Genomic DNA, 141,157 nt, shown 5'->3' with positions numbered 1-141,157 from the left:
ATGGGTTCCGACACATCTATTTTTTAGGAAAAGAGAATGCAATTTTTAAGTTAAGATATGTGTTGTCATGTAATGTCTAAGAAAGTCCTTGGTATACTCTGAGTCTGCTGAGTAGCGTGGTTCATGCGATGGACACTGCGTTTCAAACAGTCGCGTACGAGAGGCTTAAACCAAAAAATGGAAATAGACCTTTTTAGCTTGTATGTCTCAATTTGTTTTACCATTTCAGACCACGTGATGGTACCGCAAAGAACTTTTCTTTCAAATTTTGTCCTATACACGGTCATACACGTGCATCCATGTGTATATGATGTATGCACAATTTACGAAACGACAAAGGCGAATTCCCTTGAGAACGCCACGTTAACTGAGGTGGGAAACAAAACTTCCAAGCTAAAAAGGTGTATTATTATAAAACGTTCGCCCTGAAAAGTGGTCCCGGTTGCTGACACAAGGTGGTAATCTACCCAGAGTTCCCTCTGTAGGGCTATGACTAGGAATATTTTGTGATCTGGATTTGTGACCAAAACGAGTTAAATATGATAGAACAAGGACAAGGCGTTGTCAGTGTGGGTGTGCTTGTTTGTGGGATCGCTTGCACCTCCTCCCATCATTCTGTGACTTCCAGTCGAAGCCTTAAAACGATCCACTGGCAACAGCCAACGGTCAATTCTAAACAGGCAATTGATGACTATCGATTTCACAGAAAAAAAAATTGTTATACGTACAGCTGTACATACATTTACACGATTACAACTTTCAAAACCTCCGTTCTCAAATAGCTACTAGGTTAATCGCGCTGTAACAACTAACAGAAGATTGAGAAAACTACACAAATCATTTCCCTTTTTTTGGTTAATATACTATATGATTAAAATTAAATGTGTACATTTCTTTTAAAATCGTTCTGATTCTTTTGTTCATTGACTTATTTAAGGTTCCACAGTTGTTGGCTGCGGCTTTGTTGCCAATGTGATAAGTGCAAGCAATCAAATAGTGGTCAGAGGACTATTAATGTCTCATCTCTTCCTGACCCAATAAAACTATCAAGTTTTTCCATTTCCGGTAAGTGGACGTGAGTTATTAAGCTTAAATGTTGGTACAGATGTTATATGTCTCACAAGTTTCAAACAAGTTGATTTCATTATGTACCGTACATTGTACTATGCAAGGCTTTTGTAGACGTTTTCTTAATAACCCGTGAAAGTAAAATCCTCATCTTTATTATGCTTACTGTTCTTAACATATACGAATCACTATAGAGTAAGACAGATACTAGCCTTTTTATCGTTAAAAAAAAATCGACAACAGTCACCATTTTTTTTTGAAACGCGTTGTGACAGGCAAATCATTAACTTGGGCCTTTTAATATAATCTTAGCTGTAAATTGATTGTGATTTTTCTTCCCATTGTTATACAAAGTATTATCGATATCCATAGGTAGAAAATAGAATATTTTGACCGCAGATAGATTGACTTATACAGTAGAGCACCGACGTGCAGAGTGGGATGTCACAAGTTCAATTCTTGGGGACAGAACAATACTAAAGGTCTTAAAATAGCTTACTAATTTTTTTTTTTTTTCAGAAAATAAGCAAAATCTCCTTTTGGCTTGGGACTTTGAAAATGATCATCAAGGAGTGCTTAACTTAAAATGGCTAAGAGAAAATTGTTACTCTGAGCCCGCAAGGAAGATACAAAGTGAAATGAGAAGGACACAGCCACACTTAGGACAGGTATTGAGCTCTCATGACAACAATCAGACAAAGAAGCTTAGAACAGGTGAAAAAATTACTGATTTACTACGAAGAGATGTAGGAAACTTATAAACAGAGTGAAAGATACACTAATTATCAAATTATACTTTCACAATAATACATTTGTTAAGTTTTAATTATCAAAACCTCTTTACTTCAACGTTGAGTTATAATACATGATAAGTCAATATGTATCGGCATAAACCTGTGTTCATACCGTCAAAAATGTCTACTGAAAATGAAGGATGTTGACTCCAACAGATTTCTGTTTTAATCACTATTTAACAGCACAACCTTCCAGAGGTGAAGTATAGTGAAATGATGGAAACTAAGGAAGGTCTCTGGAAGTAAGTTTCCTCTTTTGTGTGTATCAAGAACACAATAAATGATTTTATTATTCATTCAAAATATTTCCCCAATTCTTATTGGCTAAAAGCACACGTATAATGCGCCATAACCAAAGACTGATAACCAAATTTGGAAGAATTTTGTGTTTAACGAGGAAATGACGTCAAAAATGCAGCCTTCTACAGGTTAATGCACCGTTAAACGAGAAGACCTGGGGACGAGATTGTGTTGTTTTCGTTGAAAAACTAAAATGGCGGACAGTTCACTCGTTTCAAGAGTAAGAACTACAGCTGGAACAAGGCGAAATAATGGCTAAAAACATAGCAAAAACAGCAAGAAGACAACTCGGAGGGCGACATCTGCTATTTGGAGAATATTTGCGGAGCTGGACAAACCTAAACGTAAACTATCGAAAATAAACTTAACATCGATGCAGGTAAGCTTGTTTTAGCTATGTTTTTAAATTGGGAATTATTTTGAATGAATAATAAAACAATTATTGAATTCGGCTTTCGTATCATATGAAGCATTATGGAGATCTCGAAGGGTGTTATCCGCCTCGGCTTACGGCCTCGACGGATAACACCCTCCTCGATCTCCATAATTCTTCATAAGATACTCAGCCTCATTCATTAATTGTTAAGTAATCACCATTCCTAAAGGATATATTGTTTGATTTACAGGTTGAATACAATCACCGTATAAAATTCACTGACAGCCCTTAGATCAATATTGAGCTCAGGATATAAGCGCTCTAGAAATAAAGCTATCACCATTTCTTCTTTAAAATGTGTAAACCATGTATAATCTATGAGATTCTCAATAACTGACTAATTATTGACTGGAAATCCTGCAGTGTAATTACTGTAAATATACAAGAAGCCTTGTCTAGACCTCGTTCGTTCAGGAAGTTTTACGTTTGCAACACTAGTTGACAGATAATATTTTAAGTATAAAGCGTTCTTTTGGCCCCCGTATCTTTGTATCGTGTTCTGTAATGTTAGTTTAATATTTAACCATCATGTGTTTCCTGCTGTATTTAAGAATGCTTTGCCAACTAAGTGATCATGGGATGTCATTGGTAAAACAAGTGCCAACTGATGACGAGGAAACTGTTCGTAAGGTTTGTGAAGCTATAGTTACTATAATATCTGAAGTTAGCTAGTCAACATTCTCTAAAAGCTGCTATTCTGACACATTTCATTCATCTAGTTTTGAGCTGAATTTTTTTAGCTGTAATTATTAAACAGGTCACCCGATCAAAACGAAAACATGCTGCAAAATGTGCAAATGTTAGGTGTCAGGCAAAGTAGTAAATAGATTTTGATGCAAGATAATGTCCAAGGGAACATTGTTTAAAATTTTCTTTTTTATCTACCAGGTTGCAAGAAGAATGGGACCTCTTCATGAAACCATTTATGGATTGGTTAGTACTAATAACTGCATTGAATAGCGATATTCCGAGTGGTTTTTGCGGCTAATGATGATCTCACCGTTAAGTGGTACTATTTTTTTTAGACATTTAATGTGCTGACTGTTCCCAATCCAATCACTATTGCGTATTCTGATGTTGAATTGGCTCCGCACTCGGATCTGGTGTATTATGAGTCTCCACCTGGACTTCAGTTTCTTCACTGCCTAAGGTATAAAGCTACATTCTAAATCATTTTTGAGAAACTTTAACGGCTGCATTGCAATCGAGACACCTCGTTCCACTGCGTCCTGTAACAAGTGCTTTAATACCGCTGCCCGGTTAGCTCAATTAGATAAGCGCCAGTCTGCCGAGCGGGAGGTCAAGGGTTCAAACTCGACCCTACGAACACACACGGTCTCAAAATAACTGAGGAGAATGGGCTGCCTTTGCTGTGACATCTACAAATGGTTAGACCTTATTCTAGTCTTCTCGGGTAAGGACGACAAACCGTAGGATCCGTCTGACAGCTCTTTCACCGTTGTGATTCTTTTGGGACGTAAAAGAACCCACACTGCTGTTCGTTGAAAGAGTATGGGGCGTAGACCCGAGTGGTGTGTAACAACTCAGTTTCATGGGCTGGGTGGGTAATGAAGGGGTTGACATCATTGGGACGCAAGTCCTGTTTCATCCTCTGTCACCGTGTCGAATTCAGTACAGCTAAAGCCGGAACATTATTCCGTTTGTCTATGCTTAGATTCGATCCAGAAGTTGAAGGAGGCGAGAGCATATTTGTAGATGCTTTTGAGGTTGCTCAGGATTTAAGAAAACAGTTTCCTGATGACTTCAATAATCTTGTGCGTATACCAGCAACATTTCAGAAAATACACTTTGAAAGGTATTTGTTCTTACTTTTAAATTTTCATCTTTATAACAACCACTAAAAATATCAATAGAAATAATGTAACACACTATAAGCTTAATCTGACATCGAGAAAACTTTGTCAATGAGCTAAGCTTTTCGTTGTTGTTTTCTTATTTATGTTGTAGGGATTATCCTGTGAAGCTAGTGTACAAAAGACCACATGTTGTTCTTAATTCAGACAATGAGGTACAATGAGTTATATTTTTACTCTGTAGGTACCTGTTTAATATTTACAAAGTTAATCAACAGTACCAACAATACCAACAGTATGGTTAATGAACTGCCTTCCTATGGCACCCTATTTTCCAAATGTGACTAGAAATTAGGTCCAAGTGGGATGGAGTCGGGAGAGGTTTCTATGCTTTTCAACGGTAGGGAGCATTCATTCGGAACCTTAAAACACACACTCGTTTTACTTGTACCCCATCGACAGCTGCCACGGAGTTTCCTTGGATTTCCATTGAATTCCATAGAGTATCCGTAGATTTCAAAATTTTAGTATAACTTTGATGCACTTTGGCCTATGACTCTATGGAATTTCAGTGAGTTTTATCGATTAAACACATTTTCATATCTGCAAATTTTAATTTGACAGAGAAAGAGAAATAAAAGAGCTGCTTTTGAAAATAATACTTACGTTTAGATGATACAATGAAATGGTATCATAAAATAACTGAGATAGTACGCGCTCTCTGATTGGCCGAGAGGAGTGTTTGCATGCGAGTATGTAAACATGGTTGTGGCGTCAAAATGTTTTGATTTTCCCGAGCTAATCACGCAAGCACGAATTTGAAAAAGTTTTCGAGTTCAAAACTCAACAAGTTTACTTTATTTACCCATTCCTCCGTCGGCTGAAACTTGGAAAATCGTTACGAAGAAGGTGTGTCATTTTTTTTTCGCTTAAGCTGACAGTAAGACTCGAGGGGTTAGGAGAATTCTCGACAGTTATGCAAACCCTCGACTTCGTCTCCGGTTTGCATAACTGTCTTGAATTCTCCCATCCCCTCTCGTGTTTATATCAGGCTATGTAAACACGGAAAACGTTTTCTATTGCTTAAATACTGAGGCCCAGTAGCATCATAACGGAATCGTTGAATTTCAAGAGATGTTTGTGACGAAAACGCAGACCCAACAGGCTGGTTCTTTGGGACCATCTTCACTCAACACGTTGCTGTTATTACTGTTCTTTGCATTTCTTTAGTGGAAAATGCTGTAACTTAGGAACTGTCGCATGATAGGAATCATGACTTTTATAATAACTGCTGCCCTTTTTGTTTGGTTATTTTTAGATTGTGGCTGTCAACTGGTCTCCAGATTTTGAGGGTCCTTTATTTGTACCAGAAGTAAGCATCCACACGCCAAAAAAAGAGGGTATATACCCCATATTATAAAATAACTACGATCGTACGCGCTCTCTGATTGGCTGAGAGGAGTGTTTGCATGAGAGTGGGTTAACATGGTTGTGGCGTCAAGATGTTTTGCTTTTCGCGCGCTAATCACGCAAGCACGAATTTGAAAAAGTTTTCAAGTTCAAAACTCGACAAGTTTACTTTATTTACCCATTCCTCCGTCGGCTGAAACTTGGAAAATCGTTACAAAGAAAGTGTGTCAATTTTTTTCGCTTAAGCTTGTAACAATGACGCCCGGATGGCCGTGTAATAAACCAGATTTAACTATAAAAGGAACTACACTTTATTCGGCCGCCATGACACCCGAAAAGCATGGCCCACACAAATATCCATGATCCTTTGCACGTTTACAGTAACCGAGAACTTCCGGTAACACAACTTCCGGTAGACAATACTATCGATACATTACATCCCTTCCTTTCTTTAGAAACAAACAGACTACGAGAAAAAGTCAACAAGGCACTTAACTGCGAAAAAATAAATCTGTATGAAAACTGTTCTGCTCGCATTGAGTTATCTCAATAAGACTGTTCAATAAAATCTAATAACATGAAACCAAATCTAACAGACTTCAACATAAGTCCAACGTGTCAACAGAGTTCAGTTCATAAAGTACATAGTCCTTGTACTTCCCGGCATTCTGGCAGTCCGCCTTGGCTTGATGTCGCTATACTCTCCTCCGGTGGAAGAGTATTGGGTGCTTCTTGAGAAACGGCCTCTGTGGCTTCCGGGGATTCCCCTGGTGGGTTGTACCGCTTAACAAATGAACTGTTCCGCCTGTATTCCACACTCTCCTTTGACCTGACAGTCACCTCACTGCCTTCCTTAGTCTGCACTGTGTATAGCTCACTCTCGAAATTTGCTTCTAGCTTGCCAGACGTTTTCGTGTTCTTCAGTAAAACCAGATCTCCAGGCACTACAGGGCTTTCGGCTGCACCCCGCTTGTTGTCAGCATGTTCCTTGTGGGTGAACTTGTGATTCCAATCACGATTTCTGACCCCCTCGTCCAACAGGTTACCAGCGCGCCTCAACTCTGGAAGATTGGTTTTCAACTCTCTGCCAAACATAAGGAAAGCAGGAGTAACACCAGTGCTTGCTTGCGGTGTGGTTCTATATGCTAGCAGAAACTTCTGCAGTTCTTCACGCTAGTTTTTGCCCTCGACGCGAGCAACTTTCAAAGTCTTAAGCAGAGTTCTGTTCTGTCTCTCAACATGTCCATTGGCCTGCGGCCACAGCGGTGGGGAAGTTAAGTGTTCGATTCCGTTATCAGAGAGAAACTTCTCAAACTCCGCAGAGCAAAACTGAGGACCATTGTCAGACTTGAGTGTAAATGGAAATCCATATCTGGAGAATATCTGTGTCAGTGCATCCACCACTCTCTTAGCTGCTGTTGAGCACATGATCGCTACCTCGTAGAATCTACTGTAATAGTCTACGACTACGAGCAAACTTTCTCCAGTGGGAAGGGGGCCCATCAGGTCTATGGCTATGTCTTGCCAGGCTCAGGAACCTGGAACTCACCTACGACTTGGCAGCCATGACAAGACTTACACACCTGCTCTGCGTCTGAGTCAATCTTTGGCCACCAAACCTTTATCCTTAACCGTGCCTTCATTTTTACGATGCCCTGATGTCCCTCGTGGGCAAGACGCAAGACTTCTCCCCGTAAAGCCTTCCGAACAACAATTCTCGTACCTCGCAAAACAAGTTTGCCTAACACACACGATTCATCCTTGACACACACTTAAGCTGTCATCCTACATTGAGACCAGTCCCCACTTAAAATGTACTGTCTCAGGCTAGCAATTTCTGGGTCACTATCAGAAACCAATTCGACTTGTTTCGCTGTCAGGGCAACAGGTAAGCTTTCCTCAGCGACTGCCTTGACAAAGTCAAATTCCTACCCACTTGTGTCTTTAGGGTTACATTGATTGAGTCTTGAGAGAGAGTCTGCAATATTCGCTTTGCCAGGCCGATAAACAACTCTGTAGTCATACCCCTGCAACCTCAGAACCTAACGTTCGATACGTGCTGATGGTTTTGATAGCCTGCCAAAAATACACTCGAGTGGCTTGTGATCAGTTTCAAGTTCAAATTTGCGCCCGTACACATAAATGTTGAACCTCTCACAAGCCCATACTAGGGCAAGGGCCTCATTCTCGGTCTGGCTGTATCTCCGCTCCACTTCAGTGGGGTTTCTGGATGCGTACGAGATTGCTCGCCACACGCCGTCTTGAAGTTGAGTCAGCCCTGCACCTAAACCCTGTGGACCTGCATCGGCAATAATACGTGTCTTACAGTCTCCTCTGAAATATGCAAGCGTAGTGGCCTGTGCAACTAGCTGTTTCAACTTCTGGAATGACCTTTCCTGTTCTTCACCCCAGTTGAAAGGCTCATTCTTCCTCAGGAGGCTCCTGAGTGGTTCTGCTTCTTGCGCGAAGTTGGGAAGAAACTTTGTAGAATACTGTACAAGCTGAACAAATGATCTGACCTGTGAAGCATGTTGTGGAGGGCTTGCGTTCAAGATGGCAGCTACTTTCTCTTCACTGGACGCAACACCTTGCCTGCTCAGATCATGACCGAAGAATGTAAGCTTGGGAATACGAAACCGGCATTTGTCGCCATTCAAGGTTAGTCCTTTCTCTTTCAATCGGGTCAGTACAGCATGCAAATTCCTGTCGTGTTCCTTTATGCCACAACCATGCACAATCAAATCATCTGCCATGCCATCTGCCATCGCAACCATGCAAAACATCCGCCACAATTTTCTGGTACTTTTCAGGCGCCGATGTTACTCCGAACATCAAACGTTTGTACCTGTACAAACCACGGTGTGTAACAAACGTCGTGATCTCGCGCGATTTTTGATCCAATTCCACCTGGTGGAAGCCCCACTTGAGATCGAGCTTTGAGAAGACGGTTGAGCTATTACGGTCATACAAGACTTCCTCAATTGTAGAGATGGGGTGTCTTTCCCTCTCTATTGCTGAATTCGCCCTGCGCATGTCCACGCAAATCCGAATGTCACCGTCTGTCTTAGGGACAACAACCAACGGCGACACCCACTCAGTTGGGTTGTGTGACACCTCCTCGATGATGTCTTTGGCTAACAGCTCATCCAACTTCTCGTCAACCTTGGCTCTTAACCCAAATGGCAGTCTCCGTACGGGTTGTGCAACCGGCGTGACATCGTCTCTTACACGTAATTTCAGCTGAAAATCTTTCAGCTTTCCAACCCCTGTAAAAACCTCTCTATACTTCTCACGAATGTCGGCATCACTTCCTTCAACAGTTAATGAACACACATCTGGACCGACCCTTAACACGCCCAACTTCTCTGCAGTGTTCTTTCCGAGTTAAGATCTTCCTGGACCTTTAACCACTGTGAATTCGTCCACACAACTGTTGCCACTGATCTCGCACACGATCTCAGACACAAATGTCCAATCACCTCAATAGGATCTTCCTGTCCATAAGCAAACAACTTTTTGCTTGATTTCTTGGACTCACACTGAACACTCTTCTTAATCTTCAAAACTTCCCAGGTTGCTTGATCAATCACATTGCACAACGCTCCAGAATCAATAAGTACCCCTGGTAACGTCACTCCTCCAACCTTCAAATCAACTTCACTACCACTTGTAGGCTTAATGAGTCCAACTGTAAATGCATATAATCTTGTTGTCCAGTGACTGAATCTTCTGATAGTTGATAGGCTCTACCCCGTGTATTATTCCTTCCCTCGTCATCCCTTGTAAGACGTTTGCGTTCCTTTGTTTTGCAACAGACTGCAAAATGTCCAATCTCGCCACATGCATTACATTTCTTGCTACGGGCAGGACAATTCGGGTCACGTGCCATATGGTCAGTGTAATTACAGCGAAAACAGCCTCTTAGTTTTGTCTCCTGAGAACCACCCGACGGTTTACCAGGCTAATTTCCTCTGTTTCTACCCTGCGCTGTCCTTCTTCCTTTTCCTTTGCTGTGAGGTTTGCCGGAAACAGCATTCACCTGACCGGATGACTGATCGATAGCCTTGACCTGCATATTCACTGCTTCCTGCACACGAGCCAAATCTTGTAAATCCTTCAGAGTAGCATTTGTTTTCTCAAGGAACTTACGGCAAAGTCTGGGGTCCCTGCATCTCTCAATAACCTGATCCCTTATTGCCTCATCTACATTTTCAAACTCGCAGAAGATCGCTTTCTGCCTCAACCGACAAACAAACTGATCCACCGACTCTCCTGACGCTTGCTCCATTTGCCTAAACTGATGCCTTTCGAATGGAACGTTCAACTGCGGTGCAAAATAGTTATCCAACAACTCCATACTCTCAGCGAACGGCTTGATTTCCGTACCGGTCAATAACGTGTAATAAAGCTCCTGAAAATTCAACCCTCCAGTATGCAACAGCGATGCGGTTTTCTGTTCATCTTTCGTAATCCGTTTTGCCACCAAATACAGATTGAACGAGCGTTTCCACAACTTCCAGCGAACGCCCTTACAAAGCTGACATTTTAAGCGAGAAAGTCCGTATTTTGGAAAACATCTTTTTGCAAAACAAGAACTGATTACGCGTGCAAGGCTTCGTGGACAAGACTTTGCGACTGGTAAGAATTTCTCTTTCAATCAGTGCCATACAAAGAGTTTTGCGTTTTTTCTCGGGAAATTTATTTTATAAAAGCAATAGAAAACTTTTTCCCTGTGTTTGCATAGCCTGATATAAGCACTCGAGGCGTTGGGAGAATTCTCGACAGTTATGCAAACCCTCGACTTCGTCTCGGGTTTGCATAACTGTATCGAATTTCTCAACCCCTCTCGTGTTTATATCAGGCTATGCAAACACGGAAAACGTTTTCCATTGCTTGAGTAGTTCCCACCATGAACACATAAACAAGGTCCCCACTCACCCCACTCAGGAGAGAAAATGTTGTGTGTTCTTAATGACGGCCACCAGAACAGTTTTTTGCTACTGAAAAATAACATTTACCATCATAGATTTGGAACTATACTCTAAAATCCCCTTGGTTTTTCCATGCGAACCCAAGAAGGAATTAAGACGAGAAGCACGGCCTTATGTGCGAAAGGTTTGGACTTTGATTACCAGGTGTAAATTCATTTTTTCGACTTCTTTCCCTTCCGTGTAGCTTTAAATATCTTTAAATATACCCGTAAAGAGAGGGGGCAGCGTAAAGTGAGCGCACCGTTGGCCTCAGGTTTTTCATTGAAACATGTACTGTAACGAGTTACTTTAACTGAATAAATTTGCTTAAACGATAGTAGAGACCTTTAGAGGACGACGACGTCTGCGAGGACGCGCAGATTTGACTTGTCTCGTGTATTCTAAAAAAATTCACACTGCGAAGAGCTTCTATCATTATACTGTTTTCAACCCAGAAAAATTAACACGGTTAATGATATCTCTTGAAGGAGATTAATCTCTCTCACAATCACAAAATGATAAAACGCGGCTTATAACATTTTAGTAACCTGTTTTCGTCACTGCAACATTTTCGCTAAAACCCGTAGAAGAATTACAACGACTATCACGCTTTCTCGCCAAAAATGACAGTGGGTTCACGCTTGCGCACTTCTTAGTACTGAGAACTGATTCATGTAGTCGTCCTCTAGAAGTATCTGTTATAATATATTTACCTCAAGTAGAGAATCTTACCGGCTGTGACAGGTATGTTTGGCATTACCATAGTTCGTACTATTTGGTTTCTAATGTCCGGCACAACGTGTTCCTTCAAAAAGTCCTTGATCGTGGCCAGGCCCACGCAGTAGAATAGTATCAATACATCTGGCAAGGTTTGCGCAATCAATACTACGATGGGCAGTACACTTACTTAGTATATCAGGAAATCTTTCCCTCTTGTTGCCTATCATTCCGCCGTACAGCCACAATCAACTGACCTTGTTTGTCTATTCATAGGCAGATGTTAAGCCTTATTTTAAAGCATATCGGAGGTTTACAAAGCTTCTTGATGAATCTACAATTAAGGTATGGAAAATGACTGCGGTCATTATTCAGTTCATGGATATGCGGGTTAATTTCAATCTAACGCTTAAAACCTCAGCCTTTCTTTTTCGGTGTTCAATTTGAATTCATATTGCCCCGTGGGTAGCTGTAAACACAGCATACAATGGGTGGCAATTAACATTTAGAAGGCAAACTCGAGATTTTTATCAGCAGATAGATAGGCGCCGACCCATCGAAGGCGATAGAATCGAGGGTGACACTTCTAATTATCAGTTTTATTAAAATTCTACTAGACGTATTTTGTCCATTGAAGTTTAAGAATATGTTTTAGAAATTTTTGTCTATTGTATCGGGAAAGACAGCATAAGTTAAAGCAACCAGCGCGATGTTAATGTTGTATTTCGAAAATGCTTACAAAGCCTTAGTAGAAAACAGTGATGACACATGTGGAAATATTATGCGTAAAAATAAATAAAAAAGCGGGAAATTTCTTCCTTGGTAGCCAAGTCATCCGTTCAAAAATTTGAGGCAACAATTTTGTCACTACGAATTTAGCATTTTTGTGCTTGATTTCCTCCAAGTTTGCACCTTTTTTGGCATCACATTTGTCCCGAACGAGCAACTTTGAAGTAAATCTGATTTTTCAACTGGTCACAGAAAGACTGCTTTGTTATTTTAGAAAACTGTGACCATGCAGCCAGGAGACTTAATTTGTTTTAACAACCGCCGCGTTCTTCATGGTCGAAATTCATTCAAGCTTAATGGTGGAGTCAGATTTTTAAAGGTATGTTTTTATTTTAACGACACTATACTTCGTTACTGCTCCCAGAAAATGGAAATGCCTTGAAACTTATTAAATAGCAAATAGAAATATTTAGATTTCAAATAAAAATATTATTGTTTCCTTCGACCAACAATTTGCTGTCTGCCCTCTTCGAATTATTTATGTACTTCTCTTAGTAATTACAACAATTGCAAATAAACACGATAACAAAGTTTACTCTTAACTGGTCCTGTTCCAAGAGTTCCGATAATGGGGACGGTGCAAAGTAAAGTGAGGAGAAAAAAAAATTAACAGCAAGGGGTGTACAGTAAACACCCGCATATAAGAACAAATGGATTAACAACACCAGGCTGAAATTTGGCCAATAAAGCTCCATTTTTATAATAATAAGATCAGCCTGAAAATTGTAACATGTTCTTATAAAGTGGAAAAAGTGTCATAATTACAAAACATGTAAGTTTATGTTTGCTGTCAGATAACTTCATTTGTTAAAATCAAATTACAGAATAATTATATTTATTTTATTTTACTAAAATATGCTAAATATACCTCTAGCAACATGTTTTGGATAGTATTACTAAATAAAAATCTAAGAACATTTTGAGGCTGATTTGTCGTTAAGCACCCGATAAATAAGAACTCAATCAGCCTGACCTCCGAAATCGTGTGTTCTTATATGCGGGTGTTTACTGTATCTGAACGCTTATAAAAGGCCATTAATCAGCAGCTTATTAGAATTTATCACATCAACTATTGTGCACAAGTTACAGTGGTCAACGTACAGGGAAGTTGATTAGCATTTGCTTCATTCAAGGCATTTTTAAAAAATTCACACTGCAAAGAGCTTCTATCATTATACTGTTTTCAAACCAGAAAAGTTAACACGGTTGTTGATTGAAGGAGATTAATTTCTCTCACGATCACAAAGTGATAAAACGCGGCTAATAACATTTTAGTAAACTGTTTTCGTTACTGCAACATTTTCGCTAAAACCCGTAGAAGAATTACAACGACTATCTCGCTTTCGCGCCAAAAATGACTATGGGTTCACGCCCGCGCACTTCTTAGTACTGAGAACTGATTCACCTAGTCGTCCTCTAGATGTCTCTGTTATAATATATTTACCTCAAGTAGAGAATCTTACGGGCTGTGACAGGTATGTTTGGCATTAATATAGTTCGTACTATTTGGTTTCTAACGTCCGGCACAACGTGTTCCTTCAAGAAGTCCTTGATCGTGGCCAGGGCCGGCCAAGGCATTTTTACAAGTGCCAAATCTTTTTAAGTTTTGAATGAATTGCTAACCGGCCTTAGTAGAACGTCCCCTGTTCTGCATATTTTACATCTTTCAAAATATTTCGCCGTTTCTATTTCGCTCCAATCCCTCGGCTAATTCTCCGTAACCCGCCAGCTGATGCTTACCATATTTGGAAGAAAGTCCGTCGATTCGATGGTGTATTGCCTATTAGTAAAATCCAACTAGTGGTCTATTATCAATGCTGCGTTCTGATTGGTTGAACTACTACTAGGCTATATGTTGTAGCCCACTAGTAGCGAAAAGCGCCGGCTTTGAAAACCAAAACAATGGTCGCTGAATCGCGTTTTGCCAGAAAGTTGTTTTATCTCGATATTTTTGACCAACTAGTTGGATTTTACTAAAAAAATTATTCGTCTCGCCCTCATGGCCTCTGAGTCAATAGCCCATGAGGCCGAAGGCCGAATGGGCTATTGACTCAGAGCCCATTTGGGCTTGAGGAATAATTGTTAACTAACTCATCGATCCACCTCGTTTCTGGGCGAGGCAGCTTAGCTGCCTGATTGAACTAAAATAATGGCGTTCACGCTCATGACTAAAACTTAACAGAAGAAATGCAAGAATACATATAAAGCACGATGGGTTTTATCTTTTTTTTTGGTCGGCAGTATCTGCAAGAAAAAAATCATCTGTTTATATCCTGCAACTGGCCGAAAAATAGGCCAATTCCTTTTTATATAAATTTCAACAATTTATTACATTACAGACAAAAAGAGAAAAAAAGAAAGAAAAACAATAGTGCATAGTGCAAAAAAAGGAAATAAAAAGTGGCATACATCATTAATCAAAGTACATTAATTTTGTAAAACGCGGCGTCGATGCTTTGAAGAAAGTCTCTAGGAGGCAAGCCTTATGCAGATCTCGGAGGCTGATAACATTTCCCACGATCTGCATAATCAAGCCTCATTGTTAAAATGTTATCTACGGTTTAGGTTAATGTTCTCTTACATCTGTTTTTCTTCTTCTTTGTATTCAAGGGTTGCTATGTCAACATTGACGAGTTCCGGAACACATTCCAAGTGATGTCGGAGTTGATGGGGTCGTATCAGCCTTGCAAACGGATTGGCAACCAATGCTTTTTATAAAAGAGCATTTTGAAATTTGTTGTGGTAAACGTTACATTGAACATTTGTACAATCTACGGAGGGCGAGTCCAATAAAACTTGGTAATACCAACGTTCGCCAGCTACTTTTAAGCAAACTGGAGGGAGATTATACAGTGCTTTGAGTATATGCAGCTGCACTCTTGGTAGCAGCTGATAGTGACCACCGGGTCTGCGGCTAATCTGACACAGCTATGCCAAGAGCCCAACTCACTAAACAGGATTTATTGTGACTTTCGTGCCTGTGAATGTCTCATATATTTTTAGGAACTTGTGTAGCCGTTTGTGGATCTCTATATTTCGAAATGCTGCCATAAGTAGACTTCACTTAGGAAGTTATAGAATTTTATGGGGGCCGAGTTTGCTATAGATTGGTCACTCTATAACACTAGGCAGAGCACTCAACTTAACCTTCCCCAGTGCCTAATCTCTGCCGCAGAACGTGCTTTCCGCTTCAGGGCTTCAAATTAGAACAGTCTCTCCAATGAAACTAGCGATTCTGCCTCTTTTGAGGCTGGATTGCAGTCTTTGTCAGTGAAACTTGGATTCTGGATTCCAATCTTTAGTAGGATTCTGGATTCCTTGAGCTCCAGATTCCAAGGCCCAGGATTCCAGATTCCAAGCAAAATTTTCCCGCCGGATTCCGGAATCATTCATTCCTTCATCCATAGTTTATTTGGTAAAGCAGGTTAAGTTAAAGGCAGCTAAAGCTGATGTGGACCTGCTGATAAACCATCTATTGATGATATACAAATAAAAATTTAAAAAATGTACAGAAAATAGGGATGTAAAAAGAATAAGTACACAGTAGTAGGATAAAAGACTAAACGTTAAGAACAATTAAAATACTATTTCATCTTGTTGAAATTTATATTGTCGAACAAGGGTCTGTTTTTCTTAAGAAGCTTTTAAAAAATTTTTAGACTTGGTACTCTGTTTAAATTGTCTGGAATGGAGTTCCAGAACAAAGCTTCCCTTGCAAGGGGCGAACTTTGAGTATATGCAGCTGCACTCGTGGCGGCAGCCGATATTGACGACTGCTCTGCGGCTAATCTGACACAGCTATACTAAGAGCCTAACTCAGTAAACAGGATATTATTCTGGTTCTCCTGCCAGAAAACACCGAGGAATGTCTCATAGAAGTTTCAGGAACTTGTGTAGGCATTTATAGATCTCCATATTTCGCAATGCTGCTATAATTCCTATAGATTTTAGTATAGAGTGGTGAATGGTTGTAAGTTGAAGAGTTTGACAGTTGTAAAGCTGCCCTTATTATGCAATAAATCTTGTTGCTGTCCGGAAAATCCTGCGCGTTCAGTCAGGTCTGCAGGCAACAATGCCGATCACTCGTAAACGCACCGTGCGCTTGTTCAATAGCCAACCCGGTTACCCGATATTCTATCAACTTATTCTTCAAGGAAATGTATGAAGATCAGACTAGAGAATTTGAGGATATTGGGGCTTAAAGTGTTTATGGGGCGAGGTCCCGTTATATCAGCAAAAGAAATTGACTGGCATTTAAAAATAACGGCTTCATACTGTAAGTTGAGGAACACAAGAAAGATGAAGAAAAGGCAAAAAGGAGCAAGGATGGGAAAAAATGAAAAAAAAAGTAAAAAAAGATTGAATTTAGGCAAACCGGTTGAAAAGCAGCAGGACGCCTTTTTGCAAGTTTGCTTCAATTTATAATAATGCTTGGGAATAATGTCTATTTGTCAGGTAGCGATGAGTTTAAAAGCCTTCTTTTATTGTATAAGCCCCACAGAAATACCAGGTGAGCTTTGGCGTAAAAGCATGATATCTTCACACGTGGTGAAAACAACATGTTATTTTTGCAAATGAAAAGATGACCGTTGCTATGGCCACATAATAAATCGCGCCTTTTGCAGCGAAAAATATTAAAGTGAAATGGTTTGGCATTTCACTGGTGTTAATATAATAAATAGAAAATTAACAGAACGCTTGGAGATACAAAATTTCCCATCCAAACATTTCCGAATTTTTTACGGTATGTCTACACAAAAATTAAGAGAAGACAAAATTTCGTACCATCTCAAGGCCATGTAATATCCTCTATTTACAAACTTGTAGTCTCGTAGTTAACAAGGTAGGCAAAATCACTGAAAATCTGTGTCCAACCCTTTAAAGGACACCACTTAAATTCAAACGTCGACAGAAAAATATTTTACTTTTTTTGTTACAGAAGGTCGTTATGTCTCTTGCTTACTATACAATTATTTACAAGAATATAATGTCAAAGATCGCTTTCGAAACATTATTTATACAATCGACTGAACAAAGACAACAAAATTTACAACCTTTAAGTTCAGAAAAAATATGACAGAAGTTTTTTTTAGAAATTCCTTCACAGATTTACGTGCTGCTCAGAATGCTAGGCGGCATAACATTTAAAATGTTTTCAAACGGTCAGCAAAATCACAGTCATTTGGTTAAAATTTTAAAAAGCGTTTTCCATATAAAACGAATCTTCCACTAAGTTTTCACCCAGAAGAACAGTTAAATTTCTGAAAACTTTCTCATAAGAGGACGCATATGCCTGATTTCTTTCCTTTCTTTCCAGACTCGGATTTGCCTGATGTGTCTTCTTTTTTGCCCTTTTTGTCCTTATTAGATTCTTCTTCTTCTTCTTTATCTCCTTTCTCTTTTTCTGTTTCTTCGTCTTTGTCCTCTTCGCCATCCTCTTCCTCTTCTTCTTTCTTACTGTCTTTCTCCTGAAAATATATCAAGCACAATATGATTGGTGCTGTTAATACGTTAATACGGACATGCACTTGAGGAGCCATAGAAAGTGTCCCTATATTAACAGGGTGTCCGCATTAAAGGGGTTGAATTAAGGGCTTTATTTCCCCAGGGGCAAAGCAAACTGTCCGTAATATTGAGGTGTCCGTAAAGCGAGGTTTGACTGTACTGTCCAACACCGTTAATGCGGACATGCACTTGAGGAGCCATAGAAAGTGTCCCTATATTAACGGGGTGTCCGCATTAAAGGGGTTGAATTAAGGGCTTTATTTCCCCAGGGGCAAAGCAAACTATCCGTAATAATGAGGTGCCCGTATTAACCGGGGTTTGGCTGCACTGTCGTCCTTTCAAGGGAGTTTATTCTAAAATTTACGTTTAGTTTAAAGGAGCTGTATCACGAAATTTATCGAAATTTAAACAGTGGTAACTGCTTAGATCCTTAGACGTTTTTTTTTTTCAACTTTTGATAGAGAGCAGTAAGCAAATATCCACCACTGCCGGAAAGAGGGCAGTAAAAAAGTACTTGAACCTAGCAAGTTAGTTTAAAGATCGCAAGTCCAAAGAGAGCGAAGATATTGCTCTACAAGGTCGCGAAATTTTACAGACGTTTGTATGGTGGAGTACAAGTACATACAAACGTCTGTAAAATTCCGCGACTTTGCAGAGCTGTATCTTCGTTTTAGTTTTCAAAAAATACCTTTAAAACTAAACAACTTTACTGATTTTAAGGCGTTCCTTGCAGCCGTGTTGACGGATTCTCAATGACTGATCCCAGTCAAAAGTTGAAAAACCCGTGGAAGTTATAGACTTTATGCATTGAAGCTCGCTTCGCTCACTTTTAAGAACTTATAAGAGGTCGACTTGTAGCAACTCTACGTGGAAGTGTCTATCAGGCGACATATAAAATTAATCGCTCGATAAATGAAAAGAAAGAATAAATAATACAGCATGTACCAAAAAAGACACGAATGGACAAGGTAGGAATGATATCGTCGGCAAATGGGCAAATTTCGGTTGTCCGATAACCGAATGTTGCAGCTCTACACAAATATGAAATCTCCCTAAGAAATCGAAAAACATGAGCGAAATAGACATTGACCTACAAAAACTCTTACCTTTCCTTTCTTGGCTCTCTTTTTGTCCTTTTTATCATCTTTGTTCTTCTTGCTCGACTCGTCATCGTCTTCGTTTTCCTCTTTCTTCTGTTTCTTCTTCTTGGTCTTCGTGTCCTTATCATCCTGGGCCTTTTTATCTGAAATATCGGAAAGAGAAAAGTATGACCGAGTGGTACCTTTGTCGCCCAGTAGCTTTAAATCCCACTCTGCCAAAGGCTGCTCGGAGCTGTTCACGGTTGCTCTGAGTTCAAAGCGTCCTCAAGTAACAGTAACAGTAACAGTCAAGTAAGAGTAAGGATGGCCCAATGGTGAGAGTACTTGCGTCCCACCAATGTGGCCCAGGTTCACCCCCAGGCGTCGACGCCATATGTGGGTTGTGGTCCTTTGCTCCGAGAGGTTTTTCTTTGGGTACCCCGTTCTTAAGAACTCCAAAACGCTTCGTGGGTAAAAAAATTACAAAATTGCGAAAGCTGGTGCTGGTCAGTCTAGGTCTAGGGTCAGCTAGGATTCTTACTTGATTTGGTTGAATTTACAAATATGATATCCTACAGTAGACTACAGCGAAACCTGTATTAGCGGACCCCACATTAAGCCGACACGCGGCAAGCTTTATTGATTTCAAAACTTGACTTCCATCGCTTTCTACAAAACGAACCAGTATTTAGCTCTTTGTTAATACTGAACAAGTTTTATCCTTTTCTTATCTTGACGGCTGCTTGAGATTCTTTACTCTTTCTTTCCTTGTATACTCAGCAGAGTAAAAACACAGGTAACTCAGGAAACCAGTCACGTGGAACATACAGGAACCAAAGGTATTGCCTCATAGCTATCTTAGTTTAGTAAAATCCAACTTGTGGTCTATTATCAATGCTGCGTTCTGCGTTCTAATACTAGGCTATATGTTATACCCCACTAGTAACGAAAAGCGCCGGCTTTTTGGCGGCAAAAAACGATTAAAGTCTAGCTTTAACCAGCTAAAGTTGTTTTGTCTCGATATTTTTGTCTAACTAGTTGGATTTTACTAAAACAATTATTCCTCTCGCCCTCATGGCCTCTGAGCCAATAGCCCTTTCGGCCTCATGGGCTATTGACTCAGGGCCCATTCGGGCTCGAGGAATAATTATTGAATATCACACATAGCCGTTTCCAGGTGTTCTGATTAGTGCCGACTAGCGGTGTCATTTTCCTTCTCACTTTTCTTTAAGCCATCCCCACAACCTGAACGCGCGGCATTTGGAAGAGGCTAGTTTAAATATCTACAGTTAGTACCTTTCTTTTTATCCTTGACTTTTTCATTTGTGTCACTTTCTTCTTCCTCATCTTCTTCCTCCTCTTCATCTTCATCTTCCTCTTCTTCACTCTCCTCTTTCTCTTCTTGTTTTTTCTTCTTTACATCAGGTTTTTTTCCTTTTCCCTTAGCTTCACCTTTATCCTCAGCTTTTTTATGCTGTGACTTCTTTTTGCTCGCTTCTGCTTCCTTATTCTCCTCCTCCTCTTCGTCGCTTTCCTCTTCTTCCTCGGATTCTTCATCCTCCTGTTCCTCCTCCTTCTTCAACTTCTCGACTTTTGTCACATCAACTTTTTTTCCAACAACTTCAAGCTGTTCATTCTTGCCAGTTTTCTTTCCTTCCTCGGCACTATCCTCCTCCTCATCACTTTCTTCATCTTCTTCTCCCGTTTCCTCCTCTTCTTCTTCATCATCGTCCTCTTCTTTCGTACTGGCAACTTTATCTTTTTTGTCATCTTTCTCTGAGGAGACCTTGGGCGGTTTGTTCACGTCTGTTTTATTTTTTCTGTCTGCAGACTCTTCTCCTTCCTCTTCACTGTCACTTTCATCTTCGGTCATAGATTCCTCGGACTCTTCTTCTGCGTTTGTAATGAACAAATAAAAAACAACAAAATATATAATTAAGAAAAAACGACCATCTCTGTCAGCAGTTTACAAGTTCAAACCTTCAACTTTGGATAAAACCCCTTGACAAAATTCTTTCCTCGTGTGTTTACTGATCCCCCGGGACAAATGAAAGAGAGCCATTAGTTGAGGTTCGCCTATGACCCCGTTTATATAGGTCCGGAGAAATTTTTGAACGGACAAAAACGTGCACGAATCCGCTTTTCGTTTACACGGGACCTGCATAACCGAGCAAGTTTTTGAACGGAAAGCAGTACTGCAATCTGTAACAGAATCTGCACCGTCCCGTGTAAACGAGTTGCACTGGTATAAAAAAATTAGTTCGTTCAAAAATTTATTCGGACCCTTGTTTATAGATTTGAAGATAAGTTTTTTTAAAAACTTAAAAGGGCAATCCTTATAAAAACTTAAAATAATCCTCCTTAGACTGGACTGGTCTAGCCAGCTAGTCGTGACCAATGGCAAGCGCCCATATTTTGACAGAAAAAATGATTTTACCGATTGTTTAATGAATCAGCTCACCCTTTTTCGGTTCCTCTTTGGTAACTGTAGCTGTTTTTTCTTTCTCTTTCTCCTTCTTATCTTGGCCTTCATCGTGACCCTCCTCATCCTCTTCACTCTCTGATATACCAGAAGAGCTCTCAGTATCCTTTTGTTTTTTAATGAACTTAGTTTCCTAAAAATGGTCACCAGCAATCAAATGTTAGCCCACTATGCAGATGTCCCTATGATTAGGGAAGACTGTGGGACAAGGCAAAAGGATGCCTGTGTCAAGGGGCTATCAAATAAATGTGGAAGGACAAATGCATTGTAGTATGTGTAATGAAACTTTTAACGATTTTTGGGATGAATTGGGTCTTACAAAATAAGTGTATTAAAGGCAATATTCAGATGTAGGTTCTTAATCTGCTAGCTGAGCGGGATTTTATTGGACTCAACAAGTACGATTATTGGGCCAAAAAACGGCATTATGTACTCGCCTTGGATACTGACATGTAACAATATTTTAATTTGCAAAGATGTTTATGCCCACTGTACATGAGAAGTTGCAAAGGACTTACGACCTCAAGCTGCAATGTTAAAAGTAAAATCACCCACCTTTGTTTCTTTTTTATCAGCTGACTTCTTATTATCCTGTCTTTGGTCACCTCCTGTTAAAGTGCATAACAAAAAAATCCTTGATCCTGAAAATCTTTTAGAGTCCAGGGACTGCAGGCTTTCCCTCATGAGGGAGCTTTAGCAACGACGACAGTGATGGCAATGAGAATATCAAAAAACTAATGGGTTTGATAATCAAAAAACAAATTTTGCACATGCACCACGCTTTCAGGTATATTTCCTTGCTGTCACTGCCACTCACAACATGAAATTTCCAAATGTGACATGTTATGAAGGAACTAAACTTGAGTGCCATCCTCAAGAATTCAACTCCAGATCTATACTACGATTATTTGGGTTGAATTTGAGCAGCTCCCTTACACTTTGTTTACTAGCCGTCAATTAAACTCAGAAAATCATGAACACCCAAAATAGAGTTAGCCTGCATCGGGTTAGTAATGTCTGCGAAGCAGCGCTGATATCCCTGTTCTTGGCCCCCGAAGGACTCAACAAATTAACGGAAATGGACTTCAAAATTTCCTTTCATTCTGATTGGCAAATCAACAACAGCTTTTTTAACAGGCCAATCATGGAGCGTAATCAAATCCTGGTACACAGGTGGGGGCCCAGAACTAGGATTTGGTACTGTTTCGCAGATGAACTTAACCAGGGGTTTGGTTTCATATGTGACGCAGGCTAAAATAAAGCCAGAACTCACAAATTAAATCTTTACACCATTAATAACAGATACTAACCACTGTCTTCATGTGATATTTTAGGTAGCGTAGACATGTCCAAAGGATTGACAGGTATCTTCTCTTGGTTTATCGGCTCTTTTTTCAGTGCAGGAAGAGTCCGAGACAGAGGAGGTAATGTTGACTTGCTGATGGGTGGCAAGGATCCTCCTATTGAATTACCAAGGTTCTAATGGGTATATAATCAAACATTTTAATGCAATGCATGAGAAAAAAATTAATATTTCAATGCTTAAATAATAAGAAATCTTATTCTAGATTCAACGAAACCCTCCGAATCACCATCACCATCCACACTAGACTATGCACTAAACTTGCAAAATGACATCTGGGTGCTCAAATTGCATACTGATCACAAACACTACCCAGATCTGGGTAGTGGTTCATCTGAAAGGGTTGTCAAAAGTACCCTGCTGCCGGCAAAAATCGCTGCCTACTTGGTTATTATCAGCTGGCTACTCTGCTTGGCATTTCTTTATGGATGGCGTTTTTTAAATAAATTATCACTGGACTGGCCACTCACTTTGACAACTCAGCCATCTACGTCAAAACTTTCTGACAACCCTGGTGCATCATCTGTATGAAATTTTCATGCTTATTCCTCAGACGTCCATTCGTGTAAGGACACAAGTGACATGTCGCAAAATATTGGCTGTTTTCTCAGATTATATAGCATATGAAGATGCCTTCTTAAAGGCCCGAAAATGGCTTATATTAGTCAGCAGGTTAAGAGATCTGTTGTACGGAACTTGTAGTTGAGGTAGCAATATTATTACTAATTTAATTACAGTATAAGATAAATGGAAAAAAAATACACTGTGCACAATAACAGAGCAATCTACCAACACATCCCAAAAGGAATGTGTAACTTCAGAGCATCAGTGATCCAACAACTTCTGAATTTTTGGTTTTTCTTCGAAGTGGAAAGTACAAAATAAATAAAGCTTCTAGATGATTACCTCTATATTTCTTTGTCTGCGCTTGTTCCTCGCCACGCCCCCTGCAGGAAGTGTGGCAGCAAGCCCACCCCTGGGACCCGGTGGGCCGTCCACAGCATCCTGAAGGCTTCTGGTAGAAGAAATTGAAGCTGAAAGCATATCCTTTTCAGCTTCAGCCTCACTGTCTGTACCATCAGTGACCGCAGATGTTTTATTTGCAGTAACAAGTGTATGACATCCACCACATGCAACCTTTTGAACAGTAAAACCATCAAATCTCTTCACTTTTTCAAGTCTGAATAAATTGGAAAATGATTCTTCTCCCATTCCTAGCTTTCCATGTCTTCCATCTCCACAAGTATACAGATTTCCATGTTTAGTTATAATGGCTGTGTGAGACTCGCCACAAGCTACAAATTTAACATGAACATTTCTTAGACTAGTCACTTGTTTAGGTGAGGTACATTCTAACGTTGAAGTTCCATGACCAAGTTGGCCATGGTCGCCTTGTCCAAAAGTAAATAATTTTCCTCTAGCTGTGACTACTGCAGTATGATTCCCACCACATGCAACAGCAGTAACCTGTTCATTTATGAATAGCTTTTGAAGCTCTGAAGTGTCTCTAAGTTGTGATTCATCCAGTCCTAGCTTTCCACTATCATTTTCTCCACATGTGTACAAAGAGCCATCATCTAAGATTAAAAGACACAAAACAGGTAGTTAAAAGACATACAGGGCTGTACAGTGTAACATCACAAAATTAAGGTAAAGAACATTCATGCAAATCTTTTTCTGTACAGCAAAGATCTGATTATCAGAGTATAATTACTATATACACTTGAAAGCCTCAAAAAATTGTTTTCAAGGTCACTGTAAAGTCAGGAAAAATCTGTAATACAGGTTTGGATTGTCCCATAGTAACAGGCATGGATTTGCCTTTAAGGGAGGTGTACACATAGGTACACTGGACTTAACAGAATATAACACAATACATGTAACTTAGAAATTATCACATTGTTTTGTTTAGAACTTCTGGGTGCCCTACAATTCTTAGAATACAGTCTTGTTCCATGAACATTAAAACATTGAGACAATTTCATGTGACTGATACTATTTGAAAATACACCCAATTGCAGTTATTATAAACAAAATTCCTCTGTTTTGAATATCCAAATGAGCTGATTATATGGTATGCAAAATAATTTTCAAGAATGCGAAGATATTCTATAATCAAAATGCTGAATCAGACAGTCATCATGCAGTAAATATCAGTAAATTAACCACAATTGTAACTCACCAGTAACTACTGCCATGTGATAATAACCACAGGCGACAGCTGCTACCTTGCCCCTCAGATGCACCTTAGTGGGTACTACACAGTCTTCACCTCCTTGGCCTGTTTGACCTTCACTACTAGATCCCCATGTGAACAACTCTCCTTCAGCTAAGAAAGTATTCAAAAATAAAGTACTCTAGTCAATGTTTTTTTTAACCACAAGTGAACCCTTTGAGTGCCAAGAGTGACCAACATCAATTTTCTCCTAACAAAATCCATACACCATCACAAGACAAGGTCATGAGAACTAATAAAATGATCACCAAAGGGAAAATACCTTGATCAGGGTGTGCCAAAACCTATGTCCAATTGCCTGGGACAGGTATAAAGTTAGTTCGGACAGGTAAACCTTTGAAACAGTTGAAAATTGACTTCAAACTACAGTGGAATTAAAATGTATCTGATAGTCATAAAAGGAAACCTCATACTTGACAAAATAAGGTTAAATATTCATTTTAATTTCGCCATACTGCAGTCATTTCATTTGTTTTTACGAGCTGTGTTTGGCTTAGGAATCAGGCAAAACTTTTGAACAAGAACTGTTTGGTTTCAGACAACCAAACATACATGTAATATAGTGCTTGTCCAAGGGACAATTGGATAAGAAAATTTTTCTCTTACTTCGTTGATTGTTTATCACATTCTGGAACATGGAAACCAGACCGGAGAATTTGTATGTGGATGTTGGGGCTACCCTCAAGGGTAAAGTACTACTGCAGATGAGACTGGCACCATTTCTACATGGTCATCCAAGCTAAGGTAGGGTTTAGGTCTAAGCATTGAATTACAAAAAATTCCTTATGGTGCATGTAGGAACATGTAGGAGGCAAAGGAATTGGCTAAACATGATCAAGGACTTTAACTCTGGCCCAGTTGTTCAAAAGGAGGATAACGCTATCCACTGGATAAATCTCTATCCAATGGATAGCGCAATTGGTTTCTCTAATACTTATCCGCTGGATCGTGATTTATCTGGTGGATAGCACTATCCAACATTTGAACAACCCGGGCCAGATAAATAACTATCCAGTGGGCAGGGCAACTGGTTTTCACAATCCTTTTTCACGGCTGGTATTATTTTCCCCAAAATTTTAGATGCAATTCAAGGTTGAAATAGTCAGAATTTTTCTTATTACTCTCTCCTTCACAGTTTTGAATCTGAAAATTTAAGGTCTCCTACGAAAATCAGCCTAACATGGCCCGGAGTAAAACGTGAGAAATTAAACTTCAGAAAATCTTTGGTTAGATAAGCTTTGAAAATTGTAACTAAATGGAAGCAGTCATTTACAAATTTTTAGCTGTCCTCAAGCAATAGAAAATTCTATATTTGCTTCCTTGAGCCCCTGCGATATATCCCGTTGAAAGCGATATGCAACTGTTGAGATACCATGGCCAGGACTGCATGCAGGGAAACGGATCAAGCCACTGTATATCAAGTATAGTCCAGAACAGAAAAAGAACTTGGCCATGCTTCCTCTCTCTACATGTACATTGTTGCCTCTTGTAGAAACAAAAAATGCCATATGCAAATATTCAATTTATTTATAACCAATTTAATTTTTATTAAAATTGATTAATTAATCGGTTGTCATTTTTGTGATTGATTCTACATTTTTGTTGTATCATTTTAATAGTGACTGCTAAAAATGTAAAATATAAGGAGAACAGGATTAGACTCTGCTAATAGTTACCAGTGACTGCTGCAGTAAAATCAGATCCACAAGCAAGGACCTTGTATTGCTGATCTGCTAAAGATTCTATTGCTTTAGGGAAATTGGAATTCTATGAAGAAAATCAGAAAAATTACCAAAATATTACCGTAAAATTCCGAAAATAAGCCCCAGGGCTTATATTTTTCAAAGGCCCTTTTTAAGGGGCTTATTTTTGGAGGGGCTTATATTCGGAGGAGCTTATGTACGGACGGAAATTTGCATTTCCAAATCGATTGAGCTAGCTTGTAGTGGTAATTTGGCATCCATTATTATTGCAAACTGTTTAGGAATAGAATTCAGCAGCTCCTTACCATGTTTTACCATGAAGGGCTGGACCAAAATGAATGTCGCATACATATTTACCTGGCTAAAAACAAGGCGGCTGTTAAGTACAATTCTAAGCAACAGTGAGTTTACCTGTTTGGTCTCCATTGTTTTGATTATTTTGCAAAATATATGACAAGGAAAAGTGAAAATCAGATGAAAGGGATAGGTAAAAGACTTGAGCACAAATGAAAAAGAGAAAAGCAGCAAATAGAATGTATTAAGTCAGCAGCTACGGATTTCAAAGTACAACACTGTAGGGGGGGGGGGGGGGGGAGATCAATTGCCTGGTGCCAGCTTCCACTGAGAACCTTGTTACTGATATTTCTACAGAACAGTTTGCAACATTTCAGAAGAAAATTCTGTCAAAGTTAAGATCTTTAGCAATGTATTAAACAAAATGATTTTTTCACCTCACAGTCTCCATGTCCCAACTGTCCGTCACCCCCACAACCAAAACTAAACAGCTTTCCTGACTCTGAAAGACAGGAAAGGTACATAGAAAAAAATGTGTGCATGTAGTGAACATCTGCTTTTTTTCCCTAAAGTGCATGCTCTCCAAAGCTCACATAACATCTAACAATAAAACTGTTTCCTACCAAAAATCTCAGACTGGTAAACACAGGGGCATCTATAATCTCTGCTCAAAGTGAATTTTTTACGTAACTTTGTACACATAGAGGTCTTTCTTTGTGGGCTACATTTACGTGAAAAATTATTTAATGACTTAATAATAAAAGATGATAGTTCAAAATAAGCAGGGGCAGGTCCCTAGACATGGAGAATGAATGCATTTACCAACCAGTTGACACAATTGTATGATTCCTGCCAGCAGCTACAAGTTTGACTCTCTCAGGTTTTAGCCCTGCAAATCAAAAGTTTTGAGACAGCTGTCAACCTTTCTGTAGTAATTACACAAATCTGGTGAAACAGGTAGCTCATTAGCCTGCGAAAACAGCCATTTCTCCTTGCAGCTCACAACTAAGTGACAGAAATTCCATACTGATGACATATAAGGCACTAATAATGGTCTGTGGAGCTATTACATTGTTTTAGCTAATGTTTCTGAATGACAGACAAAAGACAAAAGGCTGCGAAGGACAAATAAAAATGCTAGCTAAACGCGATGAATCTCCAACAAAACACTCAATATTAATATTTTGTCGAATATAGCAGTAGTCTTCTCTAGAAAAAGCAATTGAGTTTTGATGAGCTGGTTTGCAGATGAACACAACGTTTTGCTAAAATCAACCAGGAGAAACATAAACTTGAATAAATTTGCATTGGAACCCCATGACTATCAGATTTATTATGTAAACATTGACTTCCTCTGCGTGAAACACCCCCAACAGCGAAGAGCGAGGAGAAACGGCTGTTTTTGCCGGCTAGCAGTTTATCAACTGAACAAAAAACAACAACAACAACAAGTTAACTCATAAATCAGCACACAAATAAAGTACTTGGATTTTTATGTGGTTTGCAGTGCAAAAAATGATATTCTTTTTAGAAAGGACACACGTCTGACCAAGTGGTCATTTTACACGTAGTAAGACAAAATAGGAAAGTTATTAGGAATAAATTAGATTGACTTTCATTTCCTTAGATCTAAGCAGAACGTCAGCTTCAAAATAATAGTCTTGGGTATTTGATGTGTCCAGTCATTACGTCTGAATACTGTCAGACTTAGGGCATATTTTCAAACTGGATATTTTCTGATGATCCACTGTTGTTTGCATCTCTGTCAATTTGGAACTCTTTAGTGGGGAAGTACTTTAGAATCACAACTTTGTTTTAAGGTGATGAACCAAGCCAAAATCTGTTAAGAGATCAAACTGCTCAAAAATACATCTGGAAGGTGGCATTCTTAGTTATGCTTGTGCATGTACTGTACTTAGGGAAACAAAAAATAATTAATGTACATCACTGTTTTCATTTTTCAAAACATCTGCCTGTAAAGTTTCAAAACCCACAAAAACAGTGTCAATTTTAATTTGATGGAATTAACAATTTTAATTTTTTTGTTAGATACCCTGATGGTTCTGGGATGGAAGCAGGAAAATCTGAATCGAAGGCTGAAAGCTACAACTGTAATTAGTTTTAACAATCATAAGCCCGCTTCCTTTTCTATAAAAGTGTGATAACTAACAACTACAAAGGCGTATAAGTAACTATAAAGTAACGGCTATTCCGCTTACGTTTAACAAGCTTTGGACTAGGAAACTGAACCCTGTTCCCATGGCCGAGTTGACCCCAGTCGTTGCTTCCAAATGTGTACAGCTTTCCATTTTCTGCAAGGAAACAGTGCAGGATAAAAAGCATATGGTGAGTACTTCACTGATTTCATGTCCACTCAATTTTAATTAAGTCTGTTCAAATAAGCTTGCTTTACGTGATCATATTAGTTTTTGATAAGGTTGTAAGATGCAACTCCCTTCCTGCTGTTTTTTGCTTGATTAAAAAAAAAAATAAAATACACAGCTAGCTTGAATTACAAAAAAACCGAGTACGTTTCAGGTAAAGAAATGTACAACTGACCTGTCACAACAGCAGAATGTTCGTCCCCACAAGCGAGATGAATAACCGCATCATCGCGTATCCAAAACTTGTTGTCCAAGAAACGGCTTTTACCAAACGTAAACACGGCTCCAGAATCTGCAACAATGCAAGGCAGATACATAAAACAGTAGAGTTTGTTTGAAACTTTTCCATATTTAAACTTGTTTAAAAGTTTAGAACACAAGAAGAACTTTGAAACAAGGTAAAATAATCAAAATCAACAAACCTGGCACATCCTCGTCGTCCGACGCCATCTTTGTTTCCACGACGAAGGAAAGTGCTGACCAATCAGAGCTTTGCTGATTTGATCCCGCCAAAATTACCTTCGGTTAAAGTCGGAACTAATCGTGTGATACTCGGTTCGCCCTTGGCTTCATAGCAAAGACATGGCTTCGCTTGGCTTATTTCGAAGATGTAATCGAATCAGTTCTTTCCTTTGTCAGAGCTTTAAAGGAACCGACTCTTTGTTCGCTCATTGTAGAATAGGGGGCATTCTTTCGTCTAAGCGACATTGTAGTGAAAGGTAGGATTGCATTAATCTTGAATTTTTTATAAGATGCTTGAGTTCCATTGTCCTTTTCACGCCTTACTTGACTGTCAATTAAAAGAGAGAATTGGCCCGGAATGCTTTTAAATTATTGAATATCGAACCTTTATTTGCAAACTGTTTGACAGCCTGATTATTGGTGCTGGCTCCCTCTGGCTTACTAGATGGAACCAGTAAACGTGACGTGTCTCGTAGATTTTTGCTGATTCATTTTATGCCCCCTCCCTCCCACCTAGATCTTATCTATTTCAAACGCCATTGGGGGAAGGCTTAATAAACGGTCCAGATAAGAACGATAGTAACAACGGCAACGAACATGTTGGAATGCAAAAAAGGTGCTAACTTTTCTATTGTCTATACTTACTTCTGATTGGCCTAAACAGCAAAAGTTAACAAAACTTCATAAAGCGGTACATATATTCATCCTAACTTTCCAACCATCTTCCATATAACAAAATCTGGTCTCAGTTTGAATAACACAGAAGTCCTATGTGAGGAACATGTAAAATTGTTAACCTTTCTTGGCTATTGTTTTCAACTCTTGTGATTGGTCAAAATCTTTGAACACAAAAAAACCACCCTTTCAAAGTGGAGTGTAAATGCATTTTATTGCATAAACGGCCTTACAGTACATTATAAACTTATTTAATTTAAGCTTATTACAAGATTATCCTATGACATTATTATTCAACGTGATTGCAATTTGGGTATTTTACAACTTAGCAGTTACCCTACTCTACAACACTCAGGTGCCAGAGTCATAGCACAACAGTCCCAAGTGATGTGTGACTCTAGCCCGGGAAGCAGGGATTTTATTTTTGTTAAGAAAATGTTACGTTTGGCAAAGGATTTTATCATTATATTTCTTACCCTCTTAGAGGATGTGTTTTAGTTTAATCACACCCCTATCCCTGGCAGTTCACACCTAATAAAAACTTTAGTGTGGGTGAAATTTTTATAGCATGTTCAAGGAAATGACCTGATGTCCTAAATAAAAAAGTCTCAGCCACAATCTTGTTGAAACAGGTTATTTTACAATGCAAAATGCAAATAGTGATAATTCTTCCAGTCTCATTGCTCAATATACCATGCCCAAAAGAATCTTGACTTGCATTTTAGGGCTGTGCTGTAGTAGAGCCTGAAGATGTCTTGCAACCTACTTTGTCTTTGGGCAACCAGTATACCTTAGTTCTTGCACAATTGTGATAAGCACCCTGGATTTCGTGGGTTCAGGGGCTTTTAAGCTGCCTATGTTTTTGTGTAATGATTTTTTGGGGGAGGGCAGGTTTTGATTGCTACCATAGTAAGTAAGTAAGTAAAGTAAGTAAAGTAAAGTAAGTAAAGTAAAAGCTTTATTAATGTGTCAATGTATTTAGTTTTCACAACTAATTGGGGACACTAAAAATAAAAATTATTTACAAATAAGAAATAATAATAATAATGTATATACAATTAAAATATTTAGCATGTATGAGTTGTATAATAAAACGATAGGTATATAAAAGGTAGTCTCTAAGAATTGCAAAGGTTACAGCAGCTATTGTTGTTGTTTAAGAGTGACGTTAGGTCTTTTTCCTAATGTTATTTTTGAAAGATTCAATATTCGAGGAACCTTTCAATTTAATATCTAGTTTCGACCATATATGAGGTCCTTGATATCTAAGAGGATGCTTTCCATAGTTAATAGTGTTAAAAGTCGGAATATCAAAATCACTGTTTCTTAGTGAATAACTAGTGCTTTTCCGCTTGAATAGTTTTTTAACAATACTCGGTGCGAGGCCATGTTTTACTTTGTACATTGATATTGCAATATCTTGTAGTCTACGATTTAGTAGTGAAGGTAGCTCTGCACGAACCAGAAGGTCCATAGCTTGTTCTAGCCAAAGTTTTCTTTTTGAGTGAAATTCTAACATACTGTAAGTCAGAAGTGATGTTCTCCTGTCTTAGGGCTGGTTCACAGGGGACCCAGCGGTCAGAGAGCTTACAATAGTAGTGATATTCACTTTGTGTCTTGCAGCGGTGGATTTCCATCAGTTGTGGGTCGTGATCTTCTTACACTTAAAGACTTCAGCAATTCTGAGATTGGATATCTTTTATGGAGTGCCGCTGATCTGAAAAAAAGAATAAAAGTTGACAAGGAGGTAGGAGCCCACCATCATTTTGTTTGGTAAAAATAATGTGACTTTTGTATTGTCTGAGCTAGAATGGTGAGTGCACCCTGGTCTAGCAATGCTGCTGAGCCAGTCAACTTGTAGAAAACAGTGACCTTGACAGGGCTCAAAAAATTCCTGTCCAGTAGTCTGGGATGAGTAGATTTCCCAGGCAAGTAACTTTTAAGTTCATTTGCCCAGTGAGCAAGGGCCCAGGTGTCCCCGGAGACTCACAGGTTATCAGTAGGGTCGGGAGAATAACGGTGAAAGTTAAATTAGAAATTTTGCCACCGTAAGTTTTTCCCCACCCAACTGACTGCTCCTGGGGCTCTGAGGATGAGGTCCAGGCAACTTGGAAACAGTTGAGGTTTCAGGGTAGCTGACTACCTACCCCTCCCTAAAGTCACAATTTTGCCCTAAGAGTGAAGTAAGTGTTAATTTGACTGGGGGGGGGGGGAGGGTACCTCCTCAATTGATCCTCAAGTTGTCCTCTATAACTAAAGTTTTTTTCTAGCCTTGCTTAAGAATCCATGATCATGATGTGGCAAAAATGGATTTGCTGTGTTCAACCCTCCTCTAGCTGTATTAAATTGTAACATAATTGGCTAAATTTGCTTTCCATAATCTTGAGTCTACCAAGCAGTAACTTCAAAAGGTCAAAAACTGGCCCTCCTGTCTTCTCCACACACCTTCAAGTTATTTAAAAACTTGGTGCGAAGGTTGACATTTAGGGAACAGGATAGAAACTGCCAAAATGAAGAAAAAAGCATAGGAGTCTTCTTATTGCTGAATCATTATGTCTTTTGCCTTTGCTGTTGTCATCACCTTTGTAAAATTAATGTTCTAACCAGGTATTCTTATTATTAGTTTCAGAATGTTCGGCTTTTAGAGGGGAAATCAGCTGCTCTTATTTTTCAGAAGCGCAGCACACGAACAAGAGTCTCAACAGAAACTGGTAAAAATTTAAACGATGTATGTTAATGTTCATTGTTTTTTAATTTCAGCGCAGCAACAATGAAGTTGTGGCTCTTGTCTCTAAGAAGTATTTTAAACTTAATAAACTGTAGCAATTTGTTTCAAACAGACAGGGTTGTCAAAAATAGCCAAGTGCCAGCAAAAAATCACTGCCTACTTGGTTAGTATCGGCCGGCTTAACTCTGCTTGGCAAGTTTCTTTACGGATGGCGTTTTTTAAATAAAATATCCCTGGTCTGGCCCGCTTACTTTGACAGCTCAGTCGTCTGCTTCAAAACTTTCTGACAACCCTGAACAGAGAAAAACTTTGTTGTCATCCACCACCACATCAAAGAAAATTGACAGATGCCTGTTATTATCTCGATGCCTGGTGAAATGTTGAGAGTACCACAAATGTTTCATTATGCTTGCATTTCGTGTTAAAAAACTCATGCATTCACAATAAAAATATAACTGTTGTCAGCAGAGGCTACTTTTCACATGCCACTACGTATATCATGAAAAAGAGTAGCATGGGCGTGATGAGTAGATGTATTTGTCTGAAGGTAGTATGATGTTGTATTGCTCTTAGGGAGGTCTTTTCTAACTCTTTTCTTTGCTATAGTGTATTTGTATTTCCTAAGATGAGATTTTGTCATTTAAACTAGGTCTCGCTTTGCTTGGAGGAAACTGTGTTTTCCTTACAGACAGCGACTTTCATCTTGGTGTCAATGAATCTATAAGGGACACTGGAAGGTAAAAAAAATTGATAGTTCGTAGTATCTTTAATGTGTTTCACCAAATATATGCTTTGCAGTGTGCAGCATAAATCATACCATCCTCATCATTGTCATTATTAATTGGCTACATTACAAGACATAGTAGTTAGGGTGCTGGGCCTGTAATTGGGTTATGTTGGATAGAATTCTACAATCCTGTACAAAAAAATTGAAGCACATGGTCAATTTCCAAAGTTCAAAAATTATTGTTTGATTAGCTTTCCCAAACTGGGCTTATGGACAAAACTCTTAGAGGCTGAGAGGTCTGCGCTGTGCATGCCCAAGAAATCGAAAGTGTCCTAAATGTTTGACAGGGGTTGTATTAATGCATCAAAGAGTTGTTTTCAGAGCACCCATGATAAATTCCTCACTCTGCCCATGATTGTAGATACCCAACTGATCTGCCTAATACCAAGGTCTTCATTAAGTGGTACTCTCTATTAAGAGGCCAGTAATGAAAGTCCCTAAGTAATAACTGTAGAAAAGAATGGGAGTTCTACCATTGTTGTCACCTCCATCAAGCACTTGATTCACTCAGTTTACCGTTATTTCGAGAATATGATGAAGGAAAACTCAGTCCTACCTAGAAGATGGTGATTGCTTGTGGACCAGTAATGCTGTTCTGGCCCACGCGCGTTTGTTTCAAAAATAATAAAGTGCCCTTTCTGTTTATGATTTTGCCAATTGCGAGACAAACCTCTATTGAGTGGCCAGCCTCCATTAAGCAGCCACTTGCCAGTACCCATAGGGTGACCGTTAAATGGAGATTCAACTGTATGTACTATTTAGTACACCAGCATCTGTGGTGTTGAATAAATTAAATTTGTAAATATATTATTCTTAACTCTCTTGCACTAATTTTTACTCAGGGTGCTGTCAGGATATTGTGATTTCATCCTGGCTAGAGTAAACAGGCAGAAAGATCTTGAGGTCTTGGCCGAAGGAGCTACCATACCTGTCATTAGGTACAAAAATATTGGTGATAAATATTACAGATTTGTTTTTAGATAAAAAAGAAAAGAAAAGGTGCCGATATATCACTCTATGTCATTTGCCTTAAATTGTGTTTATTATTATTACGGTAAGTATTATGAGTGCATATTTCAAACATTAGATTGGTTCTAGGAATTCTAGAATTTATGTTTGTTCTTTTTCATCTTTTTCTTGAGCCTGCCTCCAATATCAAGATAGCTTCTTGTGGTTTTCAAGAATTGAGTGTATCTTATTTTAACAATTCTGTGATTAGTTGATTGATCAATCAAGTGGCTGCACATTGTTGTAAATTTTTACACGTTAATTTTTTTGTCTGAGCTGAGGAAAGTGACCGTGAACTAATTAACTACTGGTTAAAAAACATGAGCTTTTCTTGATTTCTTAGTGACAAGGTACTGTAATCAATTATTGTAACATTCAGTTAGTGTGTACAAACAAGTAAAATCATGTTGAGTGTTGATTATTTGAAGGAGGTGACCATTTTAGGTGATTCCACGAAAGAGGGGCTGTTAATTAAGGGAAGGCAATAATTATTTTAATGGACAATGGAAGTTCTTTCTCTCGTTTTTAGTGGGCTATCAGAGATGTACCATCCATTACAGATTCTTGCTGATTTTCTAACTCTACAGGTATATTTCAACACGAACTTATAGCTTAAGGATTATTAGCTTTTAGCAGTAATATAAGGGTTTAATGGGACACTGTATTCAGTATTACATGAACAGTTTGAAATAAAGCAGTGAAAATGGCTGCCAAACTATCAAAAAATTACAGAATGTGGGGGTACATGTGATGTCTTAATGCTAAATAAAAGGACAACCAGGCTTAAAGAGACAAATTATGAAGAAAATGGGACAAATAATACACTGTATTTCAAATAAATATTAATCTCTCACTTCAGCTTTAGAAAGACCATAAAGACCATAAATGTTGTGGCACATTACCGCCAAACCCAGGGTGTCAAACTTTGGATTTTCACTGATATTGTAGTTGCCAATTTTATTCTGCTCACATTGGTGATCATGCAATGAAATATAATGAAAGTTAAAGGGGATTTGTCACAGCTCTCTAGCTCATTTTTTTATATTAATGCCAATATTACTTGTCCTTCTTCAATATGGAACTTATGAAAATTAACACCTGTGAATGACAAAATTACCGCTTTCATATCAAACAAACAATGGACCATTGTATACTACTGTTATGGATCAAAGCGAGACTGGAGTTCACCTTGTTTTGATACAAACCTTTCTGCTTTATTATGTAAATCAAGTTGTTCTTTCCTGGCTAGTATTTTTCAAGGACAATTTCCATAACAAAGCAAAAGAGGTTTGTGTCAAAACAAGGTCACCATCAGCCTCACATTCACTCGAAGGCTTGGGTACTAAGTCCACAACTGTAAAAATGGTCTATTTGTGCCCCAGGCATTACGTCCTGTGTTATTTATGCCTTGTTTTCTGCTGCTCCCACTTTTTGAAAGTTGATAAATTTTGTGACACAGTAAAATGTACATACAATTGTTTGAGATAACGCTTTTAATATTTTGTTAATCAGGAGCATTTTGGTAGTCTGTATGGCCGCACAATTGCATGGGTTGGTGATGGTAACAATATCATTCACTCGTTTATGATGGCAGCACCCAAATTTGGAATTCACTTGAATATTGCAACTCCAAAGGTGAGGTACATAGTACTTTAAATTTTTCCCACCCCCGTTTCTGGCCATACTAACTGTTTTATTATTTGTGACGCAGGGCTATGAACCTGATGCAGAAATCTCCAAGATCTGTCAACGCTTCACTGAAGAGGTAAGTTATATGGTTTGTGTAGGCCAGAATGGTTCATTTTTACCCTCCCCCTCACGGCCACATATCTGTCAACTCTCTCATATCATTGCTTAGTCTCCCTTATATGGCACAAATCTCTTGATCTCTCTCTCTTTATAGGTTACCAAATCTCCAAATAAAAATGTCTCTGATTATTTACTGTGCAAAAGCCTGAAATTTAATCCTAAAATTCCTTTTCCTTATTATTTTTTTTTAAACTTATTACTGCAAAAGAGCTAGTGTCCAGATTTAAACTCGTCAGAAGTTGGCTTCTCATTTTTTTTTTGCGGGAACTTACTCTTGCGGATCGCTGGGAAAATCGCAAAAAATTTGCTTCCACACGGTAGGCATCCGATAATTGAGGAGTGCAAAGACTTTAATCACAACGTGTGGAGGAAAATGAGCCGTCAGCTATAGTGTTTCAGAACTCAGTAATAATGCCACCTAATGCTACCTTTTTGGCGAAGCTAATATAGTAAAAAATAAAATAAAACATAGGACTCCTGATATTATTCTATGGCGGATGTTGTGCACATTATTGATCCCAAATGGCACCTGATCACATGATGCTCCAGACTTGCAAGCAACTTGTATCTTGGTTTGATAAGGCTAAGCACAAAAAAGAGTATTTGCAATCATCACTGGTAAGTCAATTTTGACTGTCAATAACAAGCATTTTAATTGTTATCACAGAACAAGACTTCAGTGAACTTTACTGATGATCCGAGGGAAGCATGTTCTAATGCTGATGTAGTAGTGACAGACACATGGATTAGTATGGGACAAGAAGAGGAGAAGGCTGCAAGATTAAAGTCTTTTTCGGGGTATCAAGTTGATACCAAGGTCTGTTATTTAGATCGTATTTGACATTTGCAATGTAACATGTAAATTATTCCATTGAATGTGACGTATCGTAGTGAATTGCGGTCGTAAATTCGCCCGAAAGTCGATTCGCGCGAAGATAGACAACACTCTACAATATGGTGAATCTACTTCTCCGAGATGTTATTTTAGTTAACCTTGGATTCCGCATGTGTAGTCGCTATCTTCCCATGCTTGTTCCTTTTTCTCAGGCTTAAAGAACGATAAATTCACATCGGGCGAATAGGACAATTGCACGATGACGATATTTGACTACAACTACCAGAATTCATTTCGGTTTTGCTTTGTTATTTAAATTTGTCAATCCCTCTGAGGATTAAAGAACAATAGCCTTAATTTGCACAAGAAAACAGAAAACTCAAGGATTCTGGTAGTTGTAGTAAAATGACGTCATCGTGCGATTGTCCTATTGACTCAGTCTTAGTCTAGGCGAACTGCCATCAGGTAGCCTGAGTATCAGGCGTTTCTGGGGAAAAGGGGAAAGATGGAAGCGAAAAAGGGAGAGAGCTGAAGGAGAAAACGAATCAACCTTCGAGCGAAACGACCTGATACCATCGTAGTGGCACCGACGGTAGGAACTATTGGAGAGTAATAAGGAGTTTAAGGTACTTAACGGCGACTGCAGCGAAAACGTTTTTTCTAAAGAACGTGATTTAGGGTTCTTTTATGCGTTATTATACCCTTTTTGAAATCACTGGTGATCTCTGCAATCTGATTGGCTCACGGCAGTGTGATTTATTCACGAATCACACTATTTTTTTCCTCAAAATTACATCTGTTCCAGAATTCTGGAATTGAGTTATTTTAATAATTACAAGATTCTATCTAGGGCCTAGAAAGAAAAATGGGGCGTCCTTCATAAAAGATCAAATTTACAATTGACGTCTTAGTTGTGCAGTGGCGGCAAAGAAATGAACCAAAATGTGTGACGAGGGTGCAAAATTATTTCATTGTATATTAATTTACGTCTGCGTTGCTGTTCCCCATACAGATCTTACGTGCACGCGCTGTCGAATGGTCGAAAAAAAGCAACATTTAAGGCTGAGCAAGTCAGCCCTTTAATCAGTTTGAATAATTCAGCCAGGCTCACATGTACATCCTAATGATTCAGACATATCTCGCTTGCAGCTCATGTCTCTTGCCAAAGAAGAGGCTGTTTTTCTTCATTGTCTACCACGGAAACCAGAAGAGGTAACCGATGAAGTTTTTCAGTCTGAAAGATCTCTGGTTTGGCAGGAAGCAGAGAACAGAAAGTGGACAGTTATGGTAAGAAGGGCAGTTTGGATATATAGTGGGCATCTAGTCAGTTCTGGCCCCTCTGTCTTCTCTGGAAGGGTGTTATCCACCTCGACCTTCAGCCTCAACGGAAAACACTCTCGATCTTCATAATTCTTTAGGGCCGGGTTGTTCAAAGCTGGGTTAAGTTAACCCAGGGTTAGTGCAAAATTTGAATTCAGATAATGGTCAGCAGTGTTTTCAAACCGCCCGAAAGCGGGGCAAAAAATGTCTTACTAACATCTGGCGAGATTTTTAGCCCTATTTGAATGAAATAGGTCTGCTGCCAGCGTAGCGAGCAGCAATAGATGGTTTTCACAGTGACGTCATCAAATTGTTAAGTCAAAACAGCGAGGTTTTACGAATTCTTATTTACACTAGGTTGGAGATAAACAAAAAATTAATCTTTGTACAAGTTTCCATTCCTGTAGCATGTTTCATTTCGAAAATACAGCAATTTGAACTTCCGAGTTTTCACAGTGCGTGACACCAAAACAGGAATGCTGTCTCGTTGAAAAAAGTCTCTCCTCTTGATTTTCAGCAGTATAACCATTTCAAGTATTAGAGGATATGTTTATGCGCACGTAGGCTGGTTCTCGAGTGAAAAGAAAGAGCTTTTATGGAAAAAGTGAACTCCAGATGTTTTGTTGATTTCCGGCGGCCATATTGGTGGACCAAAACGGTACACCAATATGGCGTCTCCATACAAAGCTCTACAAAGGTGCGTGAAACGTTTCGGCAAATAACTCGGAAGCTGTGGGCCATAAAGACCTGAGACTTGGACAAATTGTTTATATATTAGTCTTTGGTAACATTTCATTTTCTTGGTTTCTTCCACTGGACCGTTTCCAATTTATTTTTTTGTTGCGTGACAGTGAAAACGATCTATGATCACGGATTATAGTTATGGTTATGATTCAGAATCTGACGATAATGATCATCAAATTGGTTATGAACATGATGATTTTATAACGCTGGTAATAATGATTATGACAGTGATTGTTCTACTAACGATTATAATTGTAATTTGATCATAAAAGTATTCTTTATCATATTTTTCCATAGGCTGTGATGGCATGTCTGATGGAGGATTACAGTCCTATTCACCCTATGCCAGAATTTTAATTCTACCACAATGCCGAATTACAATACATACTTAGAAGAATTCTCATGTAGTAATATATAGCTAGCAAGGTGTCTATACTTTGTTCTCCCCTCGTCGGCGGATATTGTTAGCTTTGGTGTATACGACTGATAAATTGTTTTAAATTAAGGTACTTGGAAACAATTTCGGGCTAGTTTACTGTCGGACAAAACTGAGTGTCCCAAGGTATAAGACTTAAAAGTGCTTCAGTCTTGGGCGATGCCATTGATTTGAGTTTGGATTTGGCTTTGTTCAGGTGTCATTCATTTCATAAATGGCAAGAAAATTGTGTGTTTCTTTCATAACAAAAAAAAGCAAGAGTAGATCTACAATTTTGATTTCGAAGTTGTTATTTCTTCGATGTAAGCCCTGTTTGTCAAGCTTGATTTAATTTTTCCGTCGCCGTTTATCATTTTCACATTTTGCTTTAGTCTTAAGGTATGTCAGTCTCAGGTACGTCAAGTGCCCGAAATCTGTCCTAATTGGGAGACAAATTGTCCGAAAATCAAACGTCTGAAAGGTTTTGTAAGTTAGGTATATTTCAATTGGTGATGGCAACTTCAAAAAATGCCCACATTGTTTTTACACAGTAGTCGAGAGAATTAGATCTAACAGCGCCTGGATTCATTTGACTCTAACAGACCACTTGATTTTAAAGGGATGGGTTTTGCCTTAAAGCCAATTCATTCATTAGGAAGTGGCAACGAAGTTGAGTGAAATATGATACTAAACGCTTAAAACAAAGAAGGAACATTTAAATCCACAGCAAATACAATAGAAAGAACCGATTGACAAGCCTGAAGAAGATTTTAAGGGACTGGGTTTGAATAAAGTAAAAAAAAAGTCCAAAAAAATTGTTTAGCTTGTCAGTGTTGCAGAGTTTGTTCCTTGCTTGTTTGTAACTTTGCTCATGAGATGCAAATAAAAGGGATTGTGATCTGTTGACGCCTCTCTCATCTGTTGTAAACTGCTTTAAGGTTGGTGTGCAAGCCGGTACAAAGCTTCGAATACAGCAACGAAGAAGTCGACGACACCAAAAAAAACGTCTAAATAGCCGATTGGCGGAACAGGTTCCTGCACGTATATCACAGTTTTCGCTTTATTTCTTTGTCTTTACTAATATAAACGACTAAAACATCCTATTTTCATCCTATTTTTCATCCTATTTTTTATGGAGGAAGTAAACTCAAGAGAAAGACTCCCCTTTTCTTTTTCTGACTTTGATTAAGTCCTTAAGAATTCTACTAGAGAAAAATTCGCAAACATGTGACAAAATGAACGACGGAGTAAAACAACGATGAAGTTAGAAACACTTAAACTAAACAGAAGTTTTTGCTGCTGTATCCGTCGTTAAGCCACTGTAAATATGGTACTTCAAAAATAATATAGGTCCTTGAGTTGTTAAACCTAAGAGAATACGTAGCCTCTAATAAATGAAGTTAGCACCTTTGCTGCCATATATTTGTTCATTTCTCGCGTTTCCTCGAATTTGCCACCTCGCCTCGGGCCAGACCAGTGAATAAGTGCCCCTTCAAGTAGTGAGGATGTAAGGAGAAAGCTTCCCCCTTTGTTCACTATCATTTCTTTTGACTCTCGCCATACTGGAATCGTTATAAGAAAATAGTTTTCTTCTCCGTTATTAATAATAAGTTTGTTTTTGCACAAGAAAGATTAAGCTGAAACAAAAGTTCCAGCTCGTTGAAGGAAACACTTCATGACCCCTTCCCCTCAACCTTTCCTTGATTAAGCTTCTTTTGAGTAAGTACGCCTCCTTTTTGACCGAAATTAGAAACAAACGCTCGCGTGCATCTTCTAGGACTGGAAGGACGGTAACTAAATGGTAGTAAAACTCCGCAATGGTTGAACCACTATGTTAGATATCCTGGAACAAATCATGTAATCGATTAGCTGCGACTTAACTCAGAGTTATTCTATCTCGTCACGTATTTTAGCTTCGTACTCCGACCCTTTTTGATGACTGTCCCAACAAAGACATATTTCTAAGGAAATAAAAATTAACAGCAAGCATTTAAATTGCTTCGTTCATTATTGCGCTATACTAGTTGAATAGTCATGGTTTACAACCTGTTTTGGGCAAATCGTGTTGACGTGTAACAGTAACCCCTTTCAATTTAGAGATAATGCTTTTTGAGGAGTAGATATTTTCCGACAAGTTTCGAAAATGTTACATTCTTTAAATTTGCATGTCGTGAACGAAGTTGATGGTCTCCCGTGGTTCTGTTTCGAAGTGCTTTATGAGGCGTTTCTAAGTTGTTTCAGTGACAAAATATAAAGTCATTTTAAGTTTATTATTTATAAGATATTATTTTGTAATGTTCATGATAAGCGATTTGGTTCCTAAAATGACAATGTGTTTAAAAACCATCAGGCCAGATTTTCGTTTTCGTTGCTTTCCGAAACAAAATAATCAAAAAGTTTTCAGTTTCATTCTTCTTGACACTAAATGCACTTTTATTATAATTTATTAAATGAAAGAATCACGAAAACGTTTCCAGGTAATTTTGTCATAATTTTACTCCCTCTTGTCGCGAAAGACGCAAAGGAGTTTTTCCTTCTGAGCTGGTTATTTGAACGCAATCAAACGTGGGCCATGGTTGTAAGACAATCAGACCTCCAGATCTTTCTCTTAGAGATTGTTTCAATCTCTTTGCTTAGACTGATAGTACAGCTATATTCTGTGCCATATATCCCTTTACAACACTATATTCACAATGAGCAAAGTGTAGAAATAAGAATTAACCAAAAAGAAGAGGACTTCCACCACGACTCAGCGCCAAACTGGCCCTCAATTAAAAACATTTAAATGTTGGAAAACAGTAAGATGAAGTTAAGAAACGTTCAGCATTTTTTAAAGGTTTACTCTCATGAAATCACGTTCATTCAATTGATTTCTCAAGTTTTGACCAGATATGACGCAACAAGAACTAACGCTACAATGCCATTTTTAAACAAGTAACGCCCAATTACAGAGGTTGCTAAGCAAATAATCTAAAGAGAGAAACCGCTATATTTCTGTTAATGGAAAGAGGGAGGCATTGTCCCTAGTCATTTTCAATTACACCCACTTTTACTTAATGGAAAATTCGATAATTGTACCTCTTTATTTTACCGAACAATTGAGGCCAACAAATATGATAATTCATAGATAAACAGAAAACCCGTTGGAAATCAGTAGAATCAGTTTTTTTTTTTACAAAAAACTGTGAAAAATGAGTAAGATCTTTTACATTTCCACCTTGTTATTCGTTGTCACTTTTATGGTGTATGAAGGTAAGAAAGATTTCACTCCTAACAGACTTCCAGTTTGAGAAGAGAGATCGATTATTTAGTGTTGTAAAATATACTCAACTTACACCTTTTTAACCTTATCGAAATGGAAGGACTATTTTGTTGATGATTTTTTTTTTGTTGTATCTATTTTCTTGGCGCGTTATGTAATCTTTTTGACGGTGTTCTGTTTGCTAGGGACGCTGGTTTATAGCTGCAATAGTTTCCACTCAAAAACCAACCAGCTATCTAGCTTAGTAAAGAAAATGGGACATAATCCACTAAAATACTCTGTCAAAAAATTCTCAAACTTTTCTTGTGCCAATGACAGGAAACTTAATCGAGACACTTTTTAGTTACTTGCGTGATTTACAGTCAAAGAAAAACTATGAAATTATTATAACTGAAGAACAAGACTATTGACCGCAGCGGCCACTTCCTTTAGTAAACCCAACAGTTTCAGTTAATGACTAGACCGACGACATTTCACAAGACAAAATCTTCTTGGTAAATCAGAAGATATTGCCTTAGGGGGTTGTTCTCAAAACTTTGGTACATGCTTAAATTCTTAATTTTTTGCTTTACCGCCAACAATCGGCCAACGATTCATGCTTGATTATCGTCAGATGTGCAGGCGCCGGTAGAAGTTTATTTACTAACTGAGGTAATGTGTTGTTTGTTTTCTTCCTTTTTCGCACAGCACACGGGCAAAATAATTGTTTAGCAAGTTTCCGAGAAATTGGATGTTACAGAGATACAAAGAAGAGAGCTCTTCCGAAAATGCTCTTAAACAAAAGGGGAAAGATACCGAATTTTTGGCAAAACTATGACAAAGTTCTACCAAGGTAATTGGGTAATCGATGTTTTTCTTCTTTTCGTTAACTGAGCTTCATTTAAATCAGTGCCATGAGACTTCAGTCACACAGAAAAGTCAGTAATGCAAGAAGAATTAAAATGCTGATGAAAACATATAGCTAGTTGGAAAAAGGCGAGAAAGCATACCAGTAATTTATGCTAGGATCAGTTAGTTACTCGATCTGTATTTCAAATGCACATACACGTAATACACAATAGATTTAGCCAAGCCTAAAAGCGGAGCTCCTTTCACCTGGCCATCACTCACGCGTGACAAACTAGGACAAAATCTGTGCAGACAGATTAAAACGACTTTCAACAGGGGGAGGGGTTGGGGCGACTTTGTTCCGTTTAGAGGTCTTCAGAGCGAATTTTAGTATGGCACGAAATTAGATAATGCATGGAAATTTCAGGGGTTGTAGATTTAACCAACTTTCCTTGCTCCTTCATTTAGTACCTACCGGGCCTGGGTCTTTGACTGTTCGGCTGAGTCGCTTGCCTCCACCCTTTCCTAAAAAAATCATACTATCGCGTGAAAAACTTACAACGTTATGGTTTTATTATAGTGATTATCATTCGTGCATGTTCATTTATCTTTGAAGCATTATATGTGACTGTGCAAAAGAGGCCGAAAGGAAAGGATATCGTGTTTTTGGAATTCAATTTTACGGAGAATGCTGGGGTAGCCATTCCTTCATCCCGAGCCCTCGCTACAGACCGGTACGACGCTGCATTGATGAACAATTCAAGACATGTGCCAAGAATGGATGGAACAGTACATGTACCGGGAAGAATTGGGCAAATTTCATTTATAAGTTACAGCAGGTCTGTGTTTGGTTTACTTTTGCTTGTTTCTTTAATGACAATTTTGAGGTTTGCGCTTGGGATTGGGTCAGTTAAAATTGCTAAACCGTTTTGTGGGACGAATTTTGACCCCGCCTTCTAACACAACTCTTTAATAGTCACCTGCACGCGAGACAATAAGAAAGTGATAACGTCCCCGAACATTCCCTAGCCATGTTCTAAATCAGACGGGGGAAAATAGTACGACTTATGAACGCAAAAGCTCTAGGGAAATTTCCGAGGAACAGCAAAACCATGGCGGACAGCAGCAAACCACTTGTTAAAAACGCTCTCTGAAGGACACACGTGGCGCATCAGGGCCTTTGAGAATTCGACTGTATTAGTGAAAAACAGTTGCATTTAGAACTCTATTTCTGCTTTTTGGAACTCAGCATTTGTAGTAGGTCGTGCTCTTCCTCCAGACGATCCCAAGAAGCTTTGTGATCGCATATTGTGCCTAGGTTTTCACACGTTTAGAACTTAGCGAATCAACGACCCAGTCTCATGAAAAATCTCGTAGGGTTTGTCAATAAGGGGTACAAAAAAGGGGCTGTGAACGGGGAATGTCAGAAAACAGGGATTTACCTTCCTTCTGGTAAAATGGTTTCTAATTCATTGGGACTTGGGGTTTCAACACGAATCTTTGCAAGGGCCAGTGTTTGAATTTTGCACAAACTTTGAAAGGGACATGGCGATATGTGTACCCCCACTCACCACATGCTCACAGGAACGTTTGCCTGATATTTTAAATTTGGTGTAATATGACTGTCCTCTTTGTAAGTTTCAGAATAGCCCACGTTCGATGTATTAAAATTCAAACATGGCTCCGAGGCTTTCTGGTTATTCAGTCTATAGTTGGTTCGCATGGTTCTCTTTGTGCTCAATTCTCTTCTGAGTATTGTGAGACAATGGAGTCATGAAAAATTTGCAATTTTGACCCTAAAGCCTGGGAGTCATGTTAGGTTTTTAATATATCGAACGTGGGCTATTCTTTGTTAACTTTTGTATTATTTTTCAATATTTTTCAGCCACCTGCGTCCCACCGAATAGGGCAAAAAGGTATCATTAGATCTTTCCTTACTTTTAATTTTCACTTGATCTGGAGAGTGTTTTCTCTTTCCCTGTACTTTCCAAAGAACTCCTAACCTGCGTGAACAGCATTTGGGCAAAAGGAAAGGAAAAGAAGAGAATCTTGATGCGTGAGGGAGGAGGAAGGGCGATGCCTTCAAAAGGACCATTGTTCGACCAGTCAGTTTTACGCTCTGTTTCTCAGCGTAAAAATATTGCCATTGGTCAGAATTAAAATGCCCAGTTTAAATTTAAGTGAAAATTATGGGTCCATTAAAAATATATATCTCTTGCTGATTGGTTTGAATATCAGCTGTTCCCAATTTTTTTGCGATAAGATTCCCACCTCCAATCTTGTAAAATGGACCTTGAGCTGATTATCCTCCATTCCTCGCGCGCCGAGACATCCTTCTTAGATCGCCTTCCGAATATTATCTATATCATTGCCTTGAAACTGTTCCGCACTGACTGATTCAAATCTTCAAGTACGTGATCAGGGCCCCGCTCATCCAGATACTGAGAAACGATGGTCGCCCGGTCTCGAAAATATTATTTATCAGCCCTGCGTGCCCCACTTTGGCCAAAAATTAAGGTTGGGGCCCGAGACCCAGAGCTCCACGGCTCCCTCCCCTAAAATCCCCCAACGTTGCTACGCGTGGAACAAAAAGTCCTTTACCAGACATATGTCTATACCTTTTTGGAGGTACTGCTAAACGGTTTAGTAGTAAATCTAATTTGCCATCATAAAGTTGTGCGTATAATTTCTTGCATTCTTTTGGATAAGTGGATGCATGCACCAACCACGCTTGTGAGAATGGAGCGACCTGTAAGGTGACGGGAGAGGACAGTTACAGATGCCAGTGCCCCAATGGGTACTTCGGGAACAATTGTGAAAAAGGTACCGCTGATAAGAACGGAAAAAATTGGGCAGCTGCCTTGGTTCTTCTAAGTCATTTATTGAGAAAGAAGAGGCTAGAGTTTGTGTATATACATGTTGGGGTTCAGTTATATCCGTTGTTTAAATTTTATTTTCCTTTGTTTCAAACTCATAATTATTTGTGAACATCGCGACGTAATTGACCAATCAGATCAATAACCAGAGTATAATACCATTAACTGACGTGATACAACTCGCTTTGACCCTGAAGATGACTATCGCACAGGTTGTCGAAACGTCAGTCACTGTCAACAACAACGGTCCTATTCAGGACTGCGTTCACCCGGACGATCAAACTCAACCTAAGAAATAACCTGCTGAAGGGGGCCTTTGATTAAACGAAAGCAACACAAACGAAAAACAAAATGGAAAAACAACGCATGCTTGTATGTAGGCTCAGGCTTTGCTTGCGCGGACCTATCAGTTTTCGCTCGCAAAAAATTGTATTGGCACATGAGTAAATGTCGAAGGAGTTTACCATTTTCATAATTTATTTTAGTGGATGCTTGCACCTAAGCTCCTTGTAAAAATGGTGGAAACTGCGTAGTTACTGGAGACAACAAACACAGTTGCTCTTGTAACAAGGGATTCTTTGGAGAAAATTGCGAGAGGGCGAGGGCTTGTAATGTTATTATGGTGATTATAACAGATGAGTTATCTTAAAATGGGATTTTGCTGACCTTACCTTTACCGATGCCTTCCTCAGTAAAAGAATAGTCATTTATCGTGGTAGTCTCTTTATCGTAAGTCTTAGATATAGTGCCTTTAGGCGAAAAATGTTAAAATGGAGCACGACGTAAACATAGCCTTGTCCTTTACAACTTTCTCCTTAGCACGGACGAGAGAGCGCCCACAAAGTGTGTGGAAGCGGAAGCTGATGGGCTCGAATTCTGTCGGAAACTCAAAATTTTTTCAATTCGTTCTCCCACTCTCGTGACATGATGACGACAGATTTATACGCATCGCTTACTATAAATAAATTTTACTTACTCTGTTGTTACAATACTGACTCTTCTCTTAATTTAGTGAATCGGTGCGCTGATAAACCATGCCAGAATGGGGGCCAATGCAACACGACTGGACATAACACATACCGCTGTAAATGTGTCGAGGGATATTATGGAGTCAACTGCGAAAAAGGTGAAAATCAGTTTGACTTTTCATCGTTCATTTATTGGAGACTATACATAACATACTAGAAAAAATTAAGGTTAGCCAGCGTAACTGAAGGAGTTATTTTTTCTGAGAGTAAGAGTTTTGAAATCTTCGGAATTAGGGTGATGCTCACGACGGGACGATTGACAACAACGATTTTCAAATCAAAGTACCCCCTCCTCCCAGGAAAAAAATCAGCGAAGGGGCCCCTTCTACGATTATTTTCTGAGGTAGGTGCGGGGTGGGGTCTGTACATATGCTAAAGTTAAAGATGTTTCGATAAAGTTTTTCGGAGGCAATACCAAGAGACCATACCAGGATTTTGTACTAGTCATAGAGGTATGTAGAGTGCGCATTAATTCTTAATTCGAAAAAGGACTATTTATTATTAACGAAGTATAAACAGAATTTGTTGTGCGACACAGTGCAACAAAGCGTTGCAATGTTGGAACAATGTTGCAACGCCGTGTTGCGTTAAAAATCTCAGTCTAACAGCAGCGCAGGGTCTTTTCCCCTCTCTCCGCCCGGCTTCGCAGCAATTTTGCCAAAATGACTTTTCAAACTTTGTTCTCGCTAACGATTCCGCCGGCTACGCAGAATAGATTAAAATGTTATCTCCACTAAAAAGAGTTTCTATGTTTTGCGTACAGTCTATATAACATATGAGCGTATCCAAATCTACTCAAATGACTCTCTTTTTGAATTCTATGTATTTAAGTCTACCAAATGCCTTTTATCGAGCTGCTCTAAAGCAAATAATGTCTTCCTTTCCTGCTTCGTATCGTTCCCTACGATATAATCTGATCCACGCATGCTTTGGTGTGATTTTTATTTCAGACTGTTCATTCCCAATCGATATTGCACTCGCAATAGACGCATCTGGAAGCGTTGGAAACCGTTCTTTCCAACTGGTGAGGGAATTTCTGAAGCTATTTACCCAACATTTCGACGTGAGTCATATGGTACGATTTGCCTGCCTGCACTATGATCACTTCGTTTACAAAGACTTCTCATTCAAAGATGAACAGTTTCGCAACCGCACTAACTTGGAGGAAAAGCTGCAGAATATGTCGTACCCTTCAGGTGCGACGCTAACCCACCAAGCATTGATAGAAGTTATCAAGTTCTTTTGGATTGGCAATGGCGCGCGGAACGCTAGCGAGGTTCGTCGGGTTTCAGTTGTTATCACAGATGGAAGGACTTATGGTGGAAAAAGGAAACTTATTCCGCCAGTGGATTACTTGAAGGTACGTTATAAATTACAATGATCAAGAGAAAATAAAGAAAGAAAAGTTAACGGTTGTCTACCATATTCTTGGGTAAAACTGGTGGTTTACCGTTTAATCAAATGATATGCAAAAAAATTAGCAATTTAGTAGCCTGCGAAGCAAGCGTTTCAGCACGAGTTCGTGGAGAAAGTTAGGACGAGACCAAAAAAGAGGAGAGAACGTTTATCATTAGCACAAATAATCAATTCTATTTACTAGAAAATGGCACGCAAAGCTTGAAACGAATATCGAAGTTTGGTTTGAGGAATCGGCTTGGAACATTCGGACCGGCAAATCGGGCATAATATCAGAAAACGGTCATTTTTTTTGGAAATTTATCTTTCAGGTATTTTTTTCAACTCGATAAGCGTTTCGTCCTGCCTCATATGCTACCTACCCCATCGTCTTTGTGAAATAACGATTTATTATGGCCTGGTTTGATTGTCCTTTTTCTTTCAGAAATATCAACACGTCATCATCGTTCCTATTGGTGTGGGATGGGCAGTCCACAGAGAAGAGCTCCAAGTTATGGCTGGCGATGGTAGGCATTATGTGCTAGTGGACAACTTCGATAAACTCGCTGATGCTATGTATGAAGTCTTGGACCTTGTGTGCACTTGGTAAGCTAGCCTGCAAGCAGGCTCGATTGTGTGAATTCGGGGAAAATTTTTGGCAGCGGACAAAATGATTTTCCCCGACTATTGGTAAGCTGTGTGGAAATGGAAACCACAGGCATACCAACAGCTTTACAGTACTATGCATCAAGGTTGTGCAAAATTTAGTTTAGTCTTCCTTAACACTTAGACTAAATATGGGGATTACTACATTATGAAAAAAAATCCTTGCATGGGAAATAAAATTATTCATCCACGTAGAGTTGCCCTAAAAATATTCCTGTGCTGGCCTAAAAAAATCATGCAAAAGAAATGTTCATAAAAAAATTTCCTGTCCTCCATGACTTTTTTTTAATGGCCTGTCCCTTTTCACAAGTGCAAATTGGCCTAATCGGTTGTTTAAAAGCCTTGAACTATCCTACATGGAACCAAAAATTTTTAATTGAACAGATACAAACGATAATTATGTCTCACTGAAAAAAAAAGATATAAACGCTTAAACACATTTGATAATAATAATAATAATAATAATAACAACAATAATAATAATAATAATAATAATAATAATAATAATAATAATACACTTTATTTCACCCTTTAAGCCCCAATACCCACATACAAATTGGTCTCTATACATTTCCATAAAGAATAAGTAAAGAGAATTCGATAAAAGATCAAGGCATTTTCTCTTTGGTGATCATTTTATTTATTCTCATAACCATTTCTCTTGACAATCTATGGATATCCTTAGGAGAAAATTGATGTTGATCGCTATTGGGACTTAAAGGGTTAAAGAGGGTAGCACTCAATAGTTACAGAAACTAGTAAACTCGTGGCACAGCTACTCATGATGATTTCTTGTTTTAGCACTATGAAATTCAAACCAATCGCCCAAAGGGGCGTTAAACTGAGAGAAGACTAAAATAAAATTTTATTGCAACTTTGAAAAGAAATAAGAGAAATCTGTACGATGTAGTTTGTTTTACTTTCTAACACCAGTATTTTATTTCTTTTTCAGATATGATGTGCAGAGATCATTTGAGTCTTACCAGGATAAAATTTAAAGCCTTTTACTAAAACTTTCAAAACTTTACAATAATGTCATATAATGTGGATATTTAAGAAAATTTGGCAAAACAGGGTAAAAGCTAAGAAAAGAGGAAAATTCAGGATTCTTCTACTACTTGTTATTATTATTATTGACAATGTAATCTTGAAGCCATTAATATGTTTTATTTCACTGAACTAAAACAGCAATAATAATATGAAATCGCAATAAATAAATAACATTGATGCCAAATTATATTCATGTGTGTGATAGTGTAATACTATTATATAGTCAGATAGTCACACTATTGGCAACTGGGAAATTCATTACCAAATTAAAAAAAATAAAATCATGTGGTAATATTCTTAAATAAGATATATGAGATTATTTTCGTACTGGCTTAATATAAGGGTTCAACTGTAGAAACTCAACTTTCTGATCCCCCCCCCCCCCCACCCGCCCCTCCGACCCGAACCAAAACAAGATGTGTCTCCCCCAAAAAACGAGAGTCCAGAGATTGTTATTGATCCTCCTTTTCCCCCGTCTTTTGGGGAGACAAGTGCAGGCTCATTTTCCAGAACAGTGGCTGGTAGTCAAGCCTAGCAAGGGCTATTCTCTCAACTGTGGTGTGATCAAGTTTAACCTGAAAAAACTGAAAATACAATCTCTAATTTCAAAGTTACAATTCATCACCTGAGTCAAGGCTTATCTCTTTCAATTCTGTATCCAAAGTATCACAGTTCATGTCTTGCATATCATTATGAAAGTGCACATAGCTCAATTGAGTTTTGTTTTTGAGCAATTTTTGTGAAAGAAAAAATAGCATGCAAGTCACTGTGCTTGTAATGGCCAGACTTCTAAAAAGAACTCTAGGTCCATACACATTATAGACCTTTCCACCGCCGAAACCTGCAATAATTTTTCCAAGGCCAAAATGTGTTGCGGTAACCAAGCCCATCACAGTGGCAGCCAGTCCATCAGGAGAAATTTTCCCACCATACGATGTCGTGGCAGCCCACATAGCGCCAAATGTTACACCATGTAGAGGTTCAATAGCCAACACATACCATGCCTTGGGGATAAAGGAGTATGAAAGGTACCTTATTGTGTAGCACACAAAAGTAAGGTACAATACACCATGATGACCTATCCGCTCGATCAAATGTCCAGAGAAAAACATTATTGGAACCTCTGCCACACACGTCATACAAAGTGTAAGTCCCATCAGAAGATGACTGCCATTTAAGTCCTGGAGGAACCAGAATAGGTACATGTTAATGGTTTCCATGCATGTACCCATGATAAGAATGGCAAGCAAGAAAGTTGCAATGCGACAGTCTGATAAAATAGTTCCAACATTCTTAAAAAACTTCGGATTTGATCTTCCCTCCATGCACTCTAAAGGTAACTTGAAAATGGTTGCAATAGTTGCCATGCTAAATAAAAGAAATCCGCAAAATGCTATGAGAAACTGACTTTGACTCAACTTTTTTGCAGACTCGTCAATTGCAAATCCTGAAAATATGGCAATGGATCCCCAGCCTACTGCTCCCCAAAGCCTCTGCTTTCCATAATCGCCACCTCTGTCAATAGCAGTCAAATATTTAACTGTCGCTGCATCACCAAGGGAATTAAAGTTCCCAAAAAGCTGTGATGTAATCAGGAGTATACTCATTACTATAAATGTCTTCTTATTGTCCCTTGATTTTCCTGTGGATTCCACTGCAACCTCATTTGACATATTTAAAGGCAAGCCATTACCACAAATTCTAGACATTGAAAAGCGAGAGCAGTTTATTCCACGGCATGGTAAGTTATTAGCATTGACATGACCATCCTTAGAACTATTCCACGAAGAGCTGTTACTGTTGTTACAAGGATTTCCTTCAATTCTTTCCTCTATATCAGAATTCTTAGTGAATTGAACAAACACAAGACAAAAAAATAATGCTGTAGAAACTATACACATCCCTAACATCACAGCTCTGTGTTTTCTATACTTATCCGCCAAACCTCCGAATAAAGGTGCTCCAACAAATCGAGCCACTGGCTGCAAGCCCAATAACATTCCAGTCTGTTCGGCCGACATGCCAAAGTGGCGAAAGAATACCGGGAGAAAAGGCTTCGCGCAGGCTTGAGCGCTGAAAAGGAAGAAGTAATAAAGTTTGAAGACTAAAAGTTCCTTGCTAACACGACCAAAACATCCCGAATGAAATTTTCTCCACGGATCATTATGCTTTGTCATAATTTTTGACTCTGATGTGGTACCGTCGACAAGTCCCATCTCAGGTGCGGCCATTTTTTCTCCATGCACGCGACATGCACGCTAAATTCTTCAAGGCGCTGACTTGGTCCCAGTCTCCTGGGATATTGAAGAGGACGGATCCGAGGGATACTCGAGGGATACTTGCAAGTAGCCTGCTCAGCAAGCGTTTCCTCGCGAGGTTCGTCTAGAAAGCTGGGACAAGGGCAAAAAAACAATAACCTCTTTTTTGCTTCCGCTCTAACTTTCGCGCAATAACTCGATTGAAAACGCTTGCTACGCAGGCTAACTTGCAAGTGATTTTTTTGTTCTTACACCGTGGAATTGTAAATGCGTGTGTCCTATTGAGGCCCTTATTTGCATGAGATGTGGCGAATAAAACCTTGTGTTTTTTCATCTCAGTTTTGATTTTAATTAAGTAAACATCCCCCCCCCGGTAGACATATTGAATTCTGCAAAGCTGTTGTAGCCGTCGCGGCTGTTTCGCCGTTGCTCGTCGGGATGGACTGAAACAGAGAAGCTCTGCAGAAAAATAACCCCCTCATCATTAAACTCCAATACCCACAGAATCATGTCTCTGGGAGGGCAAGAGCCCACATGTCGCGTTGATACCCTGCAAAGCAAATACAGGTTGGAAGAAACTGCCGGGGACAAAACCAACCTTAGGAACATGGACAACTGAACCATGCAAAATGTACAGCATATCATATTATAAAATAGACCGACGGCCCCAACCTAAAAAGTAAATAGACATGGACAGAGGCACCCAATGGATCTGTTCCTCAAGATATCTGTTCTTCCACTTAAGGGATGGTTTTCGTCCTTTGGCCACACCCAATTTCCTAAAGATCCACCCCGCCACTGGCTGAATTCTGCCATATGACCACACCCAAACTGGCCAGTAATGTCTGAACACGTCTGTAAGACAGGTTGCAGGTTGTAGGTGCACCTTGCTGGCTGGGAACTCTCCCATCAGTCTTGCTGGGAGTGAGGAACAGATAGATTTTTCCCAGCAATCTCCCAAAATGTTTAAAATTGTTTCAGAAAGCTGTATTCATGCTTTGTTGTTGTTTTTAGGTCTTTTTCTCAAAATTTCCCGTTGGGTGCCCCTGCATGAACTGCAAAGGACCGCAAACGAATATGTCACAGAACGTAGGATCTATAGAAGACCTGATCAGCAAAAATATACAAAGTAGACATATTGAATTCTGCCAGGCTGGTCGTACTTAAATTAACTTTTCAAGACATCAGTACGATCAACTTTGCAGAATTCAATATGTCTACTGTGTATTATATATTTTGCTGATCAGGTCTTCTACAGATCCTACGTTCCTACCCACCAACTAATCTCCTCTTTGAAAACTAAAAAAACGTTCGTGATATTAATCTTAGGGGAGGGGGGGGGGGGGGGGCTAGTTAATATCAATAAAAAGGGGGAAGAGGGGGCGCAAGTTTTTTGGGTCAAGTGACGTTTTCGCTGCTATGTTTTTGTCGGGGTGAAAAAAGCTTATAGTGTGTTGAGGCAAATATTGAAGTGATATTTCAGTGATTACCCAAAAAGTGAGGAAAAGGTAACTGAATAGATGGGGAGTTATTTCCAGTTCTTCTATGGAAAACTTCGTTGGAGTGAGCCGTTTCATTTACATTCACACCAGAACAACAGGTTTTTTTATTTACAAATGGTCAAGGATTGTCTCCTAATCTGATATTGTCATAATCGTGCGGTCCTTTACATCCAACATTGAATTGGACTTACATGGTAAATAAATGTCCTGGAGCGGAGCCAGAAAATTCAGAAAAGGGGTGGCCCAGCCTAGTCCCTAGGCGTTCTCTCTTGCCCCGTTGTCCGCGCGAAGTCTATCTCTCGGTGACGTCACAGCTCACAGTAGAGTCCAGGATTGACCGAGCCGAGAACGCTTAACCGCTTAGGGACTAGGCTCGGGGTGGCCGAGACAGGACATTTGCTAGCTATATAGATACTTTTTTGTTTTACTGAAAAGTCTTTTAAACTGATAGAAAATTTCACAGAAAATAAGCGGGCCGCGTTTCCCTCGATCCCACCCCTATACCCCTAGACCCCACCCCTAAATCCACTCATCCATGAAATATGGGTTCTTTCTGCGGGTACCGGTGTCGCAGCAGAAATGGACCTCCTTGGACCAACTTCGCTAGTACATGTGGACCCCTTGTGTAAATTTGGACTCTAAAACTGGGAACAAGTTTTTACCCTTTCGATTTGCAAAGTAGCCTGCTTTAACAGACACCTTTTCGTCTTTTGTTTCACTCGCCGAGAGGAGGGTGGCGCAACCTTTCGGGTGGAGAGAAGCAACAACCGGAAAACGGCTGCGTTCGCAGAATATTTCCGAAGTGCTCTTGGGTTGTAGAAATAGCAAAATAAAAATTACACTGAAAAGATATTTCTTGGAAAAGTGGCAACCCTTTGCTAAAGTGACCAACGGGTGCAAAAGCTAATAATGAGGCGCTATAAACACTGATAAAGAGAACAGCGGAAGTCAGGAATGGAGATAAATAATAACTAAACTAAAATAAAACTGACCTTTATTTTATTTAAGGGATAAATAATGGCCCTGGAGTATATTTTCAGTCCGCAGAAACAAATTTGGCTAAAAAGAGGCCTTTTTCTGCGGCAATCAAGATTCGATAAATTTTAGTAACATGCAGTGTCGTCTCCAGGCGACTTATTTACAAGTACCAGACTGGTAATGGGACAGTAGAGTGGCCAAGAGAACACCGAAGTTCTGCTACCAATTACTTTTGTCCATATCAGTAATAAGTTAACAAAAAGCTAAGTTCTTATTTCATTATGACCCTGCAGCTTATAATTTGCATTGTTGTATTGTAAACTTCAGTGGGGGTAACTGTACAGCCCCTGAAATGATCCCGACCCCCAAATGATCCCCAACCCTTAAATGATCCCCAATTTCACCCCGAAATGATCCCCATTTCAGGGTTGGGGACATTTCGGGGGCTGTACAGCTACTCCCTATAATGTCGTACACAGAAAGGCTCCGCCCAAAAGGGGTACCTTTTAGAGGTTTCAGGTATATGAAAGGGTAGGCAAATCTGTCATTTACGTGTTTAAAAAGGACCAAAAAGGCTAACAGGCGCATTTATGGCTGCGAAAAAGTCGAGAAAACGTTGTGGTTTTGAGATTTATTCTTAAATTAAAGTCAGGGCATTTACAGCAGCTAAAAGAGATTCAAAGTTATGAACTAGGTATGTAAAAGGGGTATCATTTGTCAATCTGAGAAGGTATACGATGGCGGTACCTTTTCTCCCAAAAATGGTATATAACAGGGTAAGGGGTTGGCCCTCGGGGCTGAGCCTTCTCGTGTAAAATTTTATTGACTAGCCCCCGGGTTCTATGTATGCTTCGGCGCTCTCTAGTTTATAAATTAAAAGTGTTAAACAGCTTGTCAAATTCTTAAGAAGACACATCTAAATATAATTCATTGGACTAGTTTATCTCGTCCAGATTTGTTTTCAAGCTATAACTAAGCAACCTAAAGAAAGGTTTTTCGGCCTTGATTTTGACTGGTTAGCACGAGCTAGGAAGTTGATCACACCGGGGGGGGTCCACCTGTCACGTAAGGCCTGGGTCACAATGCTACCTTCGGCCAATCAGATCAGGGTAGGATTTCAAGAAATGTCGGAAGAGATCAGCGTAGTTGGTATGAACTACATGTTAGCACACCATATAGTCAACTACAGAGATCCTGAAAAGCCTGTAAGCAAGGAGCTTAATTGGTGCCTCAATCTAGGGGATCAGCTGTCATGCAGGTAATTTATTGCAATGTGCCATATTGGACTTCAAACACAGGAAATTTCATTGGAAAACAAATCTGTAACAAATTGGCTAAAAAAGGTTGAAATTTTTACCAGCTCTGACACATTTTAGTTAGTCGATAGACGACCCGGAGTGATAACGTGCTGATTTGAGAAGAACTGCATTTCAGGAGAATGGCAGACGAGAACTCTGCATTCCCATCTAAAACTAATAATGAGTTTAGCTTGGTTATATAGAATTAAGTAAGCATAACCGGCTCTTCATTTAAAGCGGACGCATTTATTTTTAAGGAAAATTCTCGCAAACATTGTGAAGCGGACACCTAAACTTGACGAAGTAAATACTTCCGAAGGTGTTTGGACAGTCTTGAAAAAAAAAAATTTACTTAATTTTCTTTCCGTTTAAAGCCGAAGGACGAAAACATTTGTGAGCAAGCTTGTGCTTTGGAGAATAACTTGCTCGTTCCGGGTGATGGACGTGATCTTAGTCATAATCTAATGAATACATTCCCAATTTAATAGTAATTCGTTTGATTTTGTCCCTACTTCTAAGAAGTGCACCTAGATTATGTTCGCAAACTAAATTAATTTTCTGGTGAAAACTCTTTGTCAGCTTGCCAGGCTTAACCGCAAATCAATCGAGCGGCTCTTGATAGCTCATCCTCACATGGAGCGCCATCTCCGTTCTCACTTCCAGAATCCTCTTCATTACTCTCATCGCCATCATCACCATCCTCACCACTACTATCACCACCACCACCACCACCACCAGTTGGACACCTTCTCCTCTTAAATTCCAGGATCAGGAGGTTGTTACGGTTTCCAGTTAACAAATCAAAGGCCGGTATGTTTATGTCGTCTCTGTCTCCAGAAGGACTAACTCCTAGACCGATAACTCTAGTGTTGAAGTTCTGAAAAATCGTAAAGAAAAAGTGAACAACATAAAGTGTCATAAAAATTTTCATAAATAAAGAAAGTTCACGCTTAAATGAAACTTACTGGTAGTCTTTACACTATACTCTTAAGTCAAGGCTTAAACCTGCTAAGCTGAGCATATGCATGACAAAACACTTCATACAAATGCAGGAAAACGTGACTGAGAACGGAACGGCACACTGAAGGGTCTCAATGAATCCAACGGCTGGCCGCAGAATGTCAAGAACGTTTAGTCGTCAAACAAATTAAGTTAACCGTTAACACTTAATTGCTTGAAAATAGTTAAATGTCTCGTATCTGGAGGCTGATCGATCCAACGTCAGCCTTCCTCGTGCCCTGGGAAATGGTTCTTGGCCTTAAACGATAAAATGTGTTTTTCAACGAATGAAATTAATTTTGAACTAATGAAACAATTGATTACTATTTCAGTTCAATGTCAACCGTAATAGAAATAAATTAATCGTTGGCAGTGTAAAAACCGAAACATCAACCGTGCAACGCAAATGCTTCCACCGCATTCGTCACTTTAGAAACGAGAAGGAGACTGGGACGAGTTAACTTTCGCTAAGACTTCTGGGGCTGTCACTAAGGAAACGGAGAAAAAAATTGGCCAATAGCTGACCTGCGCGTCCCCAGTAACAATCCCAGAAACAATTGCGGAACGTATTTCGCCTCAGGTTCTCTTCTAGCCTGTTCCAGGCTCCGAGATAGTGAAAAGTCGTCGTTCAAAAATAAGACAACGCGCTGGGGCTGGGGAGAGAGTCGCGCGCGTCTTATTTTCGCTTTGCTCGTTTAATACGTCCCCACTATACTATCTGAGAGCCTGGCACAGGCTAGTTCTCTTCTCGTTATTAAAGTAGTAAATTGAGCCCTTTTTTAATACTACGAGAAAATGATGATACAGTTAGAGGTCGTATTATATCCAGCTTCGGATGTTGACGCCTGTCGACGCCACAAAAAGGATCATAATAATAATTAAATATTAATAATTTACATTTATAGTGTGCAATTTTCCATAAAAATGTTCCAATGCGCATCATATCTAGAATGAGTCCCTGATAAGAAGCCAATCCCATCCTCGATTCCAGTGTTTCCCTGGATCCCATTAGGAAGGGCTCTGGGAACAAAATTGACCCAATCCGCTATTTTATTCCCAGTTTTGGCCAGTCCTAGAAGTGTATGTTTTCTACTTACCGCTCTCAATGCCGCTGCTGGTTGGGTTATAAACCTGCGACCACCTAGATTTACTCCATCAGTCACAAACACGGCCACACGCTCTGCGTTATTACGGACAGTCGACTCATTAAAAAGTCTTGAAGCCTCTGCTATTGCCGTCGTTATTAAAGTCGCTCCAAGAGTCAGATTTATATTGCTTATTTGTTCCCTGACACCTGCGAGAGACTGGGCTCCAGCCTGGTCAAAGCTATTGACATTCGTCAAGCGAGGCTCTTGATCAAAACCAAATACCACTATTTGCGCAGCATTGTTTGTGATAGTGAATTCTCCCACCAATTCGTTGAGAAACGTTTGAATCTGAGTGAAATTGTCGCTCAAGCTTCCTGAAACGTCTACGGCAATTGCAATGTCCAGCGCTCTTGTACATACTAAGCAGAAAAGAGAAAAATATACGACAACAGCTTTACATACCAGCACGCTCACAGTCGGTATATCATAGTAAGACAATATGCCAGGTAAATTGTTGAGTAATACAAGCAGTATAGGAACTTTTAAAGAACACGTAAAAAGACGATTACCTTCCGGAAGTTAAGACTAAGGAAGTTAAGGCTGTTGAGTACTTCCTGTATATTTCGAGTGTTCCTAAAATTTCCCAGTACCTCACTAACTAGTGAAAAGTTTACGAGACGCACATTTCTATTTCTTGTCTTAAACCTTCGCGCGTTTCTACTATTGACGTAACTGCGTTTAATTATCTCGATGAAACAAGCGCGTTGAGTAGGGCGCCTGTGCTTTACAACGCACGCGCGTCAGGCGTTTAAAATTAGGTGAGACTGAGTCAAACAGCTCGACTGAGAAACTGAGATAAAAAAAAATTCGAGTTCAACATGGCGATGACTTAGAAATCTACTCATGAAATGAATGCATTATCTCTAGTCTAATTGTTTTTTGCAAGATACTTAAGAGGTCCCAAATAAATGTAAGACAAAACGCACATTGTAGTTCATGGGCTCTTGGAGTTAGCGTTTCTGATCACCACTGAAGACCCATAGAGAAAGAAATGTAAATCCATACTGATGACAAAGGAATAACGAAAAAAATTGCAAACCGGTTCAACTCCTGTAAGTTGTAATAACAAACCTTCATGTTTTTTTTTTAAACCACATAATTGAGCTTGACGAACGCTTTCAAGAAAAATAAAAACTACGCCTGGTATTAACATTTTATTACTTAAAGCGTGGGAAGTTAATAGCCTTAACTTCTTCAGTCTGAGGAAACTTGACGTTCATTAGTGAGTCTATATTGTTAAAGTATTCGGTGGGGTAACGTGAGAGTATACCATATTGCTGCAAAAAACAATTGTGATTCCACGAAGATGTTTTTCTCCGTGAAAACCGCAAAACGCGTCCACACGTAGCGTATTCCAATGTCTTTCGCCCGTCTAGCCTTCCACACTAAAACGCTAAAACAATGGAAATACGATGGCATTTCCGTCCTTACAGGGCATGAGCAGTGTGATGTATGACATCATCGTTTTCGAAAACCTCCATTTTCCTCCGTCCACACGGTGACCGGAAACACCGTTTACGGGTAGACGGAAGGCTAAAACGGAAAGAAAAAAATCTCGGTTTTCACAAAGATCTGGATACGTGTAGATGGGGTGGGTACGCAACTATTGAGCAATAGGTCCTTGACCGAGGAGATAACGACAAATTCCAACGCTGGAAGTTGAAAATCGCAAACTAATATCGAGCCAGAAACGTGCTTCAGCTCGAGTGTTTCTTCAAGATACAAAGAAGAAAATATGAAATAGAAATTTAAGCAGATGGTGAATGTAATTTGTTTTTGTGAACGTACGAGAATTCTAATTCTTTTTAATAAAACTTAAACGTACCTTGTTACACTTCGCAAAAAAACGACAAAACTTTGGTTCAGTTTTATCAAGTCAATTCAGCCCGGCAAAACGGATTAAAAAGCTGACGAGGAGGTATCGTGATCGAGTGGTTAGAGTGCTGTAATTGTCAGTAATCTGGAGACCCGGAGTTTAAGCGGTCCCTGGCTTATCACTAGCTGGATTTGTTCTCGGTAGTCCCGGGTTTAAAAACTCCTCAGTCATGCCTGTAAAATAGCCAACTGGTTTGCCTTCGGCCAGTTGGAGTACTTAACCTTGTTTTCTATATATTTCAAGTATTTGTTTTAGTCTGTCCTTATTGTGGGCCACAGTGAAAACCATAAAGTCACTTTTTTTCAGTAGGGCTGGCTCTTCATACAAATGAGATCTTCACTTCATCACGTACTGACACTGCATCTCAAGGTTTCTTTCCCCTTCAGTCATAAAAAATCTAAAAGCGTCGTCTTAAATGTCTTTGCTGAACTCAGTTGATAAAACCAATTTTTTTACTCTCTCTACCAACAACGCATCATTATAGTTTCTTTAGCGACTAACCAATTTGTCCAGCTGTGTTTTGTGCATAACGTAAAATAAATGTAGACTAAAAACGTTTCGATACATTAGACATATCTATCTCTAGTTATTTAGAAACATTTCGTACATAGCCCCTAATATCAGATAAAATAGAAAGGGCTGCAAGTATGCTTTTCATGTCATTGAAAACAATGTCAGTAATATTGTGTGGAGAAAAAGCGAGAAAACACTACCAAGATTCAAGTTCAGTCTTCAACGACACTTTATCTCCAATTCAGTACGAAGGCCTATTGCCTGTTAACGGAACAGGGAAAAGGCAACCGTGACATCGCATTTTTTACAGTTAAGTTATCGAAAACAGGATCACCAACTAATGAAAACACGGTTATATTGTCCAAGAAAAGCACACGTAACATGCAACGAATCAGTTTATGAAAAACAATAAAATAGCAAGTGAAAATACTATTAGACGGTCTTTGTTACAGACACTTTTCCTTAGATCAGTCAATTAAATTCATTCCTTATTTTGTTGCCAAAAAAAGAGATAGACCACAAGCTATTGAGTTTAATGAGTAAACATCTTTTTTCGTTCTTAATATTTTTAGTAGACGGCTTGGTTTTAAAAGTCAGTTAATTGTTTTTTGCCGTTATTCCTTTAAAAAAAGAAATGATTTGTTCGTACTAACTCGTGACGAGTTTTAATTCATAAGTCAAATATTGTTAATGGCAATGATATCACATTTTGCCAAAACAACTGTCCTTTGTTAAAACATCATGATGATCGAAAAGAAATATAAAATATTAAAAACAAATGTTCAACAACCTCATTCAAGCTTTGTGTTAATGAGTTCTGAGCTAAAGCAAAACATTCGTTTATTATGTGTAGTGAGAATTTCAAAGCCATTCTATCATTGGACGTTTGTACAATGAACTTCGGTATGTTGCATTCAACGAAGCGGAAAAATATAATTTACTATTCATTTACTCCTACTTGTCAAAGAAAAATCCCAGCTGGCTCGAATAACTTATAAAACACACGGCAAAGTTCAGTGAAACCTGATTTACCGGGGAAAGGGTTTTGAAAAAACGGTGATGATCTTTCAACTGAGCTACTGGTTCGTTGTAACTGAGAAAACATTATATCAAGTTTCTCTCACATCACGTCAATCTTGCTGGGGCGAAAAACACTCATCCTCTAAACTGGGGTGATTGTTATACATGTATCTGGGCTTTCACACATTGCATTGTTAAAGTCATTCAAGTATATGGCTTGCTTTTGTGACACTTTCCCTTCTCTCCCTCCGTTACACTCATTGCCATAGTCCGTCAGTTCCGGGCAACATTTTTGTTGTTAACCAAGACATTAAGCGCTAATTGCAATGTAGCAAGTATAGCTCCGTATTCCGGACTACAGGAAGTCTAACTAAGAGGTGGAAGTGGTTAATACTGCGGTGAAAGAACTCTGTGAGTTTGCGGCAACTTTGTGGGGGAGTACCAAACCGGTACGAGATGGTAAGCACGATGTTTAAAACTACTATAGAAATCCTCATTAAATTTTAGAAAACACGAGACTAGACCATATTATTCCTTTTGGAGCTGAGATGTCCGGATTTACTGCTAGATTAAGCTTCCTTTTGAATGCACACATCACGTGTGAATACCTGGTACAGGATCACGGAAACGCACCGCTCAGCGCGAGCTCAGCTTTCACACGGTCTCACACGGCATATGACTCACAGATCACTTATGGTATCAGTTGTCCAATAAGCAACAAACACCATGCCCAAATTTTGATGTGATCTGTGCTGTTTATAAACAATTTGACTTTGCTTTCCCTTTTCATCAGTTGTCATGATATAGCAGCTTGAATCAATTTTTGACTCGCCCAACTCTCCGTTTGTTTCAACGTCCAAGATGAAAGGATAGCATTTTCCCCGATCCCGCTGCAAAATACGCCTACTTTGAGGCTATACATACGCCGATCATTAAATCCAAGTATTTTTCTTTCCCGTCATCACAAGTCAAATTCGTTAAAAGTCAGAAAAGCCTCCTTAAGAGCTTTCGGGGCACAAGATTTAATGGTACTTCATAACATGCACTCAAATTAACAATGGATGTTGTTTTGTTGGCAAGACAACTTATATTATAACATGTTCTATCAAGGGAGCGTTTTGTCTCTTTTAGCCAAAATTCATAAATTGGAAAGACAAAAACTTAAGCTTGGTTTCAGAAGTCTAGTCTAGAAAATAGCGCTTTGAAAATTACTCATATTGCGTATTACGTAATATCACCAGAGTATGATACCATCAACTGACGTGATACAACTCACTTTGAGTCTGACGATGACTACCGCACAGGTTGTCGAAACGCCAGTCACTGTCAACAACAACAGTCCTATTCAAGACTACGTTCACACGGACGATCAAACTCAACCTACTTTTGTAATATATGAAGTTACTCTTTAGATTCGCTCGTGGCGAGCAAATATAAAAACGTCAACCTTCTAGTAAATTCTGTCTGCTGTTATAAAACTCCCTGCTTCGCCAAACTGGCGTCTTTTTCACTTATTTAATCAGGGGCACCCGACGTCGATTTTCGGAAAATATCTGTTCGGAAGACGATTTGAAATCTAGAATTTTCGGAACACTTGTTGTAAAATTTCTTGCTTGCCTGCCTCTCCTAGGATTTTCGAACACCTAAAAAATGGTATTATTGCCCATTTTAACGGATTTTTAACCTAAAAAGGTCACCTAAAATTTTCGGAAGCCTTTTTTCTGGCTGAAAAAAGCTTTCCTAGCTTTCAGCTAGGAAATCCGAACAGATGAAAAATTTTTAGGGGATAAAAATATGCCTTTATCTACCTTTTACATGTAAATATAAAAATACGTTTAACAATGCAATGTTTGAGTGGTTTTGAACTAGTCTCGTTGGGTGCCCCTGTGATTATTTTCCCACATAAATTAGAATAACTGTGATCTCTCTAGTATTTTTTAAGTACCATTGACAAACTATTCTTTGACTAGCGCGAGGTTTGGTCTTTCGTAAACGATATTTTAAATGAACTACCTCCCACCGAACACTGGGAAAATATCATGAGTGCTTTCAAACACGAACCCTCGCATTATAAATTTGCATATACAGTTCGCGCATCAATAACATGATCAAAGGTATAAGTTTTAAGGCAAAACCATACATATAAATTAAATGTTCATCTCTATGTTGCCAAAAGACAAACAAAGTTGTAGGCTTATAAGCTTAACTGAAGTGTGGTTACTATAAGGACGATCCACTTTAGCCTTATTCGTCATGATTGTCAAAACAACTTCCCCTTAAAAGAAAAGTTATTACACACTTATTTAAAATAATTCCTATAATAATTAGATTTCCAGTTTCGTTTTGAGCATGCCTAAAGAAACTAAGTCATCGTAGCTCGGTTTGGTAGAGAAATACCCGCTGTAATAGTCCATCCAGTTGAATTAAAGGAAGCTTATTGAAAGAGTACGTAGATTCGCTTACTTACCAAACCTCTGGCCACTGGCTTTCCCACAAGCGCATAAAACGGTAAGCCAAAGAATAACTCTTTTAACTGAAACGTGAAAGAAAAAGAGCAAAAAATGTTTCATCATTGACTTTCTCATTCCAGTAAGTGAATTTTAACGAAGCTTGCAGTACACTTAGCAAGGCCTACTTACTTGATCTGTCCATCGTTGTTATCAGCACAGAACAGTCGCAAGCAACAACTATCTACTACTTCATTCAGGGAATAAATACATCATTTCCTGCTATTTAGAGCATGCGAGATACTTAGAAACCGTCAGTCACCCATTTTTTATTGCCGATCTGTATTGCTTCAATAGGATACCTCTACAACAATATTATAGATACGTATAGTACGCAAAATATATCATATTCCACTGACGGGAAACTTAAAATCGGCAAGATCATCATAATATCAACTACTTTACTTTTCATGCGCCAGTTAAACTAAAGCCAAAGAATTTCAACTTAATAACAAGGGTCAGTTTGACAATTTTTTTACAACAGAAAATTTAACATGTTATTTCAAACTTTGTTTTCAAGTTCATGCGCTATAACAAAGTAGACACATTCTTAGCGTGGGAACTGAAGAGGGCCGACAAATCGTGATTTCCGTTATACACAATTTGCAACAAGTTTTCCGTCATCTTTATTTAAGCCAGTTGCGGAGGCCATGCACACCTTTTTGACCTTAAGGACACGTTTACACGGATTCGTGATATTGTTGTATCACACCTTCTTTTTAGCAATATGTTAATGTTTTTGATTTATTGCTGTGACGAAACAGAGTGAAATATGAGCAGGAGTAGTTAGTTCTCGATTTGCGTTGATCAGTGGCAAACACTTCTTCATCTTTGACACAAACAACAATAGTTTTGTAATAAAGTTAAGAGGAACAACATCACTATATATTTTTTTCGAGGTAAATGAAAACTTCCATTTTTAGTGCAGTACGTTCTAATAAAGATTTAGTTTTTTGTGACTTGACTCGACTTGTTCTGTTGGTAGACCCCCAAGTTAATTGAAAATGATGTTCATTTAAAATTTAATCAATCAATTAATTAATCAATCAGTCAAATATCCACAATTCTCCAAAACTAATAACAGAAAATAATGGACCATTGTACAATTTTTTCTTAACTCACGGAGCGATATAAGCTAAAAAAACCACTGTACCAATTGAATGAAACTCCTTTCACACTCTTCTCATTTTATAAGTCGATCCTCGGTAGAACTATTTCCTTACAACGTAATGGAGTATATCTAACTACTTTTATCTCGAAAAATATAACGTTTTTTTTAACGTTTTTTTGTGACTCAGCAGAGACACCCTCTACCCTACTTGCGAAACCAGAACCAACATTAAGTTAAAACTCCGTGTCAGGACCCCATCAGCTCCTGTCCGTGTCAAGTGTTTTTGGAATTGCTGTTGCCTTTCAAGCCAGAAACTACTGCTAACACTACCCTAAACTTTCAACATTGTTAGAGCAGTAGTGTTCGGTATTGCTGTGTCCGTTTTATTCCAAAGGCCCCCCACAGGGCGGGTACTCAACAAAATCCCCACCCTTTCATATACCTGAAACCTAAAAAGGTATTTGTATCCCTTTCGGGCTGAGCACGGGCTCTACGTACAGGTCACTATAGGGAGTACCTCCCACGGGCTAAGCCCTTTTCCTCGCGTTGAGATGCCGGGGTGGGCCATCGCCAAATGACGTTTATACTCATAAGAGTTGAAACGACACTGAACAATATCACACTGCAACATAACAAAAACAGACGCAACAATAGTTTCAGCCACACTAACAAACACCCTTTTTCACTTGACAATCTAATCTTTCGTGGAACTTGTCTCTCAAAGGCGTAGCATATTTCGCAAAAATGCCTAAGCGTTTCCTGTAAGGACTTAGTGTTATAAGTAGATATCGGTTTGTCAATTTTTGCAACAATCCTCCAATCGCCCAATTCGCTGCGAAAAAGCTTTCTTCGTTCGACGTGTAAAAATTTATATGCCCAGCGCAAGCAGTCCGTTATAGTAACGATTTTATTGAATCAGAAAGAGCCTAAGTATCTTTGGTGCGGTCAGTGGGGAGAAGAAAAAGCTTGAAACAAAAAAAGAATCGGGGTTTGAAATAAATGCTTGAGTTGTTTTAGAAAAAAGTATGTTAAAAAGTCAGGCTTCTACAGAAACCCATTTCACCGCGATATCGATACAGCGCGCTAACCAACTAAACTATCAAGCCAACTGGGAACCAGGCAGCTGGTCATTTTGTGAGTTCGTAATATAACCGAATACGATGAAGATATTAAAGTCCGTGAAAAAATAAAATTTTCGTATATTTAGACACCAGGAGAAAGATTTAACACCGAAAAGATCATCGCGTTATCCAACAAACCCTGTTATGCTAGGCTATATGTTATTACCGAAGAGCTTATGCTTAACAACTGCAGCCGAGCCGGATCTTTGGGTGTGCCATGGTGATCCACCTCCGCGATACCAAGAACCTAACGGATATTTTGTCCTCAGGGTAATAAAGTGCGGCCTAATGATTTCTTCTGTGTGGTAATGAGATGGAAAATTCACAGCTTAATTACGAACTATTGCTCTATAAAAACAGCTATTTCGAGAAAAGTTGTCGGAAAAAGAGCACGCGACAATCCCGAAAGGTATTGTGGGTGGTTTTAAGTTCGACTTTCCTCAAAGAAATTTGAAAGAATTGCACTAGAGGCCATCGACGTATGTTTGCGCGTGCTAAAGGAAAGCAACAAAAGACGTTTTGACAACTACAGTGTCTGGAACAGTGCATTGATCATATCCCATATTACCTTTCGGGATCGTCGCGTGCACATTTTTGCCGACAACCTTTCTCGAAATAGCTGTATACGTCATGGGCACTTGTGCGGCGGAAATTTTATTCGCAGCCTTTTACAAAGTGACAAAGAATTATTCAAAAAGATAGAAGGTAAATATTGAATATAGAATGAAAATGACGCATAGCCTAGTTGTGCTTGTAGACGGCAAATTAACGGTTTTTCAATCTGCATGTCAGTTCCGCTGAGGGCGCTTGTAGAGATCGCCCAAATTGTCGAGTCAGGACGATTTGTGGTTTGCGGCAGTAGCGGCCAGTAATGGTTTCCCATTTTACATGTAATTCAATTTTACATGTAATTCTCAGCATATCAAAAAACAAAAATCAAGCTCATAATAAACATCATTGATATAATGTATTTACTAAATAACTACATCGTAAGAATAAGGCTGGATTTGATATGAAGAACTATGCAGATAATTCTTCATATCAAACTCAGCCGCATTCAACAACTGTTAGATAATAAACAGTAGCACAACGCGTACAAAAAAATCTCTCAATTCGACAGTTTCTAATTTCGTGTTTGGAAAAAAGCGAGAAAACAATAAAGGTTAAGATAAGTAATGTTGGTTTAACATTTTGTAATTCAGATCTCCTTTTCACAGTGTATGTAGCTTACAACAACTTATTCTCGACCAGTTTTCCAGGTGTTTCAAACGTTTACCTTTCTGAAGCTATTATTCTAAAAGGAAAGTCGTGTTATTTCGTCTTCTTCAAACTGTAAAAATTTTCTAATTGTGATTAGTGTTTGGACTTCAACACCTTTCTGATTAAATTTATTCAAGAACTGAAGTATTTTGGATTTAAAAACAGTTTATGTTCTAAATTGGTATTATTTGGGGGACAACAAGTGACCATGTAGAAAAAGAAACCATAAAGCGCCGATTGGTCGAAAATGTCTCCCTACCTCATAAAATGGAAGTAAACGTTTTGTTCCGTCCTCTTCGACGGAGATGTCAAAGAAAACCAAGGTCAGTATGAATCGTTTATTAGTAACCGCTAAATGCTATTTTTGCCTTCTGACTCGTTATACCCATTATATTCGACTGTCGAAAACCAAGTCGCGGTAATGAAGGCGGGGGCGGTAGTCATATAAAAGACGAATCTAAAAATATCGTAGCAAAGGAATTTCTGATGTCGCTTTTTGTTTATGCATAAATAACATGCGGTTTTCCCTGGTTAATGGGAGAGAAATTCTAGGATGACTTAGGGGTATTTGACAACTGGGCTTAAAAAAGCTGAGAAGCTGGATTTTTGCCGTACCGAAGCGGAAGTAATTATAAGGGCTGGTTATTGTTCCAAGGGAATATTGATTGCTCGGAGGTAACGTCACGAAGGTGGGAGAGAAAAAAAAAGAGAGATAGAGTCCCTGAAAGGATTCAGGGCATGCGCTTTAAAAACGGAGCTGATGTAGCTTGCGAGCTGCAAGATCTCCATTTTAAAACTGTTGAGCAATCATTAAGAGAAACGAAAGAGAGTAAATACAATTTATTAAAAATCTCTTGAAATAAATAAACAATATTCTAAATTGAATAACTACATTAAAAATAATCTTGTAATCATGATTCCTAAAAATACTTTACAGACAACAAAACCTGGGTATTGTTAAATCGATCTCCCTCCATCAGAAGCTAAATTCAAAGCGACTGTTTCCTTAAATCCCCTAGACAGCCTTTTCCCTGCACGCACTGGATGTTATCGGCAGTGAAGTCTCTAAAGTATAAAAAAAGTGGTGCGTTTCGATTCGTGTTCTTAATTCTGCCTGTCGCTGTATTGTTTGTCAAACTTATCAGTTTTTGTTTAGTCTGCTGTTGTTAGTTTTGCTCAAGGTCTTCAATAACGAAAGCTAGCGAAATCATTGTTACCAAATATCTTTGGCAGAACTTCTTTATCAAATGAATTTAACTTTGCAAAAATTTTTCGGGTTTGCCCTTAGTAGAACGGACCTCTTCTTGAAAGAGTGATGTTGGTTAACAACTAAAACTGGCAGCATTGTTATACGCCAGGGCAAATAGGCAATTTCCGAGTCGTCTCAAGCCTCTGTTTCAAAGCGAGGCTAATTGCGAAGCCGATGATTAGAAAATGACTTTTCATTCTCATGCAAATAAAACTGTTTTCACAAAAGGCTTTGCACTGGGATCCGTTTCAAAAGCACAATTCTTTGTGCTTAAGAAATAAAAAAGACTGTGTAGAAGTCCCCAAAAATAGGACACGTGGTAAAAAATGGCATTGCCACTCCGCAGACTATGGGTGCATTCCATTATGTCAAAATTTTCTCAATATAATTTTGACCTGTAACAGATACACCAAACTTCCAAATTAAATGTTCAGTTGTCAACATTAAATGTTGACAACTGAACATTTCAAGCTCAAAATAACATGCAGTAATTACAAAGAAAAAACAATAACAATGAGATAATAAAACATAATTTCGGTCGAACTATAGATAGAACGCTTTGGTCCAGGGAAGAGTAGCCCGCCTTCAGTTGAGATCCTTCTGACCGGACGGTATGGTCCGACTAAAACTTGCCGCTCCATTTCAAAAAATTTCTTTTTCATTTCGCCGATTAGCAATCAAGATTTCAGTCCAAACGTACATGGAACGCTTCAGTGCGGTTGGAAACTTTGCATCAACCGAAAAGTTCTCTTGGTTAGTTCCATTGTTTCTGACCAGTCGGTGTGGCGGAAAGGAAATCACCCTACATGTATGTCCTAAGCATTTAGCATGTATATACAAACCAGTATTTATTCACTGACATTTCTTAACTCTTGGCAGCAGAGAGATGGCACAGGATCACAAGATGACGATAACACTGAGTCACCATTGCTTTCCTCAGAGTCCTCCTCAAGTCGTCTGTATGAAAGTGAAGTCTGTGTGACAGGAGGGTCAGCGTGCCTGGGCGTTGGCTTGAGATTGTACACAATCAGTCCAATTATAATAAATGTTAGGGATCCAAGGTAGAGAGCAGAGAACTGAAAGAAACATTTACATAAATAACAATAAGAGCATTAAAATACGACAGTGGGTAGAGGGGAGGATTGTAATGCGGGAGGTCGTGAGTTCGGTATCGGGTCGTTTGACCCGAGGGTTGATTTGCCGGATGGCGGTTCGCCCAGACTAAGCCGATTCGCCCGATGTGAATTTGTCGTTCTTTAAGCCTGAGAAAAAGGAATAAGCATGGAAAGAGAGTGACTGCACATGTGGAATCCAAGGTTAACTAAAATAATATCTCGGAGAAGTAGGTTCACCATGTTGTAGAGTGTTGTATGTCATCGGGCGAATCGACTTCAGTCCTAGCGAACGCCTTCGGGCGAAAGGACCGCAATTCGTGGGTTCGATCCCCAGGGGCCCGTTTCTCGAAAGTCCCGATAATTAACGGGCCCGGTAAGCTGTCTCCGTTTACATTAAAGATCGAGGTTTCAATAGTTTTGCATCTAACACGATAAAACTGTCAGTTAATGAAACAAAATGGAGTAGTTTGCTAGCCAGGACCCGCGATCTTATTCTTTATATTTCGATTTGAATATTTGATTCCGGGCCCGTAAAGTTACCGGGACTTTCGAGAAACGGGCCCCAGGGCCGGACGGGACCTGTACTCAGGGTCTTAAAATAACCGAGGAATGAGGGTACTGCCTTTTCCCTGCCAATGGCTAGACCTTCGCGTTGCTCGGATGACCACATGAAACGGCGGTCTCGTCTTAAATAGGAGACGTACTAATAGTGTCCTCAATTGGTACTTTCGAGATAAATACATTGGCACTCAGATTAAGTTACGCACTGTGTATTACGCATTGTTTTTTTAAAATTGTCACAAAAGTATTTTACTTTTAACAGTGCAAAATCTTACTAAGAGACTGAATTTACATGCAAAAAAACTAACCTTATAACGGAATAGAAATATACCACAAAGTAAGCTGTAAAAGTCTGCTGTAAGTAATGACAAGTTTACAACTGTAGCACTGCTAAACTGCATAGCAATTGGCATCAGGTTGTATAGTAGAAACAAACAAATAGCAAAACCAACAATGTATAATGCTGAAAACGAAAGAGAGAGTAGTATCAATATACTGTACGATACATGTGACAACGAAATAAAGATAATTATGGGCTGGCTGTATGAGCAAACAAAATGAAGCAAATACTGTTTTCTGATTGGCTAAACTGAACTCAGGATTACTTTCTTTGTTTCCACACAAAACGTTTTTAACTGCCATCATTCTTGCTCTTTTTGACACTGCTTTTTTTTGGACAGGGACAAAGTCATTGTCCATGAAAAAAAGGGCCAATATTCAATCATCTTGACTTTATGCTTGGTCAGTCAAGCATAGCAGATAAAAAAATTTATGATCATTTAATAATAACAATACTACTACTACTACCACTACCACTACCACTACCACTAACCACTAACCACTAACCACTAACCACTAACCACTAACCACTAACCACTAACCACTAACCACTAACCACTAACCACTAACCACTAACCACTAACCACTAACCACTAACCACTAACCACTAACCACTAACCACTACCACTACCACTACCACTACCACTACCACTACCACTACCACTACTACTACTACTACTACTACTACTAATAACAACAAAAATAATGATAATAATCGAAATGTTACATTCAGATCACAATAACCTTCTATTACAATAATAACATATAATAGAAAATTCCAAATTTCCACAAACCAATTTTGTAGTTCCATTCTATTGCTGAAAGTTGACTCCTCTCAAGAATGATCCTATGATAAAAAATGATAGTTTTTTGGTTAACTTTTTAATTTTCAGGCTAACTTAAATTTACCCCTGTAGATTCAGATGTTGAATTTAATAGTCAAATTTAAACCCCAATACAATGAGGACAAGAATGGCAAAAGGACCAAATATGTTCAAATGATTTACGTATTTATGGCACATAAATAGTTAGAGGTGTGAACCAAATTAAGGTATTCCAAATATTACTTTGTGTATTACAGCAGGCTCATAGAGTGGCAGGATAACTTGGGTGCATAACAATGTGAACTGCTGAAAAAATGAACTCTAAGGTTTCATTTTGCATGTTTTAACAGCATCATACACCAAACCACTTGCAAGTAAGGCATGAAAATCTTGACAACTTTTTCAATAAATTCCACAATACAACTCATTAGGTTTAAGATACTCAAGTGTCCAATTCAGATTCCCATGGTTTTTTTTATGCATGGCAAATTTGGCACAAAATATATTAGGGTAAAGAAGCAGAACATACATGTAGCTTGGGCTTCTGGATCTACTACCAAGATACAACCACATGCAGAGAAATTTATCATTACAATACATGTAATTAGGTTGTGGGACATTTACAATCTGCAAAGTCTTATTACAAGGGAACATATGAGTGGATAACAAAGTGAAAAACATACATTTGAATGGCCGAGATAAAGCTCCCAAACAAACCAATCATTCCAAGGAATTCTGTTCTGCTAAAATTCTTGACAACAAACTCTTGAGCAACATTGGAAACTCCATACATTATAGAACCACACAAGACCAGGATATCCCCAACTACTTGATTTTTGCCTGCAAAATCGAGGAAAAAACAAATGCTAGGTAATATAACGCAGTGAAATGAACAATAATGTTAACATCATGACTGTTATGTTATCTTGTGTTGTCAGTCAGTAGTCAGATTGGTGGGGCAGGTGCAGCTCTCAAGCATGGTACAGGATTTTGTGGCCACTAATGGGTTTCCATGAGACTTTGGATCTTGTGTTTACCCTTTAATACCCTTCTTCCTTTCTAGTCAGTGTGATGGGTGCCTGGTTCTGTTGGTGTGGGGGCTCATGGCTTGGAGGTGTAGATTTATCAGCCATAGGGGCAACTCTGTCTTGGGTATGGCTATACCAAAAAGTAGGAGCTGCCGGACAAATTCAAGCATCCACCTCCACAAAGCAATGCAGTTGGTTAATGGAGATAAAAATGCATATAACAGATGAAACATTAAACAAGAATCATGTGCTCATACTTCATCCTAGAGCATAAAATTAGTGCTTGTCTGGTTTTTTATTCATAATGACCGAGAGGACTGTCATTAGAGTTTTAAGTAGCTTGTCTCTCAGAGAAAGTACCGGATCATCATTCTTCCCACATGTTATAGTTGACTCATTTTCATACTTAGAAAAGCTGGCTGATTGTACTGCAGTAATGGGTGAGAAAAGCTGGCTGCTTAATTCTTACTCATGACAGCCCTCAACCAAAGAAAGCCATACCTTAATACCCCATCATCCCCCAACTGAGTAAGAGAGAAAAGTAAAGTGAAATCATAACTTAAAGCTGTTGAAACGTTTTCTTTTGATACCTGGTAAATCTTAAACAAATCATGCAGACAGGTCACATTAAATATACAGCTATTTCAAGAAAGGTTGTCAGAAAAAATGGGCACGGAACAATCCCGAAAGGTAATATGGGATATGACAAATACACTGTTCCTGACACTGTGGCTGTCGAACTTACTTTTTTGCTTTCCTTTAACACTTGCAAACATACGTCCATGGCCTCTCGAGCCATTCTTTCAAATTTCTTTGAAAGACAGTGAGCTCAAAACCACCCACAATACCTTTCAGGATTGTTGCATTCACTTTCAAAAAACCTTTCTTGAAGTAGCTGTATATTTATTTTTGCATCAAATATTATACGCAATTTCTCTAAAAAAGCCAACAAAATGTCCCATATAAACTGTCCCACCTGCTCCATAATATCGAGAACCATAATAGTCTGCTATCACTAAACAGATGATGCCAACCAAGCAGATAACTACTCCAGAGTAATGGACACACTGATAACGAACTTTGAGGAAGATCCAAGAAAGAACTAAAACAGATGCTGTTGTAAAGCAGTCCAGAACCTGTATTGTAATAGTACATATTAGAATACATGTAAGTAAACCACAACACAGCAATCTGGTTAAGGCTACTATTAAAAGAAATTAAATACTTTGAATTTAGCAAGAGAGTAACCCTTTTAAATCAGAGACTAAATCATCTGGAATGGGTCCAGCATTTGTTTTGAAGGGGTTCAAAAAAAAAAAGATTATTGGAAGGAGGTCTTCAGGTGTACAACATCATTTCCCCGGAATCTCTTCTTCTTGTTCACCAGCGAAGAGAATAGAGACAACACAAGTACAGGAAAGAACCCCAATGGCGAGGTTGCTTAGGCATGTTCTACTAGAAAATTTTAGCATTTCAGTCCTAGCTAGCATGCTGAAGGAGAAATTGACCTTTTTTGATTGCTGAACATCAAGTGAATTTTTGTGTCATTTAGTTATTTTTACCACTGTAGGTTTTTGTTGTGACCGCACTTTTTAGATGTTGGCAGTTTCATCTTAGGGGGTTCAACTGAACCACAGAACAATCCACCCAAGAATCATGTAACACACTAAAGACAAACAAGTCAGCCAGAGCTTTCTAACTCTCACTAAGCTAAATGCTGCACAGCAGAATGCAGTCGCTAGTTATTGAAGAACTAAGCTTCACCCATAAATGACTGTCATCTGTGGGATTATCTATATTTAAAATGGCTGGTACAGGGTAATGGTTTCAGAGACCCAAAATTAAAGAGGCTACTGTGCAAAGATGTTAACAGGATTACTGAGGCTTCCGATTTTATGGTTTGGGACTTTTTTGATCAGTTTTCTAGTTGCAAGCAGCTGTCAGTTTTTATACGTGAAGGTTTATTTTTTCAGGACCTTCTATATTTGCTTCTGTTTCCAGTTTTGTTTTTCCATGAAAAGGTAACATTTTTCTAGGCTAAACAGTTACAAAAATTTGGGTAAGCTCTTTTGAGAGTGTGAGCAAAATTTATCATTTCTTTTTTCTTGAAGTCTATGGTTTTTCAGTTTTCACATCTCATATTTCCAAAATGCATGCAGTTTCCTCATTTCAGTTTTTGTTGGTTTGTTTTTTTACAGTCTTGCAGTTTTCATCTCTAGCTTCAAAAGACATTTCCGCTCACTTTCGATTAGATAACAACACTCACCTGGATGCTTGTAAGGTTTGTGTACTGATAAGCTTTTACTACCAGAAAATTGGCTTCAACATCAAAAAGTGCTAAAAAAAAGTATTTCAATCCTCTTTCTTTGAGTTTCCTTTTAAAATCATTTGGATGACAAGCTAGCGCAGTTGTGTAAACGAGTCCTAATAATAAATAATTGAGAAAACTTTGTGTTGTTGGAATCTCAATGCCATAATTAGTGACCAACAGCTGACTGAATACACCAGTTCCACAGACAAACCAAGAAAGAAGCTGACCAAGGGCAAGGATAACAAGGAATTTCCTGAAAGTTATAAAAAATACAATTGATATAGAATTGTGATTATTAATACCTGAAAAATTCGCCTGATGTCATTTTGCAAATGACATACAACAACAGTGAACGTACTTATCAGAGACATTTTTTAAAGTTAAGCCTGCATGAATTCCATTATTATGTTTACAGCTCTCTCCTCCGCAGAGGCCTCTTTGTGTACGTTGTGGGGAGGCTGGGGAGAAAAAAAAGAGAGCGCGCGGGGCCCGCCGTTTCCCCCTTCCCATCGTCCCCTGCGTGCTTTCTATTTTTTCGATAATTGATATTTTGATGGGGATACCCAGCGGGAGCCTCTGCGGAGGAGAGAGCGTTTACAGTAGAAGCTGTTGAACCACAACTGAGTCACTTTCATTCCAAGCTTAGTCCTTTTTTCAGGCTTAAAGACTGACAAACACACATCAAACAAATTGACCTGAGTGTGGGTGAATTGCCTTCAGGTGAATCTTGCTCCAAGAGGTTTAATTTTCACCAGGTACCTCGCAGTTCTCACAGTTACAAGAAAACTAACATAATTTTCCGATTTCACTATGAATGTGCTACCATTAAAGCATTTATCATTTCCATTTAAATCTTTTACTTATTTATTTGTGATACATAATTTATTCTCTTTTGATACAATGTTTAAGCTTTAGCTTAATAAATAAGACCAAATTACACACTGCCTCACCGCTAAGTTTAAGCTCAAGTCAGCTCAATTTTTGTGATTACCTGAAGTTATGTAAGGTTACTATTGATCCTTTGGTCACACAAATAATCCAGTTTCAAATTTTATTGAACATAAAGAAGGTCAGTTACTAGGTACTATTAACTTCTCTATTACTAAGAACAATTCTTACCGGTTGAAAATTCCCGCACAAAACTGAAAACGACTTGTAGCATGTTCAACCAGTTCATCGGCCATCTTGGAAATTGGCCAATTCCATATATGGCCATAATGACCAAATTTGTCTTTTCTGAATACGAAGGTTGTTTTGGCTCTGAAACCTCATACAGCGCGCGGAAGAGTTCGTTTCAGCGAAAAACTCTTGTTCGTGTGAATTCTTTGAGGTAAGGCATGGTATTGTTACTTTAACCGTTGTATGATAACTTGTAAGTTTTATTTTTACGCAAGGCACTTTCTGTTGCTTTACGAATATCATTTTACTTGTCTAATCAGCCACAAAATGTAACATTGCATTGAACACTAGCTGAGTCGTAATCTAAAATCAGGCGGCTTGTGTTGGGTTATTTTTCGTACAGAAATTAGACATATTCAGCTGCAAGTAAGCTTAACTGTAAATTATTGTCGAATTTGCAAAGAAGACATTGTTTCTGTGAATGATACAATTAATATTCTTTTGTTGCAGAACTGCACTTCGGACGGAATAAGCTGGCGACCTCGTAGTTTAGCTTGATCTGCAAAAAATTATGTTTCTGGTCGTTTACGTTATTTTGTAAGTCTTATTAAAGATTCAAGTACTTGGAACATGATGGCGATGCAGAATCGACATAAAAGTGCAGATAAGGCCCGATTTAAGCCAAAATATTTTTACCAGTTCAGAATTATTTTAATCGGAGACAGTACTGTGGGGAAATCATCTCTGTTACGCCAGTTCACAGAGGGACAATTCATAGAAAATTCTGACCCAACTGTCGGCGTAGATTTCCATGTCAGAGTTGTAATGCTATCAGGTGAGGTTGTAAACATAGTGAGCACTTTTCTGATGATGTAAAAATAGCTCTCTCTTACTTTTGTACCTTCTGATATTGTAACTGCGATATTTTCCTTAAAATATTTTACGGATTTCTACAATTACAGTATTACCTAGAATCTTCCCAGTTGCTGAAAACTCTGAAGCCTACTTTGGAATTTTTGTGTTGATACAGGCTTGGTTAAGTTTAAGCCTTTATTTATGCATGTCATATTTAAAGATTATGCAATGCAATTTACTTGAACTTAGTATTAAAGATTCGTTTATAGCCAGTTGTCCGGGCAGAGTGCTTTTTCATAATAGATTTCTCGAGAATTTCGCAGTATTGGAGCAGTTGCTGCATATAGTTGCTTTCACGGGGCTTAAGTAGAGAATAATACTGATACTTTACAAACTCATCAATATTCAGTAAGCAAGCTTTTATTGTCCAACTGAATGGATGAATTAATTTACCAGTGGTCTGAAGCCCCCAGACAGCTCCTTCCTCTCAGAAATGACCAACTCCACCTAGGCATGGAATATGCTGAAAGTAATGGTTATTGCCTCCTGGACTGGAAATATGCAGGACGGACACTCCAGAGCCGTTAAAATCGATGGATTATAGTTATTGTTAGGGGTCTTTCCTTGAGAATCTTATACCAGTCCTATAAAGGCTTGTGAGACTTTCTGCTCAATATTAAAACTAAAAGTGAAATATATTATAATAATGATCGTTGTTACTATAAATGCAAAATGATTTTTGGGCAGATAATTAGTAAACAAAAGTAATGTAGACACTTAAAACTGTGCACCTCTGTGTCACTTTTTGTTTGAATAACTTAAGTTCACCAACATTTCTTATTTTCTTTTATTCTATTCTGAACTTTTAAATAAAAAATGCTTGTAAAGGGCAAGACATCAACCAAATGAAGTACTCCAGGGACAAACTTTTCAAACCATTCAAAACATTCAGAGCGAGTGTTTTATCAAGGTTAATGTACTTGCTCTCAGTGTTTTACTAAACCTTTTTTAGATTATTAACCAGCCAGGTATTTTCAACCAACAAAGGGTTTTAATTCTAAGGAACATTTTAAGCTATCAAATTATTTGTGTGTTTTCAACAGCAGATGTGAGAATAAAACTGCAGATCTGGGACACAGCAGGGCAGGAGAGATTCCGCTCTATCACATACTCTTACTACAGAAATACGGTTGGATGTTTAATAGTTTATGACATTACTAGCAGAGAGTCTTTTCTCCATGTCAAAGACTGGCTTAGGGAGGCAAGGCAGTGTGTTGAAGAACAGGACGTTGTATTCATGTTGGTCGGTCACAAGATTGACAAAGAGTCAAGAAGGGTTGTGTCCACTGAGGAAGGAGAACGCTTTGCTGAGGCAAACAATATGATGTTCATAGAGACATCTGCTAAGGTTTTATGTAATATTGAAGAAGCCTTTATTAGTGTCACTGAAGAAGTTTACAAACGAATGGAGAGAGGTGACTTAGGGCTGAGGGATGGCTGGGATGGAATTAAGGCCCTGCCGATGCGACCTACTGATGTTCTGGGCATTGGACATGCTGCGTCAGCTGAAGATTTACTTGAACAACAGGAATCTAGAAAGTGTTGTAATTAATGTAGCAGTTAATTAAGAATATTACAATGAACAATATTTTTAATATTAGCTCTCTTCATTTTAATTTGCCATTTTATATAAAGTATAAAATACAAGGGTGATAGGAAGGAAAGTGGACTATTTCAGAAAATCATATCACGTTACTGGTATTCTTGTAGGGTAAATAATTTTGAACAATTATGGGATGAGGTTTTTGTGATATCCAGAATGATCAAGGTTGAGGTAAGTGTTATCAGCCGAGCCGAAGGCTGAGGCTGATAACACTTACTGAGACCTTGATTATTTAGGATATCACAAAAACCGAATCTAATAATTGTTTTATTATACCTTTTTTGAAGAAAATAATGACAAACACACCATCGCAAGGAACCTGAATTGATACCGTTAGTGGAAATCATGCATTGCAAGCACAACCTACAGATTAGTCAATTATCTGCTAGAAGATAACTAACTAATCTGTAAGTTGCACTGATTTCCAAAATTAGCTGTAGGCTCTTAGCCTATGAGAAGACAGTTAATGAGTACAATGTATAATAAATTTTATTATTGTACAGCATGGACTATGCATTTTCTAATAGTATTGACTATAGTGTTAGCATCACCTTGGCTTGAAGAATGGCAAAGTCAGTTTAGAAGACTTCACCTAAAACAACTTTGAGAAACTAACTATAATTAGGTCGTATTACATGTATACAGACAAGATTTACTGACAAGATTGTTTTACAATTCTATGTTTCCACGGCATCAGCGTAACAATATAAGAATTAAGTTATAAATGAGTCTCTAATACGTGGGCAATTAAGCTGTTATGACAGTACTTGGCTCACTCAAGTATAGTCAGTTGTATTCAGTTTTTTCTTGTCTTGAAGAATGCCAGCTGGCCCTATAGTTGTGAGAAACAAAGGTCCTTTAAGAAATTCATTAATGTAGTTTGTACCTAACACTTTTTTGCAAAATGTTTTGAAAAATATCATTTGTGGGTGAACGTATTTATCTGAAAATCAAGGTGTTGTTTAAGTCACTAAACAGCTGTTTTGTGTGCTTGCAATACTCTACACTTCCAAGAAAATTTAGTGGGGAGTGATGGAGAATGAAAACTAAAACAGTTTGAACATTGAGTCTAAGGTACTGTGAAATAATATTAATAATATAACATTTTTTTATTCGTATTTTACACAGGTTTTGGCACAAATTTTGTTTTTCCTTAAATGGCATTAATGTTAGATTATAATTAAATTTCCAGAATTTGTTTTAGTAACAGAGTGCTTGAATGGACAAGTGTAACTGAAGAGTTAAGTCTTTATGTTAGTTTAATATTTTTCAATGTTTCCAATTTCCAAGGCACCTCACATCTATTGTAAGGCCTCAGAGGATCATATTGGTTGGGAAAACAGTGAATGAACAAGTTAACAATACAACCTGGCCCTAAAACAAAAGAGCACTGAGGTAGAGTAGTCCAATGAAGTTTGAGGTTTCAAAGAGGTGCAAAGTGACTGTGGTTTCTCACTTAAGCCTAAACCAAAAGGCAGGCCAGTTAAAATGGACACTTCCTTAAAGAGTTTAAGGAACAGTGTGCAAAGAAAGTTGTGTCCGATAGCCCAGGGCTAGTGGATTTTGCTATTGGACTAGTGAATTCTGTTTTCCACGGGCAAGTGATGTTTTTGAGGAATTCAAATAACAGAAGAACTGTGAAATCAATTCTGCTAGTTAAAAAGTTTTTGGGGCTAGTTGAAATGACGTCTGGGCTAGTAAATGCTAGCTTCAGCTTGCCGGAATGGTAAGCTGTAAAAATGATTTTCTTTGCACCCTGAGGAAGAAATGTGAGTGCAGTATTATAGGCAAATTAAAATAGCCACTTCTTTAAAGAGTTTAAGGAAGAAAAATATGATTGCGGTGTTGACAAAATTTAAGCTCAATGTGTTGTGGCAAGTGTCTAGCTTTGCATGTACTAAGTCTGATCATAGCTGCTGTAGGAATTGTTCAGTCATAGTGGAGGTTTTATGTCTATCAAACTCTTCACTAGTGTTTTAACCTGAAATCAGGTTTCTAGGGAAAAGGGAAATCTCATGCCTATAGACCCTTTAGGAAGGCCTAAATACTCAGGTTCTAGGTTTCAGTTTGAACTTGGTAAATAAAATTCTGGTGGGTGAAATAAAATATAATGTGTTAGCATAGAAATGTAAGATAATGCGAGGAAGGTAGCCTGATGACAGGTCACATTGCTTGGTCCAGATGATTAGCCCGCAGGCAGGCTCACTGGTGCGAGTTTGAGGAAAAAGTTGGTGGCGAAGCTTCCATCATGCAGGAAAAATCGCTTTCCTTGCACAATGGCAGCCTTGCTGGAGTGCTACTAAAATTTTCTCCAAACTCGCCTAATTAAGCCTGCCCTCAGGCTAGCAGATATAACATTCTCTGGTGGTAGTTTATTTGTAATGCTTATTATTATTTACCTGTGTGTAGTCATCCTGGTAGGAATTAGAACTTTTCGGTATCCTTTGTAGTATTATCGTTATTTTTTCTCTTTTTTGCTTCTTACATTAAACACTGGGAAGCTTAAACACTCACCACAGCATCAGCAATGATAATAGGTTTTGTAAGGGAAACAACTCAACTCAGTTAATAAACGCACAACAACCAATTGTTCTTTGTAAGTGCCCAAAGCTTACTAGTGATGCGAGGGTGTCTGTACAACCAGGAACACCTACTTGAGAGGTCGGAATCCACCGGAGCCCCGTAAAATATCCAAAAAAATTGACAAAGAATAATTATAGAAACAAAACACCTAAAATATCATTAATGAATCATCATTAAAGATGTTTTATCTGTAACTAGAAAACGGAGATGGGTCAAATTAATGACTTCCCACTACGACTTCCGAAGATTTTAAGTTTAATTAGTCGTGCCTGAGATAACCTAAACGAGCCAGTATCACGTCGAAAATAAAAAAGCCGATATTAATACATGTGCTCATGTACACCAAAACACTGTTGGCTAAAAAGTTAAATTAGACTGACTCATGTCATCCTCGGAGACCCAGGGGCATATTTTCCGCCCGTTTAGACTTTCCCTTGCCTCTACTATCTGCCCCTGGGTCTCCGAGGATGGACTCGTGTGGGCTTTACAGTAATTCCCGTTATGTTGTGCGATGGACTGTTCTGATTGGCTAGCATCGTTACGCAGTGAGCAAAACACCCCTCACGACCCCTCCCCCCTACTACCACAACATGAAGAAAAAAGAATCGGACGTTGAATTTTCATTCAAAACCATGACCTCAAATTGACTGAAATACTGCAAATCTTGTTCCAAAAAGTTCTTATTTTAGAACAGAAAGGGCCAAATTTAGACCGTGTAAAAATACTTAGAAAAAAAATTATTTTTATTTTAAAATGATGGCTGAAATCCCAGAGGCTTAGTATTGTTCTGTCTTTTGTTTTCTTTAAACAATACAGTGTATTGCATAATTTATATCTGGGGGTATACGGGAATCATGCCAAACTAGAAATTTGTGAATAACTGAGGTACTCTAGAGAAAAGTTACAAGTAATTTTATTAAGCCACAATTAGTTCCGTCTCCATTCGTAATTTCCTTTTTAATTATCAACTTCCTGTACAAGTAGTTTTTGTCTGAACGCTTTGTAAAGCGTTAGAGGCTGTCCAATGCTGCGCTATAAGATTTGTCTGTTCAGATTAATCACAGTTTTCCAGCGTAACTTCTATGCAGCATTCGCAGGGCTGGGACACTCTTGAAGTCCGTCGACATCTGAACGCCGCTACCATAATATATAAAGCTGTGCATAACTGGACTCACTTAACATTTCCAGCATCTGTCACCTTAGCTCATATAGAAGCAATCTCTCTATCTCGATCTCTAACCATCCTCACAAGTTCAGACATATCTTTGCTCGCACCAATGCATATAAGTTTTCCTTTTTCCCACTAGTTATCCCCCTTTGGAATGGCCTTCTCAATTCTGCTGTTTAATAATGCTAAGTCTGTTACTGACTTCCAAGCGAATGCTTTGCCATCCATAAGACAATATTGCAATGTAATGTAAATATTTATTTGTTGTAAATAATTTAATTAATTTTTTTTTTGGCCTCCTTTTCTATTTCGCCGCTGACTGTTTTAGCATCCTGTATAGTCCATTACTTCTAGGATTATATAAAAATGTATGTATGTATGTAACAAATGTATTACTGATAGAATGGAGTAAAAAAGATATAAATGATACAAATACAAGCCGGCAAGCTTAAAATAAATGAAAACGAATGCCGACGCAAGCGCAAAAAGTATTAGTTTTCAACTTTCCTGGCAAGATGAGCGCATCATCGGCGTCGGGGCTGTTGGTCAAATCATGGATGACTAAATATTCGAGTTCCCGACGTAAAATACAACCTCCAACTCAACCACTCTCAGGGTTCCACCTTTGTTTAAAGCCAAAAAATTAAAGAGTTCGGTTTGGAATGAGAATCTAGAATTTTATCTCAAGTTCCTTTGACCTTTTTTCCATGCTCCTTTCGCATTAGACAGCCCTTGGCGACAAAGTATCACGGTCCTCACAGAGCCAGGGACGAAACAGGATCTGCGATCGTCCAAGGCCCGAACCGCTAAAGGGGTCTGGAGGCTAGGAGGCATACCTCCCCACTAAAATTTGAAATCTAGAAATCTGTTACGAAGTTTTCAGTATTTTTCATAATTTTTCTCCAGAAAAATCTTTATTTTTTCAGCTGGAAATTGTTCTTCCATCCAACTATTCATCAATATTTTTTTCAAAAATTTGGATGAAATCAATGAAGAAAGACCAAGGGCAGTGCCTCTCCTTGCCTTTCAGTAGCTAAGAAAGTCAGATGCCTAACGAGAGCCTTGTTACGTCCATGAAGCTAATGTGTGTCTGCTAGCCCCGTGACTGCTTTGTTCTAATTTTGGGGTAGATTTTCTATTTGTTTTTCACTGGCTGGAGATGGGGCGAAAAGACGTTCACAAATTTCTTCGTAGACGCGCGGTTTTGTTTTGTTTGGAACGAAGACCCTTGAGACCGCGTCGCTCGCTAGGCGACCTCCTTAAATCTTGCTTCACTCTCTTTGAGGCTACCGACAAACTCCTGCCCAGTGTTATTGATTTATTTTACATCCGTGTTACCAATAAAAAGAAGCCGATCTGGTGCAAGTCTAGCGAAACAGATAAGCGTGAAACGAAACGGGTGTTAAGAAATTTCTTTTTTCCCTTGCCACACTAGCCTGAATTTCCGACACCCCTTCGAGTCGCATACTCCCTCAGTGACATTTGAGCCGTTAATGCCGTCAAGTGATGTCACTGAGAGAGCATGCGACTCCGGGGTATGTCGGAAATTATGGATATTACCACCCACTAAGTGTGCTGGATTGTACCTCGCTTTTCAATTGGCTAGTCAAAACCATGTAAATGCTTCATTGTAATTTCAAACCATGTATTTGATCGACCGCTGGCCGCTCCATTGCCGGATTAGCATAAACGCTATTGGCAATTACCTTGATTAAAGAATATAATTACCATAACACAAACCACTGGATTAGTGAATTTTGACTGCATTTATTGCATTTTAAGCAGACAATGAATTCAGCAACATTGTTAGAGAACAAGGAAGTATACAAATAAGGGCAGTTAACCTCCCTTTGCAAATAATCTCCATACTATAGGCACCTCTATAGAAAGACGTAAACTTTCACATTTCCCTTACTCTACAATACAGAAGTATATCAATACACACTTAGATTTGTCCAAAAAACAAGAACCACAAATTCTTCCACAGAGCACCACACACTCGTCACAAGAAAACATAACATGAAGTGGTTTATCAACACAACTGTTGCAGTTTATAATAAGATAGATGTAATTTTATAACAATAATGTAATATTTAAAGACATTTTTACAAAACACTGGATCAAATTCTACAATGAAGGCATGCCTAGAAAAAGCCCCAAGTAACTGATGAACTAACAGAATTTTCTTCCAATAGGAGAGAATTTGACATCAACAGTTACCTGGGACTTTATTCCACATACTATGCCTATACATTCAACAACACATTCTAAATTGCCTACCTTTCAGATAACCAGACAATTTGTAGCTTTTAAACTATCAGGGTTGGTCCCAAACTACAGTATACCTATGAGCTCCTTTGTACAATTCGATAACAGTCGAATGGGTGCATGGAAGAAAGGCCCCACATGACTCTGGGGTATTTCCCATTTACATGTGAAAACTGGAATTGTTAAGGGTTTGAGTTAACCATTTAATGTTTTGCACCATTTCATTTGCAAAGTTTCAGAAAATTTGGACTGTGATTTGAGGCGATGGAATTTTTTCCCACTCTTTTAAGTCTGTTCACCTGATTCGGATCATTTTTACATGTCGTTCTCCAACCATGTCAAATTTAACAGTTTATGTTTATGCAAGACTTGAAATGGTAAGAACCCTTGATCTCTTGTGGAATTTTATTCTTTCTTTTATTTCCCAAGCAACTCCAGAAATGTAAGGAGAATATGGCAGAAGTTACTAACAGAAGTTACTGTCTTGTAACATTTTTCCAGGAGCTCATTCAGTTGTAACTTTTTTTTACTGTCCTTAACCCTTCAAGTCACAATATTCACCTACAAATTCTCAAGAGTGACCACAGTACATTCCTTAGTTGAGAGAATTTGATAACAGATCAAAGTATTTCACTTAAGTAATCATTTCATAAATATCCACAAACACATTCTCCCGACTGACCACAATACATTCCTTAAAGAATAACTTGAGAGAATTTGATAAAAGCTCAAAGTATTTTACCAAGGCGATCATTTTCAGAGATTTTCACTTACAATCCTTCAGACTGACCAGTCTATGAATTTGATAATGATCAAAGTATTTTCTTAGGTGATCATTTCATAAATTCTCATAACCTTTTCTCTTGATTAAATATTGATGTTGTTAGGAGAAAACTGATGTGGGTCACTCTTGGGACTTGAAGGGTTAATAGACTGTTCCCTCATTCCTGTCAACAAACACACTGCTTCTGACTTGAGGATGAGGTGGCAAAATACAGTGATTTGTAGTAAATTTTTGCACCCAAGACTCAACCTCATTTCATGGTGTGTGTTCAGTAGAGCCAGGAGCCCATAACCCGGTGTGTGCAACTGCCATACTTGGCCTATGCAATGGCATTTTCACAGATCAGTGTTTATTTTTAGCACCATTTGGCAGCACTTTTTCCTGTGAAAATGGAAGCACTGTCCTGTATGAGTGCGCACCCATAGGACGATAATGACCAAAAAAATGAAAGGATAAAATGTTTTCAAAACCTTAGAAAAACTATTTTCAAGTCTCCGGTTTTTGCCATTGGATTTGTAATGCTTATTTGATAGTCAAAACTCGCAGAAAAATTTGATCTACACATAAAATGGTCTGTAAAAACGCCGTTACACAGGCACAGTCAAGTAGCTCACTCCAGGTTATGGGCTCTTGGTAGAGCGTAATGTGGGAAAGGACTATCAGGAGTTCCACTAAACAGCAGACATGTCAGCATCTTCAGGAATAAGGCCCAAGCCTTTCAAAGCAAAGATTGCTGCTTGTGCTTTAGCTTGTTTTTTGTTGCCGCAGACCACAGCTGGCTGATATTCTGTACCATTAACCAATACTTTAAACAGGAACTGCTTGTGGTGAGCTGGGCCATGGTCAAAGATCAAGGAGTAGTCAGGTAGCTGCCACTTCCTTTTACTGCAATATTCTGCCAGGGCAGAAACTGGATGCTTTCCTAGAATAGAAAATTAAAAACCCAAATAAGTCACATAACATTAATGATAGCTTGCTCATGACAATCTTGGCCGTTTTGAATTACTTGGTACTAAGAGTTGAATTCTGAAGTGTGAATCACCTGACAACAACAGATTTAGCTCTTCAAAGAGCGGATAACTTCAACAAGTGGATGAAAAACGGTAATAATTAATTTATTTTCAATATCTACATATGGGGACTGCTATACAATAGACTCCTTTAGACAGAACTTTCAAACTGTGAAAAGGAGGGAATAATGGCAAAAAATAAAAGTGAGGATAAAAATAATAATAATAATAATAATAATTTAGCTAGCTATGTAAAGTTGTCAGCTCTTTGAATGGAAGCTTCAGTATTTCTTACAGAAACAAAATTACACATCTGCCTTCAATGTTTTGTTCCATAAAGATCGGGTGTGGTGTCACTGGAATCTTGGAGGAAATCAGTTCTTCCTGTCACCAAGGTAAAATATGTAGCTGGAAAAAAACCTATATATCCACCAATGCAGTCATGTTGATCAATATTAACCTGTCAGAATTAGATGGCAAAATCTTTCTGTTTAAATTGGTTGGCACTCTTTCTACAAAATTTTTGACTGGCCTAAGCCAGGTTTGGCCAGCTACTTCTAACAAATTAATGGTAAATTAAAGTGGCTTAGCAAGGATTGTATTATTTTTAGCTCTCTTAATTTGATTGATCTACACTACAGCTGACTCTACAATAATGACATAAGAGGAATGCCCAGGAAATCAACAAAAACAGCCAAGGCAGGTCAAACTTCCCATTGTTAACACACTGATTTTCTAGTGAATGGAAAATTGATTTTATTCATTCATTCAATATTCCATTGAATTACATATTGTAGTATGAGATGAAAAGGAGTGGTAGCATTGATCCATCGCCGTAAAATTGCTGAAAAATGCTGAGCATCATTACTACCATTACTTTCACTTGCTCCTAACAGAGGCCAGAGAGAGAGCTAACCAAAAGTTCTCTCCGGTAAAAACTTAAGAAATAAAAAGCCCCATGCAAAAGAATCTGCCAAAAGAGTTTCATTTGAATGGTAGTACCATAGCATTTCATCCACAGTTTTAAAAGTTTCTGTGACAAAATCATCTCTTCATAATTAGGTATAGGAGTTATAAAAAGGTTAAAAGCCACCTTCTGACATGATAAGTAACTACTGCAGAGAAATTTAACTTTTTATATCAAATAACGAGGGCATAAGTTGTTTACATGAACAGTGGAGTAAAGTGGCAGTCATGCACTTTTTTTCCTCATATTTGGGTCATGCCAAGTTGCATGTTGAATGACTGTCATTTTGTGTTTTTTCTTATTACAGCTTATTTGTAATATCTTGCAACACAGCTGTTTGTATGTGAATATATGCTGCTCAAGATAAGCAATTCAGTAAAGTAAATTTGTGAGTATCCCTGAAGGAAGATAAACCAATGTTTTTAAGCTTGTTAGTTGTAGTATTCAACTTATCCCTGGGAGGTTAACAGTGCAAATCTCATGTAAGACACCAAGAGTTTTCTTTCCCAACTAATTTTGATACTTGGAGCATATTATTAAAGTTATTACTGTCAAACCAGCAAAACCATGAACACCAGAAATATTTCTGGAATGTTATTATGTAGCAAGAAAAAAGCCAAACAGGAGTGAGAAAACTAAACTGCAAGCATTATGTTAGTTTGTGGTTTTGTGGCTAGCTCACGTGTCCATCATTGATCTTTGCTATCACTGGTCAGAACAGAAAAGACATTCCTGAAATATTTCAAGTGTTCACGGTTTTGTCAGTTTGACTGTAATAAACAGACCTGCATTGGTGGATATTTATCTTCCATTTGGGTTATCTAATTTCTGGATCTTTCATTCTTGGGTACTGACAACTTGAAATTCAGAACTAATCATTCACCTGAAATGAGGTCCACTTATATCTGGAATGTAGTACACAGTCTCTGCAAATTATTAACATTTAACCTTCACAACTGTGTAACAGGTTAAGAATGCACAATTAGCTGTATGTCCTGTTCACATCTCACCCATATATTTATCTAACATTCACAACTGGAACCATCACTTTCACCCCCCTCCCCCACTGTAACAATATTATTGCTGTAGCCTAGTAACTATACCATCAATCTTCAAAAGCAATTATTTTTTTGTCAATCACTTGTCATTTCAATGGCAGCCTCTTCAATATCATTTCACACGTTTTATTTTTGAATAGCAGCATCCATAATTTACAGGGTTTTAAATATTACTCCTAATCTTGTCAAACTCAAAAAAAATATGAACATCTAAAATATTTCTGGAATGTTTACTGTCTTGTCACCAATCACAGCTAAGATCAGGGCAAGCACACCCAAAAACCACAAAAAAAATTATCTTTGCTGCTTGTAGTTTAGTTTTTAAATCCACGCCTGATTGGTTTCCTCCTTGAACCCAATAACATTCCAGAAATATTTCTGGTGTTCACTCATGTTGCGATATTCACAGTAATACAGATAAGCATAATTTTCAGTTGCAAATGTTCAACTTTTTAAGCAACATAATTATTTGTTAACTTTCAAAGCAAATAACGATCTCTCTTATTCTTTCTTGTACAGTCTATGTTTTCAATAGGTGGTTTGGACTAATTTTTTTAAAACCTATTATTGTAAGTCTTCATTGTAATTTTTTGTTATTTAGTGGGTGTAACTGGTAGTTTTAACTATCTACTTGTGCTATGATAATATACATAGTTATTTTTATTTTACGACCACTGTCTTTTTTACTGTTGTTAAAATATGTTTAAAGCTAAGTATAGTATTTGTTTTCATACTACACCATTTCCATCCACAATTTGCACTGTATTTACTAAGTTTTACTTATTAAAACTGTATTTAGTCACTATTTCCATGTTATATATAATCAGCACTCTATGTTGCCTTAGTTTACAATAATTTTATTGTCACAATTTGAAATGTCAATGCAAACTGTTTGAAGAATCCAAAACATAACAGTAATTCTGAATTCCTGGGTATTATTACTTAATTACTATCATCAATGATGGTAACAGGACTGAGTGGAGTCCAATTTGGACTGTAATCATACGAGTGATTAACAAACATGGACGCCTGAGTAGCAGGAGTCGGATTATCATGAGTATGATTACAGACCGAATTGGATGATGGGCATTTTCAGAGTGTTATATCCCTAATAACAAGTGACTATGGCCTTTTCTGGTTGTTATTTGTTAGTTAGCCATTCAAGTGGCCCAGTGATGAGAAACCGAAAACAAGAACAACACTATTTTCCTCCTCATCATGCTTTTCAAATAATGAGTTTGAAAAGTCTCCCCTGGTCTGAAATATGATGCAAGTTACAAAGTAACATTTGCAGTGGAAGTTTTGAAATTTAAATCTTGTACTGGTAAGTCTAATAAAATTATCCTCCTTTGCGATTCCAGAGCATGTGCTCATACTCAATAATGCAAAAAGTGAAATGAATAATAAGATTACACATTTTTCTCTATTTCATGATCAAGCATGTTTTGAAAGCTGCTTTTTTTTACAGGTCCTTATAACCATGACCCAACAACAATTATCAGCAAAGCTCACATACAGTCAACTCTCCCAACAAATTTTAAGACGGACACATCCTTCAAGGCGACACCCAGAGTTAGTCCCTGCAGTTCTTCAGTTCTTCCCCATAATTCAAAATAATGTTTTTGAAGCACATACTGGATCAATTCCCCGGCATTGGAGTACATTTCTTTGGTTTCTTTTTATGGAGTGGTATGGCTGGCACCATAAAGGGTGAAGTTCCCAGGGCACTCTCTGAGTCAACTTGCTGTTGATCTGTGCAATTGGTGATGTCTGCATCACTACCAACTCTTGCCTTCTTGGTCTTGAAAGGAAGCTGTGCACTTGCTTTTTTCTTACTGACACTGTCCCCTTCTTTTGTAGCACCAGACTTCTCTGTATCTTCTCCTTCACCTATGGGATCACTGATAATCATCTTTTTCATCTTGCGGTACATCCGATCCTCAAGGGTTCTGACAGCCTGTTTGGTTCTCTTAACTAGGTTGTAAAGGATGTCTGCTGGTCTTGTTTGCACCACAAATGCATGCTCCAGAAGATCTTCGGCTGTAGGCCTGACAGAAGGCTGCTTCCTCAAGCATTCCTGCACAAATTCCACAAAACTAGAAGACCAGTTTTCTGGGGAAGAAAGCATTGGAGGATCATTCTGAGCAATATGGTAAAGGGCACTCATTGAATTCATGTTAAACAGCGGAGGGTCTCTCTCAGCTAGTTCAACACAGGTGATCCCTAAGGACCAGACATCTACCTTGCCATCATACTGTCCTTCACCCATAGCTAAGATGACTTCAGGTGCCATCCAGTATGGTGTACCAACAAAAGACTTGGCGCGAGCCAACAGAGCTGCAGAGCCAAAGTCCGCCAGCTTGACTACTCCATTCTCAGTCAAGAGGACATTTCTTGCTTTCACATCTCTGTGAATTCTTCCACTCTTGTGCAGATATCGAAGTCCCTGTAGAGCATCATGACATATTGCAGCTATTTCAACTTCCCTCAGTGGTTTCTTGAGAACTTCTAAGACATCTGACGCTGATCCTACACAATATTCCATCACAAGCCATGCTGTGTGTTCTTTCAAAAGGCATCCTTTACAGCTAACAGTATTCTTGTGGTTACAGAGCTTCAGCAATTTAACTTCCTTCAAAATAGCCTGCCATCTCTCCCTGGGTTGCTTACCATTGTAGGACATCTTCTTGATCGCTACAACCTCGTCTGTTTTGATATTTTTGGCATAGAACACTGTGCCAAAATTGCCACGACCAATTTCCCGTAAATCAGTAAAAAGTTTTTCAGGATCATGGTCATCAAATAGGTCTTCATACTCTGGATTCTTTAATAGCTCACACTTGGCTAACGACATGGCAGACACAGGAACCCACTGCACTGACCACAAGATCACAGAGCACTTGGCCAACACGTCGTTATTCTTGCTATCCTTTAAAGGATCTTCACAGACTACCACAATATGTCACAGTATGCTCCAAGAGTTCAGCATCAAGTGATTTTCCTTACTGTGTATCTCAAAGCTTTTGTTCAATAACAGGAGATGGCAAAAAATTCTAACTCTTTCTCCACAAAGCAAACAATAAATAATTAAAAGAATCACTTTTCATTGCTGGCACTCAGCAGTAAATGTCGATGTAACAAATTTAGCATTGTGATAAAATGTATCTGGTTGCTAAGTGAACAGAACACCCTGCACAGGAATTTTTCTCTCGTACTGGGGAAATGATCATGAGAGCAGAGAAAATAATAACATTAAGCTCTCGGTCAAGGTTATAAACAGCTAAAAATTATTGTAGGCAGCCTGAATCTGAACCATGAAGAGAGGTTGTAAGCCAAATGAAATCTCTACTGTGTATCTTTGCAGTTCAAATTTAGTCTGCTGGTTTAAACATTACAGAAAAAAATATCATACAACTCATTACATGTGCAATTATTCATAACTCATACTGGGCAGGTATGTTTGAAGAACTGTCAAATCTGCATTAATTTTTTAACGTCAACGGCGTCAAGTCTTCAAGATAACAATACAAGAAACATCAAGTCACGTTTTTTATTCACAGTGACAACAGTTCTAGAATAATCATCATCAGCACTCAGTGCAATATTGACTTTGTAAGATGAATGATCATAATAAAATTGTTATAAAAATGTAAAATAGCATTTCTTTGAATAAGTTAAATAAGAATTTAACAAGATTTTTCCATGAAGTTCTGCTAAATTTGTTTTTTGAGATATTCCAGAAAAAATAGTGAAGTAAATATGACTTATTTTACATGAAATTATTCATAAGTCACACGGTGAAGGAATATACATCTCATCTATAAACATGGCAAAGATACTCAATAAACATCAAGTCACGTTTTCTTTTTCTTTTAGCAAATGAAAATACATATGATGACATTTTATAGAATGATGAACATCAAGAATAAATTAAATGCCACACAAACACTGCGGGATGACTAGAATAAAAAAAAAGTTTACAAAAAGACAAATGATCCAAGTTTTTAAAGACATAATTATTTCTGCAGGGCTTGTGCCATCATGAGTTTACTTTAGTTTAATGACTTTTTTTTTTCCTGCTTATTAATGTTACAATCCAAAGAAGTAACTTCAAATTTGATTACCAGTACAATGACAGTTATATTATTTTCTACGAAAGTAACAACAAAACGTTGGGCAAAATAAAATGTGCCTGTGCACAACATTTTCACAATTCCAGAATTTAACCACTGAAAACAAAAATAATGTTACTCTTATGAGTTAACTGCACGTTTTAATTCTGAGTGCAAACTATTTATGTCCACAGTTATATTTATTGTGGATATCCTTGTTTAACCTCTACATTAGACTCCAAAAAGAAGAATTTCTACCATAGTCTGTTATCTCAAGGCAGACAACTGAGCATTTGCAGATGCTTGTGCACATGAGAGTTTCCGTCAGCAAACACTGGACAATGGTGGAATAATGGTGCGACCTTTCACAAATGTCCTGCACATGTATAGCCTTGTTTTCTAAAAATTAATTAAATGTAGATATCCTGCTTTTACTTACAGGGTTCATACAGATTTTTGATCCAAAATTCAAGACTTTCTCCAGACGTTTTCCAAAACTTCTTTTTCCAGACTCAAGGTTGTCAAATAGGTCATCAATAGAGACATTAAAAAAAAACAAAACAAAAAAACAACGCAGGAACAAAGCTTTTTCCATGATGGCAGGTGACATTTAATAAGATTTGACCTACACAAAAAAAATTTCACTTGTTAAGCGCTTGTTGTAGCTTAAAAAAAATCTAGACTTTTATCTATGTTTTCAAGACTTTACCTCTATTTTCCAGTGTTTTTCCGGGTCTGGAAAATTGCTGGGCAAATGTCAAGACTTTTTCAAGAATTCAAGACTGTGTACAAACCCTGTACTTTAGATTCAAAAAAAGAATTTCTACCGAGTCTAAAATCTTCAGGCAGTCAACCAAACATTTGCGTCTGCAGTCAGGAGAAGAGAGAACATGCTTGTGCATGCAAGAATTTCTGTTCATCAACAGATGCTATCTACATGGAGCAGGATTAGCTCAGTCAGTAGAGTGTTTGACTGCAGAGCGGGAGGTCACAGGTTTGATTCCCAGGACCGGACCAACACTCAGACTGACTGACCAACAGACTGTCCCTTACCGTAGCTATGTGACCTGTCAGTTGTGTAGTGGGAGTTGCATCTCAGGGATTTAGACATCAAATGTTGTCTTTTTGCCTTTTGAGAACAGGAGTACTTATAACAGGTGCTTTAAAATGCATGGTTGTAAATCAATAATATTTAGAAGTGTGGATTTGAATCCAGTTAAATGTACATTGGTGAGATGTTACACCATTTGTCAGCAAAGGTCAAAGAGCATCTGTTGAGTTACAAAGTCTCATGAGCACATGAGCAATCTTACTGCTTTTCTTGATTGCAGACACAGATGCCATTGCAAAAAATCATTATCCAGGCACCTGCCATTCAAAGTGACGTTAGTTTCTTTTCTCTTAAATTGCTACCTGATTAATCGCAGATACTTTTCGGTTCGTTTTTTGTCAACAATCTACAGCTAGCATTGTGTGAATGACTTGAAAAGCCCATTGCAACTTCTCAGCCATTTTCTGCAATGTCCTTGTGGGAAATATATGCACAGTACCGTTCAAAAGTAAGTTGACAGTCCGTTGCGAGTCTCGCTTGCTTGTTTCAAGCATGTTTTGCAGATGATAAATTTAGGGTTTTCATCTAGTGTGGACCAGCTATTGCCTTATTATTCTATCTAGACTCTCCTGCATGATGCACGTTTTTGTGTGTATTTTGCATTTAAATGCAGCATATTGCAAGCACTTTATGTGAGTGTAAATGTTGCAATTCCCATAGCCTGTACTGCAAGTCTGGATAGGGCAACCACCTCATCTCTGGGAGGTGTTTGAAGGAGAACTTTCAGAACAATTGCAAAATAATGAATATCATAGCTTTTCCATTTTATATCCAAGTTTAGTTGTAATCATCTTTCAGTACTTAATGGTTGCAAGATCTTGTTTGTTGAAGCCAAGAAAGTGTTACTTAATATTGTGTCAATGTAGAAAAGAAAAGAAAAATGTAATCGAGATCCACTTTCAACACACTAATTTGTTTCAGTGATTCACAAAACCAGTTGCATCTTATGACCTCTTCAGTTGTTTGCCACACAATATTTGAAATAACAGACACGCCTCGTAGCAATGTACGAAAAATACCAAAACTAATCCTTCAAAACCAGGTTCATAACATGAAACTAGTTCTGTATTAAAATCGCCAAAACAAATTAGTGTGTTCAAAGTGGATCCCGATTAGATTTTTCTTTTCTCAACCGACATAGTATTAAATTTTATGATGGTCTAGAATAGATAGTTCTGAATTTCACTCAGGACCCAAGAATGAAAGTAGCCAGGAACTAGACAGAGCCATTGATAATATTATTACCTGCCTTCAACACGGTGATGATGACCATTTTCATGGAACGAGCTTCTTGCTGTGCTAAAATTCTCAGCAACATCGGATCAAGAGGCATTGCAAATTGAATTGCTTGTGCGCAGACTTCACTAAGAAAGGACTGAAGCCCTTCACTGCTGGGGGAGAAATTCATTTTGTTTTATGCATCACCATAGAATGGCACAGTTTACTGGGCCATTCTATGGTGACTGGGTTCTAAAAGCTTTTAAGGTGAAAAGTTGCATGATGATGGCGAGGAAAAAAACTAGAAGTGATGCAGTAAAAAGAGTACAAAAAATTAATTATAAGAATGTACACATAGAAAATAACACATTATCATAAAAGAGAAAAAACATGAAAGGCACACAATGATGGCTTCCAACAGCGGATAGCCACAAAAGAAAGCAAACTGTATGATACAAGTACATTGTATGAAGATGAGTCTGATAGATTTGTTAAAGGATGACAAGCAATTCGAATTCCAATGCCTCCTGAAGTAATAATATTTAATTCTACATGTACATTAAACTTTAATGAACCACAAACAATTTGTCCTGATATGCGGTAGAGAAAGAACTGTGGGCAATATCTTAGAGGTGTCCTTTTGCCTTAAGGAAAGCCATCTAGCCTCTTAGCAGACAACATTTGCTTATGCCACAGTAGAGTGTAGAGTGTACACTCCTCCAGAAGAAAGTGCAAAGTGAACTCAGAGATTGCGGCATATGAAACTACCTTTTTTAATCTTGATTACCTACAAAGCTCAACTCAGCATTGTAACTACAACTCTCTTGCTCAAGTCTGATAAAAATTTGTAGTCTTAAAATCAAAACTTTGGCCTCCAAACTGGCTATAAAATAATGTATCCAGGCACTTTTCTTTACAATTTACAAGGAAAATAATGGTCTAGAAGTATTTTACAAGCAAATACGGTTTACTACAGTGTAAGTAGTGCCATTACTTGTACAGTGTATGCTACCACTGAGCTGAACCTTGCATACCAAAATAAACTACAGTGTACAATTTATAAGTAGTATTATTTATAATAATGAAAACTATAATATTTGTACCTTGCAAGTCCAAAACTGCTGGAGTGCTCTTCTTTGCAGCCTTTTCTTTTCCTGCACTCAGCCCTTTCCTATCAATTTTCACCGTCAGAGCGATGGGTTCTGCATACCCTTCTCCTCTTTTACCAATAACTTGTCCAGGTTTCCAACCCATTTTCTGTAGAAGCTTCATTCCAATTCCTCCAGAAACTGGTGTAAGGTTGTGAAACATATCCTGCCATGGCAAAAGAATAAATAACGATTATTAGATGAGGCTTTTGTGATATCAGGAATAATCAAGGTCAAGGTAAGCGTTATCAGCCAAGCTGAAGGCCAAGGCTGATAACACTTACCGAGACATTCATTAGCGTGTATTCTGGATATCACAAAAGCCAAATCTAATAATAATAAAAAAAACAATTAACACAGTTTGACATTGCACTTGGAAATCATGCATTGTGCACACAACCTACAGATTAGTCAGAAACCTCCAACTTCCAAAATCAACTGAAGCTTCTTAGTCAATGAGAAGACAGACAGTGAGTGCAATGTATAATAGCGGAGCTCTGGCGCGCAAAGCGCACCTGCGGAGCACCATGGGTAAGTAAATCTACCCATCCCAGAAAATTTGGTAATCACGTGACCGTACACCGCCCTCAGCCCGCCCGCCTGTCCGTCCGCACCACAGGGCAACCAATGTTCAATCTCACACTTTCTAGCTAGTTTGGGAGCACAGGAAGACTGAGATTGCAGACATATTGCACATCAATCTTGTGATCAATTGACAGCTGTCAAAACAGGGTATCCGCTGATCAGTATCACCTGATCGTATCGTGGGCTCAGGTGTCGACCCATCGAGCTCGAGTATCTTTTTGAAGTTATCCGCTGACAAGTTACTATTTTTCAAATGATTGCAGGCTCAAGTTTAATTTTTCAATTCATATGAATTATGTTGTGTTTTATATGTGCCGCACAATTAAAATTTTGATTTCAAACTGACCTCGGCAGCTAAAAATTAAGCCAGTTTTTACAGGCAGGGAGGACATGCTAGTTGCTTTTGACTTTTCTCACCAAGGTCACGCGTTGGTCACGCTCTACGTCCAATTTTTATACTCTGATTGGTCAAAATTTGACAGGTGAGTTCACGCGGAAAATTTATGCAGCATCTTGAAACTTGTTTACTTTGACAGCTGAAGCTGACAGAGTTTTGTGTCAACTTGTGATGTTTTTAACTGTTTTTTTCCACTGAATGTACAAAGTGAAATTCAGCTGCTATCAAAAGTCTTCTGTTATTCATGGCTAGTTTGTTTAGTGGGTTTTTGGTTGAGAAATACGTCGCTTTGGCAAAGTCGGAAATCCGATTTCGGATGGCATCGTTTTCGTTTTTCACCTTGCTTGATGCGTAAGACGGTTGAAAAGTCTGAAGCGATTCTGGCCTTACTTGATAGTTTTCAGTGCATCTCGAAAGGTAAGCCTGAGTAATTATTGTATTTGATGTTTGTTTTTTATATCTAATTTAATGAAGTCGAGCGTAGTTTACGCGGCTATTTGGTTTATGCACGTTTGTAAGATTTGAGACAATGATCTGACCGAGAGTGACCGAGTATCAGGTTTGATTATAAGCTTATGGAACTTTAAAAAGCCTTTAGACATTTTCTCACCGCAAATAGAAAGAAAACGTTCCAAAGAATATTTGGTTATAATTCTGGCTGTAAAAGAAAGCTTTGAGCGATTTTCTTGCCTCAAGTTCATCTTTGAAAAAAGCAAACACCAGGAAGCCGGCTTAAAATGTAAACAAGGATTTTCAGAGACACTTTAATACTTGTCTTCGTGAATGAAAATTGTTGTCTCTGTATATGTTTCACCTTATTATTTTCCCTTTCTTTATTGATTGTTAGTAGTCTCTTTTGCAATTTTAATCGCTGTGCCGTTTGTTTTCAGTCGCTCATGAACATCGCTTGCAGGAGTAGTCAAAATGCCGCGCGTATCATATGCTTTTGAAGATTACAGATCGTTATAGAATCATTAAATAAAAAATAAACATAATAAATTCTTTATTGCATTGAAGCGTATAACTATATTAATCTTAATTTAAACAGTCGACTTGTCAAAAGTGAGAACCGGCTAGCCGTATAGGTGATTTTGGAAATTTTTTTGACGGTTTCGCTAAAAGCTAGCCCACGCTTGCTTTGATCGTCCTGAATATTGAATGAGTGCAATTTGTATTGCAAAAGTGTGAAACACTGCATTCTGTCCGAGGTCTGTACGATGAAAACGGCGCCTCATGGTACTGTTTCACCTCAGATGTGATGTACAAAAAGTATAAAAGGTTGGTTTACACCTCCCCAGACTTGTTGGCAAGATTTTGTAAAGTAAACATGTCGAACGCAAAAAATTCGGCCTGATTTGTTTTCCAGGCATAATCTACTGTGATCAAGAGCCATTATGGCTCTTAAATGTGATCGAAGATGATTGCTATTTTTTGGGTGTGCATATAAAGGCTATCAACTCGATGTAAGATTAAGTTCACTCTTAGCTTGGACTGTTTGCAAATTATTTTTCCCGAAAATCACGTAGTCTTTCCCTCAAAAGTCACATGAATGTGCTCTAAAGTTAACTGATTTGTGGAATAAAAGTTTATTGTTTGATTTGAATTATAAATTCGAGTTAATAGGAGCTTCGCTTTTAGCCCTGGCTAAATCTATATATTAATATAAATTATTGGTTAATAAATGATAAATATAAAACTTATATTGCCCATATACCATACAAATAAGGTCATACACCCATTAATGAACATACGTTAAGAATACAATAAAAATCACACATTGACAAGAATTACAAAGTAGACAACAAAAGAGTCGGTTAAAAAATATTTGAATATCATTCAATTCCAAATTGGTCTTGAAATTGTCATTCAAATCTACTAAAGCTTTATGGATGTGACAAATAATAATATATCTAGGGTGCAGAGAAAGTCAGTTTTATAACCTGCCATTCAGGCAAGCTCTAGCTAGTATGTACTACATGTAGCCCACAAGTCATTTCAACTAGCCCCCAAACCCTTTTTGATTAGCAGGATTGATTACAATCCTTCTGTAATTTGAATTTCCCCCCAAAACAGCACTTGCCCATCGGGCAAGTTAAGAACAAAAATCACTAGCCTGATAGCAAAATCCACTAGCCCCGGGCTATCAGACACAACTCTCTTTGTGCCCTGATATCCTACACACAGGGGTGTCACTAGGTACAAGTGGCTGGGGATTGCCCCTAGCTTCTATGAGCATGCCCCTGGCTACTTTATCATAACAATAACAAGGAAAATAGGACCAAAAGAAATTCTTAGCTATTCCATTGCCCACCTACCACAGTAGAACCTTCATAACTTGAACTCGGATAAATCAAATTCCCGGCTAACTTGAACGACATTTCCTTTTCCTTGATCAAAATCTCACTGAAATTTACCCCAATAACTTGAATTCCCTGCTAACTTAAACTGTTTTTCGTTTCCCTTCAGAGTTCGAGTTACCAGGGTTCTACTGTAATTGTATATACAGTGCACCAGTCAACTTGAAACCTTAGTGACCGCCCTGTATATTATAGCTAATCTAGTAGATGAAATAATAAGATTTAAAGTAAACTGCTGCAACTGCTGCTCTGGACAGCACGAGGGTTAGACAATCCAGAGCAAACAGCATCAAGTCAGAAATAGAAGCAAACTTTGATATTTTCATAGTTATTAAAGCTTAGACCGGTCAAAAAGCAAAAACTACAAGTAAGAAAATTACCTTTTTGGCCCATGCCTGGAAGCCTCCTTGTAAATCTTCCTTTGGAAGAAGGTTCTTAACAAGCTCCCCAGTAAACTGACCAGGTTTCACATTTGACTGACACCAATTCTGCATTTTCATTTGAATTTCCTGCAGAGTTAGTAAGGCTTCAATATCATTAGGGTCACTTTGAAGACGTCTTTGAGCTTCCATCCTTTTCCCAACAAGCTCACTAATGTCAAGTTTCTGAAAAAGAAACGACAAAATGTCACTAATTTCATAAACTACACGATAGTCTTAGGAATGTAAATATTTTCTACATGCAACAACTGAATTGCCAATTGGAGGTAAAATACCTGAGACATTCAACATTAACAGCAGGTTCCGAGATGGAGATCACCTGCAGGCAGCCAGGGTGCAAACTACAATGGGAAACTATAGCAAGCATGCACTTGCCCAAAAGTCATTTCAACAAGCCCCAAAAAACTTTTTTGATGTGCAGAATTGATTACAGTTCTACTGTATGTTGAATTCGTCCAAAAACTTTGTTTGCCTCTCGGGCAAGTTAGGAACATAATTCACTAGCCTGACAGCAAAATTCACTAGCCCTGAGATATCGGACACTACTTTATTTGCATGCTGAACATGGTTAAAAAATACTGGTGACTCAGCCACAAGTAAGCAGAAGGGATGTAAGCAACTATCACATAACTTAAAATCAGAGAATAGAAAGAGATGAAGAGGCAAACTTGCTTTTCATTTAATCTACCCGAAACAACAGACAGCACACAGCACAGCATGGAATTTAAACACTGGTGTATTTACACAACTTGACAGTCCTGAAAGGTAGCACTGGCAATCTTAGTTGTCACATAAAACTCTGTTAACCCTTTTAGACCCAACATCAACATGCATCTTCTCCACACTGTTCTTCATACATTTCTTATGGTACTGCTTGAGAGAATTTGTTCCAATATCACAACATTTCATCTTTGGTGATCATTTTATTAATTCTCATTAACTGTCTGTTTGATCACGCAGTATTGTTGTTGGGAGAAATTGGATGTGGGTCACTATTGGGGCTTAAAGGGTTAGACTGTACAAATGTACATTTAAATTACCTCAGTAATTGGTGGTGCAAATACTTCATTTATCTGCTGTTGTTGATTTGCAGAGCCATCAACATCAGCTACTATCCCAGCTCCATCATTAACATGTTCTTTCTCTCTGTGCTTACTACCACAAGAGACCGGGAACTGTTCCTGCAATGGTTTGCTTGGGTCGACTGCTGGGAGACTGGGTTTGTTCATGTTGACCTACATGCAAGCAAATACTTGATTAATATATGGCATAGTTACATTAATTTATCAAACATCTTCAATTTACAGTGACAAGACCATTTGCACTGTACACTGTAGAGATCTATAACTAGTCATAGCTATCACCAAGTGCCAACAAGCAAAGATTTTACCTATATTTGTGCACTGTTCAATTTGTTTAAAAATGTAATGAATTACCATAATTTATGAAAAAGAGATTAAACCTAATTTGACCACGTAAGCGAAAATTACCTTGAAAATAGTGTAAACTTAAAGCAAGGGACTCACATACACCAACCCACTTGACAGCCTGGCCAGTACCTCACGCATGTGCACAGCCATATCACATTGGCAGTAGCAGCCATGGATGGCTGTTTCACCCTTATTGGGGTTCACCAGCAAGGCAAAGCCGTTGGGTCAATGAACTGGGAAAAGCTGTGTCTGAAAGACCCTTTACTACCAAGGCCAGTGCAAAACACTCTGTTAAGCACTAGCTTCACACAACACGTGGTAGCTGTTGGCTGGGAACCACACAGCAGTTCTCCCACGACATGCGCGGGGAAGGTGGATCACAAGTTACCAGTAAATTAAAGCAAGGGGCACCAACCCACGTGACGGCCTGGCCAGTCCCTCAAACATGCGCACAGCCATATCATGTGGGCAGTGGCAGCCATGGACAGCCGTTTTGCCCTTATTGGGAATTATCAGCACTGCATAGCCGTCGGTCAATGAACGGGGAAACCCATGTCTCAAAGACTCCTTACTGCCAAGGTGAGGGCAAAGTACTACCTTAAGCGCCAGCTCCACACAACACATGTGGGAGCTGTTGGCTGGGAACCACATAGCAGTTCTCCCACAACATGGGCAGGGAAGGCGGATCATGGGTTGGAGTATGAGTGCCCCTTGCTTTAAGTTTGTCTTTTGAAAACAGTGAACTAAACTGTTCTACTGCAAAAAGAATCTGAAACCCCCACTTTACATACCAAATTTTTCGAGATATTGAAGTTCATGTTGTTGTCTAAAGTTGCGCGCATGTCATTTTGTGTGGAATTTAGTGGTATAATAATCCTTGAAAAATCATATTAAAGTCCGTGAATATTCAACATACAGACTTATATTTGGTCTCTTTTTAAGGCTAAAAAAATTGATGGTGCGCAAATGAAGCCTTCTGAATAATTTTGCTTCAAAGACACAAAACATTTTGCAGCATTATTAATTTCCCTAAAGGCATAGAATAAAAAATAGACAAATGAGCAGCCATAAAAGCCCATATACACGAGGGATTTTGCTCCTGGAGCATGCTCCATGGGCACGCTCCGCGAGCAAAGCTCCTCCGTGTGTACCAACGATTCCACAGATATACTTTATCCTCGGGAGCAGAATTTCCACCCTGCAAAATACTCCATGATATTTAACCGGTTAAATATTTAGGAGCAAGCTCCCGGGGCAAATAGAGTGAACTTGAAAACGCTCCCTCGTGTGTACTGACACGTGCAAAATGATCCGGGAGCATGCTCCGGGAGCAAAACCCCTCCTGTGTATCGGCCTTAAGCATATGATGCAAATTCAAATGTAAATAAGGCAGGATGAACCCAGGACTCACAAGCATGCACACGGCTCGTGGATTCTCTGTTCTGTATCATGTGTACGCTCATAAACAATGCATTCCCTGTTCCGTGTTACGTCATAAATGTTGCCTTACATTGCTATATGTTACACTGATTCAAGATTTTTTCTGCCCCTGGAACTATCATGCATGGCTCTATTACAGTGTAGGCTACTGCCTCATGGCCTCGCGTCTTTAAAAGGCTGCCTGTTGGCAATGATAATAATAATAATAATAACAAAAAAATCTCCTTGTCCTGGCGTACAGATGAGACTGTTAAAACCCTGCCTTCATTTATTCAACTGTCCTACAGGCTAGGAAAAATATGGCCGTACATTGATACAACTTAAAACAATACATGCACGTTTGATATTCACAAGAGTCTTTGTCATTAGGGAGCTTAAGCAATGACATCGGCATCAACGGGAACGGCACAAAAGCAATAGGTATAGATTAGGCAAAACAACAATTCTGCACATGCATCATGTTTTTTTGCACATTTATTTGCCGTCACTGCACAACGACAACATGAAAATGCCCAATTTTACATTTTGTGGAGAATAATTATGAACACAAGACAACAACATTCTTTTTCTTTTCCTGAACTTTGATACAGTCTTTCAGAAGTCAACTCCAGAAAACATTGCTGACATTTGACAAACTGAATGAGATGGAATAAGCGCAATAAAGTTTGAAGCAGCGCGACGTCACTCTTTACGAGACAAAATTCGTAGCTGTTGTCATCGTTGTTGTTTGAGCTCCCTATTATTATTATTATAATCACAACTATAACAAAATTGTCAAATCTGATTGGCTCTCAACTGCCCTGATTTCAGCCTTAATTGGACAGTTTGATAGGACAGTACGTGTCATGCCTAAGTAATTGGACAGTACGCGCCATCACGCACACGCTTAAATGGCTTTTTTTTTCACTGCTAGCAAAACAAACTTTTGAATTTCTTGTGTTTTGGTTTAAAAAATAGCCATTATATCAAAATTTTGTTAAAGTTATGATTAATTGGTAACAGAACTTAGTGTCGTCCAATTCGGTCTGTAATCATACTCGTGATTAAACAAATCGGACTCCCGCTTCACAGTCGTCCAATTTTGTTAATCACTCGTATGATTACAGACCGAATTGGACTCCACTCAGTCCTGTTACCATTACTTATTTTACTGAAGTGAACTTACAGGAAAGATAACTGGTGGAATGGTGATATCAGGTTTCTCTTTCACCAAAAATGGATGATGTGTCACAGTCTGAGTTTGCTCCTCATCTACTTTACTGCCATCCTCACTTTTAACGTTTTCACTATCTTCTTTTTCCTCCTGTAATTTTTTGCAGAAAGCTGTCAGCTCTTCAATGGTCTTCCCTCCAGCTTTCTGAGCAACTTTGACCTGCTGTGAAGAGAGAGTAGTAGCAACTGGCTTGTCAGTTACGCTAGACACATTGTTTGCAGTTGCTGTGTTTGTTTTTGGATTTGGTAACACCCCTACAGTTTGTGTTTGATCTTTTGACTTAGACTTTGAACGAGATCTGGTCCTGTTTCTGTCCCTTGATGTTGACCTTCTTCCTTTTCCTTTTGAGTGTGAGAGAGACCTAGACCTTCTTCTCTTTCCCTTCGATACAGATCGAGATTTCCTATTTCGTATGTGAGATCTTGACCTTGATCTCCTCACTCTAGATCTTGAGCGAGATCTCCGGCCACTCGTTTGTCTTGACTTAGATCTTGAATCAGATCTGGAACGTGAATCTCTCCGTCTTGAATAACTTCTTCTCCTTGAACTCGATCTTCGAGACCTTGAAGTTGATCGTGACCTCCGTCGAAATGAACCTGAGCCTCTCCTCCAGGGAGGAGGTGAAAACCTTCGAAAATTCCTAAATACAGGAGATCTCCTCCTTGATCTAGAACGTGTTCTCTTATGCCTTGGTGATCGCGACCTTGATCTAGATTTACTACGTGAATGAGAGCGGGAACACGACTTTGAAAGACTTCTTTTTTGGTTTCGTTCCTTAGAACGTGATCTGGACTTTGTTCTCTTTTGCTTGGTTGATCTTTGTTTTGAATGTGACCTTGACTTTCTTGACTTACTATGTGAGTGAGAGCGAGATCGTGACCTTGAACCACGCCTGTTTCTGTTTTTTCCTGTAGAATGTGACCTAGACTTAGACTTCCTCCGTTTGGCTGATTTATTCCTTGAGGGTGACCTTGATCTGGACTTTGATCTAGAACTTGATCTTGAATGTGAGTTTGCTTTTTTTTTATTTCTTGAGCTTGATCTAGATCTGGATGTTTTGCGATGCACTGATTCCTTAGAACATGATCTCAACCTCTTTGCAATGTGTTGGTCTCTGGAGTGTGACCTTGATTGTCTTTGTTTCAAAGTTTGAGATGACTCGTCGTCTGGTGATCTTGATTTACCCCTTGAATGCGAAGGACTGTTTTTCTGTTTTGACTGAGTTACTTTCTCCTCTGATTTGCCTCTACTGCTAGATCTTTCTTTTTCTTTTTTCGATGCTGGGGAGAGATTATGCAAGTTTAAAGTTTTGACATCCACACTTTCAGCATTACCTCCTTCGTTTTCGTCTTCCAACGTTTTGGATTCAGACACAGCTATTTCTTTACACTTTTCCTTAAAGCCAAGATCTGCAGAAGATGAAACTGTCTCAAAAGCCTCCTTAGATTTTAAGTTATTTCGTTCTTTGTCCGAGCTAAGATCTTTGTCATCTTCGTCTGCTCTCTCCTTTTGCAGAACAAAATCAGATTGGTCAATTTCATCAGGTGATTTTGACCTTGACAAAAGCGGACGGCTCTTATGTGGCTTAGAATTTTCTTGTTCAGTTGAACGCGACCTTGATCTGGAGCGTGATTCCGAACTAGATCTGGATCTGGATTTACGTTTTCGTTTCTTGTGCTTTTTCTTGTCTCTCGACTTTGACTTGGACGAATGCTTTTTGTGCTTGTGCTTTCTCGAGCGCTTCTCTACTTTAGGAATATCAACATCATCCTTGTCTAATTTTATCGAAGAATTTACATCTTCTACTTTTCCACTCTCTTCCTTCATGTACACGGATTTTAAAACGTTGGCAAGTTCGTCAGATATAAAACTCATGCTTTCCTAATTTCACCCGTGAAAAAACAAAATGGCGACAGTGTTGCTCATAAACGCATGAGCAAAGAGTAACACCGCTGACATGGAACCCAGTCACCTCAGAGATCAGAGATAAGACGACGATCAGAACGGATGTTATAGAGAGTTAAAATTTTTGAAGAAACCGAATAAATCATCTTACGGTTTTGAGATCATGGCCTCGAGAGATGGACCTCGTGCTTCTGGTACGGATGGATCAGACTTTACACACAGACAGCGTGTGGCTTCCCACTACAAGGAAAGCGTTCAATGGAAGGCCAAATTGAAGGCCTGCCTTTGTTTCCAGTTAATTCTTAACCTGGGTTTCGGAGCTTGGATCACTGCAGCTTACAGTGGGTAGGTTCGTAAATTTGAATGTGAAGTAAATTTGCAGAATCAATAGTTGGTAACGGGAGCTTCTAAGTTGATATATGTGTGAACATCAAGACCATTCAACAGGGGGCATCCCATTTTTGTACGCAACCTCCCCCCCCCCCCCCCCCCCCAATTAAATTCTCCACCACTTGTAGACGTGCGAGAAAATTTGTAATAAACTCAACTTTTAATAAAGAAAACAACACGACTCAATCACATTCTATTCACCATGTGTTCGCACGAAATCACCTGATCATGTTTCCCAGAGTTCCACTACACTTAGACAATGGTGGGTTCCGAATAGGAGGCCCAGACTTTTTCCTTCAAAGAAGCCGTCAAAATTTTTACCCTTAGGGCATTTGTTTTTAAAAATCAACCCTTAAGGTTCTTTAGGGTGTTATTTTTCAAAGGGTGATGACAAAAAATTGAGGGTTCAGATTTCAGCCGTTTTTAGGGTTGCGGATATATTGAAATTGAATGTCCCCAACCCCATCCTCAATTGCGCGGTCAGGTAGGTTTTACATGAATGCATCCAAATCCATATCCTATTCCAAATAAAAAATGGATTTAAAATGGTGCCTTTTCCTGTAGGGAGGCCAATTCTTAATTACCCCATTCAAGCTTGGTTCTTCTTTAGAAGTTTTCTTTAGTTTGAATATTATACGCTGTTCTTACTAGAAAAATTTTGAATGAGGATATCCTGTTCCATTCCAAATCTTGAGTCCAAACATTTTCTAAAACATTTGGACAGGGACTACAGCTGTAGCTAATCTTTGAGCACAACAAGAAAAAGTTATATGACCTCCTAAAAAAGGGCCTCATGCCAGTAAGTGGGCCTGATACTTATCTGGTTTGCTTTTCATAAACAGATTAACCAGGTTTGTTCACCATACACAGGTTAAGCAAGGCAAACCTAGAGCCCTGGGAACTGGCCTGGTTACTGAGCATCATTCCTGCAGTTGTTGGACTTGCAAGCCTTCCAAAAAACAATATTAAGCAGATGTACATTTGTGCATGTGGAATTCTGCTTATTGGAGTGGGTCCTTTAGTTTTTGGAGCTTGTGCCATGCTACAAGATATCTTTTTCAACATCCGTCAAGGAAGAGCCCCTGCCTCACAGGAATGGCAAAATGCACCGATGAAAATGGCTGCTGTAGCTTTTGTTATACAGTTTCACGGCATCAGCCTGTACTATGGAAACAAACTAATAAGTGCTTGGAACTCCAAGGGGGAGAAAAAGACATCATAGTAACTGAACAATACGCACACATTATATCTGTCAAGATCATATATGGGCCATTTTGATATTGCCTGTTAGACTGGTGGTCTGTTTTGTCAAAAAGCATTATGAGAATGTTTGGGGGGATTCAAAATTTGATCAGAAACTGGGTCAAAGTTCAACCCTCAAAACAGTTCTATAAACAACACAGTCTCCACTTCAAAATGGCCAATTTCATGAAGTTCCTGTTGCTTCTGGAATTGTTTAGTAGGGTCTAACCTCCACTGACACCATAGTCCTGACCACGGTTGTTCAAAAGGTAGTCTGCTTTACAACCTTTTTTTTGTCATCATGCACTGCTCCTCCCCACAGCATTACGTGATGACACAAAGAACGGCTGTGAAGCAGGCAGGTGCAAAGAAAGTAGTGTCCGACAGCCTGGGGCTAGTGGATTTTACTATTGGGCTGGTGAATTCTGTTATTAACTTGCCCAATGGGCAAGTGAATTTTTTTGAGGAATTCAAATTACAGAAGAACTGTGAAATCAGTCTGCTCATCAAAACGTTTTTGGGGCTAGTTGAAGTGATGTTTGGGCTAGTAAATGTTAGCTTCAGCTTGCCCGAATGGCAAGCTGTAAAAATGACTTTCTTTGCACCCTGAGCGGACTATTCATGTCAAAAGCCAGATAGCAGATAAATCACTACACTCCAGGTAAGTATTTGAGGAGCCAATTGCATTATCCACTGGATAGAGATTTATCTAGTGGATAGCACTATTCACCTTTTGAATAACTGCAGACTACACTGTAAAACCCTGCATTTTTAACTTGTAGTAGACACCACTTGTACTTGCTAGTGGATGGAAACACTCTTTGCAGGGTATACATCTAAGCTCAAGAAACCTCCCTCAGGTGAACATGACTGTGTTAATACAAGACAGAAAATCCACTTCAAGAAGTCATTTATGGGTAGCTATTTGTGGTTCATTCTTTATACTGTTGAAGCTCCTCTTGCGACCACTCTAGTAGGTGACCAGCCAGTTACAACCTGCAGAATTGTGACAAATGCTCTGTAATGAAAAGCTATCATAAGTGACAATTCCCACAACTGATGGTCACACATTTGTGAGATATTACACGTATGGTCTTTTCTTTGTTGCGAAGTTACCGTAAGCAACCACTCATTCAACACTTGCAATCCATAAAAGCATTCACTTTGTGATCAGATTTAAGATAATGTTTATTAAGTAGTGATCCTGGTAAAAAGGGAAACAATATTTCTTTTGTTATGGCACAATACGCTTTCCTCAGTTAGGAATGTTTTCATTTTCACACAGAGAATGCTAAAATGTACAAAAAGGCAGTCTACGAAATAAAATATATTAAAACTCCATTTTTAAAGGGAGCTTTTTTATGTTAAAAGATTTCAACCAATAATAAGGGTTGAAAACAATAGCCAAGGAGAGTTTCCTATGATTTATTTTACATGTTCATCACCTAGGATTTCTGTGTTACTTAGACTTAAGGGATTTTGTTATAAAGAAGTTGGTTAGAAAACAAGGGGTTAATATTCTTGCTGCTTTGCTGAGATTAATTTGCAAAACTTGATGTTTAAACCAATCAGAAGTGTAGTAGAGACGTGTTCATTGCGTAGAGACATGTGTTCATTGTGTTTGATTCTTTCCGTCTAATCTGGACCATTACTTAAACATGATCACTGAAAGTTCATCAACTTTGAAAGGGATAAGTGATAAAAAAACCCGTTTATTATATTATTACCTGTTATAATGAACATGAGTGTATTGACAAATTCTATTGTCAAATGGTATTCCTTTCTCATACCTAGTTTACAGAAAACTGCACCCCTTTTAATTGCTGTAAATGCACAGTCTTAAAAATATGAATAAATTACAACACCAGGAAGCTTTCTTGTCTTTTCACCTCCACAAACAATACCATAAAATTCCGAAAATAAGCCCAGGGGCTTATATTTTTCAAAGGCCCTTTTTAAGGGGCTTATTTTTGGAGGGGCTTATCTACGGAGGGAAATTTGCATTTCAAGATCGATTGGGCTAGCCTTACAGCTGGCAATAAATCTACCATTTTTTCTTTGTTTTACTATATATTTGAGGGCAATTTTCCAAGTACAAGGCCCCGGGGGGCTTATATTTGGAGGGGCAAATTAACGGAGGGTTTTTTACGTTACCAGTTTGGGGGGCTTATTTTCGGAATTTTACAGCGTGTAGCTTAGCCCTTTTAGATCCTTTTAAAGACTGGAGTGACATTATTTCCCTACCCTTTCATGTACCTCAAGCCTGAAAAAATACCCCTTTCAGGCAAAGTAAAATAATTGTATTCAGCTGGTATAAATAAAATTTTCTTTCCTTTACTTCTTACAGCTCTTTGAGTTTTACCTACCTCCCTTAAGTAAAAACAGAAACTCATAAGGGGTTGAACGACCCCTTATGGGTTTCTGGTAAAAACCAATACCCAGTAGTTAGAGTACTGTATCAGCTTATAGGGCTGTCATTAAGAGCTGGGGGCTGGGGATTTCCCCTGGCTACTATGAACATGGCCCCTGGTGACTTTCATAGGAAAATAGAAGAAATAATTATGGAACCAAAAGAAATCCCTAGCTGTTTGATCCCCCGCCTACTTGGTGTATTTACCCAGCAACTTGAAATCTTAGTGACATCACTGAGCTTATGGGAGGTTACATGTACAACAAAGCTTACGCATCACTTTCACAAGTTTTGGTGGATCAAGCAAGCAAGACACAGCTCATGAATCCAGAATAATATTATTTATTAAACAGTTTTATTATTTATATACAATGACTATTTCTCTTTCTGTATAATAAAAAATGGACTGTACATTTCTAGTATTGATAGATAATTTGCATTACATGCAGGTATTGAGAAAGCCAATTACTTATGTGGCCTTGCATAGTTTTTCAATCATTCTTATTTTAAAGATTCTCATAGAAGAAATAAGTCATATGCTTTCTATAGCCCCAGTAGATTAGTTTGAAACATCTACAGGTGTCTTCCTAGCAAAAGTATCTACCCTATACATAATACATATTAAAATAATTGTTGTGCTAAAATAAAATAATAAGTCTACTTTCGTTTATGAGCCTTTGCTTTCTCTTTGATCTCAAATATAACAAAGATCCTGACATTGACTGTTACTGTTCCTGCAGCAACCTTCTGCTGAAAAGTTAGTTGATCCTCTGTCTTATCTGCATGTTCTGTGCTTGTCCCAACAGATTCATCATAATGTTCTTCTCGTATTAAAATAGGAGGTCCCAAGGACTGGTTAAACATTTGAACAACCTCAAGTGCTTTGTTCTTTGCATTTCTCACAGCACAAACACATGCTTGTCGCCTGAAAAAAATAACCATAAACCAATCATAATTAAAGGGAAGAGAACTTTAAATTGTATGTGCCACATACCCCAACATTCTCGATTAGCACCATGATACTTAAGGTGGCTGCATCTAAAAATTCAAATTGCAGGCTTGTTCTGCCTCAGAGCAATTCGTTGTCGAAATTTTAAAACAATTTCACAGTGCTGAATTCTGAATGACTTTCTAATTATGGACTTTTGCTCAATGATTTCTCTGAACCTTATCTGGAATAATTATTATATTATTAAACTTAACCATAATATTAACCCATAACATCTTCCAAAGATACACATGAGCAGGGTTCTCATTAAGTTTTAAAGTACACACCTAGGATGTAAATTAAATCGGCAGCTTGGTAACTGAGTGCTGTAGGCAATTTCAGGCATTCAATCTCTCTGTTAACCCTATTTCCTCAAAACGTAGACAGCTCAAACCTTCAAGTAGGCAGTTATTTTTGCCAGCTTTTGTCTGGGCACCATCTTTGATGGTGCAGTATTTTCTACAAAATGATCACAGCCACAGTTTTTGGTGAAGTACTACATTAGGAGGGTATTCAGAGAAAACATGACAGCACTCATCAAGATGTGGCATTTTTCAGAAGGCATTTTGTCGCCTTTGACGGTTAAAAAAGGTGAAGCAGAAACCGGTGCATTATACGCATCAAGATATGATATTTTATAGAAGACGTTTCGCTGCCTTAACGAAAAAAAAAAAGGCGACGCAGGAGCCACTGCATTATATGGGGAAAATGTAAGCGCAGAGTACATCTTGCCTTCATGGCAAACTGACCAACCTGGCTACTTGTAAAATGCAAATAAACTGTGTTGGCCTATGCCTGTAGCCTGTTGTACTAAATAGTTTTAGTTAAAACCTTTTCTTAGTAACTATAACATAAATAAAATGCTGTAGTAATAGAAAGTGAAATGTTCAGGTCGCACACAACTTTTTTCACTGTTCTTTTATATAATTCTGCACTTTCGTCCAGGCAACCCATTGCAAATAACCGGGTAAGTATGCCATCAGGCTTACTTGCTAGCAACTCTAAGAAAAAATGAATATGGACCCCTGTATATACTGTATAAACCATCCATACCTTAATGAATCAAGCTTGCTTGGTGTATGATATAAAAAAGGACACGATACTTTAACTGTCTCATCAAGTTTTTCTACCAGGAGGTTACAAACTTGTTCACACTTGGAAAAGTCACTAAATTCCACAACAATTTCAACTTCCATCTGATAAAGTTTTTCAACTCTTTGCAAAGATTTATGAATGGTAAAATCCTTGATGTGATAAGATTTCAGTGTCTGTAGCACATAGTCCACACGGCGATTCACACTGGTTTTCACCTCCTCAACAGACTCCTGCATAAAAAATGTCTTGAATTAGACCCTGTCTACACCTTTAATACATGTGGTGCATTATTTTAACGTGACACAAGTCTGTTTTGTATTGGTTGCCTTTCAAAAATGGCTTAGTTTTTTTTCACTCTCAGCCAACTGATATATTTCTTTGCTGTATGGGGTTGCATTTTCACAACTGGATTGACTATACAGCTGACCTGTAATGGGGTTGCATTTTCAATAGAGTTACTAGAGTGGGGTCATCCACTTCCTGGATATTGGAGGTCAGAAAATTCAGATACTGTAGGTATGGATTTAAATATGGGAAGATTCTTACTATATCAATTTTAATAATGTGTCAATTCATTTTAGGATGACCTAGTTCAATGCCTTTATAAGCTATATGCACGAACAGACAGTTACTAAGTTGGGATCGTGAAAATTACATCTTCCCAGAAGTGACCAAGATGGAGCCTGTCTATAATTGGCCACAGAATAGACTATAATGGGTTAGGGCTTCAGAGAGGCCAGTGGCACATGCCCAGCAAAAACTAACCCAAGTTATCCCCCCCGCCCCACCACTCCTCCAACCCGGTACTTTCAGCTCAGCTTTGACCAGAACATGTGGACCTCACCATGAATACACAGTAAACACCTGCTAATAAGAACCTACATTTTTTTAAGGTCTGGCAAAAAAGGTTCTTTTATTTGGGGGTAGTTGTTGGCAATTTAGGCTAAGTAGGTTCTTAAATAAGGTTCTTAATTTCTATGAAGGAGAATTATAGTTGTTTACTACGAGAAAAAATAAAGAAACTTGAGGTTGGGCCTTAAATATACAGTATTTATTCACAACTGTACATTGAAAACCTCCTTTATGCAACGTCCAAGAAGAAATTAAAATCTTTTTATTCTATTAACCTTTTGTCGTTGTAAGAATTACAGTAATAGAGACCTTTAGATTCGAAGGCGAGTCAATGACTACAAGTAGGAGATTTGACTTTAAGATTTTTCATACATTCTCAAAAATAGACACCCAGGAAAGCTTCAATGTACTTTTGATTCACCAGAAAAATTAGCACTGTTATCTCTATTGAAGAAGGTTAAGCCCTTCCCTGACTGCAAAATGCTGAAACTTCTAACATTAGATAACTTGTTTCCACCACCATGATATTCTTGCTAAGACTTGTGGTAGAATGACGATGGTTATCATGTTTTCTCCCCAAAATGACGCTGGTTCATGTGTGATCACTACTTAGAGAAATCTCGTACAGGCACGAGTTTCATACAGGAATGACATTTTGGTTTTATATCATGTTTACATGATGATGGGTTATTTCATATTTCAGTTGTTTGAAGGTACACTTCATGTTGATAAAATACACGTGTGATTCAAAATCGCAAACATTACACATGTGCTACCCATTCCAGCCCACTGGCAGACTGATTTCACACTGAAACCGGTGGTCATTTTGTGTTTACATGATACCATTTCACATCGGAGCAAAATTCTTGCTCTGCTACAACAACCAGGGTGACTTCCGCTGACGAGAAAGTAGCAACAGGGTCATGTGAACACCCCCTAAAGGTCTCTAATACTTCTATTATTATTTGCAGTTTAGTGCAGTATCTTCTTGTAATATTAATTGGCAATCTCGAAGTCAACTCCTTGGTTAAAATGTACCCGTTAACCACACATAAGATCGAACGTGCTTGATTCTGCTTGGCTAAACAGGTTCTTAAATTTTGGGTATTAAAGTGCCAAATTTCTGCCAGCAGGTTCTTAAACCACAGATTCTTATTAGCCGGTGTCTACTATAGCTTCTTCAGTCGCCAGGGGTTATCATTTCACATGTTTCTCCAGTCGCAGACCAAAAAAAAAACCAATGCATAACCTGCACTTACTAGGTAAAAAGATCAGGCAAAAAACTAGGAAGTAATTTCCATAAACATATTCGCTTATCTTTATTCTTAAACATATTTGAAATGTTGATGGCCAAGATGGATCACAAACCTCCCTTCACCGCTTTTACGTTACCAGGTTACATTTGCCTACTTTGTCGTGCATATTTCATTGTAGTACTGTACTTCTATAATTAAATGTAGATGCAACAGCAGTTCACTGTTGCCATTGTAAAATACTGATCACTTACTTTTGCGTTGGAGCAGACAATTGACACTCTAGCTTTGTCAGGAGGTAGACTAACTTCTCCACTTTCTGTTATCTGTATCTCTCGTCTGTTGTCAGATGCGTACTCTGCTTCGTGTTTACAATTGATTCTGGCACCAGGTATGCCTTCACTTTCACTCGCAGAAGTAAACTGAGCAAACACTTGAGCAGGACTATGTTTCTTTGATTCCAGACGATTCATTTCCTGGTGAAATACGCCGGGCTGTCCGAGGTAAAATGTGTGCAGAATTAATTTTTGTAGGACTCTGCCGTTTCTTTGAGGTCGCAAAAGCAAACGGCTACAGGCTCGTCCCCAGTCCTGTAGGGACAGATTTGCCAAGAACGCATTGCAACAAGGGAAGCCCGACCAAATCTTCCCTTTTTAGGCTCGTCACGTAACGCTCGCTCCTCCGTAGGGAGAAGCGTTGCGTGACTGAACTGCGAAGTAGCCTGTGAACAGGCCTTTGGTCGAGCGAGCAGCCAGGGAGAGGGAAAAAGGCGAAAAGCGCTGCTGATCTCTTTGTACTTGTCTTCGGGGCTTCTAGTCTCGGAGAACTGAACCTTTCGCATTCCAAGTTCGCTCATTGCAGCATGCAGGGGCTTGTTAAATTAGAAACTGAACTAGCAAGACGAACGGCCTGTCGCGCACAAGTTATGCCGCTTAAACCGGAAAAGCTTTCTTCTTCAGTTCTTGCTCAAGGAGAAAATCTTAAGGATTCAAATACTTGCGCTAGTACAACGCTATCTTGACCACTGTCAACCAGCAAGGTCTTATTTCTTGAAACGTCAAAGACCGGCACCTTATTTATTCTCTTACCGGATCAACGACTTTTGCAAAATCGACAATGAGGCTTGCGCTTCATTTCACTCTGTTTTCAGACAGAGCAAAACACCGTGTTACTCACGCGCGAAATTGATTGACAGCTAACGATCTTACTGACAGATCGGCATGAGGGCGGAATAGCGGCCTCAAATGTTTGTCTACAGGCTCTCTCTCCCCCCATTTCCCTTCCCTTTCCTCGCTATTTTTTCCCCCAAACAAAGAGCCTGTTCACAGACTAGCCACGAAGGAGACTAAACGCCTTAGCGACAGAGTATAAAATGAAATCCCAACAAGAGACAACTTTGCCCAGCTTAACTGCGACAGTAACAACAAAGCCCAGAATTAGCTAGCCTGAGAAAACAGCTGGCATTTTTCCCGACACCACCACTGGTTTCCCCGTCGTCTGAGGAACGAGGGCAGGAATTGACCACTACAGAAAATACCGTAACTTAATTTCCTCGATGAAATCGTTTCCTTTTCTTTATTATATAATTAACAATCATTCCCCAAGCCCGAATGGGCTCTGAGTCCATAGCCCATGAGGCCGAAGGCCGAATGGGCTATTGACGCAGAGGCCATGAGGGCGAGAGGAATAATTGTTTAGTAAAATCCAACTACTTGGTCGAAAATATCAAGACAAAACAACTTTAGCTAGCAAAAAGCAATTCAGCCGCCATTGTTTTGGTTTTCAAAGCCGGCGCTTTTCGCTTCTAGTCGGGTTGTAACATATAGCCTAGTATTAGCTCAACCAATCAGAACGCAGCATTGATAATAGAACACTAGTTGGGTTTTACTAATTGCCATTAGTACACTAATCTGGCAACGGCTGGTCAGCGGCTAGCTAAACAAATACAATTTACATTGAACTGAATATACTGTGGACTAGAATAACAAATTACACAAAGAGAGGCTGGTGCGCGACTGATACCAAGTGAATAGTCCCGAGTTACGTCACAAAGAACACAACAATGATCATTAGCCTTGCCTTGGTATATCGAGCACCTCCCCAGAGCTGATAAAAACAGAAAGCTAATAAAATAATACTAATTAAGCACAATACTAGCTTTGAAAAGGTTGACAGATGACGCATGTACCACCGAAAAACAGGAAGTAAAACAGACTGTTTACTGACTCCGTTGTTAAAAGGAAGAACGTTAATCCATAGAAATTGCACTCGCGTGGAACTGCAAATATGGGTTAGCAGGTCCGTTTCTTTCAGGATGCATTCACAAAATGTGTTCATAACGTCTGGAGCACTTCTTTGGACAGAAAAAGAAAACATCCTTTTACTAGTGATTTTGCATATAATAACTGAAGATGATATTGAAAATAATCACCATAATAATAATAATCACCATAATAATAATAATAATAATAATAATAATAATAATAATAATATAATAATAATAATAATAATAATAATAATGATAGAGCGGTTTTCACTTGACTGTCGAAAGTAATTGGTTTTGGTTTTACTACGCCCTTTGGTTGGCTAGTGTATTTACTTTGGTTTTGGTTTTACGACAGTCAAGTGAAAACCGCTCTAATAATAATAATAATGATAACAATTCACCATGTTCACTCAGATGACGTTACCCTTCTCAAAATTTATTGTCTGACATTCTGTCGTCACACATAGTTACCAGTATCTTTGTCATCATTGTGACGCACCCTGTAGCCATCAAAGTAGCGGCGTACGGCAAAACTGATTAATTCTGACGATGACACAGTTAATAAACCTTTTCGGTGAGGACTCCTTTTCTATAGTCAGGATGAAAGTTGTGAAAACAGAATGGAAGATGAGTATGCTGTGTATGCTGCGTGGCACTCAGATATACCAGCAGTTTAAAAATAAAGTAATCATATATCAGACGATATTCAAAGTTCCAAGACGTTTTTCGTGCTTATCCTTTCTTCGCTTCATCGGGAAGGTTCGTTGTTAGCGGACCCGCAGTGTCTAAAAAAGAACTCCTTTACACATTGCACTTAAGAAGGCGGCTTAGCCCGCAAAGTCAAAAACTTTGAACTATTTATGGCTGTCCATGAACACTGAACAGTTTCAGGCACCCGGCGACAGTTTTCAGTCTACATAGTCGTAGTGAGTAGGATTTGGGGTACTGCTATTTTATTTTCTCTTAATTTGAAACGCAGTTAAATTAAATTTTGTTTCGCAGCTTCGTCCCATTTGTATACAGAAACCTCTCTTAGAGTTATATCTCTTTGTTCTGTTACAAGCTTCCTTATTCTTAAACTGATTCCTGATATTTTTTTCTCTGCTAGTGCTTTTGGAAAAGGATGAATTCTCTTATGACCAATAGTACTGCCCTCTTCATCAACTGAAATCCAGCAATCACCAGTTTTAACCTTGAGTTCGTAGCTCCTGACTAACTGACCGAATTTTGCAATGTCCTCCATTATTACGATGGATCCATTAAGACTTACGAACGTCTTAAACTCCCATTTTTTCTCTTTGTCTACAAGGAGTTTCTGACTGAAATATTTCGCTACTGGCTCTTTATACAATAGTTCAATCGCTCTCCCAAGCTCTTCATACGTGGAGAGGTCTTTCTCGGGTACTTTCCCGCGGGTATCGGGATTGATATTGAGAAGCAGTGTACAGCCATGTCCAACGCTTGTCAGGTATTCCTGTACAAGTCTACAGACGCTTTTTACTGAGTATTCGGTATCAGGCTCCCAAAACCAAAAATGTTCACGTATCACTGTATCGCAGTTAGCTGGACAAAAAAGTTCCCCGGAGGGATTGCCTTGTATCACTTGGGCTGTGAAGAAAAAATAAGTTGGTTGAAATAAGTTTGTTTGATTTCACCTGAAAGCTGAACATCAATAAACAACAAAAAAAGAAATTATCCGGACAAGTTGAAGACCTAGACTGCGAAACAGTCCGTATTTTTGCGTATTCAAGTACGCGCGAGCAGTCAAACAAAAGGTCTGGAACGAGGCTGAAAACAGAGAGCGAGACTGGACTGGAGAGACGCTAAAAATACGAGACGCTGAAATTTTTTCTCTCTCTCTCGAGACTCGTGCGCTCTGCTCGCCTAAGGCTCTTCCGCCACGCTTTACCGATTTCTTTACTGATTTTGAGAAAAAAACGACTGTTTTGCAGTCCAGACAAGACGAATAACACCCACTTCTTTCCTTCATTTAATGCGACCTAGTTAATCATCCTATAGGTTCATATTAATTAAATTTAAAGTGACACACACTGAGTTTAGAATATGGCCTACTTGTCTTCAGCCTGCGAGCAAGCTCCCGTCTTCCTTCACCAGAGCCCCCTTTCCCTGAGAGCTTGCTCACAGGCTAACTCGCTAATTTGAGGCCTTGATAACTCTACCTCCGAGACCTCGATATCGGTTGTAGAATGATTGTGTTAGTGCGTTATTGACCAAGCATGAGGTAAAGATGGCTAAATATTGGCCAAGTTCTTTTTTGCGCTTTTATGGACAAGACAAGGTCTATAAAAACGCAAAAAAAGGACGAGACCAATATCCAGCTACCTTGACCGAACAAGCTTGGTCAGTAAAGGATTTATTATCGAGAGGTGCTTTTCCTTGCGGACCAACGCGGGTAGCCCAATCAGAACACAGGATTCTCTTCATTCCAGCACGATCACGGAAAATATTAGAGGGAATTTGTTGTGAGTAACCAAAGGGGTCCGAATTTATTTCTCGGAGTTACATCAAAAGGGGGACAAACGGTATTCTGCAAGTGCCCTGAATACAGCCGTTTCTCCCCTCCTCGCCTGTAGAGGCTCCTTATAGCTGGCTAGACGGCTGTATTCGCAGTAAAACGGCGATTTGCATTCCCAAAACTAAGATTTAGATTTAGGTTTAGAAATCATTAGTTATCCTTAGCTGAAAGGAACTGAAGAACTGAAATGTTATACAAAGTATGCTTCCATACCCTGGTAATCTTTGGATCAGAAATTTCCGAAACCACCAATTCAGGCGAGGGCTATATAGGCCTATACCATACCATTATTAATTCTACTCACCATCATTTGTCTTCATGGAGCATTTTCCTTTGGGTACAGCATACCAGTGTGGTAAAGGAGCCATAGCATTTTCGTTTCCAACCCATCTCAAACCTTGATCACCGGCAAACGTTGGACATTCGTCACACAAGGAGTTTTTGGCTAAATCGCGGATTATCGGGCCAACATTGGGGCTCACACCAGGAACAATACCTGCATCAAACCAGATGTAGAAAGGGTCTTTGTACAGAGACTGCGCGCGAAACAGCTCATGCATTTGTTCTTCTACAATTTTTTGATAGCGCTCCTGGCTGGCTGGGTCTCCTGTGGTATAGTTGTCTACTCCCATGTACCAGTTATTGTGCACACTGTAAAACACGCCATGTTCCAACCCGTATTTTTTACTTGACGTGATAAAGTCTAACAGAACATCCCCCTTGCCTTCTCTCCACTTTGTGTATTTGACAGAGTACTTGTAATTAGTTTTGCTAGGCCACATGAGGAAGCCGCTAAAGTGATCGATGGTAAAAATAATGTATTTGGCACCAAAACTCTTTGCTGCTTTCACCCACTGGTCGGTCGAGAGTTCACATGGGTTGAATACATCTGCAGCTACCACTTTTCCTAATGCAAGATTAAAATTGCAACTTTTTAGGTCTAAATATTTAATGTGATTCACGAGATTTTCGACAGGTTAGTTAGTCTGTGCCAGCCTCTTAAATGATCGTAAGAACCGTTCAGAAGTTAAGCGAAAATAAGACGTAAAGATGCGCGTTATCTAAGGCAGTGGGAGGTGGCACCTCCCCTTTTGTCTTTGCAGCCTCCGCTCGTCGTTTTTTGAATCAGTTGCCCGGAGCAGGTTACACTAGGATGGTCATTGCGAGTCTAAGTCGAAATATATATCATAGTAACATGACGTGTGAAAAGGTTAGGAACTTCATTGGACTCACTCATGGCAGATGCTGACCGCTGACCGTAAGTTTGACTATTGTTCGCTATTCCACACAAAGACAACGCCGGCTGCACGGACAAAAAGGAAAAATTCGTGTTTGACCGGAGTGGTAAAACATAATGAGATAGGACCAGATAGAGCGACGACGCAAATTTCGTATACATGGGTGATATTCGTGGGACGAAGGCGAAATTCTATTCAGATAGGAATTTCGCTTTCCTCCGCGAAAAAATCTTAAAGCTCAACGTCCTAATTTAACCCAGAATTACTTTTCTTCATATTATTAGACTATGGTTGTGCATTTTGGGTAAATCAAACTGTCATGATACTCTCCGCATGATTGTTAGCGCAAAATGTTTGACCATAATTCCCCGCTTAACTTTTTTGATGTCTTGTACACCAACACGTTCCAAGACGTCCGCATACAAACTTATGAGAGCTGTGACATGTTATACGGCTCAAAGATAAAAAAACGGCGGCCGTTGTGCGATTAGGCTTAATTTCTGTCTCTCTACCGAGTCGGATCTTCAGGTTCCTTCGTGAAACAGGCTTTTTTTTGGCGGGGAGATGTCGAATGCGTACTTATTTTGCCAGGCGACTATTTGCAATTGTACTGTCACTGCACGAAAAATTGGATTTACACAATTTACTCGGTGTAAATATGGTACAAAAAAATGCAATCTAGGGGGAAATTAAAAGCAAAGACGGTAAATACGGCATTTGCTTGCCAGTTTACATGGGGGTGTAAATTTTAGGGCAAATGCGGTATTTACCATCTTTGCCCTTTATTTAACTTTAGTTTGCACTTTTTGGCACCAAATTTGCACTGAGTAAATTGGTGTAAATCCAATTTTTCATGCAGTGTGTATCACGTGTCTTTACCGAACATACGTTGTTGATTCTATAAAGATGAAGTAGCTTGCGACCAGGCTCACTCAGTGATTTTTGGGAAATTTTGGCGGGAAGAATAGGACGACGAAAAGTACTCGTAGGCTGTAGAAGAAGAGAATCGACAAACTTTACCCTCTGTAAGGGGCAATTTAAAACGTATTTTCGGGGTCTGTATTGACTCAAAAAATCCCTGGGATTGCTGGATTGAGAGGACATAAAATATAGCCCAGTGCTGAAGGTTATCTTCACCAGCAGGTCACGACTGTACTTCTGTGGCCGTGAATTGCGAATCTTTATTATAATTTAGTTCCACAGCCTACCCTGAATACGTTCAATGATTTGCCTCAGGCGCTTCTTTAAACGGCGGAGGACAAAGCCAATTAAAGTCTCTTCCGTAGCAGTCTTTTTTAATTATCCTGTGTTTATACTTGTTTTTTTTTCTTTGAAGCACGCTTGAATTACCTTGGTCAGTTCCATCCCATTGTAGGAGGCTAAGTCTAGTCAGTAAGGCCTCGAAACATCGTTTGTTTTCCAAACGACTACACCCCCTTGAGAGAAGCGATAAGGCACAAAATTTACTGCATTTAATTTCGCCTTATTTTAGCAGAGTTACATCCAGATCAGACCATCCTGTCGTTTGAATTTATCTAGCACCAGGAACAAATTTATGTTATTTCAAAGAAAAACCCGGCAAAGTGCCTACCTGGTTTCATATATCGATCAAATGTTTGCATGTTGAAGTGAACTATAGCTCCAACTTCGTAATCTAGCCATTTAGCCTGAGTTGTGGTCGGTTTTGGGACTTTGAAGTCCTCAGCCACGCTGATACTAAACCAGACGATGAGTAGAAATTTCAACATATCCTCAGGGGAAAAATGAGATTCACTTATAATAGATTGACCCCTGATTTGGCTATTTTTGTCGTTTTGATACAACAGAACTCAAGATTAAAAACAGACACCTGCTAATTGAAAACTTGTCAGATTCACGGTCCACTTGATTTAAATCCTAGTACCTGTTTAACCTGCATCAGTGGCGGTTGATAAAGCCTGGTACTCAAATTATAAGGAGAAATAACTTGATTAAAATGAGGAATTGTCATAGCAGTTATCTTTGGAATATAAGCAACTGCGCGGAAAAAACGGCCTGGAAAAAAGTGGAAAGAAAAAAGAAAAGAAAGGATAAGATAAGAAACAAACAAACAACAAACAAACAAACAAACAAACATTTTGGGCCGATTCGTTCAAGTGACTATTAGCGTAAATCCAGGCTCGTTGTCATGACAGCCCAACTACTCTTTCCGATCCCTTTTGTTTCTTCGAAGGTTAAGCAGCCCCTGATGACTCATAAAATTAGGAAAACTTCCAGGGCGTAAAAAAAGCCCCTTAATCTTAGTAGTGATTACAGCAAACAATTTTTGTTCAAATGAAAATATCTTTTTTTAAAATCTAAAATTGAAATTGTGCTATGCAACATTGCTGCTGAAGAGGTTTCATTTGAATGGTGTTAACACCATAGGATTTCATCCACAGCCTCCAAAGTTATAACTGCATACTAAATAAATAGTACCATGTGAAAGTACTGCTGAAGAGGTTTCATTTGAATGGTAACACCCGTACCATAGGATTTCATCCACAGACTCAAAAGTTAGAACTACATACTAAATAAATAGTACCATGTGAAAGTACTGCTGAAGAGGTTTCATTTGAATGGTAACACCCGTACCATAGGATTTCATCCACAGACTCAAAAGTTAGAACTACATACTAAATAAATAGTACCATGTGAAAGTACTGCTGAAGAGGTTTCATTTGAATGGTAACACCATAGGATTTCATCCACAGACTCAAAAGTTAGAACTACATACTAAATAATAGAAGGTAGAAGACGTGACTGTTTTTAGCTGAACTACAAAACATTCAGACATGTATTCAGGTGGATATGAAATTCAAGGAAAGATCTATGAGGGTATATATTTCCTTTTTGCGCGATTTTATATTGCAATTGGAATTTATCATTACAAACTACGATCGGTTTAAAGAACAATATAAACATTACAATCACTCTAGTGCGGCACTTATGTTAAATCTTCCTTTAAACTTCGGATCTGTAGATCAAGGTTCAAGCCTTTCCCTCGCGCTGTAATTCCTTGAACTAGAGATTTTCCTTTTGGTTGGGGTGGCCCTACAGTGATGACTGTAATGGGGGAGGGGAGATCATTATATATACGTGTCTGGGAAACTGCCTATCTGCCCTCTCCTTAGCCAACATTAACACGTTACTTCTCACACTGTAATTTTCAGGGAGTTATAATAACTCCTCTAGTGGGGCTAATTTAACTCCTTACAGTGGAGTTATTTTTCGTGGAGTTACTTTAACTCCAAAAAGGAGTTTAAAGAACTCTTTTTCAGGAGTAAAAGTGACCCCAGATATTGAGGAGTTAAAATAACCCCAAAAACGGAGTTATCCTGTACCTAAAATTTTTACTCCACTTTCAGAGTTGAATTAACTCCAAAAAGAGTAAAAACAACCCATGTAAGGAGTACAAATAACCCCATTTCGGAGTAATTTTAACTCCAGGGTGGGAGTAAAAAGAACTCTTTTTCAGGAGTAAAAATGACCCCAAATTCGGAGTTAAATTAGGAGTTAAAATAACCCCAAAAAAGGGGTTATCCTGTACCTAAAATTTTTACTCCATTTTTGGAGTTATAATAACTCCCTAAAAATTACGGTGCACTTGAGGCAAAATGTTGGCTAAGGGGAGGGCTAGGTGAGCAGTTTCCCAGAAACGTATAACAATCCCAATATTCTTAGGTTCCTCAGAAACAAGGTTAAGCTCCCGCCGCATGGCCCTCGTTGCCTCAGTCGCATGCCGCTCCTTTTGCCTTCTTTTAGTACTACTGATTCGATCTCTAAATATAACATAAGAACGACAATATACCATAAGCGTTACGATAAATGTTTACCTCAATGGATCCGCTTATTATTCTAAGAGTGGACATATAAGGGCTCTAAAGAGGAACTTATATGAAATAAATATTCACTAACATAAATAATATTGATATGGACTAAATATTAAGATAGATATAAATTAAATTTATATATACTGTTCAGCAGCTTCCCAGGCCTTCCCGGTCAAATTAGTTAGTTCGGACTAAGTGACCCGAAAACTCAAAGGACGCGCGGAATAATCGAATAATGAGCCCCGGGGACTAAGCAAGACAGCTTTAGATTTTGAGACGAGGACAACTACCACTACGGGAGTTTCTCAGCACTAAGGGAATGTGCAATGATTATCAGGAGGGGGGGGGGGGGGGGGCTGAAAAACTAGAGTTATCTAGCAAAACCTTAGACAGTACCCCCCTCCAAAACAAAAAAAAAAGTTCTAGCCCCCCCCTCTGTTATGTTAAAAATAACGTCGCACTCCCCCCTCCCACCACACTGGTAAACTCAAAACTGGACTGAGCTGCCATCCCAGCTTTAATAATGACAAACGTTATTATGTAACACCTAGTATCGAGGAGGATGTTGATCGCTTGATTGAAGATTTAGACAAAGCATTTGCTAAGTACCGGGGTGCTTATCACATTGGCTCAAAATCTAAAATTTCAGAAGCCAGAAAGAGAAAGGAGCAGAGAAAAAAAATCAAAGAACAGGAGATTGAACGCTTCAAATAACAGACGAAAAAGAGCTTGCATTATATTTAGATCCTTGGGAGGAGAGCCTGTTGAACTTTGTTATGAGCCACATATATATGGAATTCAGCAAATCGATTCAGTCGATGAAGAAACATTACTTTTATTCACATCAAAAACCGACAAAGCTTGTCTACGAGATCTGTTTGATTCCCATTGTTTTATGAGGGAAGCTGAACAACAAGTTCATGATTTTTGCTTTACATTAATGAGAAGACGGGTCAAAATTGATCAGTTGTGAATTTGCTTTTCATTTTGATGGAATATTTTCAATAATCTTTTAACAGCTGTTCGTGTTGATATTTGTTACAGTCTATCATGATTCCTCTATTGAGAATCTTTTATTGCGTTTAATTTTATTTACATTTCGAATAAAACTTAAGGCCCCCCCTCCGTCAAATGAGTTATTTTACTTTGAGCCCCCTATCTTGGCAGCAATTTTATGTAATGCCCCCCCCTCTAGTTTTTCAGCCCCCCCTCCTGATAATTATTGCGCAGTCCCTAAGTAGTACTCGCGCGTGAACCAGCGTCATTTTGGGGGGAAACCTTAATAGCTGTTGTCATTTTAGTACGAGTTTTAGCAAGAATATCGTGGCGGCGGAAATAAGTTACGAAATGTTCGAGGTTTTATCATTTTGGGATAGGGAGAGGGAGTAACCTCCATCAATAAATTGCTATTTTTCAGTGGAAATAAGAACGTTGTAGATTTCTATTTTTTGACAAAACCCGAAAGAACCTTCAGCCGATATCTCCTACAAGGAGTCGTTCTACCCAGCCAGGTTGAATTGTACTGCATGTAAAACCAGCCGCATTCAATATTACTTGTCTAATTTTTTAATATTAAAAACATTCTAGAAGCAGCCAAAAAATCCATTTTTTGATGGCCCTTTGTTACAGAAGAATAAAACTAATGGATACTTTAACTTAGACCCCCTCCTTGGGGGAGGGGGAAGGGGGTATTTATTTCACACAAATGTAGCTATAATGACAAAATAGCTTGACATGTTTTTTTATAACAGAACACAACAAACCCATATATATTTTGAAAGTACAGAAAATTTTCTTTCAAAACAGCCACAAAATTATGGGATATGATAAATGTGTGACGTCATGAGTCGCATGAATTAAGATAATTGTGCAAACAGTATTGTACAGTGCAGAAAAAACTTTGAAATGACTAGGCTTCTGACCCAAAACAGTGACAACTTAGATATCACTTCTTAAAATAGAAATCCAATTATAATAAACTTGAAAAACGTCGATGTTATAGTCAGAATATAGCAGTATATTTAGTAAAAACTGGTATCATTATGTTGATGTAATAGGAAGGGTGTAAACAGACACAACAAACGCGTGAAATGCTTAAAAAATATGTTAAAACCTTTCAAGGTTAACAACCACGAATTTCCTTAGGTTTCTTAAAAGGACAACAAGATACGTGTAAGAATCGGTTCCTGGACAAAGTGTTGACATGAGCTAAGTCTCCAATGGATTCCAGCTCACCGGATTGAAAATTCGTTTTTGTTGGCTCGATAATCCTTTTCTATCCCTTAATGTGTTAGCTAACTTCTGGGATTTGTCAGACACCTTGCTTTTAAAGTATTTTTCGCTTCGAGGGAAACAAATTGATGTAATTTTGATTCCTCTCCAGTAAATCTAACAATATGATGTGTCAATCAAGTTGTCTTAATATCAGAAATGTTGGGTGTATTATTCTGTAGATTCTAAGGGTGAGGACAAAACACTGGACCTTAGTCCATGGACTACCCTAAAAAGGACTACGCCATTGAAGTTAATTGATTAGGGTTAGGAGTGAAGCATGTTCCATTTACGGTCAATATACTGGGAAAACAGACCCGAAACTTGATACACTCAGTTTCCTAACCCCAATCACTAAACTTCAGCAGCGTAGTCCATTTTAGGGTAGTCCATATGGGTAGACCATGCGAGTAGTCCATAAACTGGGGGTCAGAAAAAAAATCCGGGTGTGAATGTCTTAAAAAACTGGCTGGTTCACTTGCCCCCCAGCCAGAACTGGGTGGTGGAGCTGGGGCCAGAGGAACAGCGATGAGACGGGTTTATAGCCCTATAAAAACCGAAATTATCTTCGAAGTTAATCACACCCTCTGTGCCATTGAATTCGCAATTGTGGAAATACGTATCTGTATACAAAGGGTAAGTGCCGTTTATATTCCAAAGAGGCACTGTACAGTTAACACACTCGTGTCCACGGATGTTTATAAATTCGAACAGGTAGCACGCTCCATCGACCCCTGTCGGCAATGTCAGTATGTTGCAGTCTGCCAGGGATGTTCGCATGTAATCTGTGAACACAACTCCGTCGGTATCATAGCGACAGGTAGCTCGCCAAATTCCAGAGACGTAAATGCAAGCTCTCCTTCCTTTTCCCGCCCCGCCGCCAGAGCTCCTCGAAGAGCTTGCTCACAGGCTCATTAAAGGGACAAATAGCTTTGCATACCGGGGTACTGTGGTATATATGGAATTCACTTGATAGAGCTACAAAGGACTTAAGCTCCAAATTTGATGGTCAATGGACAACGCTGACTGAGGCACCAGTTCGCGTTGCAAAGTCCAAGCAAGCGGCCGTCGCCATCTTCAGGGGCTGAAACCCCGCTCCCTTTTCTTCTTAACAAGGAACTTTTCATCGACACCGAGGGCGAAAGAGTACTTGTAGTAGCCTTAACCATCGCTTCCACAATTGTTATCTTCTTGATTTCCGCTCCCTCTGTGTAGTGCACTCGTGTTTGAAGCTAACACACTGATAACGTATTTGTTTTTCGCAACGCTTTGTTTGAAACCAGATGAAACTGGTTTTGTCTACGATTGTGGAAGCTTCAATTTTCGAACGTTTGAATGTGTTCGATTGGCCAAAGTTTTGAGTGAGTTCGATTCAGTTCGATTACCGAAAGTTCGCCGGACAAGCAACTCCGGGTTAAGTGTACAAAATCCAGGAAAAGTTTGCCTCAGGAACATGGAAAGAGTTGGAATAATCATTTCTAAGTTTGAAAGACTGTCGGCTTTACTCAATAAGTTACGTTTTCTCTGGTGTCACCGTGGGGGTCCCTTTCAAAAACTCGCTATTGTAGCTGTGAGGTGCCACATAGAGCATTCCTCTACCTCTGTCTGACACGATTGGCTCCAGACAGAAACATAATTGCGAGGTGAGAGTTCTGAAAGTCTTACGTATTACGTAGAAACACTTACCCAACCAGATCTGTATTAGAACGGCTGAACGACTGGATCAAGTTCCATGCAAACCCGGGTTCAGAGTCAAAGTCGCAGAAAACTTGGAAGGATTGATTGCTGTCATCAATGATTGTGTACAATCCAGACTTACTTTCTCCTGCTGCTTTGTAGGCCTGGCAGCTTTTTCGATCAAACTCACAATGTCTACCCATAAACTTTGCTGAACAAGAACAATTGTACCGAACGCTCATGAGCTCGCATATTTCTATGCATGTTCCTCCATTTTGACAAGGATTATTTCTGCAGCAGCCATTGACACACGTGACGTCGCCATCACATGACTTCATACTATGACTCTTAAAGTTGGAATAACAAATATTCTAAAATCAGAGGAGACGAATCATGCAGGATACATGAGGAAGCGCCCTTGTTTTATGGGAAACCGTTCAAATTCAGACCATAATCGCTTTATTCATTTATTTATTTATTGAAAAGAGATGTTTTAAAATATATATATTAGTCCTTCATTTAGCTTATGTTAATTTAACATTTATTACTAGGTGCTGTCTTAAAAAGTGTAGTAATGGTATACCCTGATATCCGAAATTTTCTAACATTTACTGAAATTTGAGTTATATTGAAGAAAACAATAACTATAAAGACATCTGGATTAAGGTGTTTCGATACAGTTTTTCAGAGGCCATACCGATATTTTTCAATAGCCTTAAAAGTGTTTTTTTCCTTGTCTGATCGCTATAAAGTTTTCACCATTAACTGGCTATGGATTGAAATTTGTGAAAATGTAGTTTTAAGTAAAATCGGACAATAAACAAAAAACTTTGAAATTGATAAAAGCCGAATTTTGTGTGATCCAGACCAGCTACTGGAAAACCAACGCTAGGAACTTAAAAGTTTGGTGTTTAGCAAAAAATCTCCCTAAGAAGTAAAAAAATTCTGTATGTTTGAATATCGACTAAAACGAAAATATATTTCAAACCGTAAATTTTCAATAGCCGTGATGGATTATTGATAAAAACGTTTTGAATGACTCAAAAATTATTGTTAAGTAGCGTCAGAATGCTGCCTAATATCGTATTTTGATGCCAGGAAATTTTGGTGTACTTCCGTTCTTGCGATCTTGAAAACTAACCCGTTTTCTCACCACCTGTACAAGTGCAACTTCATTCAAAATTTGGACTTTTAGCGCTTTTTTGTATATCTCTGAAACGACTCGAACGAACTTAGTAAAAATCTCTTCACATAATCTATATAATAAGGTCTGAACTTTCATTGAGATTGATTCACTGCAACATCTTAAAATTTTAAGACAAACCTATCCTACGCACCTGTCAAAAGTCTGCGTTAAAACATTCACTATTTTGACGTTATGCTAATTTTTCCAAAAAAAAAAAAAAAAAATGCGCGCTATACATACCTCCATGACGATTCCATGACTAGTACATTTTAGTTTGAATTTATCGCATGTTTTGAATGTCAAACATTGACAATACTCACACTGAAATTTACTAGTCATGGATTTACGTATTTTCCGCATTAATTTGGAAAAATTAGCAGAACGTCAAAACAGTGAATGTTGTAGCGCGGATTTTTGACCGGTTCGTGGGATAGGTTTGTCTTGAAATTTCAAGGTGTTGCAGTGAATCAATCTTAATGAAAGTTTCAGACATTATTATATACAATAGAAAGATTATGTGAAGAGATTTTAAAAAATTCGTTCGAGTCGTTTCATAGATATACGAAAAAGCGCTTAAAGTCCAAATTTTGAATGAAGCTGCACTTAGACAGGTGCTGAGAAAACGGGTTAGCTTTTGAGATCGCAAGAACGAAAATGCACCAAAATTTCTGAGCATCGAAATATGATATTAAGCAGCATTCTGATGCTACTTAAGAACAATTTGAGTCATTTACAACGTTTTTATCATATAATCTATCACGGCTATTGAAAATTTAAGGTTTGAAATATATTTTCGTTTTAGTCGAAATCAAACATACAGAATTTTTTTACTTCTTACGGAGGTTATTTGCTAAACACCAAACTTTAAGTTCCTAGTGTTGGATTTTCAGTAGCTGGTGTAGATCGCGCAAAATTATGCGTTTATCAATTTCAAAGTTTTTTGTTGATTGTTGTCATAGTAATATCGAGTTTACTAAAACCTACATTTTGACAAATTTCGATCTATAGTCAATCATTGGTGAAAATTTTATAGCTATCAGAAAAGGATAAAATCACTTTTAAAGCGATTGAAAAATATCAGCATGGTCTGTGAACAACTATATCGAAACACCTTAACTACATTGGGCAACATGTTGTATACTTCAGTATTTTTCGAAACATTTGAATTGAAACATCTGTCACAAAATGCTCTTGTTCACTCAGTCTTTAATTCACCTGTTCGTCCATACTAAACTAATACACGCTGATACCCCAAAATGATACATCCAAGTACACAAAACAAAACAATCCAAACAGGATTTAGGCTCATATAAAAGAACGACTTTGTTAAATGATAGGGTTTCTATATTAGTTAACCGGACTTTCCTCAAAATTAAGTCTACAATACCTGGGAAATGGGTTGGTTTTTTACACCAAAATTTTATAACACCAATGAAATACATTTTCCCAGCATTTCATGCTTTTGCTCACATAACTGTATTAGTCACTTGATTGATTTGTGTTAAAAAAACGCAAACTATCAGTAAATTGCTTCAATAACTATAATCAAGTAATACCTTTTGGCTGAATTTCCTGTTAAGGATGTAGTAACGTGACCCCAGGGAATGTATAAGAGAGCTCTGGTTTGTAAAGTGGCTACCTTCATTCAACTCGCAAACTTTTCCTTCTTTATTTTCTTTGCAGTTAAACGACAAACACCGACAGTCATCTACACACCATAAGAAGCACTGAATTAGGTTGATCATGGCAGACTTGTGAAAAACATGGCTCACTAACTCAGAGTTCTCCATGGCATCTCTGTATATATCAAGAGAATATGTTTGGCATTTTCCCTCTCTGCAATGGTCATTTGCCTTGACGAACCCGAAGCGGAGGAGAGAAATCATCACTAATCTCGCTATGTCCGTCTCAAATTATGAGGTCCACCCTATTGTTCCTCTGCGAGCTGCGGTTCATGTGAAAGGAAAGCTGCGTGTACCTGCATTGTCAAGTTCCTTTTAAGTATTTATAACTTCAGCATGCTTAATGAACAATTTTCATGACTATCCACCTTCTGCCGTGCATTAATTTTTTCCTTCTAGTAAACATTTGGTTTTAACCTGAAATCCAGCGATAGTCGTTTCCGGACTAAGACTGTAAATTTCTTAAAATTCCAGAAAAGTTATGAAGGTGTAAATTTGGTCTGGAGTGAAAGATATAGATGACCGGAGCCTTTAGGTATTTTTTTTAAAGGAAACGCTGTTTAGAAGGTTAAGCTAAAAAAAAACTTTAATTATTTACCAAAAGGGACTGATATTTGAAAAAGAATATTGTACATCTAGCTATCATTGTTTTTTTAATTGAATATTTCCATCCACGTGTTGTCAAAACACTATAGGGAGCTTAAGCAACTACGATGACGACGACTACGACAACTTCAAAAAAACAATATATTAAATGATCAAAACAACAGCTCTGCACGTGCATCACGTTTTTTAGTACATTTCTTTGACGTCCAGTGCACGACTACGACGTGAGATCTCCTAATTTGACGTTTTATGGAGGGCGTGGACTTACGACGACGAATTTTCCTTCCTCTTTTTGAACTTGAATAAAATCCTTTAAGAATTCAACTCCAGGAAAAGTCGCCTGCATTTGACTTATTAAGCGGGACCAAATAGACGCGATTAAGTTTGAAAGAACGCAAATTCATTTTTTTTAGCGAGGTTTCACTGCCGTCGTCGTCGTCGTTGCTCCAAGCAGGTGGGTAGCTTATTTATCCTCTCTTGAATTTAATTAAGGAGGTACGCAATGACATGTGTACTATTAAAGCCATTGTTGGTAGAGAGTAATTAATTTCGGGCGCAGTACAGTAGTCTAGTCAGTATTACGGATTCGCTGAAACCTTCAGAAATAAGGTTTTAAAGCTGTCACTTTGAAATGCATTTCACTGTAGACAGCAACTTGTGTTTACTGATTTTCATCATCTGTGTTTCTTTCTATCCTTTTTGAAAGAGATTCTTTTCTTTTTATATGAATCAGTAATGGGAACAACGAGAAGGCGATTAGTAATGGTGAAAGGACTGAGTGGAGTTCAATTTGGTCTGTAATTAATACGAGTGATTAACAAAATCGGGCGATCGCGTAGCGGGAGTCCGATTTGTTTAATCACGAGTATGATTACAGACCGAATTGGACGACACGGACACAGGCAATTCCAAGATCTTTTTTTTTGTGCCAGCATTGAAAAAAAGCCATTTTTGAATGGCTTAAAAGCGCCCGCGTGATGGCGCTTACTTTTCAGTTACTTAGGCATGACGCGTACTGCCCTCTTAAAACAAATTAACCAAGTATGTTGAGTACGACTTTAAAAGCATAACGCCTGACATAGATGTTCTTCCTAAACAAATTTTCAAAAACTATTGTATTTGCATTTGTAATAAGACGCTATCAGAGCGTACACATGGGCGTCGTGAGTGTCGCATCGAAGGTGTGAGTGAAGTTGTATTGTTAATAGCCCACGTTCGATATTTTAAAATTCTTACATCACTCCGAGACTTTCTGGTCATATTTCTATATTTGGTTTATTTCTTTGCGCTCAAGCTTCTTCTGGCAATTGCGAGACAATAGAGTCCTGAAAAATTTGCAATTTTGTCCACAAAGCATCGAAGTCATGTTAGAATTTCACTATATCGAACGTGGGCTATTTTTAAGGGTTGGTTAAGATGGGTGAAAAAGGAGACATGGAGTCATGGTGGACGTTGCTTGGTTCACCGAATAGCGAACGCACACGACTACTAAGAAATTGTACGGTCTTGGAGCAACCTCTCCATAGTGATAAAGTTTGAAAGACTACATACTTCACTCTGTGAGTGACGTTTCATTAAATATGCACGATTTGCGCGCTAAGAATCAGTGAACCGGAATTGGAACAACTTGTTGGGCAATAAAAGCGGCAGGAAATAAAACTTGCATTATTACTTTCAGCAATTTTTTTAGCTCTTGTTCCCTAAAATACTTTTCTTAGTTTTTTTGTCAACCAATCACAAAGCAAGATCTTCATCGACCGATAAATAACTAAAATACCTCTCCAGCCGGTTAGTTTTCCTAAAAATAGCACATGAATGAGATTCCCCGCATTTTATTCATGAGATAAAGACAAGGTTATGACGTCTTTGGCCTTAATGTATTCCTCCGCAAGTTAATAAGATTCCCCTGTAAAAAACGAGTAAAACATGTCTACTATACTGCTAACGTAAGGATCTTTCCTCTGCGTCTTGTCTGAAACGACTCTAAACGTAATTGCGAGGTTGGAGTTCTGAAAATCTCGAGTATTACATAGAAACACTTATCCAAACCAGATCTGTATTTGATCGGCTGAACGACTGTATCAAGTTCCACGCAAACCCGGGTTCAGAGTCAAAGTCGCAGAACACTTGGAAAGATTGATTGCTGTCATCAATCACTGTGTACAATCCAGTCTTTATTTCTCCCCCAGCTTTGTAGGCCTGGCCGCTTTCTGTACATGTTCCTCCATTCTGACCAGGATTGTTCTTGCAACAGCCATTAATACACGTGACGTCACCATCAGATGACTTTACACTATGACTTTAAAAGTTTGAATAACAATGATTCTAAAATAGTATGAGACTTATCGGGATACACGAGGAAGCGCCTTAATGTTTTATAAAAAACCGTGCTTATTTTTTGAATCATTTTAATTGAAATACAAAATACACTTATTTGTTGTTTTTAATTTCACCTGTTTCCAGGCTAAACTAATACACGTCGGTATCCCAATATGACGCATTCGAGTATACAAAATACAACAATCCAAACAGGAATTAGGCTCAATAAAAACACGGCTTTCTTAAGTGATAGGGTTTCTCTCAGTTAGCAGGCCTTTCCGTAAAAAAGTCCACAATACCCTGGAAATAGGTTGGTTTTTGTGCGCATTTTTGCGCGCATTAGATCATGTAGTTAAACGCTATTTTGCGCCTTATTAATTATTATTATTTTTTACTGTTACATTCTATTACGCCAAGGAAATAATGTTTAAACGATATTTTTTCTCAGCAATTCATGCTCTTGCTCAGATACTTGTATTAGTCACTTATCCCAAAGTAACAGTAGTCTGTTTTAACTGTAATCAGAGTGACTTTACTTCTGAATCGTACGTAAAATAGGTAGTAGAAAACTACGCACTATTGTGCACTAAATCCATTGTCTTCTTTTGTTTGCCTCTAGCTATTTTGCACTATTTGTTAGTATCTGTTTCAGGTTCAAGTAAAATTACTCTAATATCTATAGGCTGAATTCCCTGTCAAAGTTGTGGCAACGTGATCCCAGGGAATGTTTAAGAGAGCTCGGGTTGTAAAGTGACTACCCTCATTCAACTCGCATTCAACTTCATTCAATAACTTTTCCTTCGTTATATTCCCTGGAGTTTAACGATTAACACCGATCAGTTATCTACATACCACGGGTAGCATTGAGTTGGTTTGATCTTGGCAAACGCGGGAAAAGCGTGGCCATCTAACTCAGAGTTCTCCAGGGCATCTACGTAGAAATGAAGAAAATAGGTTTGCCATTTTCTACACTGGTCATTAGCTTTGACGACCCGAAATTGGAGGAGTGAAATCATCAATAATGTCGTTACATCCATTTCGTCGCCCTTCTTGTGCTACTGAGGACTGACTGTTCATGTTAGAAAAGATGCTGAACGTGTCGTGTTTCTTTCATTTTCATGTACAATTTTCATATAACTTCAGCTTGCTTAACACGCATCGTTTACACAATATTTACTTATATTGCAAGAGTTTTTTTTATTGACTAGTTTCAGCAAGTGCAGGAGTTAATTAAATGTGCACTTAATTTTTGATGGTTAGACATAGTGACGTACATAGGACAGTGTCAAACATATTCAATCATGCACTGTCTTATTTATTTTAATAAGTTTAAATAATTAAAAAATTGTGCTATAGACACACGCGGGAGGTTGTTAAGCAAGAAAGTAGGAGCGTAGTTACGCCTCGAGCAAACTAGATTCTTAAGGTGGCTCGATACAGTTTTTCAGGGTCAATACCTCCCAAGTTTGAGCATAAACTACGTCGCCATAAACAAATTTTTGAAAAAATTGCCACCACAGTTGCATTAGATAAAGATGAAGATTTGTTATGATCAGGGTTGCAACGGCATCGGAGTTGTCATAGCAACGAAATGACGCTATTACCTATTTTACTTGCAGCAGTATATCTCGGCACTAGGAACTGTTCTTCGAAAATCATTCACGGGAGCTTTTTCCTCCAATAGCAGCCTCGATGTTCGTGAAGTTTAAGCGAAATCTGTTACAGCATTATCGAGATATTTTGGGAGAAAGAGTTTGTGGTTAGAAATACGGGAAAAAATGGACAATCTTGGTGTTCGGCTGTTATCTGTAGAAAACGAAGCGCTTTTGACATGCAATTTCACCTCATGGTAGTTTCAATCTTTTTAAAAACATGTGTGAAAGATCAAGGAGATAGCTTCAGCAGTTTGGTAGAAAGAGGGATTTGATTAGTATGTATCGAGGCGCTCTGTTAGCGGTTTTTTGAACATTTTGGTCTACTTTAACAAATTAGCGAATAATTTTTAAGCCGCTCGATAGATTTTTTAAAAATTTAATATTCTTGAGATTAACCTTCCTTTTATATGACCTTTTAGTTTCAAGATTATTGATATACTATAAGGCAGTAAAATAAGGGCTACAATTCGCCAATATTTTGGCAGAAATTTTGTGTTTACAAGTGTGAGCCTCTCATTATTCAGGGTATTGTGTCCAAGTTTCATATTTTCGTGCACAACAATAGCTACTGCTGTTCACGTGAAAATGAAACTTGGAGACAATGCCTTGAATAATTAGAGGCTTTCGCTCGTAATGACGAAACTTCCGATAAAAAAGTAACAAATTGTAGCCCTTATTTCACTGCCTTACAACATATCAATAATCTTGAAACTAAAAGGTCATATAAAAGGAAGGTTAATCTCAAGAATATTAAATTTTAAAAAAAATCCATCGAGCGGTTTAAAAATTATTCGCTAATTTGTTAAAGAAGACAAAGATGTTTACAAAAACCGCTAACAAGAGCGCTTCGATACATACTAATCAAACCCTTCTTTCTAGCAATCGGCTGGAGCTATCTACCATAATCTTTCACACACGCTTTTAAAAAGATTGAAACTACTATGAGGTGAAATTGCATGTCGAAAGCGCTTCATTTTCTACAGATAACGGCCAAACAACAATATTGTCCATTTTTTGCTGTGTTTCTAACAATGAAAACTTTATCCCAAAATATCTCGATAACGCTCTTACAGATTTCGCTTAAACTTCACGAACATCGAGGCTGCTATTGGAGGAAAAAGCTCCCGTGAATGATTTTCGAAGAACAGTTCCTAGTGCCGAGATATACTGCTGCAAGTAAAATAGGTAATAGCGTCATTTCGTTGCTATGACAACTCCGATGCCGTTGCAACCCTGATCATAACAAATCTTCATCTTTATCTAATACAACTGTGGTGGCAATTTTTCCAAAACGTTGTTTTTGGCGACGTAGTTTATGCTCAAACTTGGGAGGTATTGACCCTGAAAAACTGTATCGAGCCACCTTAAGACATCTAGCTTATGTTAAAATTAATTGATTCACTGAATAATTACCAGCTACGTGTTGTCAAAACCCAACAGAATATCAATGCAAGGTTTTTTTTTATTTCAAGTTGATAACATGCGTACTATAGTGGCCATAATAAGAGTGTAATTACGCGAGTAGGGAAAGAATTGACGTTTTCCGTCTTAAAATGTATTCAATTTTAGCCAGCAGCTTGCGCTCATTTCATCTGTTTTTCTCCTCCATTTTTAAGGGGATCCTTAGATTTTATAGTTAAACGAATCAATTAAAATACCGTAAAATTCCGAAAATAAGCCCCTCCATGTATAAGCCCCTCAAACCCGTAACGCAAAAAACCCTCCGTTAAATCGCCCCTTCAAATACAAAGTAAAACAAAGCAAAAACGGTCAATTTACTTCCTACTATAAGGCTAGCCCTATCGATTTTAAAACACAAATTTCCCTCTGCAGATAAGCCCCTCCGAATATAAGCCGCTCCAAAAACAAGCCCCTCATGCATTAGTCTGTTCCTTTTTTAAAATCATTTGCTCTTTACCTAATAACTCCAGCATGAGCCATTTTCACTAAGGTCAATAATGTAAATTTTTAAAGATGCTAGAAAGGGTTCTGGTTTTGACTTAAGCGTAGACAGTGGGAACAAGGGATAAGAGGGGCAAAAAGCGATTAATTGTAAGCATTCAAACAGTTAAGAAGCTATGAACCAATGAAAAGTTGAAATGACGCCATCCGGGATCGTGCATGGAATAAACTCTCTGTGCAATCCCCTCTTCAAAGGAATGAGGTGAACAGAATGCCACGACTTTGCAAGGTTGGTTTTATTATGATTATACCAGGTAATAACACAATAAATTAGGGAGACTGGATAAGTGCATTTGCAAGTTTTAACACAGTGCGGTAGATACGTACTTTCTTATCGTTCCAAGGAGACAAAGTCTCTCAGCCACCTTTTAAGTTTTAATTAAAAGCCTGTGCCAATCCATACTAAAAGATACCAAATGTTAGCCCAAGATATATAATTCACGTACAGTACATGTGATCTCGGCTAACTTGGAAATTTGGATGAACACTTCGTTCACACGGAACTCTTCAATATTTCTGCTCTGTTAACACGAAACTTTGAAAGGCTAGGCGTCTACATTTTTGCCTGTTTTAGGTGGTCCCGTGTAGCGGAACACATATAGGCACGAAATTTCGAAAGGTGGAAAATTTGTCTGGTGCCGTGTGAGCAACGCCATAGTAGCAGTGTTAATGTTAAAACTGACATTGAACTTCGCAATTGTGGGCCAAGGTTCAAGCCCTGGCTTTACACTTTTGCCTTGAGCAAGAGACTTCACTACTGTTGCGTTGAGGTTATCTCCGTGATGGACTACAGACTGTCGCATCCCATCCAGAGGGAAGTAGCGATATTCATACAATACTCAACATAATACCTAATAGCTTACACCCTCCCCAGTGTTGATTCAAGTCGGTATTACTCATTTGTAGACAACGCGAGAATCAACATTGGGAAGGAGGGAAGACTAAGTACGCACACAGGAAAGTTAGGCGAGTCGGTTGAGAAGGTGGAGATGAAGAACTATCCAGTTTCTTCTGGTGTTTGAACAAAATTTTAAGACTCTTTTTTTATACTTCATGCCACAGAAACTAAGTTTCGGCTGTATGGGCCTCAAATGTATGCGCTTTTACCTTTTTATAGTAGTACTGATGTGATCTCTAAAAAAAGCTTAACGTCGACTTAATGTAAGTATCAATTGGAAAATTTAATTCTAGACTTTTGATTGGCTCAGCCATCATGCTATATGGAGTAGTTAAGTATGACATCACAAAAATTTGAATTTGTGGAATTATGGGATTGATCGTGAGATATTTACAAAGAATAAGATGAAAGCTGTTTTTTTTAATTTATACTTCATCTTTTTTTACAAGCAGCTTTACTAACTATATAGGTTAACACAGTAAACACAAGTGCCTACTTAACAAAAATACACACATCTACATCATCTACACGTCCACCCCACACCCACTCCCACACACTTTTCTTTCAGTTACGCCAGTTTTAAAAATTCCCATAGACTTACAACCAATATACAAATACATATTCAGAGATAAAGTAGCCTCACGTGGTGTTATGGTTCCATAAAAAATACTAATAATTATAATTATTTTGTATGATGATGATATATGACGATGTTTATAGGGGTTATAGGAGTTATTGGAATTTGAGATTATGTCCCTGTGCATGTTAAGAGCTTATCCCATTTCTTGAAATGAAAGGAGGATTTATTTCTCTCTTTCGCTATCTGACGCTCCATTACGTAAACTGCTTTCACAATGAGTAACATCATCTCAAAACCCATAGGACTAATATGCAATTCCCAAACTAACTTTATTTGATAAGAAAAGAACCTGCATCTGTGAGGCAAGCATACATATTACGACTAATAACAATAAGATACAGAACAGCGACATATCCACAAGAGAATTACTAACACTTAGTGATGAGCTTAAAACAGCAGCCAGCAAAAAGCTGTTGATTATGCCGCTTATGAACTAGGCCAACAAGAAATTGGAAAGAAACTGTACTGGAATATTTGAGGAGCCCCAAAAGACACGTCTACTTGCCTGCCATGTCCGACCTAGTCACTCGAGAATTAATTGTTAATTCGCCGAAATTCAGCTGGTTGGAGTAAATTGGTGGTGAGAAATAAGTAACGTTCTGCTACGATGATTCCATAGAAATTCTTCTGGAATTGACCTGGATCGTAAAAGGTACGCTCCAAGCCAATTTCAGAATTTGCATGGTATCATCCGAGCATAACGTAAATGTTTATGGATACTTTCCATCCTACCCAACCGACCGGTCAGAAATCATTGAAACAAACCAAAAAAAGAAAAATATAGAACAACACCTTTCGCTTAAAACAAAGTTTCTAACTGGGCTTAAGCGTTCCGTTTACTTTTCGACAGAAATTTTGTTTACTTCTCAGCGAAGTGGAAATGGATCCGAAACGAAACTTTTGGAAATGGAACGGTAGTTTCGGTCTGACCGGAAGGAAAATCTCAAGGGTAAACCACTTTTTCCGGAAAATTTCTTGCCATGCAGACCGAACCGTTCCATTTATTGTTTTACGATTGTGCGAGAAGTATGGTTATAGTCTAGACTCTTTATACCACCT

The 141,157-nt window shown here is 38.5% G+C and overlaps 14 protein-coding genes across 19 annotated transcripts in view; 5 read left to right on the top strand and 9 right to left on the bottom strand.

Moving 5' to 3' along the window:
• LOC140950689 (gamma-butyrobetaine dioxygenase-like) overlaps positions 1-15,905 on the top strand; it is a 53,839-nt gene extending 37,934 nt beyond the window's left edge. For all 3 annotated transcript variants that reach the window (XM_073399948.1, XM_073399942.1, XM_073399936.1), the window contains 12 exons: positions 938-1,065; positions 1,588-1,736; positions 2,046-2,104; positions 3,150-3,228; positions 3,487-3,531; positions 3,624-3,748; positions 4,274-4,414; positions 4,567-4,627; positions 5,731-5,784; positions 11,786-11,854; positions 12,513-12,617; positions 14,909-15,905. In XM_073399948.1, coding sequence (XP_073256049.1) covers positions 938-1,065; positions 1,588-1,736; positions 2,046-2,104; positions 3,150-3,228; positions 3,487-3,531; positions 3,624-3,748; positions 4,274-4,414; positions 4,567-4,627; positions 5,731-5,784; positions 11,786-11,854; positions 12,513-12,617; positions 14,909-15,016 — 1,123 coding nt within the window. In that variant the 3' untranslated portion in view covers positions 15,017-15,905. The remainder of the gene's footprint in view (positions 1-937; positions 1,066-1,587; positions 1,737-2,045; positions 2,105-3,149; positions 3,229-3,486; positions 3,532-3,623; positions 3,749-4,273; positions 4,415-4,566; positions 4,628-5,730; positions 5,785-11,785; positions 11,855-12,512; positions 12,618-14,908) is intronic.
• A 1,051-nt stretch (positions 15,906-16,956) lies between these two features.
• LOC140950524 (X-linked retinitis pigmentosa GTPase regulator-like) lies at positions 16,957-29,889 on the bottom strand. The gene is made up of 14 exons (XM_073399769.1): positions 29,767-29,889; positions 29,520-29,636; positions 29,180-29,272; positions 27,787-27,849; positions 27,398-27,462; positions 26,640-26,730; positions 24,910-25,056; positions 23,634-24,304; positions 22,675-22,843; positions 21,920-21,972; positions 21,344-21,497; positions 20,179-20,775; positions 18,910-19,046; positions 16,957-17,766 (listed from the first exon to the last, which is right to left on the bottom strand). Exons 1-14 carry the CDS (start codon positions 29,792-29,794, stop codon positions 17,572-17,574), a joined length of 2,580 nt encoding a protein of 859 aa, XP_073255870.1. The 5' UTR covers positions 29,795-29,889; the 3' UTR covers positions 16,957-17,571.
• Positions 29,890-29,898: 9 nt separating this feature from the next.
• LOC140950961 (ornithine transcarbamylase, mitochondrial-like) lies at positions 29,899-40,101 on the top strand. Its single transcript, XM_073400178.1, has 11 exons — positions 29,899-30,063; positions 32,105-32,228; positions 33,105-33,192; positions 33,859-33,946; positions 34,839-34,934; positions 35,534-35,591; positions 36,517-36,639; positions 36,716-36,769; positions 37,481-37,630; positions 38,798-38,935; positions 40,010-40,101. The coding sequence occupies exons 1-11, from the start codon at positions 29,927-29,929 to the stop codon at positions 40,067-40,069; spliced, it is 1,116 nt and encodes a 371-aa protein (XP_073256279.1). The 5' UTR covers positions 29,899-29,926; the 3' UTR covers positions 40,070-40,101.
• A 3,941-nt stretch (positions 40,102-44,042) lies between these two features.
• On the top strand, positions 44,043-47,639 carry LOC140950909 (uncharacterized). The gene is made up of 5 exons (XM_073400128.1): positions 44,043-44,221; positions 44,834-45,056; positions 46,103-46,133; positions 46,927-47,040; positions 47,579-47,639. The coding sequence occupies exons 1-5, from the start codon at positions 44,157-44,159 to the stop codon at positions 47,593-47,595; spliced, it is 450 nt and encodes a 149-aa protein (XP_073256229.1). The 5' UTR covers positions 44,043-44,156; the 3' UTR covers positions 47,596-47,639.
• A 4,180-nt stretch (positions 47,640-51,819) lies between these two features.
• LOC140950637 (major facilitator superfamily domain-containing protein 6-like) lies at positions 51,820-53,382 on the bottom strand. Its single transcript, XM_073399883.1, has one exon. The coding sequence runs from the start codon at positions 53,251-53,253 to the stop codon at positions 51,844-51,846; it is 1,410 nt and encodes a 469-aa protein (XP_073255984.1). The 5' UTR covers positions 53,254-53,382; the 3' UTR covers positions 51,820-51,843.
• Positions 53,383-55,969: 2,587 nt separating this feature from the next.
• LOC140950785 (sporozoite surface protein 2-like) lies at positions 55,970-65,556 on the bottom strand. Its single transcript, XM_073400015.1, has 4 exons — positions 65,464-65,556; positions 65,292-65,357; positions 59,365-59,774; positions 55,970-58,145 (listed from the first exon to the last, which is right to left on the bottom strand). The coding sequence occupies exons 1-4, from the start codon at positions 65,474-65,476 to the stop codon at positions 57,858-57,860; spliced, it is 777 nt and encodes a 258-aa protein (XP_073256116.1). The 5' UTR covers positions 65,477-65,556; the 3' UTR covers positions 55,970-57,857.
• Positions 65,557-69,648: 4,092 nt separating this feature from the next.
• On the bottom strand, positions 69,649-77,516 carry LOC140950733 (solute carrier family 35 member F1-like). The gene is made up of 7 exons (XM_073399974.1): positions 77,370-77,516; positions 76,206-76,503; positions 74,916-75,075; positions 73,595-73,751; positions 72,882-72,934; positions 72,057-72,211; positions 69,649-71,148 (listed from the first exon to the last, which is right to left on the bottom strand). Exons 1-7 carry the CDS (start codon positions 77,432-77,434, stop codon positions 70,921-70,923), a joined length of 1,116 nt encoding a protein of 371 aa, XP_073256075.1. The 5' UTR covers positions 77,435-77,516; the 3' UTR covers positions 69,649-70,920.
• On the top strand, positions 77,499-82,400 carry LOC140950813 (ras-related protein Rab-39B-like). Of its 2 annotated transcripts, none has more exons than XM_073400041.1 (3): positions 77,499-77,580; positions 77,880-78,204; positions 79,331-82,400. In XM_073400041.1, the coding sequence occupies exons 2-3, from the start codon at positions 78,000-78,002 to the stop codon at positions 79,834-79,836; spliced, it is 711 nt and encodes a 236-aa protein (XP_073256142.1). In that variant the 5' UTR covers positions 77,499-77,580; positions 77,880-77,999; the 3' UTR covers positions 79,837-82,400. The 2 variants fall into 2 exon arrangements, with proteins under 2 accessions (XP_073256142.1, XP_073256137.1); XM_073400036.1 differs by having other exon boundaries at positions 79,328-82,400.
• Positions 82,401-85,385: 2,985 nt separating this feature from the next.
• LOC140950500 (uncharacterized) lies at positions 85,386-107,085 on the bottom strand. Of its 3 annotated transcripts, none has more exons than XR_012167191.1 (6): positions 105,129-107,085; positions 102,134-102,328; positions 101,034-101,258; positions 97,270-97,480; positions 96,194-96,339; positions 87,473-87,612 (listed from the first exon to the last, which is right to left on the bottom strand). XR_012167191.1 is itself a non-coding variant. In XM_073399740.1 (5 exons), exons 1-5 carry the CDS (start codon positions 107,049-107,051, stop codon positions 87,362-87,364), a joined length of 2,805 nt encoding a protein of 934 aa, XP_073255841.1. In that variant the 5' UTR covers positions 107,052-107,085; the 3' UTR covers positions 85,386-87,361. The 3 variants fall into 3 exon arrangements, 1 of the variants encoding a protein (XP_073255841.1); XR_012167192.1 differs by having other exon boundaries at positions 96,194-96,336; XM_073399740.1 differs by lacking the exon at positions 96,194-96,339 and having other exon boundaries at positions 85,386-87,612.
• Positions 89,836-93,440, bottom strand: LOC140950712 (serine/threonine-protein kinase TAO3-like). Its single transcript, XM_073399957.1, has one exon. It carries the CDS (start codon positions 92,577-92,579, stop codon positions 91,365-91,367), a length of 1,215 nt encoding a protein of 404 aa, XP_073256058.1. The 5' UTR covers positions 92,580-93,440; the 3' UTR covers positions 89,836-91,364.
• A 90-nt stretch (positions 107,086-107,175) lies between the features above and the next one.
• Positions 107,176-108,898, top strand: LOC140950879 (protein jagunal homolog 1-like). Its single transcript, XM_073400100.1, has 2 exons — positions 107,176-107,426; positions 108,342-108,898. The coding sequence occupies exons 1-2, from the start codon at positions 107,245-107,247 to the stop codon at positions 108,691-108,693; spliced, it is 534 nt and encodes a 177-aa protein (XP_073256201.1). The 5' UTR covers positions 107,176-107,244; the 3' UTR covers positions 108,694-108,898.
• Positions 108,899-111,736: 2,838 nt separating this feature from the next.
• Positions 111,737-115,827, bottom strand: LOC140950795 (interleukin-1 receptor-associated kinase 1-binding protein 1-like). The gene is made up of 3 exons (XM_073400021.1): positions 115,566-115,827; positions 113,165-113,436; positions 111,737-112,048 (listed from the first exon to the last, which is right to left on the bottom strand). The coding sequence occupies exons 1-3, from the start codon at positions 115,782-115,784 to the stop codon at positions 111,781-111,783; spliced, it is 759 nt and encodes a 252-aa protein (XP_073256122.1). The 5' UTR covers positions 115,785-115,827; the 3' UTR covers positions 111,737-111,780.
• Positions 115,828-118,449: 2,622 nt separating this feature from the next.
• Positions 118,450-123,146, bottom strand: LOC140950647 (uncharacterized). The gene is made up of 3 exons (XM_073399893.1): positions 122,943-123,146; positions 120,418-121,020; positions 118,450-119,185 (listed from the first exon to the last, which is right to left on the bottom strand). Exons 1-3 carry the CDS (start codon positions 123,097-123,099, stop codon positions 118,557-118,559), a joined length of 1,389 nt encoding a protein of 462 aa, XP_073255994.1. The 5' UTR covers positions 123,100-123,146; the 3' UTR covers positions 118,450-118,556.
• A 4,801-nt stretch (positions 123,147-127,947) lies between these two features.
• On the bottom strand, positions 127,948-132,222 carry LOC140929766 (uncharacterized). Its single transcript, XM_073379479.1, has 3 exons — positions 131,893-132,222; positions 129,160-129,497; positions 127,948-128,320 (listed from the first exon to the last, which is right to left on the bottom strand). The coding sequence occupies exons 1-3, from the start codon at positions 132,220-132,222 to the stop codon at positions 127,948-127,950; spliced, it is 1,041 nt and encodes a 346-aa protein (XP_073235580.1).
• Positions 132,223-141,157: the final 8,935 nt, after the last annotated feature.

This window comes from Porites lutea, chromosome 1, assembly GCF_958299795.1.
Source record: "Porites lutea chromosome 1, jaPorLute2.1, whole genome shotgun sequence".
Lineage (NCBI taxonomy): Eukaryota > Metazoa > Cnidaria > Anthozoa > Scleractinia > Poritidae > Porites > Porites lutea.
The sequence above is the reverse complement of the archived record's forward strand: the minus strand, read 5'-3'. Positions and strand labels throughout refer to the sequence as shown.

Bases quoted from the DNA above. Each gene is read 5' to 3' on its own strand.
- LOC140950712 (XM_073399957.1), bottom strand. From the start codon at position 92,579: ATGTCGTTAGCCAAGTGTGAGCTATTAAAGAATCCAGAGTATGAAGAC.
- LOC140950733 (XM_073399974.1), bottom strand. From the start codon at position 77,434: ATGGCCGATGAACTGGTTGAACATGCTACAAGTCGTTTTCAGTTTTGT. The intron at 76,504-77,369 runs GTAAGAATTGTT...TATAACTTTCAG, and splicing joins TGTGCGGGAATTTTCAACCG to GAAATTCCTTGTTATCCTTG. The intron at 72,212-72,881 runs GTTTGTGGAAAT...TTTCGTTTTCAG, and splicing joins AGAATGGAACTACAAAATTG to CATTATACATTGTTGGTTTT.
- LOC140950879 (XM_073400100.1), top strand. From the start codon at position 107,245: ATGGCCTCGAGAGATGGACCTCGTGCTTCTGGTACGGATGGATCAGAC. The intron at 107,427-108,341 runs GTAGGTTCGTAA...CACCATACACAG, and splicing joins ATCACTGCAGCTTACAGTGG to GTTAAGCAAGGCAAACCTAG.
- LOC140950524 (XM_073399769.1), bottom strand. From the start codon at position 29,794: ATGGCGTCGGACGACGAGGATGTGCCAG. The intron at 24,305-24,909 runs GTGAGTTACAAT...TTTTAATCTTAG, and splicing joins TCACATGGCAGTAGTTACTG to ATGATGGCTCTTTGTACACA. The intron at 20,776-21,343 runs GTGAGCTGATTC...TTACAAACGCAG, and splicing joins CAAAGAGGAACCGAAAAAGG to AAGAAGAGTCCGAGGAATCT.
- LOC140950961 (XM_073400178.1), top strand. From the start codon at position 29,927: ATGGCTTCGCTTGGCTTATTTCGAAGATGTAATCGAATCAGTTCTTTC. The intron at 35,592-36,516 runs GTATATTTCAAC...TTTGTTAATCAG, and splicing joins CTGATTTTCTAACTCTACAG to GAGCATTTTGGTAGTCTGTA. The intron at 36,770-37,480 runs GTAAGTTATATG...TTGTTATCACAG, and splicing joins GTCAACGCTTCACTGAAGAG to AACAAGACTTCAGTGAACTT.
- LOC140950637 (XM_073399883.1), bottom strand. From the start codon at position 53,253: ATGTCGGCCGAACAGACTGGAATGTTATTGGGCTTGCAGCCAGTGGCT.
- LOC140950795 (XM_073400021.1), bottom strand. From the start codon at position 115,784: ATGAATCGTCTGGAATCAAAGAAACATAGTCCTGCTCAAGTGTTTGCT. The intron at 113,437-115,565 runs GTAAGTGATCAG...TTTTTTATGCAG, and splicing joins TTGTCTGCTCCAACGCAAAA to GAGTCTGTTGAGGAGGTGAA. The intron at 112,049-113,164 runs GTATGGATGGTT...TATTTTTTTCAG, and splicing joins AGCAAGCTTGATTCATTAAG to GCGACAAGCATGTGTTTGTG.
- LOC140950500 (XM_073399740.1), bottom strand. From the start codon at position 107,051: ATGAGTTTTATATCTGACGAACTTGCCAACGTTTTAAAATCCGTGTAC. The intron at 97,481-101,033 runs GTAATTTTCTTA...TTGCCATGGCAG, and splicing joins TCCAGGCATGGGCCAAAAAG to GATATGTTTCACAACCTTAC. The intron at 87,613-97,269 runs GTACAAATATTA...TTTCTATTCTAG, and splicing joins AGCAGTTTTGGACTTGCAAG to GAAAGCATCCAGTTTCTGCC.
- LOC140929766 (XM_073379479.1), bottom strand. From the start codon at position 132,222: ATGATTTCTCTCCTCCGCTTCGGGTTCGTCAAGGCAAATGACCATTGC. The intron at 129,498-131,892 runs GTATTACTTGAT...TCCAACTTTAAG, and splicing joins ACAGGAAATTCAGCCAAAAG to AGTCATAGTATGAAGTCATG. The intron at 128,321-129,159 runs GTAAGTGTTTCT...GAGAGCTTGCAT, and splicing joins TCTAATACAGATCTGGTTGG to TTACGTCTCTGGAATTTGGC.
- LOC140950813 (XM_073400036.1), top strand. From the start codon at position 78,000: ATGATGGCGATGCAGAATCGACATAAAAGTGCAGATAAGGCCCGATTT. The intron at 78,205-79,327 runs GTGAGGTTGTAA...TGTTTTCAACAG, and splicing joins CAGAGTTGTAATGCTATCAG to CAGATGTGAGAATAAAACTG.
- LOC140950647 (XM_073399893.1), bottom strand. From the start codon at position 123,099: ATGTTGAAATTTCTACTCATCGTCTGGTTTAGTATCAGCGTGGCTGAG. The intron at 121,021-122,942 runs GTAGGCACTTTG...ATCTTGCATTAG, and splicing joins TGATCGATATATGAAACCAG to GAAAAGTGGTAGCTGCAGAT. The intron at 119,186-120,417 runs GTGAGTAGAATT...TTTTCTTCACAG, and splicing joins CTCCATGAAGACAAATGATG to CCCAAGTGATACAAGGCAAT.
- LOC140950785 (XM_073400015.1), bottom strand. The intron at 59,775-65,291 runs GTAAGTAAGCGA...TTTTCTGCTTAG, and splicing joins AGCCAGTGGCCAGAGGTTTG to TATGTACAAGAGCGCTGGAC. The intron at 58,146-59,364 runs GTAAGTAGAAAA...ACGATTTTTCAG, and splicing joins CAGCAGCGGCATTGAGAGCG to AACTTCAACACTAGAGTTAT.
- LOC140950909 (XM_073400128.1), top strand. From the start codon at position 44,157: ATGCTCTTAAACAAAAGGGGAAAGATACCGAATTTTTGGCAAAACTAT. The intron at 44,222-44,833 runs GTAATTGGGTAA...TTATCTTTGAAG, and splicing joins TATGACAAAGTTCTACCAAG to CATTATATGTGACTGTGCAA. The intron at 45,057-46,102 runs GTCTGTGTTTGG...AATATTTTTCAG, and splicing joins TCATTTATAAGTTACAGCAG to CCACCTGCGTCCCACCGAAT.